General features: G+C 38.1%; 1 protein-coding gene across 3 annotated transcripts; it reads left to right on the plus strand.

Moving 5' to 3' along the window:
* Positions 1-9,292: 9,292 nt before the first annotated feature.
* Positions 9,293-119,704, plus strand: FCHO2 (FCH and mu domain containing endocytic adaptor 2). 3 transcript variants are annotated; one of them, XM_074933287.1, is made up of 27 exons: positions 9,293-9,377; positions 23,307-23,398; positions 28,771-28,845; positions 30,183-30,324; positions 30,414-30,566; positions 34,629-34,733; positions 48,614-48,712; positions 49,811-49,907; positions 73,643-73,687; positions 75,468-75,540; positions 79,640-79,664; positions 87,009-87,063; positions 89,682-89,860; positions 90,422-90,436; positions 90,847-90,871; positions 91,601-91,643; positions 92,338-92,432; positions 96,080-96,589; positions 98,183-98,286; positions 100,250-100,379; positions 104,947-105,058; positions 105,665-105,820; positions 107,925-108,057; positions 110,695-110,894; positions 113,021-113,085; positions 115,527-115,691; positions 115,914-119,704. In XM_074933287.1, exons 1-27 carry the CDS (start codon positions 9,348-9,350, stop codon positions 115,934-115,936), a joined length of 2,946 nt encoding a protein of 981 aa, XP_074789388.1. In that variant the 5' UTR covers positions 9,293-9,347; the 3' UTR covers positions 115,937-119,704. The 3 variants fall into 3 exon arrangements, with proteins under 3 accessions (XP_074789388.1, XP_074789389.1, XP_074789390.1); XM_074933288.1 differs by lacking the exon at positions 96,080-96,589; XM_074933289.1 differs by lacking the exon at positions 96,080-96,589 and having other exon boundaries at positions 90,425-90,436.
* The last annotated feature ends 13,652 nt before the right edge of the window (positions 119,705-133,356 follow it).

Here is a 133,356-nt window from a genome sequence, read left to right on the forward strand (position 1 = left end):
GTTAGTGTGCTAAACTACAGAAATAGCCGCTGCTAAGTAATGGTGTAGATTTTCTACTTGAATATTTTTGTTGTAGGAACCTCAGGAGGTCAGTGTTTACTGTTTTTATATATGCCTTTTTCCCATTTTGAGTTTCCCTTTTTGAAGGATTCTAAGAGTGAACAAAAGCTGCTGATCAACCTAAGTTGGTAACAGAAAGTGTATTTAAAGTCCCTATAAATGCATCTTTTTGGCAGTTCTAAATTGCTTTTAAATTAGTCTTGAGTGAAGTTCAGTACTAAATGTTTTTCATTACACATTTGGGAAACAGCTTGTTTCATTTAGGGAAAAAGATTAGAGTAGTTCATTATTTTAACCACTGCAAGCAAAAATAAACAATTTTGTAAATTTTTTCCAAAGCATGATTATTTTCTAAATCAGTGACATATGTATATATTTAAATTGTAATAAGCTAATTCTTATGCTTTAGTTTATTGCTTCTTAAAGCTTGTACTCAAAAGATCACTTTTAGAAGAATGGGTTTAAAATTTATAATAATTTTTAAAAGTTACGAAGTAGCATAAATTTTGTAATTAACAATATTGATACACACTGTGATTTTTTTTGTTAACTTTTGTGCTAGCATCAATCTTAATTACTTAAACTGCTTATATTGTATAATAGTAAAAAGTATATTTTAAGACTTCAAGTGGCTTTCCTCAAGCGAAACTCATTGCTACTTAGAAATATTCAAATACTAGCTTTATCTCAGGTGAATACTCTTGTACCCTTTTTGTTCAGAACAGATGCTAATACAAATGTGTCTTAGTTCTATCAGTATGTATTTCATTTAGGCAGCTCTTCTGTCTTAAACTTACTCTAAATTAACCTTCTACTGTGGGACAATAATGACTTTTGCTTCACCTGTTTTATTCATATTGAATGTATTAACAGATAAGGTGCAAAAACATTCTTCCCTTGAGGAGAATGCATCCATATTCAAACAACTGAAATATTTATTGAAAAATGCTTTAAATGCAAAGTTATATGGGAAATGGTTTCTTTCAGATTTTGTCAAGGGAAGAGTTGCAACTTAACACTAACTGCTTCAATACTATCTCTTTCATGAGGATGATAGATGCATAAAGCTTCTATGTAGGGTCTAAAGAGTAGTAACTTTTTATCTTAAATAAAGGTTAAACTCTACAGTGAAATGGCAAAACATCCTGCAGTTAATCTCAGATTATATGCTGATGTAGTTTGCATACATATTTGTTTTATATTACATAAGTATTTCCAGTAACCTCATCTTGAATAAATAAAGCTTGATCAGTAGCTGTGTATTTCACTCACCTATGCATTTTCCAGAATGACTTGCATCCATCAATATTCTAGGTGTTCTCCAATAGAAACTGGTTTTTGTCTGTCACTTTGCACTTGATGGTTGGATGCATTGGATGATGGATGCACTTGATGGTTGGAGCAAGCCAGTTTTAGATTATTATTTTAAATGGGAAACTGAGGCAAGTACTTTTGTTGCTTGCCTTATTGGTAAAATAACAAGGATACTTATTCACTTGAATGTACTTACATGAGGGAAATTTAAAATGGTTCTTTCAGATGAATTCCTCTGTGGTGTTACAGTGTACTTTAAGTAAGCCAAATCCACATCTTGAAAAATTCAGCACTTACAGTATAGTGTCATTTTTCTGTAAGCTCGTTCTATTATGCTACTTTCGCCTTAGATGTCTATTTCCTTACTTTGGGAGTGCAACAGAATTGAGAAGGCCTGGATGTTCTTTGTGAGGACAGCGATTAGAAAAAAAGATTGGTATAAGCAATTTGGCTGTTGAAATCTCCACTGTAGTATCTTTTTTCATGGGAAGAGATAGGTAGTTATGTTGTCGTTGTCTGACTTAGTAATTCTAAACACTTCTAAAATTTTTAATTGGATGCAGTATACAAAGTAGTTTAAAATGAAAGATGACTGGATCTTTCTGCTGACAACTTAGGTTGTGTGAGTTTTGCTTGAAAGCTTTAAATCTGATGTTTCTATATCTGCCACAATGTTGGAATGTTTCCTTCAAAAACATATCCTCTTGCAACCTCTCAAACTGTACTAAATTGAGTGATATTTCTTGAGGTCTGCCTCTGTGCTAACAGAACTTCATTTTAAATAGAATATGGTTTAATTTTTGATAAGCTGCTGAATTTTAAAGAGTTTTTGGGGCCACCAAATATTTTGGATCATGCAGAGAATATATATTGTACTGTAGTAATTTTGTATTTACATTTGTATGATGTGACATAATAGATGTGAATGTTAATCACTGCTTGACTATGTTAATAAAATCATTTAAATATAGATGTTGCATTCCAATTTTTAATGAAAGATTAAAATTTCATGTTCAGTTTGTTTTGCCTGACCCAGTAGTGCACTCTTCTGGTTCACACATGCAAGTTCTGGAGTCTCCTGAATAAGGATTTTCATTTTATCTGAAAGAAAAAGTTGTTTGGATAAGGGTTAAGGTCTGTTAGCTTTAGATGTTTCATGCAGTTTGAGGGCAGATCAGTGTAGAAATAGGAGGTTTACATAAATGAAATTAATGCCTGTTGGGTGATAACTGAGAAATGGTACATTGACTGTATTTTTGTTTGAAACAGCTGATGCTTGCCAGGTGTAACCAAATGGGAAAGGTGGGGGAAAAAAACTGTTCTCATTGCTTCTGCTATCAATGATATTATTTAAAAAGGGAGTAAACTAGAAATAAATTAAAATTTTTCAGGACCTTGAACCAAAACTTGCAGTGGTCTTAGTCTAATTTTATCTAGCTTTTATGGGACCATGATAATACAATTTAAAGGTCTGTCCTTCCATTTATATAACTTCCTGATAGAGGAGTCTTTAAAATGAAAATACGAAACTAAAAGTAGTAGCTTCCCAGACAAAATCCACCCATGCTGATTTGAACATTTTACATTTACTTCCAGTATTTAACAGTTGGTCAATAGCATGTAGACAACTTAGACAATTACATACGTGTAGCATGGATAGTTTCTATAGTGTAATGAATAAATTAAATAAATTGCATTGTTATGATGTAACTACTTACTATAATAAAATTTAATAGTAGAAATTAATTGCTGCATACTCAGCTGAAAGTCTGCCTAACAAAGGACTTCGATTTCTGCCTCCAGAAAGAGGAGAAGCTATGGAACAGCAGGGTAGGTTATGTAGCAACCAAGTTGATTATCAGAGAGATCAGTTCCTGTTGGCTGAGCACACCAGGGGTTGTGTGGGAGGAGACGGGTGGAAGTTCTGGTCTGTCTGCGTTTTTTTCAAATAGCCCCCACCAATCCTCTTCCTTTGTGGGGTACCTATGATAGAATATCCTGCTGTCGGATGTTTTGTTCAAGTCTCCTATCAGCTAAGAGCCTGATCTTAAGTTGTGACCTCTTAATTTTGAGTCTGAGGTTAATTACTACCTGTATATACAAACCAGATGAACAGAGTAAGTACTATCAACCTTGAACAAGTGAAATTAATCTTAGATGAAGTTCGTGAACAGATTGCAACAATGTGAAGGATTGTACTTTCACCATAGGTCATGCTATTTCTCTTTAAAAAAATCTAAGATGTACTTGAATGAAAAAGCATTTCACTAGGTATATTGTGCATCTAAAATAATTTATGTTTATTGCTCACAGAGTAGATGTTGATAGCTTTTCTTATCCCAGAATGACTCACAGTGAAGCATACTGTTTATGTAAAGTATTAATACGTAAAGTGCATTTCTTTTAGAGGCATTTACCCATGTTTTGCATAAAATGAGCAGTATATATCTGAAATGTCGCAAAAGACACCCAAATATTAGTCTGAATACTCATAGACTTAAAAAGGTTGTTTCCAATAATCAGTCTGCTTTTTCAGGAAAATATTTACAATTATGCTGTACATGTATTAATGCATATATGAGTAAGTGACATATAAGGAATTATTTTTCCATTGCAGTTTTTCAGGAAGTTTTTGTGACACTGATTCTTTTTTGCCAGAACTTTCATTTGAATCTAAAAGTAGAAATGGAGGTATTTATTTTGTAGCTTCAGGTGTAAATCATATTTGCCAAATCTAAATTTGTATTTTGCTGGCAGCTTTACCTGTTTTCCCTTATTGCCCCTTGGCAAAATTGATTGCCATAAATTTCCTCTATTAAATATACACGGAACTTAGTCTTCCCTTGTGGTTACAGCATACAGATTAATTTGGGTGTGTAACTACTGCAATACTACTATAACTGAAACAGATATTTTTAATTTTCCATTACTTCTCTCTGCACCCCCACTGCTTAATATAAATGCCAAATAGAATTTTGGTTTTCTGATAAAGTACTGTACGCAATGAGAAGCAATGTTAATTGGACAATCCTTTTACCTTAAAATGTTAAGGAAGGTCCTTACATATATGACATATTTAATTTGCAGTTTTCTCAAGATGTCAGCTTTACATTCATGTCTTGTTGAGATTCTGTGACTTACAGATGCAGAAACTCAAGGGGTCTGTTGTTCAAAAACTCAAACGTAGCGAATGAGAGCATTAAAAAAAGGGATTTGCTTTAGAACTAAGAACTGCCAAAAAAAAAAAAAAGGTACTGTTTTACAACTGAATTCTGAGGTGGTATTTTTCTTCCCAGAACCTCATCTTAACACAAGAAATCTTTTGGTGTATTCCTTTAACTTTATCTCAAAAAGAAATTGAGTCATCTAATGTGGGGGTTTTTTTCTCCTTAACACATTGAGGGTCATTGTCTTGCATATAAATTTTTCATTCTGAAATGTACATGTTCAAATAAACATCTTGGAACCATGTCCAAAACAACCCCAGGTGTGTAAATATGTGCACCTTTTCCTTCTAGCTTTTGAAATACTTTGGAAGAACAGGTGAATCCCATGAGAAAAGTAAGAATTAAGGTATTCATTTTCTTCATTTACATACCTTAGTTTAAGGGGGTAAGATAGTTGCATTGCTTTCTCCAGTACTCTGCCATAAAAAGATGTAGCTAGTGTAGTTTTGCTTATCCCCGCCCTCCTTATTGAAGGCCTTACACGCCAAAACTGCTGTTGTCTTTGGGCCAAAACCAGATGGAAGCCAGAACCTTAGACCACAGGTCTCATTTGTTGTAAGCATTTACTCATATGTGTAACTGTTTCTCAGTCCATAAAATGGCAGTGTTTAACAGGTGGTTGTTGTGCAAATAATTGCCCAGTGTAATAACTCAGGAGTTGTTTGTCTAATTAAGAACCATAGGCATCTAGGCTACTTGTATTTCTTTCAAAAAAGCCCAAACCTCAGTATCTTAATTTCAAATTTGGCAGAAATAACAGGATGTTACTTGATGTGTGTGGAGACAAGAGGCCCTCTAAATCATTACTAATTTAAGTCCGCACATCTTCATAAGCAGCAAGACTTTAAGAGTTTTATCAAGGTGGAAAGGACACTGTGAAGTTCATGTCTGTCTTTCAGCCATTTGAGCTGGTGGCTGCCATTAGTAAGCACTAGTGTGTGTGTGTATATATATATATGAAAGTAGTGAAGAATCAGAAGTAAGAATTCTTTTTCACACAGCATGACTGCTGCCCAAATGCAGACCATTCACTGCCCCACCCTGCTCATACTGCCATTCTGATCTTTAATGTGCAATCCTAATTAAGTACCTGTATAACGAAATTGTTTTACTGCTCACAATATTTGAAGTACCTGCTTCTTACCTGGACAGCTAAAAAAATCTGTCCAGACTAATATTTTATTTACTGTCTTTCATAACTTGTTTCCAAGCCTTTGCACTGCCTCTTTATTAGTACAGTAACAATTATAAACTCTGTTTGGTTAAATTAAGAACACAAGCACCGTTTATTCCACCATGCTGTACTAAGAATACTTTTCTAAGATACCATGTAATCTTACAGCTTAGCTTTAGACCCTCCTACCACTAGTTACCTTTTCTGTTTCTGTCGTAAATTATAACCAGAGTGGAGAAGATCTTTTGTGATCCAGACACCACATCTTGCTTATGTGGTAGGTGCTGTGGAGCACTCTGGTACTATGTGAAGTTATACAATCAGAGCTTGCTCTTCTAAATACTTCAGGTTGGTTTGATTTTCATTGAATTCAGATGCTTTAAATACTTTAGTCTTTTTTCATTTATGTTATTTTTTACTAGTTGACTGCAAATAACAGCTTCAAATTCACTGACGTTTTAGGCATCTACCTGCAAATATGTGTATACAATGTCAAATATATCGATACATCAACAATATAATTCAGCTAACCATTGGATGTGTTCTTGACATTATTACAGCGTAATAATTTATAATGTTATTTCCCCATCTTACATAGAATATAGATGAAAAAACTCAGTATGGTGTTCCTGTAGTAATGCACTTCCTGAATATATTAGCAATCTCCCAGAATTTTTCATGTAAGGATGAAGTGTGACTGGAAGTGGTCACAATGGAATCTACAACCATTAAACTATTCCAGTTTGTCATTACTAATGTTCACCAACGCTTTCCAATCCTTACATTTGATTGAAGGTTGATTTGGTGAAACATGCTGCTGGCAGCAACAGAGCAGAAGAATAATAAAGGTGGAGTATTGGCACCAAGTGACTCACTGTGAAACAATGCTGTTGGGTTCATAATTTGAGTAATTGAAATAATGAATGGGATGTGATCAAGCTTGGTGACCAGATCAATAGAAGCGTGCATTTAAGTATACAGTGAGTCAGATGATGCAGCCTAATGGAACACATCATTCCAGAGATGTTGAAAACGGTGTCGTTAAAGCTTGGTGTAAATCTTCAACAGAACAGACAAATCATTACTAACTTTGAAAGAACTCCAATGAGGTATTGCACAAGTTGGAAAAAATTCAGTTGATTTCTTACTGCAATGTGGCTATCTATGACTCTGTGTGTGAGTAATTTTGTTTATCTTAAACTCAGAAAAGACGTTAGAAACATCCAACCAACCCAGAAGTGTAGTAAAGGCCATAATCTCACCAGTGATCTCTCACCAGACCACAACCTGAGTTTGTGCATATATTTCAGAAAAGGGCCTAGCATGTCTTAAGATAGTGTTGGAGAATTCCCAATACCCCTTGAATAAATTATTCCAAGTTAACTGTATTTGCTGCTAACTTTATAATTTCTTTCTCCTAGCCAGCTTTTTTTTCCCGAGCTATTCCAGCTTTAAATTCTGTCCATGGGATTTCATTACACTTTTTGTACATAAAGGCTGCAATAAATGTCTAGTCATGAATGTAAGGTGTAGGTCATGAGCAAGTGAATTAATAAACCTCTGGGTAATGTCTGCAGGTGTTCAGGCACAATTGCTTGGTTAGAACATAATCCTGGTGTTTTTAAATCCTACAGTTTAGTGACAGTACTTACCGACCTTAAATGACTCTCGAAAGTGGTTTAGCTAACAATTCACTCTGTCTTCTTTTTCCTCCTCTTTTGTTCTCCACCATAGTGGTAAACAGCTCTGGCATTTTTTATCTCCTTCTGGTGCTCATAATCTTCAGAACCTCAGTTGGCAGTAAAAATTCCTGTTTACCTATCAAAAATCTTTGTTTAGTTCTTTTAAAGGAAGGAAGAAAATGCATTTTTCAAGGCATCCTCAATCTGGTATATGAAATATAGATATGATATATAAAATGGCTCCACCTCAATCTACTTCTTCAGGTTGTCTTTAAAATGCAATGTTAGGTTATCTATTTTACTTGAATCAGTTTCTTACTCATTTTTAATTTATAAAGAGCTTTAAATATCAACTAGCTCTTTGGCAGTTCATTATGATATTAAGTAATGTAATAATCTGAATTATTTGGGGCAATTATTTGGAATCTTTATTAAATTTACATTAGCACATTCAGTTGTAGGTTCATGTGTCAAGGGTTTTACTAATAATTGAATGTAGTTATTTTACCTGGAGTTCATAATCCATTTTCAAATGGCTTAGTCATAAGGCAAACTTACTATAGATAAAAATATAATATACAATCTTTATTTTTCAGTCATATTAATGTCTGTAGTCTAGATGCACTGTATCTTTAGTATCATATTTAACAAGTTCTTTCAAGTAACAACTTAGTGTATATAATACCATATCTCAGATGATCTACACCCTTTAAAAGAACTGAGTGTTGGAATAAAGTTAGTATTAACACTTATAAACCAGAAGCTGAAAATGTGGGAGGATGGTTAAATTGAGATAGAGAGAGCAAACAGGAATGTTTTTCTGAGAGGGAACTCTGAGCTAAATACTTCTTTCATGAGTATGCAACACATTAACGTCAAATGGCATTATTTTTCAAAAACTAGGATTATACTCATGAAGCGTAACCATTAACTGGTACCTAGTACTTTACAGAACAAAGGCCAAAGGATGTCAGTATTAAGGCGGAGGCAGGTGAGATTTTTCAAACGACAGGGTTTCCATCAAGTGTTAAGGGAGGACCTTGAACACCCCCTATAGAGTATCAGCTTCCTACTTTTCGTATGTTGGATAAAGCTTTGTGCTGACAAAAGCGTTGATGAAGTCTGGATAAAGCACTTACTACATGTATGTGTAGAGCAAAGAGCTGCAGCCCCTCACAGTGCTTAGACCTGGCTCTGTTTTCAGCCAATGATGAAAACCTAACCGCTCTCCTGGGCAACGAATCATCTCACTAAGATAGGACGGGAACTGTTTGGGGTTCCCAAAAGAGCCCGGTGGTGCCGACTCTGCCATCAACAACGTATTAGGGTGCTCTCACTCAGAAGCAGCGCTGGAGACACAGACTGGCCACGGACGGCCCGTGAGGGGCCCTGCGCTCTGGTCCAGTAACGGCTCCCTGGACCACCCCTTCAGAGCGACATAACCAGCGCGGCCACACTGGCTAACGCCCCGCACACATCTCAGGAAGGCTCTGACACCGACCTGCCCGTGAAGAGGGAGGGCCGGCGTAAGCAGTTTCTCCAGACTCCGGCTCCCGGCCGGCGGCCGCCCGGGCCCCGGCGGCGGGAACAGGGCCCCAGGCAGGGCCGCCCCGCCCCCCCCCCCCCCCCCCCCCCCGCAGCGGCGGCGCCTCCTCGCGCGTGCCCTTCCGGCGGGGGGCGGGGCGAAGAGCGGGCTCCGCGCCTGCGCAGAGGCGCCGCCGGCGGTCGGCGGCTGGGCGCGTGCGCGGGGCCGGTCCGCGCGGAAGGAGGCGGGGGCGCCGCCACGGGAAGGGCGGGGCGCGCGCGGCGGCGCTCGCTTCTTCCGTCGCGTCTGCGGCGGCAGAGGCGGCCGGGGCCGGGCTCGGCGGCGGCTGGGGCGGCGGCGGGGCGATGATGGCGTACTTCGTGGAGAGCTTCTGGGTAGGGAAGCGCCGTGGGCCGATTCCGCCGCGCCGCGGGTGGAACGGGCAGGGCAGGGCACGGTGCAGCCGGCGTCCCCTCTGCGGGAGCAGCCTCGGCTCTTACGCCACCCCCGGGACTGGGCCGGGGCCTTGCGGCGGGAGGACGGGGGCCGGCGCTCCCCGGCGTCCGCCGCGGCTGGCTTGGGCCGGGCTGGGCCGCGGGGGAAGCGGGTACCTGCCCGCCGCGGGGCGAGGGGAGCACCGCGCCCTGCCCCTGCCCGGCTCTCCGCCTCGGGGGTCCGTGCGCCGGGCTCCGCTGGGGAGAGGGCGGGCTGGTCGCCGTGGGGGCGCGGGGCCGGGGGATGCGGGGACAGGAGCGGGAGACCCAGTGCTCGGGAGTCTGTCGCCGGCACCGTGGTGCGTGGATGCGGCTGGGGCTGCAGCCCGGTCTCTCTTCGTTAAGCCTCCCGAACAGCGCAGTTGTTCGGGGAAATAGCACCCACGGTAACAACAGTTGTATCATGCAAACCAAAGCTGCGCCTCGGAGCTCGGTGCTTTTGTACCGACAGCTCGTCTGCCTGCCTGTCGGAAGACACGGCCAGCTAAGGAAACAACAGACTTCCCAGTCGGTTTGAGAAACAGTTTTATCAGTCATCTCTGCCCAGGTATATATGGTTTTAAGTGGATAGATTCAGATGGAGAAAGAATTAAAATATGGATTTGGATTGTTATTCAGATTCATATGAGGTTAAAACTTGTTTTCATTGTGACTGTAGCTGATCTGAAACATTAAAATAATTGTCCTTGTAATCATTGGACTGTTTACAATGTTGCTACTTCTTTGCATGTTTAATTTATAATTTGCATCTCTCTCTACCATTTAATAGGGGAAACAGAAAAATGGTTATATGTTGAAACTGGAAAAAAAAAAAAAGAAAGTATCTTGTAGATGTATGCTTTTTCTGTATAAGTAACAGTTTTCCATAAAGTTTAGACAAAACTGATTTTACAAACACAACATACTATTCTTGAATACAAAGCATAGCTCAAGCCAGGTTTCATGTTTTGTTTGCAGCACTGTGTTTAATTTTGACTCTGAGTTTTGCTTTCAACAGAATACTAGCGTTTAATGAAACAAGGTTTGGGGCCCCCAGCATAAGAAGGGCATGGACCTGATTGAACAGGTCCAGAGAAGGACATGAAGGTGATCGGGGGGCTGAAGCATCTCCTGTGTGAGGACAGGCTGAGAGAGTTCAGGTTGTAGTCTGGAGAAAAGAAGGTTCCGGGGAGACCTTATAGCAGCCTTCCAGCACCTAAAGGGGGCCCACAGTAAAGATGGGGAGGGACTCTTTATCAGGGTCTGTGGTGATAGGATGAGAGGTAACGGTTTTAAACTGAAAGAGGGTAGATTTAGTTTAGATGTAACAAAAAAATTCTTTCCTGTGAGGGTGGTGAGACCCTGGCACAGGTTGCCCAGAGAAGCTGTGGCTGCCCCCTCCCTGGCAGTGTTCAAGGCCAGGTTGGACAGGGCTTTGGGCAACCTGGTCTAGTGGAAGGTGTCCCTGCCCATGGCAGGGGGGTTGGACTAAATGATCTTCAAGGCCTCTTCCAACCCAAACCATTCTGTGATTCTAAGATTTTAGATTTGCTCTCTTGGCATACAGATCTGCTTCATTTGAAGCCTTAGTGTGGGAGATCAGTATTAATCTACTATGTGGATTTTTTTTATCTTTCATAAAAATAATATTTAAATTAATATAAGAAGTTGTGTTTTCATTGGAAAATTTACTACCTCCTCCTAAGATTAAAATAAAATAGAAGGTTTTTTTATTCAGCTATCTCGACTAAAATCAGACACTTTTACATTTGACTATGGTATGTACTATGGTATGTTCATTTAACTGTTTTTCTGATCAATTACAGTTTATACTGTAGTAAGTCAGTAATTTTGTTAAATCGGTGAAGGCAGTGGGCCAGTCCCACACACTCTGTTTCCCTGTCTTTGCATTCAGAAATGCTTCCAGCAAACACGAGGTAGTAGACATCTACCCAAACTTCCCATTCTCACTTCTGCTCTACAAAGTCTCTGCCTTATAGCTCTGTTGGCAAAACTTAGAGTGTTCATCTGCAGTGAGTGCCCCAAGAAGGAGGTTTTCTTGTATTGGTGCAGGTTTTTCTCCTACTTACAAAAATTACACAAACTAGGGCAACAAAGTGTATTCTTTTTTTGTCTTGCAGTGATGACAAAGACATTAGCACAGTGTGAAATTTGCAAAACTGGACTGAGAAACCAAGTAATACCATGGACAGGGTTTTATTTTGTATGAAAGGAAAATAAAAGGGAATAGGAACTGTTCCTTCTTTGCGGTTGTGGGTAAATGTCTTTCAAGGTTAACTGTAGTGTCTAAACATGGTGGATTTTTAAAGTCAGAAAATACTGGGTTTCTGTATATCCTCACAATCAAGCATAAGTTACAGGTTTGTGCATTTTGAATTATGAGGCTTCTCCATTTCTACCAACTTTTCAGAATAGCTCATTGTTCAGAATTGTTACTGCATTGCTTTGAAAGACTTGGGATACTATCTATATATGCTTTGAAATGTGGTGAGAAAGTTAAGATGGAAATTAGAAGATTGTTGTTAAAATGCACTGAATGCACAATGACTAAAAATAACAAAGATAAGTCCATAAGTAGAAAGAAAGGTGGTATTGTGTAGAACTTTGGAAGAATTGTCTTCTGTTTCTTGCTTTTGCCTTGCCTGTCTAGGTAACACCAGGCAAAATGTTTTTTATCACCTATGGAATGCGATAATGATACTTTCTAAATCACTGACATGAAAATTAATCTGAAATATAATTAATATTTAATTATCTGATGTACATGCTGTCAAATGCAGCTCAAATTGTGCATTGGAAATGAAAGTCTGGATCTTGAGCTGTAGGATGCTCCTGATTTGCAAATTTGCTGTAATTGATGGAAAAAGACATCTGAAACTTGAGGGACTTAGCTGATTTCTTCAGAAAAGGGGAGTGGTATATATGTGAACACGAATCAATTTCTTACACACTATTTAGGTTGCTGTCTTTTAAGAACTTCCTAAAAGTGCCCATGTAAACAAAACAAATTGAAGCTTCTTTATTGTAATAGTCTTGAATCTTATCATGAGACTTTGATTTTCCCACTGCTTTTAAAAGTGTTTTCATAGTTGGAATTTTTTTGTTAGAGAATGTAAGAAAAATGGATGTGTTATAGACCTGCCATCAGTTGTCTGCTTCTAAGAGGTCACTGAGAGGTAAACAAGACTGTTTTCATGATGTGTGAAATTGAAGTACAGAGGCCTGTACTGTCACTTGAAGAATTTTACTATCACTTAAAAAATGTAGAGGTCTGCTAATAGAGCACAGCACTCTAGCACAGCAGTTTTCAAAGTCAGTAGGATACAGTTACTTTTTTGTGGTAAGAAAAACTATGAACTGGTAGTACAGGCTATAAATGGCTTTGATTCTTATGACTGAGCTTTTGGCATTCAAGTCACATGGCCAAACATTCCCAACTACTAATTAGGATGTTGTCATAAAACATTGGGTTCTTGCTGCTATGTATATGCTACATCAAAAAACAATTATGTAATTTAAAGGGAACACTTCCGTATATTCACTATATGTAGCAACATTTTGTCACTTTTGAGTACACTCATGCTGGTACAGTAGAATAAAAAATGTTCATTATCATTGACTTACTGTTTTCTTAATACTGCTTAGGAAGTGTTTGTTCTGCTGATTAAGGATACCAGTTAAACTCGGACACCAGAGTGAAAAGAGTAGGCATATTTTACTGGTGATAACCAATGTAACAGTGTAATACAGAAAACATGCAGCAAGAAAAAGCAGAATAGTGCACTTAAAGCAGCAAACAGGAAAAACCAGGATAGTGCATTAAATCATTACTACACGAGAGAGAGAATGGAGATTAAGAAAAATACATCACCACTTGCATATATTATCATCACCCAGCCCCGCAGTGGCTGGGCAGCCCCGGTCACAGCGAGGGTTTGCAGAGCCTGTCCCGGCAAGGGGGAAATCCTACGCGGTGCCTCCACCCGTAGGTGAGGCTGCCAAAGTCGCTGCAAACGGGCCCAGCACTATAGACCAGAGATCGACAGGCCAGAAGAGCTGGCACCTTTGTTTTGAGCAGAAAATTTCTGGTTTCATTCTCCTGTTGGATTCCACCCAAAGCCTGGCCAGGTCTTGTTGGGGAGAACCAAGGGAGTTTCTGACAAGGCCAGATACTTGGGTTCTCAGCCTTGAACAGGCTAAACAAGGAAAGTTGGAGACATTCTCTCCTCACTACTGATCATATTTTGTCTAAGCTGCATCTTTCACTAGCGAGTTTACATACTTTGTTCATGATTACACACTAAGTTAGCAGCTTTGGCTTGGGGCCTATTGTTCAGGCTTCAGTATTTCAATACTTTTTACATCAGAATAGGTGGTTTGTTATAACTTAGTACAATACCTACTAGCACAATGGTTTTCAGTTGTAAAATATACAGGATTCATCTATAGGTCAACTCTGGCTTGGACTGGTTGTCCAAGCCTTAGCACTTCAGTGTTGCATAAGCTTTCACATTGTATTTAAACTGACTGGTGCAGGTGATACTTAATTGTAAGTCTATGAAACGATGTCAAGTCAACAAAAATAAACCACTTCTAAGCCAGTTAGTGTTTATTCATTAATTGTTTTAAATTTATTTGGTTAAACTGTTGGATGTTCTGTGCATAGGTGAAACTGGTCTCTCTGTAAAACTGTGCTTGGTAACTCTGAAAGTCCTGGGATAAAAAACGTGTTTAAATTGGCTTTGACAAATTCCTTTTATCTTTTTAATCACTTGTATTAATGTAGCTTTTGAGAAAGGAATCCTCCTCACAGCCATTCTTTTCAAGATCTTTTGTAACATTTAAGGACTGGTGAGTCCAGGGGTAATAATTTTAGCTTTGTGAAGAGGCTTGCTCTAGTAAATGGAAGATGTATTGTCTTATGGAGTTACGTGATATGAGTGACACTGAGCCTTGTCCTGCTTCCACCTGGAGTTCCATTCATGTGTTTACACAGTGCTACTCTTCTGTTTGGCATACAGTTGGATGCTCAGTTTTAGAAGCACTGTTGTGCAGTATTTGCTTAGTCTCCTTCCTCTACATGTGTGCATCCAGCATCAGTTGGCAATTTTCCATCTTTTTGTTCAAAAAATATTTTTCATTATCTAGATATAGATGAAAAGATGACCCTCCTGGTATGCATAGAGCTTCTTTGGAGCTGATCTTTCTTTAATTTATTGAAGCGGGAAGAAGGAAATTGAAGCTGATGGTTGCTTTTGTGTTCAAACTTGTCAGACCTTTCAGAATTGAAGAAGACACGTTGCCCGTGTAAGCATCAGATGGCTGCTTTTTTCCATGTTTTGATGCTCGCTATTTTCTGTAGCTCTTTCACACAGAAATTAAAATTTACCGATAGCATTACGGTGTTATATTTTTGAAAGCTAGCTAATCACAGGAGTGTATTCTTGTATACAGGGCCCGTTAAATTAAGTAAGTGCCTAGGTGGAAAGGATGAGACATGCGGCTTATTTGAAAGTGCAAGAAGGAGTAACAGTTTATAGAAAATGACGGAGTTTTTCAGAGCATCTGAAATGAGTTTGTGTATCCATGGAGTTAGGAAAATTTATGTTGCTTTACTTCTTTAAAATGTTTCTCCTTTTTGAGTGAAAGAAGTCAGCAGTACAAATGGACAAGCCATAATGAATAGTATATGTCTTTCTAAGTTTGCGGGTAAAGAAAAGATTGATTTTGGTTAGTATTTGGAACTTGCATTTTAGAATTGCAGGGGTGAACACCCAGTCTCTATTGTGCTGTTGTTGTAAAATTTGTATGTTAATTGTTAAAATGGGATATCTTTTAAGCTGCATAAGTCAAATCTTATATTTGCTGAACAGTTGTACCTAGTTTCAGCAAATACTGAACTTCACCTATATATGAGGGAGTTGTGCTCCCCTCCCATTTATAGATTGCCTACCATTACTACTTTGCATATTGGTGCAACTCTGGATTTTTTTTTGTTAGTTTTTTTACCAAAAAGACTTTGATGCCATTAGGATTTATCTGTATTGGGATTCTTGCATGCATAATCTGTTGATCAGGGGTGTGATTTTTCCATACTTGTATCAGATAGAGAATCTCAAGCAATAATTTAAGTGTAAAACTAGCTGTAGGACAGCTTCTTTGGATCTGACCAAAGCAAGAGGCAGAGGACACAATTTTTTTTATCCTCACCCAAAAAACTGAAGTGATTCTATTTCCCACATTCATTCTTTTCTAGTCTTTTCCTGTTTAACTTCTACGTAACAAGAGGGGAGCTTTGTTGTTCATATTTCATTGAAATAGCATGTTTGCCAAAGGCACCTGTAAGTTTTAACTAGGATTTGGGAACAATTTGGTGATGGTCCACTTTTCCTTTTATGACAATTTGAAGTAAACTGGAGACCTAAACTTTTTTATGGTTAAAAAGAAATCCTGTGGTTAAGTTGCAGTACCACTTCCAAATGTAGCAGTTTAAATATTCGTCCGCCTGTTTCCCAGAGAATATGTTGTGGGTTTGGTAGGCTATTTTAAAAAGGGGATTAGGCAGGTTATGACTTAAGTAGTTTATAATAAAAAGTACAGTTTTCTTACTCTGTTTCATTTCTTCTTTTTAATGCGGTGATGTGGTCATGTTCAAAGGCTTGAAGGAATGATTGTGCATGCTTAACCACTCCTAATGTGTGTTATAAAAGCATAGGTTGAAATGACAGTAATTCACTTATTGTCAGATGTTTCTTTGCTTGCTAAACTTAGTTAGAAAAAGTCAAACATTATCTTCTGTCATCAAGTTTGACCAGAGTCAAAATATGTTTTAAGAACTGCATGTGTCTTTTACTGTCTCATATGCTTATTTTTGCTGTAGAAACAGTATCTCCAGCTGTCCTTTTCTTGCTTCTCACACTAGCTAAACAAGTAGTATGTATCTTACCAGCCATGGGAACTTCAGAGTCGCCTTAATAATAGAGAAGTACTTTATATTGGGCAAAAAGACAGTGCTCTAACAGAGTATTAACTTTTTACACTAATAGAGATTAATGTTGAACATTTTTAGTACAAAGTGGACAGAACCTGCTTTCATACAATTTGATTAGAAACATAGGAAATAAATACTGCTGCAGATTGCCCAGAAATTTCTGACTACTTTACCAAATGTAGGTTTTAAATTCATAACCGTGTTTACGTGCAACAAACTGATTCTTAAAAATTTTCACTGTCTATTAAGTAGTTCAGTAAAACAGAGTTCCTGTAATCTGTTTCCTGTTATGCACAAGTCATGGAAATGCTGAATCCTGACTTCACATTTGCTGACAGAGTTACTTTCATTTCCATGAGACCATCACTGCAGTTAGTCCTTGATGAAGGGAAATAGAAGGTCTGTCTGCCCTCACTTTGCAGGACTTAATTTATTTTGTATGCAAAGTTGGTCAGTAATGCCTCATTATAGGCTTTTTTAAGTGAAGCATTTACTTGTGTTTGAAGTCGTGTCTCCTCTTATGGCTGCCTGTCAGGGGACATCTATACTCTATACAAAAAAGAGCTCTCTTATGGCAGTGTCAAATGGGGAACCTCAACAAGAACACCAGCTTCTGAAGGAAGAGTTTTGTTAGCTCAAGGGAAGAAGGAGAAAACTGCTGATGAATTTCCAAGTAATTAAATGGAGCCTGTATGGAGAGGGGGCCACTTACACTTTGCATTCTCATACATAGTTTTACAGTTGTTTTCTGTTGAGTGATGATGGGATCATCCCCAACAGATGGTGTTTTACATGCAAAATTACATTAGAATGGTCTTTCAAACTGATCTGCAAGTCTGTTGCGTAGAACCTGGTGTTACACATGACCACAGAGGATCCTCTTTCTCCAAGATGAAACTTCTAGAAGAATCTGCGTCTGACTTCACTGTCTGTCTGTCATAGCAGTGGATGGTAAATGCTTCTGAATGTAAATGAAAAGTCTTATCAGTTCCCTCTGCTATGTGCTGCATTTGTTTGTTTTTAAGCAGGCCAGTACTGGACTTCTAGTGATCCCAGCTATTACTGTTCCCACCGGGAAGGAGCGGGGAAAAGCACTTAATGAAGAAAAATTGGCTAGACACACACATTCCATGTACAGTACATGGAAATACATACAGTACATGGAAATACAATGGAGGGGAGAGGCAGTGTTAAGGAAAACCAACCAAAATACAGATAAACAGTGTTGATGGCATATGTGCATGTAGGAGCATACATGCTTGGCTTTTTGTAAATTGAACTACTTTTCCTCTTAGCCACAGCATACATCTCTGTCTTTATCCTAAATACAGAGCCCTAACTCTAATTCTTGTTGTTTGAATTATTTGAGCTACTTTTCATGAACATAACTACTGAATGAAAGAATTGTGGATAGGCTGTATAGCTTTTCCTAAGCAGAAAAATGTCTGCTCTGTGCACTGACATACCATACTTAATTTGACATAAGTATGATTATGTATCTAAACAGAAGTAGAAGATAAAGTAATTTATAGAATTGTCATCAGGTCAGTCATCAGAACTATTCATCATGTAATTTATTGAACAGTATTGCAGTCTAGATCTTTGTACTTATAGGTAGAGCCGGATATTGGCAAGGCAGGCTACATCTGACATTATATTCACAAGTGAAAACATGTCTTTTAATTGTGCCAAGCTTAAACCACGCAGACTCTCAAATCTGGGAGCCTGCTTTGGACTTGCTGCTTTGTTTAAATCTTAATATATTTTTCACATAGCCTCTTAGCTTCTGATAACTACTGATAATGTATAAAAGATGTGGCTTTCGGGGGACTTTTTCTTAATTGAGGACTTTTTCTTAATTGAGGAAAGTATCTGTTCTGTTCCTCTGTTGTGCTTTCTGCTATTCAATGTGAAGTCATGAATGACAGTAGGACTGATTAGAAAACTTCATTTAAGTGGAAAAATGAGTTCCTTTGCAGTGACTTTCAGTTATAGTTAGGGAACAAGGTGATGATGAGAATTGGTTGTTCTGGCTCATTCCATTCTCTAAAGGTTCACAAAGTTATATTTCTGATCGTTTATCAGCCTTCAGGAAGGCTGCAGCCAGAGGCTGGGTCATGGCTGTGCTACCCTTCCTGTATTTCTAAGCTGGCAGGAAATTTGTGGAGCTCCAGTGTAGAAAAGTGCCCATTAAAGCTCCCATTATGAAAAGTTCAGAAGCAGTCTGTGTTCAACACATTTTGATCTATGTGTTGGTTTTGCTAGAAGAAACACCTCAAAGAGAGGGGAGAGAACATTTCACAAAGGAGAATATTTTTTTTTTTTTTTTTTCTGGAATAAATGCTTAATACTTGTCAGTGTTTATCTCCAATTTTGATTACAGTAACAACTTTGGAGTAGTTAAATAAGAATTTTATTTTGTATTCTAATTGAAAATATTGGTGAGGTCTTAATTATAGTTATTCTGGTGTTTTTGTAATGTGATGGGATTCAGGGTTTAGATTGTGTAAATACAAAAAGTTAGTAAGCCACCTATAAGTGCACCAGTACTCAAAATTATTGTGGGCTTCAAACTACAAGGAAAAATAGTTAGATAAGAGTGAAAGGGGAGTGAAAATGTTTAACTAGTTTAGACTAGTACTTGAAAGAGTAATACATTTAAAAAAAATAAATTACATTTCACAGAATCATACAGGTTGGAAAAGACCTTGAAGATCATCAAGTCCAACCACTAACCTAACACTGACAGTTCCCAACTACACCATGTCCCTCAGCGCTATGTCAATTCGACTCTTAAACACCTCCAGGGATGGGGACTCCACCACCTCCCTGGGCAGCACATTCCAACGCCCAACAACCCCTTCTGGAAAGAAATGCTTCCTAATATCCAATCTAAACCTTCCCTGGTGCAACTTGAGGCCATTCCCTCTTGTCCTGTCACTTGTTACTTGGTTCAAGAGACTCATCCCCAGCTCTCTGCACCCTCCTTTCAGGGAGCTGTAGAGGGCAATGAGGTCTCCCCTCAGCCTCCTCTTCTCCAGACTAAACCCCCCCAGTTCCCTCAGCTGCTCCTCGTATGACCTGTGCTCCAGACCCTGCACCAGCTCCGTTGCCCTTCTCTGGACACGCTCGAGTCATTCAATGTCCTTTTTGGAGTGAGGGGCCCAAAACTGAACCCAGACGTCGAGGTGCGGCCTCACCAGTGCCCAGTACAGGGGTCAGATCCCTTCCCTGTCCCTGCTGGCCACGCTATTGCTGACACAAGCCAGGATGCCATTGGCCTTCTTGGCCCCCTGGGCACACTGCTGGCTCCTGTGCAGCCAGCTGTCAGTCAACACCCCCAGTCCCTCTCTGACTGGCAGCTCTCCAGCCACTCCTCCCCAAGCCTGTAGCGCTGCTGGGGGTTGTTGTGGCCCAAGGGCAGCCCCCGGCATTTGCCCTTAGTGACACTCACACAGTTGGCCTCAGCCCATGGCTCCAGCCTGTCCAGGTCTCTCTGCAGAGCCTCCCTGCCCTCGAGCAGATCAACACTCCCACCCAACTTGGGGTCATCTGCAAACTGACTGAGGGTGCACTCGATCCCCTCCTCTAGATCATCAATAAAGGGGTTAAACAGGAGTGGCCCCGAAACTGAGCCCTGGGGGACACCACTCGTGACCGGCGCCAACTGGATTTAACTCCCTTCACCACAACTCTCTGGGCCCGGCCCTCCTGACAGTTTTTTCCCCAGCAAAGCGTGTGCTCATCCAAGCATTGAACAGCCAGTTTCACCAGGAGAATGCTGTGGGAAACGGTGTCAAAGGCCTTGCTAGAGTCAAGGTAGGCAACATCCACAGCCTTTCCCTCACCCAATAAGCAGGTCGCCCTGTTGTAGAAGGAGATCAGGTTTGTCAAGCAGGACCTGCCTTTCATAAACCCATGCTGACTGGGCCTGAGCATCTGGTTGTCCCGCATGTGTTGTGCGATGGCACTCAGGATGAGCTGTTCAGGCACCGAAGTCAAGCTGACAGGCCTGTAATTTCCCGGATCATCCTTCCGACCCTTCTTATAGATGGGTGTCATATTGGCCAATTTCTAATCTGTTGGGACCTCCCCGGTCAGCCGGGACTGCTGGTAAATGATGGAAAGTGGCTTGGCGAGCACCCCAGCCAGCTCCTTCAGCACCCTCGGGTGTATCATATCCTGGTATATGTCCATGTGATGCAGGAGGTCACTGACTCTCTCCTCCTGGAACGCAGTGGAGTCGTTCTCCCAGTCTCTGTCTTCTGACTGAGGAGGCTGGATTCTCTCATTACAACTAGTTTTGTTATTAAAGACAGGCAAAGAAGGCATTAAGCACCTCAGCCTTTTCCTCATCACTTGTTACCATGTTTCCTCCTGTGTCTAGCAGGGGATGGAGGCTCTCCCTGGTCTTTGTTTTGCTGTTGACATACTTATCAAACATTTCTTGTTGTCCTTGACTGCTGAAGCCGGATTAATTTCTGTCTGGGCTTTGGACCTCCTGATTTTCACCCTGCACAGCCTCACAGCATCTTTGTAATCACTGTGAGGGGCTAGCCCCTTCTTCCAAAGGCTGAAAACTCTCCCTGAGTTGCAGCCAAAGCTCCCTGTTTAGCCAGGGTGGTCTTCTCTGATGCTGGCATCACTTACAGCACCTGGGGACAGCCAGCTCCTGTGACATTAAGACTTTCTTCTTAAAGAGTGCCCAGCCTTCCTGAACCCCTATACTCTTCAGGACCATTTCCCAAGAGATTCTGTCAAACAGGTTTATTTCCTACTAATTGGTGTTCTTATTCTTCTTTTGTCTTGCAAACATATAAAAACCTTACTTTGTAGCTGGTCCTTCTAGAGTCCACTGTATTTTCATGTATTTAATTTAGTTCTGCTTGTACTTTTTACAGACCTTTCTTCATTGTACTTACGTTAAACTGATCTGCATTTTGATAAAATTTTTCAGGTTACAACTTACAGCAACCTTGAGAACTGTGATTTTTATAGGTTTGTTTTCTTTTTGTTAGTTTGGCTTTATGTTCCCTGATGCTTGGAAGAAGTAGAGCAAATAATGCTGATTTGTAATCTGAATCAGATTGCCTTCAGTTGTCTGTTATTTGTAAATTTTAGTGTCTATGTGTGATGTCCTTTAAGGTGACTTGCTATATTTTTTACTGATGTGTTATCTAGTGTAGTTAACACTTAACAGAATTGGGCCTACTGCTATGGCCGCTGCGAAGTTCTTCGGTCCACCTGTGGCTGCTTCCACTGAGTTAAGATAGCAGATCCTTCTTGCTTCCACCTCTTCCGCTGAGCAGTGCAGCTGTTTGTGTCCTCACAGTGATCTGGATCATTGATCTTTATTTTTGTTTGCCAGCTTTATTTTTCATCTGTATAATTTCCTTGATCAGGTGCACCTTATGGATACACAAACAAATTTTTCCAGAACAGAAAGAACAGAAGTGTTTGGAGGGGTCTATGACCAAATCCTCAGGCTTCTCTCACTGCAGATGTAGAGCTGCCATTCTGAAAAGTCCAGGATTTTCAAGGTCCTTGAAAGCCTTCAGAGGAGAGCAGCAAATCTGGTGAAAGGGGCAGAAGGCATGTCCTCTAAGGAGTAGCTGAGCACTCTGGGTTTGTGTGGTTTGGAGAAAAAGAGCTGAGGGATAACCTCATCACTCTCTGCAGCTTCCTGGGGAGGCAAGGTGGAGAGGGAGGTGCTGAGCTCTTCTCCCTGGGATCCAATGGTAGGACAGATGGGAATGGTTCAAAGCTGGACCAGGCAAGGTTTGAACTGGACACTGGAAAGCATTTCTTTACCAAGAGAGTGATCAAACACAAACAGGCTTCCTAGAGAGGTGGTCAGTGCCCCAAGGCTGCCAATGCGTAAGAGGTATTTGGACATGCTTTAACTTCAGGTCAGTGCTGGAGTGGTCAAGCAGTTGGACTAGATGATTGTTGTAGGTCCCTTCCAACTGAAATATTCCATTCAATCCTTCTTTCCCTTCCACTCTAAACATGCATGCAGTTTTCCTGAGGGTGTGCTTCTGCGTCTTTTGTAGCAGCAGTATTATGGATCTGAAGCTTTTGGAAGCAAGAAGGGGAATGGATGTTGGACAGGAGAAGCTTTATAGTAGCAGTGCTATTATTACGCTGTTCCTTAATTCACCTTCTTTTAATTTCTATTGTTAGTCATCTCCTGTCCAGAGGAAGTTCACCATGGTGCCAGAGGTGATAAGCTGGCTGAGTTTATTAATGCAGTGTCTCAGTTTTAATGGTGAGGTACACCTTACTCACTGAAAAATGTTTTAAGTTTCAAAACTAAATTTAAAAATAAAAGGGAAGCTACCTGAGAAGGCAGAGATTAGTGATTTTTTTAACCAGTTTTAAAGAAAACAGAGGAAGATACATTAAGCGTGAAGAACTGGGGAAGTGGGATATCCAGTGATCCCAAAGTGTGAATTTTAGTTCATAGAAAATAATGAATGTATGAGAAAATTAAGAGAGAGTACAATATTAAGTATGTATTTATTAAGACGGAAAGTGAAAGAATACAAAAAATCTAGAATACAAGAAATCTCGAAAAGAAATGTCTTTGAATATAGCCTAGAAATATGAAATAAAGGAATTGTCATTAGAAGGGTAGTAGTAGCTGCTGAGGTGATGAGGGTTTGTTTTACATGAGGGGATTGAAGGGAACTAACAGCAGTTGGTAAAAAGATGAAGCATTAGAAATCATTCACTTTATGGAACTCAATCAGTTACTAAAATGTAGGCTTTATATTTGGTTCTGTAATTGCTTTAGAGTGTTGTGTTTCATAGTTCTACTTCCTTTTTACTGTCTTTAGGGGGAAAGGAACAATGGCTTTGATGTCCTCTATCACAACATGAAACATGGACATTTGTCAACAAAAGACTTAGCAGACTTTATAAGAGAGAGGTAAGTATTCATCCTTGGTAATCCTGGATCTTTAATATACTGTTTGTGGGTTTTATTTAAGTTTATTGTTATGTTTAACAGTAACATGCAAAATATGTAAAAATCAATGAGGATTTTAAAATTTCTCTTAATATCCTGCAAGAATATCTAGGTTTATTCCATCCACTTAGAACTGAATGGTGACTCTTAAGCATCAATTAAGAACAAGCTTCTAATTTTTCAGGTTTGAATTTAAAAAAAAAAAGAGTAAAAAGTTAGAAGTGTCATATTAGGTGTCCAGCAGTTTATTAATCCCAATTCTTCATCATGTTTGGAAGAAAACCAATAATTTAAAGTAGCCAAAATCATCAGTCTCACAAAGTTTTTGACTACAGAGATGGAATTAGTGTATTAGCAACTGCTAGTATGATCTTAAAAAATATATACTTTCAAATGAAGATGTTGAGAAACTAGGTTTGTTAATGAAAAGGAAGTGATAAATAGGAACAAGAAAATAATATGAAGAAAATAACACATTCTCTGTGGGATGGAAGGGACAGAACTGAAATCTGCATATGTGAAAAATTCCAAAAAAGATGACCTAGTGCTGTATTTAGTTCTTCTTTGTGAAAGAAAACTGCTGATGCTGTGTTGAACATAAGAATTTTCATTTTGGACAAAACTAATTGTATGTCTGCTTCAGAATTTTGTCTTATTTCAGTTACTGACACCACATGACATACAGAAAAAACTTGTATGAGATTGATTGAGGACCTGTTTCAGTGAGGGTTTCTTGCAGTAAAAGCTATACAGAAAACCAGCTTTTGTTTTCTGGAATTTTTCATTAAAATTTCAGTCTTTTACTGAACACAGTACTGCAGGTGGGGTCTCAGTGAGAGTGGAGTAGAGGGGCAGAATCCCCTCCCTTGACCTGCTGACCACACGTCTCTTGATGCAGCCCAGGACACAGTTGGCTTTCTGGACTGTGGGTGCATGTTGTTGGCTTATAGTCAATTTTCCATCCACTAATGCCCCCAAGTCCTTTTCTGCAGAGCTGCTCTCAATCTGGTCATCATTGTCCAGCCTGTATTTGTGCTTGGGATTGCCCTGACCCATGTGCAGGACCTTGTACCTTGTTGAACTTCATGAGGTTCTCACAGGCCCACCTCTCAAGCCTGCCCAAGTCCCTCTGGATGCCATCCCTTCCCTCCAGCGTGTCGACTGCACCACACAGCTTGGTGTTGTTTGTGAACTTGCTGAGGATGCACTCAATGCCACTGTCCGTGTTGCAAATAAAGATGTTAAACAGCACTGGCCCCAGCACTGACGCCTAATGCCACTCATAGCTGTTTTCCACTAAGACATTGAGCTGTTGAGTGCAACTCTTGAGTGCAACTGTCTAGTCACTTCCTTATCCACTGAGTGGGCCATCCCTCAAATCCACGTCTCTCTGTTGTGCTTTAAGCCCAGAGAGCAACTGAGCACCACACAGCTACTTGCTCACTCCTCCACCTGGTGGGGTTCAGGGAATCAAGACAAAGACAGGGAGGGATGGCTCACCAAATATGGTCACAGGCAAAAGACAGACTTGATTTGGGAAAAAAGGAAAATTTAATTTGAGCAGATAGAGCTTCTATCAGCTTCAGAGTACGTGAGAAATATGGTCATATCTTAAAAAAAACCCACCTTCTCCCCACCCTTCCCTTCTTCCCAGGCTCAGCTTTGCTCCTGGTTTCTCTACCTCCTCCCCAACAGTGACTCAGGGGATGGGGGATGCGATCAATTCATCACTTCTTTCTGACATACCTTCCTCCTCAGGGGGAGGACTCCTCATGCTTTTCTGCTCCAGAGTGGAGTCCCTGCCATGGGAGACAGTCCTCCACAAACTGCAATGTGAGTCCTTCCCATGAGCTGTAGGTCTTCATGAATTGCTCCAGCGTGGGTCACTTACATGGGCTGCAGTTCTGCCAGCAACAGACTGCTCCAGTGCAGGCTTCCTTCCCTCTGAGTCCCAGCCTTCTTTGGGTGCAGCCACCTGCTCCAGAATGGGGTCCTCCATGGGCTTCAGGTGGGCATCTGCTCTACCGCTGATCTCCAGGGGCTGCAGGGCACAGCCTGCCTCACCATGATCTTCACCACAGGGTGTAGAGGAATATCTGCTCTGCACACCTCCCCCTCCTCCTTCTTCTTCACAGATCTTGGTATCTGCATAAGTGTTTTTCTCACTCCTCTCTCTGCTGCAGGTTCCCCTTCTTAAATATGTTATCACAGAGGCTCAACTGCCATTGCTGATTGGCTTGGCCTTGGCCAGAGTTGGGTCCAACTTGGAGCCCAGGGAGGTTCTAGCAAGTGTCTCACAGGAACCTCCCGTGTAGCCCCTCCCTGCTACCAAAACCCCGCCACACACAAACCCAATACATTCTCCAATTTAGAGACAAGGATGTCATGTGGGACAGTGTCAGATGCTTTGCAGAAGTCCAGGTAGACGACATCAGCTGCTCTTCCCTTATTCACACTGTAATCCTGTCACAGAACACCACCCAGTTTGTCAGCCACGATTTGCCCTTAGTGAAGCCATGTTGACTGTCACAATTACCTTCTTATTTCTCATGTGCTCTAGGATGTTTTCCAGGAGGATCCGCTCCCATGATCTTGCCAGGCACAGAGGTGAGACTGACTGGCCTGTAGTTCCCCAGGTCATCCTTTTTACCCTTCTTTAAAAACGAGGATTATGTTTCCCCTTTTCTAGTCAGCGGGAACTTCACCAAACTGCCACAGCTTCTCAAATATGATGGATAGTGGCTTAGCCACTCCATCTACCACTTCCCTCAGTATCCATGGATGCATCTCATCAGGTCCTATGGAACTGTGCACCTTCAGGTTCTTTACATGATCTCGAACCTGATCAGAATTCTCCTACAGTGGGTGGTTCTTCATTCTCCCAGTTCCCACCTTTACCTTCTATGTCTTAGGCAGTGTGGCTGGAGCCCTTGCTGGTGAAGACTGAGACAAGCAAGTCATTGAGTACCTCAGCCTTCTCCATGTCCCGGGTAACGAGATCTCCCTTTTCCTTCCAGAGAGGGCCCACATTTTCCCTCATCTTCCTTTTATCTTCATCATATCTATAGAAGCTTTTCTTGTTGCCCTTGATATCCCTGGCCAGGTTAAATTCTATCAGCGTTTTCACCTTCCTAACCTGACCCCTGGCTGCTACAGTCTCTCTATATTTGTCCGTCCTTCCACCCTCTGTAGACTTCCTTTTTATATTTAAGCTTGTCCAGGAGCTACTTGTTCATCCCTTCAGGTCTCCTGCTGTTTTTACCTGACTTCCTCTTTGTCAGGATGCATCACTCCTGAGCTTGGGGCAGGTGATCCCTGAGTATTAACTAGCTTTCTTGGGCCCCTCTTTCCTCCAGGGCTTTATCCCATGCTATTCTGCCTAACAAGCAGATTCCTGAAGAGGCCAAAGCCTGCTCTCCTGAAGTCCAAGGTCATGAGCTTGCTGTGCACCCTCCTCACTGCCCTAAGGATCCTGAACTCCACCTTTTCATGGTCATGCAGCCGAGGCTGCCCTTGAGCTTCACATTTCCCACCAGCCCCTCCTTGTTGGTGAGAACAAGGTCCAGGATAGCACCTCTCCTGGTTGGCTTCTCTGTCACTTGGAGAAGGAAGTTACCATCAGTGCATTCCAGGAACCTCCTGGATTGCTTATGCCCTGCTGTGCTGTCCCTCCAACAGATATTGAGGTGGTTGAAGTCCCCCATGAGGACCTGGGCTTGTGAATGTGAGGCTGTTCCTATCTGTTGAAGAGGGCCTCATCTGCTCAGGCTTCCTGGTTGGGTGGCCTGTAGCAGACCCCCACTATAATGTCACCTGTCCCTGCCCTCCCACTTTGATTCTGACCCACAGTCAGCTCTCAGTTGGCTCCTCATCCATCCCCAGGCAGGGCTCCACGCACTCCAGCTGGTCACTGACAGAGGGTGACATATCCTCCTCATCTCCCCTGCCTGTCCTTCTTAAGGAGCCTGTATCCTTCCATTCCAACACTCCAGTCATGGGAGCCATCCCACCATGTCCCCGTGATGCCAGTAACATTGTAGTCCTGCAAGTGTGTGCACATCTCTAGCTCCTCTTGTGTATTCCCCATGCATTTGCATAGAGGCATTTAAGTTGGGTCCCCAGTGAAGCTGACTTACTCGCTGGAACTCCCCCGTGCTGCTCTTCAAGTGCTTTCTTGCTGACCTGTGATTCCTTTTCAGGCTCTGGGCATTCACCACTGACACCAGCATCAGGTTGGTAGGAGTGGGATGGACTGAGGTTCACCCAGGTAGCCGAATCCTTGGCTGTGGCACCAGTCCTATAACCAATTGTTGATTTGCTGGAATCGGCTGGCCCTTTCAGACCCCTTCCCTTTGACCAGGAGGATTGATGAGAAAACTGCCTGTGCTCCAGCATCCCTTACAGCTATTCCCAGGGCTCTGTAATCCTCCTTGATACTGCTCAGACTGCTCCTGGCTGTATCATTGGTGCCCACATAAAAAAACAGCAGTAGATAATAATGTATAATAAATAGTGTGTATCTTTGCCTTAGTTATAGGAGGATGAGGACGATTGATGTGGGAAGGACTGCTATTCCGTGGCAATTGCCCCAGCAGAGACTTTAAGGAGGAAATCTTTACTGACTCTTGGATTTTAAATTGCCAAAAGACAAATAAAATTGTGGGGTTGAGTGCAAGAAAATATAATTAAACTTTATACAGGGAAGAGGTTTTACAAAATAAATTAAAATGCATTGAGACTTTAAAAATTAGTATAAACAGTAAATTACAATACTTTTCCTTGCATGTTATTTCACTGTTTTCCAAACTCAAACATCACTATACAAAGAACTTAAACAAAAAAACACCCCCCCTAACAAAAAGACAAGTCAAGACCCCATTTTATTCAATTTGACTGCTCAGTAAGCATTGTTTGTTAATTTTAATGTTTTCATTGCAAATACATTTTATTCTGTTGCTCTGTAACTCTCTGATGTTTAGACAGTGCTAGCCAGGTGATTGTTATGTCACTTTGTTCTGACTGTTACTAAAGAATGTAAAGGCAGAGGGAAACATCAGAGAGTATAGAAAGAAGTAGTTATCTTTTTCAAGTCTTAAGTCCCTAGGTTTTACTTGTTTCTGTTCCCTGCAACATTCTGTCACAGGGTTCTTAGATCTTTTTATTTTTTAAATATACTTCTGTGACTTTGCATATAGCTTTTGAGGGGGTCGTTAAAATGGAGTAATTTTCACCTAAATTAAAAAGTTCTCTGTTTGCGCCTTTAGAATGCATATTCATCTGTCTTTAAATATCTTCAAAATTTCGATTATGCTTTTCATGGCTTTCTTTGACAGGGCTACAATAGAGGAGGCATATTCAAGGTCAATGACAAAACTAGCCAAATCAGCAAGCAATTACACACAACTTGGGTAAGTAATTGTACATATGAGAGAAATAGGTAACTTCATAAATGTTAAAGGGTCAAGTTTGATTCTGAATATTTTATTGATGATGTTGGCGGTAACATAACTTTGCCACCTTTAAAAATTATGTTAGTTCTTCGGTAATCATGCAAAATATCATGCAGCTATGACAAAAACAAAGATAGTACAGTTCTTTATTCACAATTTAAAAAAACACAAAGCCCGAACATGGAGAGACTGTCTGTTCCTCTGTGTTTAAGGTTGAGTTCTTTTCAGATATAATAAAGAATGTGACTTTCTGTTCTGTGCTCCCAAACCTGTGGTAATTATTCCGAAGAGAGAACATATGGTCAGCAAATGTGGCAATAGATTTATTTATTTATATTATTTCTGCTTTCTGAAGTGTTACCTCTGTCTTCAGAGATGTTAAGAATGGCACTTTTCAGTAGAGTTATTCTATAGTTTAATTAAAGTTTTATACAAGGGTATCTTTTAAAAAACTGGAATGATTAATGTGTGTTTTTTCATTAGAAACATTATGCCGGTGAGAACTTAGACTTCTTAGATGACACTAGATTTTTTTATCTGTAGTAATTACAGCTAGAAATGTGGGGAGCTTTCATCAGTGGGTAATTTGATACCATTTGTTGCTACTCTCCAAAGGTTCTGTATCTGCATGTTAGTTTGAACACTGATGCTTTAAAGACGATGTATAATATTGATTTTTCAGCAGCATTAACCAGGAAACTGAGGTGTCAGAGTATCTTTAGAATAGCTGAAGAAGTCCATTCAACATAGAAATCCAAATCAGAGGAATGACCTATCCCTCACCTTCCTTTGCCATATGGTTAATCTCTATTAATCAATAAATCCCTTTTAGTGGCAGAGCATCTTTGCTAGGATTTTTTTCTGGCATCTTGTGGCTGTAATGATGTAAGACAACTAGAAACTTAACTAACCAAATAATTTCTGATATGCTTACTCAAGCATACACATAAAACCACTTCTATACATTGAATTATTTTCAGCTGCTCTTGCATCATCTTTAGGAATACCACTTGGCATTGTTGTGCGCTGCTGATAATATTAATGAGTAAAACACAGCAAAGTTCACTTAGAGTCAGTACAGGTGAAACATAAAGCATGGAGAAATAAGTAGATAGGATTCCAAGTACATTTGAAACCTATTCAGAATTTCTAGCAGTTGGGGCTTTTTTTGTTTCAGTTTTAGGAACACAAGTGAACTTTTATAAACTTGTCAATTATACTGTAACACTATTTTAAAAAATTACAGCTAACTAAAGGGAAACATTAACATTTAATTTTTTTTTTCCTCTATCTAGGACATTTGCACCAGTTTGGGATGTTTTCAAAACCTCGACAGAAAAACTAGCAAGCTGTCACTTGGATCTTGTGCGGAGATTGCAAGAGCTAATAAAAGAAGTTCATAAGTACGGAGATGAACAAATCAAAGCTTATAAAAAGGTTATTAATTTTCTTCTTATGCATGTCCATGATTTGTTAACATTAAAATTAAAGTGGTTTGGTTTTGACAACCATGTGATATTTGGCAGACTAAAGAAGATGTTTCAGGAACATTGGAAGCAGTGCAAAATATTCAAAGTATCACTCAGGCCTTACAGAAATCAAAGGAAAACTACAATACAAAGTGTGTGGAACAAGAACGTTTGAAAAAAGAAGGAGCAACACAGAGAGAAGTTGATAAGGTAGTTCTGTGACGTAGTAATTTAATTAATTGTGTTGTCCATCAGTAATATGTTCACCTTGTATTAGTAAGTGAAATGCTCAGAAAGGGCTAGATAAAAGCAGTAGTTGTGGCTCTGTTGTAATGTGCATGATATTTTGAAGATCTAGTTATGTTCTAACTGCACTGCAGTCATTACTTTGTAAATACCTGCATCATACGATAATTTTGTTTAGTGGCTTTTACAGAAATTGCATATAATTGTTTCAGCATCTGTTATGTTTTTGGATAAATTTCCTTAGATAAATAGACGAACACTCAATGCCCTTGTTATTGAATTGAGGAGGTTTTGTGTTGTCCCTTCAGTGAGAGAAAGTAGCTAATTAAAAGAGTATTGGAAGTCTATTCCACTGAGAATAAAAACAAGTCAGCATTACTTCCAATGCTAACCTAAAAGGTTCGAGTTTCAGGGTGCAAAAACCCAGGAGATGAGTATCTTGATGTCATATTTAGTACTGTCCTTGGGCTATGGCAGAGTTTGATCCATTCACAGAATCACAAAATAGCTGAGGTTGAAAGGGAGGTCCCTCTCCAACCCTGCTGCTTAAGCAGGGCCAGCTAGAGCCAGGTGCCCAGGACCGTGTCCAGATGGCTTTTGAATTTCTTCAAGGGTAGAGACTCCACAACCTCTCTAGCCAACCTGTTTCACTGTTCAGTCACCCTCACGGGAAAAGTGTTTCCTGATGTTCAGAGGGAACCTCCTGTGTTTCAGTCTACCCCATTGCCTGTGGTTCTGTCACTGGGCACCACTGGAAACAGCCTGGGTCTGTCTTTTATGTACCCTCCCTTCAGTTATTTGTATCTATATATAAGATCCCCACCCTGAGCCTTCCCTTCTCCAGACTGAAGTGTCCCAGCTCTCCCAGCTTTCCTCATGGGACTGATGCTTCAGTCCCTTCATCATCTTTGTGGCCCTTTACTGGAGTCTCTTCAGTACATCCATGTCTCTCCTGCAATGGACATCCAAGAACTGGACACAGTATTCCAGGTGTGGCCTCACCAGTGCAGAGCAGAGGAGAAGGATCACTTCCCTTGACCAGCTGGCATCACTGTAACATTCTCCTCTTTCCAGGAAACTAAGTAGTAGAGGAAAGAGGACATGTTTCCATGTGTCTAACTTTTTAAACTTGATACCTCTGTCTATTTCCATTTTGATTACCTGATCTTTGTAGGACTCTCTTCTTGTTAGAATGATCTTAGTGCCTTTTATACTGCTATCTTGGAGCAGATAAGAGTTGGTTATTGTCTTTTTCACTGATGACAAAAGTGATGCTATTGACCATGTTCTGATTGTTTTAACTTCAGTCTAAATCTAGCTTTTTTTTTCCTAGCTTCTGTCGCAAATGAGTCAGTGTTGGATTCTTGACATGTTTTTCTGCCAATCTATTCCAAGTATAAATATTCTGAATTCTTGTAAATAGATTGAAACTTCTCAGTAGGAAAAGTTGACTTGATAGAAGGCTTGTTTTTAATATGTAACAGTATTCTTGTTCAGTTGGATACAAAATAACATTCAGTTTGACTGATGTCTATATGAGAGCGGAGAAGGAGTGAGCAGTTTGACTGACGTCTACATGAGAAGGGAGAAAGAGGAAACAGTATAGGATGTAGCTTTTTTTTACTGTTTTATGCATCTTGTCTAGATACTTCTGTTTGAAAATTAGGCCATAGTTGAGTGCTTGGTAAGCACTTAAAAATTGTTGCCAGTGGGAGCAGGTAACTGACTGTCATATCTCTTCAGTCATGTCTTTATTCAAATTTACACTTGTAATTTCAGAAACATGGTGACAAAGATAATAATTTATTTATAGGCAGAGAATAGGTTTATTACTTTTAGCACATGAAGAATGTGTTCTATCAAAATTGCAGGATAACTACTTTATCAGAAAGCAGGGGATCTGCACCAATATGCTAAAAGTTTATGACAAAGCCACATATTTGGAGAAGTACTTTATTGAAGAATCTGAGGAGATATCTGAGACCTTGCAATTTTAATTGCAGCTGAAAGTTAGTGTTAACTTGTGTAATAATTTCCTGTTGTCCTCTGACATGTGAGCTTCTCTATTTATAGTGACTCGACAAAAAATTCTTGACTGATTCTTATTCTTTCACTTACTGTAAATCTGCTAAACAGAGTTGTAGCAATTGCTGCACCTGAGAATTGACACATCCTTTTTCAGAAGAGATTACTAATTAATCGTACAATGTTCAAGTGTGTTATTGTTTTGTCTGTCCTGCTGAGTAGTTGGTTTTTGTAGATGCTCTTCAGCACATTACACTCAGATTCTGCTCATCATTAAACACAATTACAAGAGATGGAAACTCATGCATATGGGGTTCAATTACATAATGCTTTATGAAAAAACTTATTTTTGAAGTATTTTCTCTTGGCGTTTCTTTAATTTTCAATGGTTAAGTTTGGAATGATCTTATTGCAGAGCAGACAACTATTTTTAAAAGCAAGTGTTCATAGAGCACCTTGAACTTTCAGCATAGTAAATGGCGTTTGGGAGACAAATAGTACTGTTTTCTTCTTGGTAATTCCCCTGTGTGAATGTGCAAGAGTGAGAATGTGAGAAGTAAAACTGAGGACAAGTAACTGATGGGTTTGATAAAACCTGCCATGCTCTTCTTTTAATTCCTGAAAGATTCATATTATTCATACAGTGAAGTATTTTCAGGTTCTGTTATGCTGGGTTTAGAAAACTATGTGACTAAGATCTGCTTAAGCTTTCTTGTAACTGGAAAAAAAGAAATGTAGCTTTGGTTCATCTTCCTTTGAAGTCCTCGTTGATGTTTCCCCACGTGAATAAGTGCTAATGCTATACTTTTACTCAAGATTTTCAGTTAAATTTCTATTGGAAATTGCAGAATATAACTTTGTCTTTCCAGAGGGCATCTTTGTATTAATTCATTTGAAAGTTTTAGATAGTGGTCAGCTTTAAAAGTCGTTGCAAGTCAGCAATAGTTTCTGGTTTTACTATGAGTCAGATGAAATTAATTTGAAAGAGAGGAGAAGAGTTATTCAGAACTAGAACAGGTATTAAATACATAGCTGTCTTTACTAATGTCATTATTAATTCAGGAATACTTTTGAGTTACAACTGATGGAAAAGTTCAATGAGATAAAGTAGGCATGTTGAACAAATAAGCTAGAAAAAAAGCTGGTGTTCAAGATTATTTTTATTTTCTTTGGCTTTTAACTTGAAAATAGCAAGAATATCAGAAGTTTGAAAAACTCCCATCTCATATGTGTCAGGCTGTAAGCTTTGAAAATAACTTTTTCTCTACCATAAAAAATCACTTCATTCAGTTTTGTTCTCCATGTAGTATTGGGATTGTCTTGTATTTTGTCGTGTTCCCAGAGAGATTATGTTGGTTCATTAGCAACAAATAATGAAAAAAAATCTATAAATTATAAAGCGAACAAGACTACTATAAACAACACTGGGGTGCATACATCTGGCCATCAGTATGTTCTGTATTAACTTCACTTTCAAATATCTCTTCATCTTAAAATTTCCACTGATGTAATGACTGTACTTTTTAATTTCTTCAGTTCTAACAGAGAACTGTGCTTTTTTGGTGGTTTTTTTTTTACAGTGGACTATTTCAGAATTGCACAAATAACTCTTTGCTCTGTATTCCAACCCTGCTTTCATCATGTTTTTCTCTTGCAGATCTGAATATTTGACAGAAGCTAAATAGTTAACTTCGGCAATACAAATTTGTTTTGAAAATAAGTATGTTATAAATATGTAATTGCTGATAAAGGGAAGGGATTTAAATGAGGTAGTTTCTTTGTTAACTTTTTACGTGGTTTATGTATAGCTTTAAATAGAAACGTCTTATGGCTGGAATCTGAGTTATATGGTAGTGAAATTTTGTTATGACATTTCACTGTTTTGATATGCCCCTGAATACTTCTTATAGATCATCCTAGGCTTTCTGTAAATAGTGACTTTAAAAACCATGGATCAGATTGTATGTGTGACATTTGACACTTTTTTGTACTGGTCTACAGGCAGCAGTTAAATCCAAAAAAGCTACAGATACCTATAAACTGTATGTGGAGAAATACGCTGCATTTAAATCTGATTTTGAACAGAAAATGACAGAAACGGCACAGGTAAGTGTTATATCTAATGAGTTACCTTTAAAATAGTTTAATATATGTTATTTCATTTCTGAAGACAGCTGAAATCAAAGTTTTTGAAAACTCGGTTCAAGATAGAATAATATTTTGAAATTTATATGAACAATAATGTAAGAAATAATATGTTTGAAGGGCAAACACTGACCATGTGTGTTGTGATGACACTGTCCTTGAATGACACAGTTGAGCATGCACTCTAGAAAGACTTTTAAAAGGAATTTTTAGGAAGAAAGCAAAATGAACTTCTGGAAGTATTGTAGATTCATTAAGATAATGTGGGAAACCCTGGGCTAGCCACTCACAATGATTACAAAGATGCCGTGAGGCTGTGCAGGGCGAAAATCAGGAGGTCTAAAGCCCAGCTAGAAATTAATCTGGCTTCAGCAGTCAAATATAATGAGAAATGTTTCTGTAAGTACTTCAACACCAAAAGAAAGACCAGGGGAGAGCCTCCATCCCCTGCTAGATGCAGAAGGAAACGTGGCAATGAGTGCTTAATGACTTTGTTGCCTCAGTCTTTAATAAAAAGATGAGTTGTGCTGAGGGAATCCAGCCTCGTCAGCAGAAGACAGAGACTGGGAGAACAACTCCACTGCGTTCCAGGAGGAGATGGTCAATGATCTCCTGCATCACATGGACATACATCACTCTAGGGAACTGGATGGGATACACCCAAGGGTGCTGAAGGAGCTGGCTGGGGTGCTCGCCAAGCCACTTTCCATCATTTACCAGCAGTCCCGGCTGACCGGGAGGTCCCAACAGATTAGAAATTGGCCACTGTGACACCCATATATAAGAAGGGTCGGAAGGATGATCTGGGAAATTACAGGCCTGTCAGCTTGACTTCGGTGCCCAGGAAGCTGACGGAGCAGCTCATCCTGAGTGCCATCACACAACACATGCGGGACAACCAGATGCTCAGGCCCAGTCAGCATGGGTCTGTGAAAGGCAGGTCCTGCTTGACAAACCTGATCTCCTTCTACAACAGGGCGACCTGCTTATTGGGTGAGGGAAAGGCTGTGGATGTTGTCTACCTTGACTCTAGCAAGGCCTTTGACACTGTTTCCCACAGCATTCTCCTGGCAAAAATGACTGTTCGTGGCTGGATGGGCACACGCTTTGCTGGGTAAAAAACTGTCAGGATGGCCGGGCCCAGAGAGTTGTGGTGAAGGGAGTTAAATCCAGTTGGCGCCGGTCACGAGTGGTGTCCCCCAGGGCTCGGTTTTGGGGCCACTCCTGTTTAACATCTGTATTGATGATCTAGAAGAGGGGATCGAGTGCACCCTCAGTCAGTTTGCAGGTGACCCCAAGTTGGGTGGGAGTGTTGATCTGCTCGAGGGCAGGGAGGCTCTGCAGAGAGACCTGGACAGGCTGGAGCCATGGGCTGAGGCCAACTGTGTGAGTGTCAATAAGGCCAAATGCCGGGGGCTGCCCTTGGGCCACAACAACCCCCGGCAGCGCTACAGGCTTGGGGAGGAGTGGCTGGAGAGCTGCCAGTCAGAGAAGGACCTGGGGGTGTTGACTGACAGCTGGCTGCACAGGAGCCAGCAGTGTGCCCAGGGGGCCAAGAAGGCCAATGGCATCCTGGCTTGTGTCAGCAATAGCGTGGCCAGCAGGGACAGGGAAGGGATCTGACCCCTGTACTGGCACTGGTGAGGCCGCACCTCGACGTCTGGGTTCAGTTTTGGGCCCCTCACTACAAAAAGGACATTGAATGACTCAAGCGTGTCCAGAGAAGGGAAACGGAGCTGGTGCAGGGTCTGGAGCACAGGTCTTACGAGGAGCAGCTGAGGGAACTGGGGGTGTTTAGTCTGGAGAAGAGGAGGCTGAGGGGAGACCTCATCGCCCTCTACAGCTTCCTGAAAGGAGGGTGCAGAGAGATGGGGATGAGCCTCTTGAACCAAGTAACAAGCAATAGGACAAGAGTCAGTTGTGCCAGGGAAGGTTTAGACTATATATTAGGAAGTATTTCTTTCCAGAAGAGGTTGTTGGGCGTTGGAATGGGCTGCCCAGGGCAGTGGTGGAGTCCCCATCCCTGGAGAGTTTTAAGAGTTGGGTCAATTCAGTGCTGAGGGATCTGGTGTAGTTGGGAACTGTCAGTGTTAGGTTAATGGTTGGACTAGATGACCTTCAAGTTCTTTTCCAGCGTAGATGATTCTGTGATTCTGTGAATGGCTGAACACCCAGCCATGGTTTTCAGCAATGAATGAACACTCACTCACAATAGGTTTTTTATTAGGATCTATCGTGATTTTTTTCGTTATCATTCCTGCAAAACATTTCAGTTATGGAATGTTAAAGTGTCTTCCCAGGGTTTACCTGAGGTTGTGAAAAGCCTTTACATTTGTTCAAGTTTCTGTTTTTTTTTTTAAAGTCTTTTAGTCTGTATTCCAGAGGATATCAAGCTCACTGTATATGCTGCTTCTTGTTATGTTTTAAGGGTTTTTTTTCAAATCTGTTGAGAGCAGACTTTTCTCCACTGCCCTAGATTTCAGAAAGAAAACTTTATCCTTTCTACTTTTAGTAATAATAGTTGAGGAGTGGCTGGCATATATATTTGTATATGTTTCTTGGTGTAGTACAGCTTTTACAGCATAGGAATTTCGTTTTTGGCTTAAAATATTTTGCTTTTTTCATTAGTTTCAAAGCTTAATTCTTAGGCACAGGTAGAATTATTAGGGAGTTTCAGTCATACTTGTATTTTTAATATTTAAGTAGGAAAGTATTAGGGTTTTCCTTAAGTCCTTGGAAGTTTAGATTTCACAGCACAGGGTTTGTGTAGGCTGACATGTAAAAAGCTGCCCTGTCCTAAACTGTAAACTGCTTTCCCACTTTGAGAACTTGATTAGAATTTGATCTAGTTCATCTCTGAATAGACACTTAACACGGCTGTTAGAGAAAGGATACCACATATATCACACATCAGAACTCTTCCTTCCCGCCCCCAAGTCCAGGCATTTGCAACAAAGAAGTGCCAAGGCATGCTACTGCAAAATTCTGCTTCTAACATGACTGTTACATTAGGAGTCTTGACAACCTTTCTTTGAAGATTTTGCAGAAGGCATCTTTTTGTGCAGTGTCCTGACTTGGTTATAGTTGAAGGAGCTGCTTTTCTTTTCAGTTTGAGTTAAATTTGTACATTATTTTTCTCTCCCCTTAAGAAATCTGTGACTTTTAAATGTGGGTTTTTTTTATTGTGGACTGTAAACCAGTGATGATTGCATTTACTCAGTGGTATAAAAAGGCTTTATTAAAAATAAAAGTTCAACAAGAAAATTAATCGGTACTGTGGTTGTTGAGGTTTGAACTCAGCTGGCAGCCAGACACGACGTGGCTGGCTGTTCACCTCCCCCCTCTTTGGTGAAGTAGCGGAGGAACAAAAAGATGAAAATTCGTAGATTGAATAGAAAGAAATTGACAAATGTAACAAGAGAACAACAGTAACAATAGTGAGTCCAAAAGGAAACGGGTAAAATGCAGCAGTGGCTTACCAATGGCGGCTACCACCCCCACCCCACCCCCCCCCCCAGCAACACGCAACTGGACTGGAATCTGAAAATTGAGACCTCCCGAGAGAGCCTGTGCCCACCTGTATCCCTGCGCATGACATCATATAGTATGAAATACTCCAGTGTCTGATCGGGACTGACCCTCTAGCTGTGCTCCCTCTCAACCCAGTGCAATTTAACTCTATCCTGGCCAAAGCCAGAGCAGTCTCCACCCCTTATTCCATACCATTGATGTCGTACTCAGGTTCCAAAGACATCCTAAGGAATCACAACCTCTTTTGCCCAAGTCTCACAGATATCATTCCTTTAGTCTATGGGCCATCCTTCCACAATATCTTCTGAGTTCATTTGGTCCATAACTTCGGGTTCAATCTGTCATGACAGTCTATAAAGCTGAGGATTGAGGCAGAGTTGGCTCAGTCGGTGGAGCAGGAGTCTTAGGATGTGGCATGGGGATGTTGCGAGGCACCAATTGCAATAACAGGGTTATTTGATAGTCCAGTTCATTGGCTATTCTCACCTAAAATCAAATCTCCCTGAGGCACACATCGGACTTCTCCGTCCTTCTGCATTACCCACCAAGTGCACTCAGGTCCTTGAGCAAAAGTAATCCCACTCATGGGTTTACCTTTACCTGGTACAGGAGTAACCCAGACAGTCTTCCCTGACATATTCCTAATGCTCAGTATGGGGGCTTCATCCCTAACCCAGAATGTAGGAGGTTAGATTGAGCAGGGCCAGCTTGCTTGGCACGTCATCTGGGACTGACTAACCAGGTGGCTTTTGCTAAATGCACGTCCCAGTATTTGAGAGTTCCACCACCCATTGCTCTCAGTGTAGTTTCTATTTAGCTACTCGTTGTATCTCTCAGTTTTCCCAGAGGCTGGTGCATGGTAGGGAATGTGATATATCCACTCCATGCCATGTTCTTTGGCCCAGGTGTCTATGAGGTTGTTTTGGAAATGTGTCCCATTATCTGACTCAATCTTTCTGGCGTGCCATGCTGCCATTAGACTTTCTCCTCAAGGCCTACAATGGTGTTCTGGGCAGTGGCATGGGACACGGCATGAGTTTCCAACCATCCAGTGGCTGCTTCCACCATTGTAAGCACATAGTGTTTGCCTTGCCGAGTTTGTGGGAGCGTGATATAATCAATCTGCCAGGCCTCCCCATATTTATATTTTGACCATCATCTTCCATACCACATGGGTTTTAACCGTTTGGCTTGCTTGATCGTAGCACATGTCTCGCATTCCTGGATTACCTGTGCAATAGCATGGTTAAGTCCACTCCTCAGTCACGAGCCCATCTGTATGTCGCATCTCTTCCCTGATGGCTTGAGGAGTCATGAGCCCAGTGAGGCAGAAATTGTTCACCCTTATGTTGCCAGTCCAGATCTGCTTGAGCCACCTTAATCTTGGCAGCCTGATCCGCCTGTTGGTTGTCCTGATGTTCTTCAGTGGCCCGGCTCTTGGGTACATGAGTGTCTACATGGTGTACTTGCTCCGCTTCCACTGCTGTAATCACCTCCACAAGGCATTTGCCACCATCCATGAGTCAGTGCAGAGGTAGAGCACCAGCCACTTCTCTCACTCAGCGATATCCAAGGCCAACAGGACAGATTTCACCTCTGTGAACTGACTTGATTCATCTTCTCCTTCAGCAGCTTCAGAAACCCATCGTGTGGGGCTCCACACAGCTGCATTACACCTTCGCTGTTTCCCCACAATGCGACAGGACCCGTCGGTAAACAGGGCATATTGCTTCTCGTTATCCAGTAGTTTATTATATGGTGGGGCCTCTTCAGCATGTGCTACCTCTTCCTCCGGTGCCATTTCAAAATCTTTGCTTTCTGGCCAATCTGTGATCACTTCCAATATTCCCAGACAGCTAGGGCTCCCTATTTGACCCCTTGTGTGATTAATGTGACCCATTTACTCCACGAGGCATCAGTTGCACGGTGTGTAGAGGGGACACTCCCTCTGAACACCCAGCCCAGCACTGGCAGTCGGGGTGCCAGGAGGAGCTGTGCTTCAGTCCCAATCTCCTCTGAAGCAGCTCGAACCCCTCCATATGCTGCCAGTATCTCCTTTGCAGTTGGAGTGTAGCAGTCTTCTGATCCTCTCTATCCCTGACCCCAAATCCCAGGGCTCGACCCCGAGTCTCCCCTGGTGCTCTCTGCCAGACACTCCAGGTAGGGCCATTCTTCCCTGCTGCAGCGTAAAGCACATTTTTAACATCTTGTCCTGCCCAGACTAGGCTGAGGGCTACTTCATGAACTATTTCTTACTTAATTTGTTCAAAAGCCTGTCGCTGCTCTGGGCCCCATACAAAATCATTCTTTTTCTGAGTCACTTGATAGAGAGGGCTGACAGTCTGACTGTAATTTGGAATGTGCCAGTCTCCAGAAATCCACAACACCCAAGAAAGCTTGTGGTTTTTTTCTGTTAGTTTTTGGGGACATAGCTGTTATTTTATTAATCACCTCCATTGGAATCTGATGATGTCCATCTTACTCCTAATGACGTCCATTTTACTCCTAAGAACTGCATCTCTTGTGCAGGTCCCTTGACTTTACTGCGCTTTATGGCAAAACCAGCTCTCAGAAGGATTTAGATTATTTTTTCCCCTTTCTTAAAAACTTACTCTGCTGTATTACCCCATATAATGATGCCATCAGTGTATTGTAAATGTTCTGGGGCTTCACCTTGTTCCAGTGCAGCATGGATCAGTCCATGGCAAATGGTGGGGCAAATGTGTTTCCACCCCTGGGGCAGTCGATTCCAGGTGTATTGGACACCCCTCCAGGTAAAAGCAAACTGTGGCCTGAACTCTGCTGCCAGAGGGATGGAGAAAAATGCGTTGGCAATATCAATCGTGGCAGACCACTTGGCCACCTTCGACTCCAGTTCATATGCAGTTCCAACATGTCTGGCACGGCAGCACTCAGCAGTGGCGTGACTTCATTCAGGCCACGATAGTCCACTGTCAATCTCCACTCTCCATTAGACTTTCACACTGGCCCTGTGGGGCTCTTAGAAGGGGAGCATGTCTTGCTTATGACTCCTTGGCTCTTTAGCTGATGGATCAGTTTATAGATAGGGATTACAGAGTCTTGATTGGTGTGGTATTGCCATCAGTGCACTGTTGTAGTGGCGGTTAGCACCCATTTTTCTTTGACCCTCAGCAGTCCCACAACAGAAGGATCCTCTGAGAGACCAGGTAACACAGACAGCTGTTTAATTCCTTCTGTTTCCAAGGCAGTGTCCTGGTTTCAACCAGGATAGAGTTAACTGTCCCTGGATGGAGAGGGAGCACAGCTAGGGGACTGATCCCGGTCAGTCATTGGAGTATTTCATACCACATGACATCATGTCCAGGGATACAGGTGGGCGTGTGCAGTTTTTGGGCTCCATTCCAGTCTGGTCATGTGTTGCTGTGGGAGTGGTCACCGTGCTTGGTAAGTCACTGCTGCATTTTACCCAGTTTTTTTGGACTCGCTATTGTTACTGTTACTCTCTTGTTATATTTAATAAATCATTTCTTTTTATTCAACCTACAAATTTTCTTCATTTTGTCCCTGCCCTATTTCACTGGGGGGAGGGGAAGTGAATGGCCAGCCATGTGGCTTCTGGCTGCCAGCTAAGTTCAAAGCTCAACAGGCAGCTATACCGAAAGCCCACTGATAGCCTTTTGGGTCCTTAAAATACCCTCTTCTGAGATAAACTATGCCAAGAATGCATGGAGTGTCTGGGCCAGTCACAGTGGGTTGTTTTTCCCACTCTTTCCCACTTAGGCTCACCTCGGCCTCCAGTACAGTCAGCTGTTGAGACCCCCTGTCACTCCTGAAATACAGATGGGTTCTGCTCCTTTAAAATTTGATGGCATTAGGGAGCATTGAGCACCAGTGTCCACTGGAGCCTTATACTGCTGGGGGTCAGATGTGCCAGGCCATCGAATCCACACAGTCCAGTAAACTCGGTTGTCCCTGTCCTCCACCTGGCTGGAGGCAGGGCCCCTCTAATGTTGGTCATAATACCCGCTAACGACATATGGGTTAGTGTGGTGTGCGGGGGTTTCAGCTTCATCTTGATAACCGGCAACCGGAGCAGCATTTCTCCTGAAAGGATGACGTTCTATGCTTGTTCTTCCTTTCAGCTCACATACCTGCTTTTCCAGGACGTAGTTAGGTTTTCCATCCCATTTCTTCATGTCTTCTCCATGGTCACACAGGCAATGCCACAGCTTCCCCCGTGGTGTGTACTGGTTCTCTCCAGTAGAGAAGTGATTGTTCATTATAGCTGAGATTCTGGTCTGTGCAGGTGTGGAGTAGGACATGTTCTCCCTAAGTTGCTGGACATTTTGAGATAATTGTTTCACAGCCGATGATGAGGGAAGAGACACTTTCTTCATATTGTCATAATCAGCGAGCCAATTCATTCATTCTTGGTCCCTCTTTGTCTTTCCAGTCCGTTACTGCTAAGCACTGGCATATGATGAGGTGTGCTCCGTACCAAAGTCCTCCACATGGGCCAGGTGCATCGGACTTCATCTGGATCTGTGGATAGCTGGGCATTATCTGGGTCATAGTAAACTACCTTCCTCACAGCTAGCTCCCTCAAGTATTGAATGCCTCTCTCCATAGTGGTCCGCTTACTTGGTTGACATGCAAAGTCTTCCTTGAAGGGATACCTCTCCCTCACACTTCACAGAAATCATCTCCAGAGACTGAGATTTTGTGTCTTCTTTCCAGTGGCTTTGTCAATGCCCCTTTCCCTAGACAGGGATCCCAGCTGCCTCGCCTCCCTTCCCTTTAGTTCCATACTACTGTCCCCACTGTCCCAGCACCCAGGTAATGAGTTGCTCACTTGAATGGTGGCTGAAATCTTGTGTTTCACAACTCACTCGGGGATAAGGATTGGGTGACTATCACTGGTTCAGCCTCCTCCTCCTGTTGTCATGATGGGCCTCGTTCATCATCACCCTGTACACTGCGAGGGGATTTTCTTGTGTATTTCTTCTTCTGTATGGGAGCAACTGACACTGTCATGGATTGCTTCTCTGGTTCAGCTGCAGCGCCTGTCCTCGGGCTTGTAGTGGCTGCAGTTTCTGTTACTTGGTTACCAGGTGCAGAGCCCTTCTCTTCCTCTTGAGGGTGGCGAACAGTGTTTAATATCACCCAGTAAGCGTGGGCTAGGCCCCAGCATGTTGCAATGAGCTGTGCCTCTCTGGAATTACCCGAGTGACAACATACTTTTTCCAAATATTTCATTAGTTCTTCAGGATTCTGCATCTGTGCAGGAGGGAAGCTCCAAAACACTGGAGGTGTCCACTGTTCTAAGTACTTGCCCATTCTACTCCACACCCCCAGCCACTCATAATTCTCCAACCTTGGGATAGGTTTCCGGGTGATATTCTTAAATAGTTGCTTAACTCTGAACAAAACCAGAACCACATTCAGAAACACACTAGCTCCTAACAGCACAGCAACCATGTTTATATCAACATTCCAAACATATTTGAACTCACCAGATTTCTCAAACAGAACTGTAAATAGCCCCAGGACCTATGACCGCATGCTATCATAGGTTAACATCACAGTACAACAGAAACAAAATCTTAACCCAACTCTTCACGGAAGGTGAGCATGGGAAACACATACTGCAAATGAGGTGGTAAGGTCCTAAGGAGCCAAGCAATCCACATTTTACCTGTTTTGTTATCTCAAAAAACCTCAGTGCCCTACATTGGGCACTAAAAACTATTGAGGTTTGAACTCAGGCGGCAGCAGAGGCCACGTGGTTGGCCGTTCACCTCCCCCTCCCCAGTGAAATAGGGGAGGGACAAAAAGAAGAAAATTTGTAGCTCGAGTATAAAGAAATTGTTTACTAAATATAACAAGAGAACAACAGTAACAATAGTGAGTCCAAAAAGAAAATGGGTAAAATGGAACAGTGGCTTACCGAGTTCGGCAACCACCCCCCCACAGCAACACCTGTATACCCTTGGGCATGACATCACATGGTATGAAATGCTCCAGTGGCTGATCAGGACCCAGCCCTCTAGCTGTGCTCCCTCGCAGCCGAGCGGAAGTTAACTCTACCCTGGTCGAAACCAGGACAGTGGTCTAAGCCCATAAGGCCTGGTGTACTTCTCTCACATCTCTGATATGCAAAGTTGTGTTTTCAATACATGTTTTAATTTACTGTTGCCGTCCTATTTCCATGCTTGTTACTTTGTCAGGTGTTCGTGCAAGGAACTATGTTGTAGAACTAACCCAGCTAAAACTAATCTATGAGGGAAAGTTGGCTTTAATCCAGAGGAGATCTGCCGCCTGGTTTATTAAGCGATCACAGAAGCATTTGTGCTGGCACAAAGACTGGGCAATGTGGTACCAAGGGTAGACAATTTCATCTTTAAACTGGTTTATTATGTGACACTGGCCTGGACTCACTTGCATACATGTCCACCTTACACGTTTGTATCTGTTGTCTTGCCATTGTGCATCTCTCACTGTAACTTAAAATATTTCCATATCGGTTATCTCTGGATAAATTAACTAGGATTGAGATTGAAGTTGGCAGGTGTGATTACAGTAACCTGAGAATTCTGGGACTAGGCAGCCTTTTTAAGCTTAGAACTAATATGTATCTTAAAACAATTCTTGTAAACAGCAACAAAAGAAATCACTGAAGTGTAACATTCCTCCTGGAGAGTTTCCAGAAATAAGAGTAGGTGGAATCAAACTGACATGTGAACACAATACTGCTGCTACCCAAAATGGTAACATTTTTGTAGTCTTCTTGTTAATGTAACTATTGTATTTGCTCGGTAAGCGTTCCAGTAGCTCCATCATTGTGTGATTTGTATAAATTGTAGTGCAGCCAGACTTTCACTGTAGACCACACCTTTTGCTACAAAGAAATCAATGCCAGACAAAATACTGAAATGCTCCATTTATTTGTCTCAAGTCATATATACAAGTGTGGCTCTTCTGGATCAAGAAGTTCCTGCCCTGTTTTTTACCTTGCTGTGGAGGTTACTGAACCCCTGCTGAAATAGATCCTGTGAATGCTTCTGATCCACTGCAGAGCAAGTTCAGTCAGGTTGCTTTAAATCTTCATTTAGTCTCACAAAAGCTGTCTGCTGTCTATTCCTTACAAGAGTCAGTCTGTGTTTATAGCAGTTGACTTACTGCTGTCTGAAATAATAGGGGAAGAATAATATCAGTAACTTCAATATGTTGGCCTTGCTAAATTGCACTGTAAACGTGTCCCCAGTGAGCAGGAAAGCTGTGAGTAATGAGAATGAGTTCTTGTTTAGAACTGACAAAAAATAAACATGAGTATGTGAAATGGATTTTATTGTCAGTGAAATAGTGAAGGAAAATGTAGGGCCTTTTAGCAAGCAAACTAGCTGGGCTTTTCATTATGTACTAAAGAAACAAAAAAATCCATTTGAATAATCGACTACAACAAAAGGATGAGAAGTAACATTTTATTTTGTATCTAGAGGCAGAATATGGAGGTACTCTTTGTTTAGATTTCTTATTTGTGTTACTAGGTAGGTATTATGTATTTTAACCAGGCTGAGATGTAGAGAGGAAAAAAAGATTTTATACTATAGCAGATGTTACAGCTGGGAAAACCTTACCATGCTTTTGGCTGCTTTGTTTTTTGGTGGTTTTTGGGGGGGGCAAAGGGAGGACAGTTAAGATCTGTTTGGTTTGGGTTGGGCTGGGGTTTTTCCCAATACAAAAATGATACTAATTAACCTTTCACCACAAACCACACTTGTCTAAATGCCGTTAGTTCCTTAACTGCAACAACCCTTTTACTTAAAATTGAAATTTTCATTTAACATGATAATAAACACCTGGAAACATTCCACACCTGCCCACCTTGGGAATGAAAATTGCCATTCTGCCAGTATAAGTCATATCTATGAAATTTAAGTATAATTGTATAGCTGCATCTGCAATTTGGTTTCAGGAAGGCTACTTTAAAGATGTTGCAACAGGAAAAGTAACAACACTCATTAATATGTGAAAGCCCACTTCTAGATGAAGCACAGCCTTGTTTATCTTAGAGTACATTTCAGTTGAAATATACTAGTTCTGAAAACAGAATCAATAAGGAGTATGAGCATTTTCGGCTGTTTCACTGCAAAATCAGTTGGCTTATCTTAAATCTGTCATATACTTTCACATACTATTTTTCTGAGGACAAACATCTTCAGTTGCTGTGGCATTATTCTAAGTAATCACGTAATAATAAGTGGGAACATTGCTGTCCTCATTTCTTAGTAAACTCTACCAATCTGGTTGCATAAATTTTACATAGTTTTCCTATTTTGTCATTTACTACCTTACCTGCAGCTATCAAAGTGACTTGTGATACATGATTTTGAGAGGTTGAATTTTGAAACATAAAATCTTTCTAATCTTGAATTGCGAGTTATTGCAGAAATAAACATGGAAGATTTTACTGGGATTAAAGAACTAACAAAATATAGTTCACTGTTGTTTAGAACTTTGATTTGACAGAAATTCCTCATGTTGAAAAATTTTTCAGAGTAAAGCTATCTTTGCTATATTGCAATAATTGCAATATATGCAATTGATATGCAGTTGCTAAGAAAACACAATGTCTTATTTCCGAGATTTTCCACCTTGATAGAAACTTTTTTTATCACGTAGCACAGGCAGTTATTGGAAAGGATCTGATAGCTGAAAGTGTGAAATTATTCTTTAAAAGTTTTCTGTCATATCTAGAACTAAGTAGAGTTGAGTTTAGATGATTTTGCTGTTGAGCAGTCTGCATATAAATAAAGGTTGAGAATGAGTAATAACGCATTTTTAAAAAACATTGTAAAACTTAGAGGAAAATACACATGTTTGTAAAAAGAAGTAACGCTTGCCTAAACTATGTTTACTGAGTTGGACAGCTAAAGATTCTGTTGATGATTTTTCATTTGTTTTGTAGTTTCAAATACTAAGAAGTGGCTTTGTTTGGTCATTAACATTACAGATACATTTCAGTACATCTTTTTTAATTGGACTGATCTTTCAAATTGAAAGTAAACAATTTGGTTTAAATGATGAAGTTGTATTATAGTACCTAGCTTTATTCTTTGATCAGAACTTCTTTGTATTATATAGTGTACGAGGCCAAGATGGCTCTACTTAGAAAACTTTAGCTCTTAAGTTTAAAACAATAAACAAGAAATAAGGAAAAATTGGGGGGAGGAGGATGCTTTCCACTGACACAAGAAACAAAAAAATTCTCTGAATGACCAACTGTTTTGAAATACATTATAAAGAAGTTATATTTAAATTTAATTGAGACTGGTACCTCTGTTTTGCAGAGTTTTATGGGGAGTTTGTCCCCATATATGCTTATCAAGCCAAATATGAAGGAAGCATCATTGGCATAATCTCAAAAGTTGATTTGGCGTTTAGGTTAAAATCATGTAGTGAAAACAGGCACGCATTGGAAGGACACATTGTGTACATGTGTTGACATCCCGATAGTGATTGAGAGCAGATATTATAGAGATGGATCATAGATAATTTTTCAAGCAAAATAATATAGTTTATATGATAAGGCAATCAGTAAAAGAAGTGACATCATAGAGTAGGCTACAGAGAATGACCATATTCTCTGTAATTAAAAGGAAGGCTACTGGAGAAAAAAAAAAATCTTCTTAATTGATGGCTAGAGAGGTATGTAAGGATGGCAAAAGAAAGACTGAGAGTTTAGAAGTTAGACATTTGACTTGTCTGTATGTGACTGTGTGTTTATGAATCAGAGTGGCAGAAGGTGTGAAATGTGCAAAGATTGTATATAGTAAGTTTGAAGATCAGACAAATGAATCATATTTAAAGAAGCAAGTTTTAACTAGAAAAAGAGAAAGCATGTGTATATTGTGAGTAGGAGGTGAGGGTGTTAAGAAGGAAGTGCAAAATAGATCCAGGAGTAAGATTTCTGTGTTCAGATGAAAAAATGAGACTCTTAGTAATGGAGAAAATAGAGATTTTTAAAAAACACTCTCCAGTCCTATTTTCTTTTGGTAGAAATAGGTGAGATTTTTCTTAAAACCAAGATGGATGAAAGTTTAAAGAGTAAGGAGAAAAAATGGATAATGGTTCTAAAAGGATATATTGTATTTTAAAGTACATTATTTCATAACTCCGTGAATTTCATACGTTCCTTTCTTAAACATTGTAATGATCAAGATCTGAATAAAATTTTTTTTTTTCCATTTAGTGTAGTTATTAAAATTTAAGGTTTAGTATTTCAAGAAATGTTTTCATTGTGATTAATTGTTTCTGTTGATTTACAGAAATTTCAAGACATTGAAGAAACACACCTTCTTCGTATGAAGGAGATTATAGAATCATTGTCAAATACCATAAAAGAAATTCACTTACAAATAGGAGAGGTAATTTTTGTATTATCATTTGATTGCTTGAATTGTGCTGCATATTTTTCTTAACTATTAAATGGAGCATTTCTTATTTTTGTGGCAGTTACAAGATCACATCTTTCAAATTATGCTAAGTTTGACATATGCGCAAATTTTTATGGCTTTCTGTTGCATTTATAAGTTCAATATCACAAAATTTACCAAGTCTGTATAAATTTTGTCGTATCAGAAAACCAAGTATTTTGACAATTTGAAGAATTTTTAGTGTATTTCAAAGTCCTGTATCCTAAATATTAAATTAGTACTCATTTCACAGATAAGCGGGATACTTGTGCTTTCTTTGACTAAAACTTGAAATTGTATCACTCAAAGTTTCAGCATTTTTTATATACTTTGGTTTTATTGAGCAAAAGATCTTCAGTAATAGAAGCTTTAATACGAACTCCTCTTTAGATGTAAATTTGTTTAATTAATAATCCTTATAAGTAGTCCATAATTTTTAGATGTTTTAAAGTGTAGTTTTATTTGCACAGAGTCACTGTTTTCCTCAATTTTGAGGTTTTCTGCTAATGAATGATGGTCACAAGGGTCGTGCTATTTACTTCTAAAGCATGGTTGGAAAAACTTCTTATTAACAACAACATGTGGCTGTTCCTTTGTCAGATAAAAAACGTTGCAACTGTAATGCTTTTACTTAAGCAGGTGGGAGCTGTGATAATGAAGTAGTTACAGTTCACACCCTAAACTGGTGCTGGCTTAAGAGACTGCTTGTCTTCTTGACATGGTAGTGGGACATGTTGCTGACAAATTCAGAAAATGATATATACACAAGTCATTTAGATGGAAGATGTGGAAATATATCCTACACCCACCATCAAGCTGTATTCTTTAATTCTTAATTTGAATCTATGTTGTACACACACTTGCTAATACTAGAGCAAAGAAGCAATCTCCTTGATAAAATGCCTTTTGATTTCTGGAAGCCCTGCAAAATATATCAGAGGGAAGTATTTTGAACCTTAACTCTAGAGAAAACCACTTTTTAAAGTTAATTACATTCTTTCAATTACTGGTTTTTAAATTCCTTTTGTGTGTGGTGTGGTTTTTTTGAAGGTGCACGAAGAGTTTATTAATAACATGACAAATACTACGGTTGAGAGTTTAATACAGAAATTTGCTGAGTCAAAAGGAACTGGCAAGGAAAGACCTGGTAAGATTAAATATAACAGAGTAATAAATGTTAATTTTAAAACTGTAGATTTCCACTCCTAATAAAAGGTCAAACTCCTGTTTGTTAATGGGTTATATTTTTAATGTACTTGAAATTTCAAATTCTCAGATTTCATTAGCTTTGATATTGAAAGATTAATCAAAATTGATAACACACAATTTATTATGTACATGTAGTATGTGTGTTTATAAAGCATGGCAGTTTATAGCTCCGAGTCCCTCTATGCAGACCTTCAAGGAAGCTTTTAAACTATACTGTTCCTTGGTACATCAGTGAAATTTGTCAGGAAACTTCCTTGCACAAACTATGTGTTGTCTGCTGTGTTTCTCCATAAATTTCTTAATATATTCAGAACAGATGTCTATAAAGCTGCTTGTTGAACTGTTGGAACAGTTGCATTACTTTATTTGGTTAGCTTACAAAATAATCCATTTTAATGAATTGTATATGAATTGTTTCTTTACTGAACAGCAAATTGAATAGTTTCTGAAAGTACTGTTTGTTGGGTGTGGTGTATAAGACTTTTCTGCACTGGCATAAAAATACAATCTCACAGTACTGTGTATCGAGCTTTGTAGGAAAAATAAAGACTTCACTTTAATATTTGGCCATGAATACACGTCACTAGGTGTGTGTGAATACAGGAATTCAGTAGTACTCTTTTGTATGTTCTTCAGCACTGGGAGTCCTGACTAGCATCTCTGTCTTCTAATATAGAAGCACAAAGGGTTTTTTCAGGGCAAGGATGTACATAACAGAGTAGATCTAGAGAATTTGTATTAAATTGTTAAATATGATTACTAGATATCTTATAAAGCTTCTGTGAGGTGTTTTTAACATAACATAGTTTCATATTCTTTACGTGATACACTAATGCTGATATGTGAGTGGGCTGAGGTAAAGTTATATGTGCGGACAATTTTCAAATGTTTTCCTGTATTTTGCAATTTTTCAATAAAGATTGAGAAAGAACTTCAGGGGTTCAAGTTCAGCTGGTCTGAAATCAGTACAAAGATATGTGAAAATTCATCATTCAGACCTCTTTGACAAGCTTTTGCCAAAATGTCTTGGCTAGGGATCATCTTGTATTTGGGATTCTGACTCCCTGAGCTACAAAACCCCTTGCTAACATATCCTAGAGCACTGTGCTGTTTGAGTCATCCATGCTATTAGTTTGGTTTTGTGCTAGATAACATAGTAATTGTAAGAAAAGTAACACTTTTTAATGTAGTGGAAGAAGTTATACACGCACTGTACTTGCTACTTTACAGAATTCCTCAAATCCCGTTTGTGTTCTCTGGGGCCAAATAAAAGCTTTTGCCATAGCAAATTTCCTTTCTTCAACTCTTAATAGCAAAGTATTCTAAGGAAAGATGGTATGTTTAGTGTGGAAATATATGCACCTTGTATTTTCTTTTACAGTGTTAAATTGTTTTATTGATACTAACTTTGTAAAGCAGTCATGGTGCAGAGGGAAAGCACAGACAAATTCAGCAGTAAAAAATACAGGTTCACAAGAAGTTGTGAAGTGTCAAAGACTAGGAACACAGATGGCTAGTGATGTTAATTATGGTTACTGTTTCTATTATAGTATTTACTTTATTAACTTAGAATCATACAGCTTTGAAAATTACAAGATTTAGAAGGAAAAGCTGAGGTATCAGCCTTCTAAAAAGGAAATGGAAACATCCAGTATGGTAATTTTTCTTGCTTTAAAAAATACTTTTCTGCACTTGAGAACTGTTCCAAGTAGAAAAGTATTTTAACTTGTGGAGCAAATGTTGGAAGTCTTTCTATGTGTGATGTGTTTATTAATTAGCCTGGAGGAGGAGATGGCTCCTCAGATAAATCTAAATATTCAGTGTAAAAATTACACTGACTTGGCTTACAAAACAAATGTAGAAAAAATTCTTTATGGTTGTTACTGTTGCTCAAGATTCCAGTCTTAAACCTGTTTGAAGGAAATACTTTAAAATTCCCCAGAACTATGTAGACCTTCTCTCTTCCATATTATTTGTGGACTAATATATTAAGCTGTGTACTGGTCTGCTTTCTGAAATACTGAATTTTGAGATCAAAATAAGCTAAAAAGGTAACACATAGCAAAGTATTTTGGTTTATCTCAGTGTATTCTAGCTATAGTTACAGTTCTTCATGGCAGAGTTCACTTGCTTTTATTTGTATCTGTAAAAATAAGAATTAATGTGAAATGAAGTACTGAGAAGGGCTGTTTTATTACACAGACTATAAACAATTTACAGTGAAGTTTCCTAGATATAGGCAATTATTTTCTTAAACTCTCATCTGCATATCTGAAATTTTTCTTTGTACAGTGATGTCCCTTGTACCAGATATGTGGGCTCCCTCTAGTGGCTAAGTTCTGTCACCTGAAGTCGTAATATACAGGGGCTTCTAGAGTTTAGCAGTTTTTCTAGTACAAATAACATTTCTTTCAAGCAGTAGTGCTTTGTGAGGTGTCTTAACTTCATTTATGGGCTTCTGTACAATGGCTCTGTGTGGTATGCACAGGCAGGATGCAGAAAAAAATCATAAAACCACCGATGAAATGCAAAGAGTATATTCATTCTTGTTAACTCATGGCCCCGGGGGGATATCCGCAGCAGCACCCGGGCAGAGGCATGCAAGGGGGATGCAGGCAATGCAGAGCTCAATCCTTGCTAGCCAGAAAGAGTATGAATAAAAGATCTTGAACCTGTTGCTTTTACCTGTATGTGTCAGGGATTTTCACAGGTGTACTTTTCCAGTGTACTTTGATCTTTCCCACAGCAGGACAGAAATCTCAAGGGTGTTCAGTAGGGTGTCTTTGAGTCTCTAACAGGCCTGTGTTATCTAAGCGCAGACTTTCCACCCATCAAACAGACAAAGCTAAACAACAATCAGGATGATACAAGTGTTTTTCGATACCCCAGCTGCAAGTCGGTTGAGTATGTTTACAGTCCTTCTCTCCAATCTTTCGTTGTGTTCCCACAGGCTCTTTTTCAACTGTTACATAAATAAATTACCTAATCAGCTTTATCACCTGCTTCTTACTGAATTTAAGAAGTATTTTTTTTAATTTCAGTTTTTAGTAATACGATATTTGAAGAAGTTGTATTAATTTGTTTTCTCACTTCCACTCAGTGTAATAAAAAAAATAGCCACATATATCTAGTTGCAAATCTTTTAATTCTAACTGAAGAAAATAGTTTATTGTAAAACATTGAAAACCAGAAAGAATGCTGGCAGAACCTGCTGTAACCAGTAAGGCTTCAGATCAGAATTTAGTGTGTCATCTGAACTGTTTTTAATATTCAGAGGGACCTGAACAAGCTTGAGAAGTGGGCCTTTGTGAATCTTACGAGGTTCAACAAAGCCAAGTGCAAGGCCCTGCACCAGGGTCAGCGCGTGTCCTGGTATCAGTACAGACTGGGAGATGTAGGGATTGAGAGCAGCCCTGAGGAGAAGGACTTGGGGGTACTGGTGGATGAAAAGCTGGACAGGAGCCGGCAACATGTGCCTGCAGTACAGAAAACCAACCATATCCTGGGCTGCATCTAGAGAAGTGTAGCCAGCAGGTTGAGAGAAGTGATTCTGCCCCTCTGCTCTGCTCTCATGAGACCCCATCAAGAGTACTCTGTTCAGGTCTGGAGTCCCTAGCACGGGAAAGGCGTGGACCTGTTGGAGTACATCCACAGGACAGCCACAAAAATGATCAGAGGGATGGAACACCTCTTCATCAAGGACAAGCTGAGAGAGCTGGAGCTGTTTAGCCTAGAGAAGAGAAATCTCCAGAGAGACTTTATTGTTGCCTTTCAATAATTACAATGGGGCTTGTGAGAAAGATGAGCACAAGAAAGTAGGACCTGTAGCAATATTACTAGGGGTAGTGGTTTCAAGCTAAAAGAGGATTGATTCAGACTAGATATAAGGAAGAAACTTTACAATGAGGGTGGTGAGACACTGGAACAAGTTGCTCAGAGAAGCTGTGGATGCCTCATCCCTGGAAACATTGAAGGTCAGGTTAGATGGGGTTTGAGCCACTTGATCTAGTTGAAGGTGCCCCTGCTCATTGCAGTAGGGTTGGAACTAGATGACTTTTAAGGGTCCCTTCCAACCCAAACTATTCTGTGATTCCATACAATGTTCTTGCTGTTCCATCTAATAGCAGGTTTGATACCATGGGTTGGAAGATGCTTTTGTCACTCACATGGTCCCACAGTGTTCATCAAAACTTGTTGGCCACTTCTGATGAATCTGTTTTCTGTTTGTTCCTTGTTCCTTGGAAAATTCGTTTATTGAATGGCAGAAGATGTCTGCTTTTCTTCCACCCAAAGTATATGTTAAATCAATAACAGAGGTGATGTCTGTTCCACATTAATGACATATCAGTAAATGCTAGCTTTATTTACTTAATCTTCTTATAATCTATTAAAAAATTAGTTTGTTCCAGTATGAAGAGTTGATGCCTCATGAAACACAAACTGCTAGGGCATATGAGCTCATGTTCTTCCTAGATCGTATGTCTGAAACTGACAGAATAATATCTAATGTGTTTGAAGAGGTTAATGAATGCCTATATAGCTGTAGTTGGCCATGAATGATTTCTAATTTTTAGCTATTGAATTACTGTACCCTCTTCTCATATGGGAGGAACTTTGTGTGTTTGTCCCGGTATTAGTGGCCTTGAAGGCCAAATGTGAAGACTCAGCTGTGCTGCATTGCCAAAAAAATCCAAACAAAAGCCAAATATAGATCATTTGTTTTCATTAATCTGTTCTGTTGTCATTGTTATGTGGCTGTTGGTAATTTATTAAGTTGTTCTTATTTTTTGCATTTTTTATTAAAAAATTAAGAGGAAATAAAAATTTTTATTGTAGTACAGACAAAAATGGAAAGCCATAATCTTTGCTGGCTCCTTAGCCCTCCAACAATATAATGATCTGTAGATGGCAGTTAGTACATATGCTGTGCCATTACTCAGTGTGAGAGAGGACCTGCGTCATCTTTTTAATTAAAAAAAATTAATTGTTTTTGTGCTAACTTGATCCATTTTTCACAGTCTGAAGAAGCTAGAACATGATTTGCAGCTCTAACATACAAGTAGGCAGAGATATGGCAAAGAGGAATATTCACATGCAAGTTGTCTTCTAAGTGTACCAGTGAAAGTATTTAGAATTTGGGCTGTGGAAAGCACAAGCCCATAAAAATACTTCTTGTATCCTTTCATTATCCATCCAATAAATTTGAACTTCATGGAGGCGCTAGAAGAAACTCACATATTTTAAAACATTGTGAAATTAGTGCCTGCAATCCACCAGCTCTTTGGATTAGATGGTAATGAAAATACTCCACAGTGTTTGTTATCCATAATTGCTGCTGATCAGCCATCACAGGCTCTTGCACGTACAGTAAAGCATTTGACTTTTGTCTTCCTTGTCTTTGTAGATATGAGGAATAATACTGTAAGTTCTTTTAATCAGATGGTGCTTCCACAGATAACAAGATTCAGAAAAGAACAAATGTAAAATTCCTACCCTGTCCCCCCCCCTCACCAAATACAGAAATTGGCAATTTGGTCAGTAATTGCAGTAATGCTGGTTAAAAAACAATGTTTGTTTGCTTTTTGGAGCTGCTGAAACCTGTTTTGCTTTATTTGCCCATGCAGAAAATATTGTCTCAAGGCTCATGGTAACGCTAGCTGTGGGAAAGTTTAAGGTGATGGATGTCAGATGAAGACTTTAATTCAGGATTATTCTTTTTTGAATTGTTTTGAAATTCTGGGAAGCCTGTCAAGTAGTCTAGAGTTGAGAATTTTATCCATAACTTAGGATAGCTATAATGTCAAGATCTCTACTGCCTCACAAGGTAGTGCATATCAGAAAAAAACATCCTGGCATTCTCGTTAATGTGCTGGTGATCCTTGTCTGTTCTGAGGGAACACATTTGGGAGCTCTGTTTCTGGAGAGCTAACATATTTTGTGTTTTGAAATCTTAAAAAATAGTGGTTTATTTAGGTATGGAATTTCTGCTGAAAGCAATGTGGACTTTTCATAGACTGCAAATCTGTTGATAAACTATAATGTTTACTATTGATGACAAGCAAAGCAGTTTGGATTCCTCACAAGTTTATAAATGCTGCCGGCATTGCCTGTTACCAGAATCATAAAGCATTAAAGCTTCAATTTAGAAAACATTTGAAAAACAAATTTTACCTAGGCTTTAATTAAACTGATTCCTGATTCAGTTAACTGAATTATTGATTATTTGATTAGAGTAATGTATTATGTGGCTGTCTGTTGGCAGTGGTAGGGGGCTAGTGCAAAGTTTGGTGGGAATTTATGACGTGCTATCAGGTCTTTTCTAATTGCCTATGTGTGCATTCTAGTCCCAAATGGTTATGGAGTGTACTGCTTATGTGTTTTTTCCAAAGTGAATGCAAGAGCATCAGAGTGAGCTGCACCACAACTGCAAAGCTAGTGCAAACAGCTAGTGCAAATGCTGTAAATGCATATTGTGCTCACTTCATGTTAGTATTCCTATTTAGTTAGTGTGTTGTGTTAAACTACATGTTTTCTATCTGATGCAGAAATGTACAAGATAAACAGGATAAAGTGGAAGAAAAAGGGTTAAGAGTAAGAATTACTCCTCTAAGGAATTCTAGAAACAACTTAGTCCTTTCCTAGAGATTGAGAGGCAAAACAAGGGCCATGGAGTACCGAAGCTTGCTTTGATTAAAGCTCCTGGCTTTTTATGTGCTTGAATAATGAACTCCGCTTTGAGAGAGTCTTGAAATGGTTCTGGGTGTGGCATTTATTTTTCCATGGATTTGTTTGATAACATAATAGTTTATGGCATTTATAAAAATGCTTTTGTATGACACTAAACAACAACAAAGTAGATGGAAATAAACACAGAAAATGGCTAATACTAATTTTTGAACAGCTCTGCATGACATCTTTGAGCTTCTTTTTCACAAGGAAACGTAACAAAGCAGGTATTTATTTTATGTTCTTATAAATAATTTTCTTTGTATTTTCTGTAAATATTGTGACTATTTTAATGCTGCCAACACTTGTGAATTAAGTCCATAAATAGCCTCAAGTTTCCCTGTTTCTCAAAGCCTGTGCGCTCACATAATTCTATGTGTAGAAGGCTGACTGAGGAATGAGTTTAGTTTTTCAACACTGACAGTATCCAAGGGATTCAGAAAAGTATTCTTTGTAAAAGAAAACAGATCATTGTTATATTTCAGAAATTAATGGAAGAAATTGTGTGGATATCTTTGTGAATTTTTATAAGAAGCTGGGCTTGAGGCCGGTACAAAAGTATTTAAGGGTCCTATGCTGTAGAGCTCTGTTTTTGATGGGGCGCTGCAAGCTCAAGACCTGTACCAACAAATGTGTCTTGATTGCCATCCTAGATATCTGTTTTATTTTGCCTGCAAAAATTGGGTTCCTTCATAAACAACAAACCCGCCAAAGCTCATGTGGACTTTAGGAAGTCTCATCTGCCAGCATAGATTTTTAATAATTGCGTATACCTAAGTTGCAGACACAGTTTAGACTGTTATTTATTTCTTTTTAATGGTCTGGAGAGTTATAACTGTACAAGTTTTGTTCAAAAAGTCTCCTAATGCTAGTGGAAGACTAGTAGCATTGATTAAAATACCTTTAGACAACATCTGTAGATACAACATGACAAACGTCTGTTTTGAATGATCTTGGACATTCATGGAAGTACTGTTGGGTCCTCTTGAATTTTCTTGTTACAAAAAAACCCAGTTGTAGCCTGAGGCAAATAGTTTTTAGGGGCTGTGGGAGCAAAGCAATGTCCATTTCAGTAACTTAAGTAGGAAAAATATATTAATTAGCTGATAGTCATCAGAAAATGCAGTAGTATGCAATAGGGGCTACTATGATACTAAAAAAAAAATATTGAAGAGCTTTTAAACATCTGAAAATAGAAATAACTTACTGAGGTGTGTTTTATGCTAATAAATAAGACCTCTACTTTAGTTACATAAAGTAGCATAACGTTATATGGAGTTAATATTGATGGAATGGTTTGGGGGTTTTAATTTATTTATTTATTCTTTTAAGATAGGAAGTGTTCTCTGGACAGAATTAACTAAGCCATTAACTAAATGGCCTTTTAAATGTGAAATTTTCACAGGAAACATTCTTAGCATAAACTACAAGGAAGAAGTGTATTCTTCTTTTTTTTTTTCCTGTTAGAAGATAAAGCTTACTGAAGTTTCTGAAATCTGAAAAGATTTGGAAACCTATTTAAAAACATCTGTACTTGTGGTTTAATCTTAGTAGACTGCAATGTTAGAGAAGAGCAATGGCTTGAGTCTTGTAACACAAGCTTTGTGAGGAAAAATGTAGTTCTGAGCAAACACAGGAAGCTAAAGTCGGACTTAAACTCAAAACCACATACCTTGCCTAATAGTCTGCCTTTCTAGTAAAATTTAAATAACTCCTGAACTGTTTGTATAATAGTCTGTCTAGTGTTAGTGGTCACTAAGTTGCGTTCCACAGGGTTCTGCTTCTAATTAACTCATAATTTCATTGACAACAATACTGCAACGTGATGGTACATTATACCAGGACAAACTACCATCAGACAACTTCTGCATTGAACTGACTGTCTGGTCAACTAGGTCTGTATGTCATACTCTTTCTTGAACACAAATATTTATTCTCACATTTAAAAATGAATTCTCACTTGACTTGTATTTGACCTTGTATGTCCATGGTGGTTCTTAGAAAATGGAGGATCTTTTCTAATTTGTCTTCATTATCTTTTTATTGTTGTCTTAATTGTTATAGATCACATGGGCGGCCTTCTGTGTCAGTAATTCAATTTTAAATGATGGATATTGATTTGTCTGCATTTTGTTAATGTAAGGTACACTGGGGTACCCCTTGACCTGTTGCCTGATTAGTATAAGGTTAGGAAAAAGGAAGATGTCTAAGCAGTAGCTAATTGAGCTACGTGCACAGACCTACGACCTGGTTTAACCATAATAATAAAATTTCAAATTCCTATATTTTATTAATAGTGTTTGTAATTTAAATTCTTCATTTAATGTTGAAATGAATTTGTTTTGAAAAGTTTTCTCTATTGATTGCCCCTTTGGGGGGAAAGAGGATATCTAGAAAAATACTATTAGACATAAGGTTATAATTTAACATGTTTACAATGTCTAGTGTTCCAAAATCTTAGCTGGCTCTTACTTAAGAAGTAAGCTACTTGAATGTGTCTGTGCATTTCTTTCATCACTGCATACTTGCATGGTCTGCTTTCAGCAGGTACATCATGCACCATGCAGTCAGGCAGAGCCATTTGTTACAGATATTTACTTTTATAGACTAAAGCATATGCAGTTTTGCTGCTTCTTAGTATTTTTCTCCACACAATTTAATGGAAAAGTAGAAGTTTCAAAGAATTTATAAAAATAAGGACTCGAGTAGAGAAGAAGGACTCAAACTAGTGATGCTGTGTGAGGGATAGGCAGTTGTAATGGTGCAAGTTACTCATTTGGAGAGTCAGCAGACAGCTGAGTGTGTTTGTGTGTATGTGTGTAGGTTGGTTGGACGTTTAGGCTGTGGATAGTTCAAAACCAGCCACATTTCACATCCAGTTGTTTATGCAGCCAGAAAGGAAATATGGGGTGAAGTTGAACTATAAAGCAGGAAGAGATTAGAAGAGGATGAGAAAAGGGTCTGGAAGTGGTGTGGAGGATGTGACTCAGGAAATATAGCATTCTGCAGATTGCATGGCTGCCGCTGCATTGAAACCATGACAGGTGTCTTAGCTGACATTAATTTTGCTGCTCATGGACCTCATGCTTTGGTAAATTGTGGCTGTAACTGTTGAGAGATAATGGACATGTGAGCAATCCTGCATGTGTGCACGCCTCGGCAAGGACATGACAAGGACATAGAACAAACAACTCAGCAAACAAACAACTCCAGGAGATGGGTTGGGTGGAGAAAGACATTGAGTGTGGCGCTTATTATCCAATTTCAAGAAGGCTTGAAGCGTGTGGACAAAGCTAACTGTCCAGTCATAAGGATTGTACCACGTACTGTTCGCGTGCACGGGAGAAAGCTGTAAAAGGGCTTGCTTACCTTCAATAAATTGGCATTGATAGATCATAGTGGTCGTGTGCGTGTCCATAGCTCCCGCATCTGGCGCCCGAACAGGGACACTCAAGATTGGCACAAGTCTTCACTGAGGACTTGATGGAGGTGCAGTCGAGGGTGGAAAGCCGGTCGAAACTGATCCAGGCTCTGCACCGGAGCCTGAAGGTGAGAAGCAGTGTGCTGTAATTTGGGTTGAAGATCCGCGAAAAGAAGCGGCGGCCAGGGAGGAATGGGATCTGCTCTCGACAGAGACGAGCAAGCAGTGGTGAAAGTCCTCCAAAATATCCTCTCCATGAGAGGGATGGAATACAATAAGTCGACCCTGAAAGGCTTGGTGAAATGGAGCCTGGAAAGAGGACTTATCTCCAGTGCAGGTCTCATATTTGAGATACCTACCTGGGAATCCATAGGAAAAAAGCTTTGGGACACGATCAGTGAGGGGGGAAGGTCGGCAGAAGAAGTGAGCGACTATCCCAGGCTCTGGAAGCTGATCCATGAAACAATAGAGGAGCTGAGCAACGACCACGTGGCTGACAACTGCGTGGCTGGTACTTCCGCATTTGCAGCTGTAGAAGTGGCTTCTGGCTCTGATATGCCGCCTCCGGTGCCTGCGCCGCTGGCAGATCCCATCGCGTTAGGTCAGCCGAAAAACCCGTTTGCTTCATCAGTCGTGCTTGCAGGGCCGTGGCAGGCAGTGGGGGCTTGACCGGGGGCTGTGCAGGCGGGAGCTGGAGATGCTGGAAGTGCGCCTGGGCCGTGAGAGAGGAGAGTGAGGAGAGACCGGGGGAGTCGCCTGAGTCCAGCAGTGGGCAAAGCAAGATGGGAACATGGGCAGAACCAACGTATCGCTGCCTGCACCTTCCTCGCAGGGAGAGAAAACCCCCGCCTCACAATTCAGCATTTCAAATGAAGAAACCTTAATCCTGCAATTTGTGGACAAGCTTGAAAAACTGTCTCCAACACAGAAGGAGAAGATGGAGCACAGATCGTATACCTTTTCATCTGGCACACAACCGCAACCGTCTGCTCCTGACCCGCCACCTGACTATTCAGTTCCAGTACCTTCTTCTAATCCATTCTTGCTGTCATCACAGGCAGAGGCTGCGCTTCCTTTGTCTCACCCTACAACTTCACATCTTTTTCCTTCACAGGTGCAGAGTGCCTCTGTGGCCATGCGTTGATGGAAGGGGATTATTAGAGATGCTGTACTGGAGGAGTCTTTTATTCCTTGAAAGCGTACAAGCATTTCCTGTTTCTATTAATAGTGTTAGCGGTACTAATGAATAGGATCCTTTAGATTGAAAATTGCTTGAAAGGGCTAGAGCTTCAGTAATACAAAGTGATCTTCATCATCAATTAACAAAACAAATTATTAATTATATTTTTTCATCATTTCTGTTAATTCCAAAAGATATTGATCAAATAGCGGCAGTTATATTAACTCCATCTCAAAAAATGTTGTCTGAAAGTTGTCTGCATGTTGTCTGCATGGACTAAATTAGCTCATAACGAGCAAGCTCAGCCACGACCACAAGGCAATCCACTTTATCTTGTTCAAGCGCAAATGTTATTAGGTACAGGACTCTTTGCAGCAGTAGATATGCAAGTCAATTTCTCTAATGAAGTGTTGCGACTGTCGCAGTCACTAGCTTGTCAAGCCCTAATGTCTGTGCCTGATACAGAAGGGAAACAGCAAGATAAATTTGTAACAGTAAAACAAGGTCTTAATGAATGAGCCTTATTCTAAATTTGTAGATCACCTCTGTGACTCTCTTGAACAGCAGTATGACATGACCATAGAAATGAAGGAAAACATGTTTAAATTAATGGCCTTTGAGAATGCTAACCCGTCCACCAAGCGATTGTTAGTTACCCTCCCGCAAGGAATGTCTGTAGCTGACATGATTGAATTAACCAATAGAGGGATGCAGCAAGGTAATGTTACAGCTTATGCAGCTGCTGTGCGTGAGGTGGTTGCACCATTTTTTCATGAGGATGATGGGGAGAAGTTTTCATTCTCTGTACCATCTATAAATAAGGCTGAGCCAGCAAAACAGTATCATTGGGTAGTGTTACCTCAAGGGATGAAGAATTCTCCCACTATGTGTCAAATCGTTGTTGCCTGGGCATTGGAACCAGTCAGAAAAAGGTTTCCCCAACTAATTATTTACCATTACATGGATGATATATCAATAGGCGGGGAACACATGCAATCAGAAGTTATATTAGGTCATTTGCAAAAGGAACTGTCCAATAAAGGTTTGAAAATAGCCCCTGAAAAGGTACAACCTACCTCTCCTTGGAAGTATTTAGGGTGGACAATAACCAATGCCACTATTCGTCCACAGAAATGAAAAATTAACACAGAGGTTCACACATTAAATGATATCCAAAAAATGATTGGAGATATCCAATGGCTTAGAAATCTATGTGGTATTACCAATGATGATTTAAAGCCATTAATGCCATTATTGAACACTACTGTTCAAGCTGATAGTAAACGAACCTTGACACGGGAACATAAAACTGCTTTGCAGAAAATTACAGATAAGATTAAGAGTCGTGTCATGCACAACTGTCCTGGTTCAGCTAGGATAGGATTAAGTTTCCCCAGCAGAGAGGGGGAAGGGATCTCCAGCCGGGTTATTCATACCATGCTGATGTCAGGTCCAGGCGCAGGAGTGCAGGAACTTTTTCCTTTGTGGCTTTGGTGACGGGGAGCACGGGGCTGTCTGTATCCATTGCGGTATTTCTCTGTATATCTTTTGTCTTTTTTACTGTCATTGCTGTTTATTGTTGTTATCATTGCTACTGTTGTTGTTCAGATTGCTTATTACACTGTTGTATTAAATTTCTTCTTATTTTAACCCAGGGTTTGTGCCTCACTTCCAGCCTGACCAGCTGAGGGTGGGGGAGGGACAATGGCAACGTGGTCTTTGGTCCCGGCAGGGCTTAAACCATCACAACAACGAATGCAATTGGAACTCCCAGTGCAACTGATGATTATCAACAGTGGAGGAAATAGACAATATCTATTAGCCATCATTATGCAATGGAACTCAGAACAAAGACAACCATTACGAATCCTAGAGTGGATTTTTACTGCACATACCCCTAAGAAAACCATAACTACAAGAGCAGAATTAGTATCACAGTTAATTATGAAAGGCAGACACAGAATTATTGAAACTATAGGCACTGATCCTCAAACTATTATTGTCACACTAATACAAGAATATTTAGAATGGCTGCTTAGACATTCTGAGGCATTGCAAGTTTCTCTTGAAGATTATACTGGCCAACTGTCCAATGTTTATTCAGCACATCTATTACTACTGTTGCTAATGAACCAAGTAATCGAAAATTTTCCAATGCAATCAGAAGTACCAGTTCAAGGGTTAACAGTTTTTACAGATGCAGAGAAAAAATCAAAGCAAGCTGCATGTACCTGGTTAGAAGGAGAGGAATGGAAATACCACCTCATTCAAGGCCAAAGAGAAGATTCCTTGCAGACATTAGAACTCTAAGCAGTTTTGTGGGCATTTTTGTCCTGACCAGATTTGGGATTAAATGTAATATCTGATTCACTCTATGTAGTAGGAGTTTTAAAAAGGATTGAATGAGTACAAGTAAAAGAAATAAAGAATAAATACTTAGGGAAACTGTTGCAACAACTAGTTCACACTCTTGATCAGAGAAGCGTTGTCTACTTTATTACTCACATCAGAAGTCACCAAATTCAAAGAAGGATTAGGGTATGGAAATGAACTAGCTGATCAATTGGTTGCTCCAGCCTGGTCTGGGCCCTCTCCAAATTTGTTTGCACAAGCTGGAGAATCTCATAGTTTTTTGCATCAGTCAGCAAAAATGTTGCATAAACAATTTAAAATTACTTTTGCGGATGCGAAGGGCATTGTCGCCTCTTGCCCATCCTGTCAGTAATTATGGCAAATGGATGTTACTCACATAGCAGAATTTGGTAGGTTAAAATATGTACATGTTGTTATTGATACCTTCTCCATGACTATATGGGGTACAGCTCAAGCTGGAGAGACAGCTAAACATGTTGAAAAACACTTATATAGATCTTTTGCTGTACTTGGGGTGCCAAGAAAGATCAAAACAGACAATGGTCCAGCATATATTTCTGGACGCTTCCAACACTTCTGTATCTTATGGGGCATTAAACACTGCACAGGAATTCCACACTCTCACACTGGACAAGCAATCATCAAACGGGCTCATCGAACTCTGAAGCAAATGCTTCAAAAACAAAAAAGGGGAATGTCAGGTATGATGCCAGCTGAACAATTAAACAAAGTTTTATATGTTTTAAATTTTTTGAGGCTTACAGGAGAGCGTCAAGAACCACCAGTGATGATTCACAATTTAGCAATAAAGGGTGATGCTGAACAATCGATGGGTGCACAGCAACCGTTATGTTCAAAAACAAATACTGGGCAATGGGAAGGACCTGTTAAAGTACAATTAACAGGCAGAGGTTGTATCTGTTTCCTTACAGATCATGGCTTACGGTGGGTTCCATCTCGGTGGGTGCGGCCGTGGAAAGAAGGTCAAGCTCACAATCCTAATCCTTGCAATGGTTCTGACAGTGATTAATGCTCATACATTCTGAATGTGTTTATTGAAATCCCTTCCAAACCAGTAGGAGCCCAAGTTACATAGGAAAGTTAACTATGTTCACAGGATAGTTGAAGAAGTTGTTACAAGGGGGAATTGTTGTAATTGTTGTAATTGTTATGTTTGTTATTATTTTGCCATGCTTAGTTGTTGTATTAACAATCATTGCAAAAAAGCCCGCAAGGAATGTGGATTGCTCAAAACCAAAAAAAGGGATATGTTGGGAGATAATGGACATGTGAGCAATCTTCCACGTGTGCATGCCTCAGCAAGGACATGACAAGGACATAGAACAAACAACTCAGCAAACAAACAACTCCAGGAGATGGGTTGGGCGGAGAAAGACATTGAGTGTGGCGCTTATTATCCAATCGCAAGAAGGCTTGAAGCGTGTGGACAAAGCTAACTGTCCAGTCATAAAGATTGTACCACGTACTGTTCGCGTGCACGGGAGAAAGCTGTAAAAGGCCTTGCTTACCTTCAATAAATTGGCATTGATTGATCATACTGGTCGTGTGCATGTCCATAGCTCCCGCATGTAACTTCCAGTGTTTGTTGTCATAATCAGGTGTTGCAGTCTGCTTGGATCTCTGACCTTGGATATGTGTTTAATGACTCTTGTTGAAAATTCTTGTCTTATCTGAGCAATAAAAAATATTTTCTTTGTAACTGAAGATGTTTGCCACCTTTTTAGTTTAGGTGAAAAAAAAATCTTGCTGCTGATAAGCATCTTAATTGATAATTATTTTAAAGCTAGTTGGATTATGATTCTTTTCTGCTTTGTTTTTGCTTTGTATGCCACATAGAAATACTGCCTCTTGAGAGTAGTGTGCTTGCTGTATTCATGAAGCTTGTACCCACAGTACCAAAAGAGCCTGAGATGAATAATGTTTCCTTTGATCCGGTGAACTGAGTGCAGGGTTAGAATTGATTGCTTATTTAATAGATGCTCTCCTTGTATGTTAATTTCTTCATTTAAAAAAAGACATTCCTTGGAAGTGCGACATATGTTGCTACTGATAATTGTAGTTAGGCTGCCACTATCACCTCTTATCTTTTATTTTTCAAAAGGAATACTATCACCATGCTATAGGTTTCTTTTTTCAACATGAGTTTTGAAAAAATGGAGGATTCAGTCAAGTCTTAAGCATCTCTAGAGGCTATGTATCAGCTAGCTCGATACATAATCCTGAAGATGTTACAAAGAGTAGTCAGAAATTCAGTGTTTATTGTAGTGAAACTGTGCATTTGTAGAATTAGATTAAAGGATACAGTTTTACCAGTATTAATTCAATATTTTCTCTCAGATTGTCCTTTTAACAGGCCAGTTGTATTTTCTGTCCCTTATCCTCTTTTTGGCAAAGTAGAGCTGACTGAATCCGCAAGCTAATGTTTGCTTGCAGCAGTCTGGTACTAGCATTATATATATATATATATATATCTATATATATATATATATCTCACAAATACGTTATTTTCCTCAAATATGGTAACAGCCATTCATCTTTAGTCTGCATTCCTACAAATATGCTATGCTTGAATTTGTTTTTTCTTTCTTCTTTTTTTAAATCTAGAATACAAAGTCATTTTCTGGAGAAAAATAAAATTCTCCATATCTTTTTATAAAATCATTTATCTTTTTTAGACAGGCAATAAAAAATGAGAAGTTAGTGTTAGAAAGAGTAAAGCTGAGAAAATACATTTTAGCTTCCTGGCTCCTAAACTTGAAAGCTTGAAAATTTTTGATAAACATGTCACAGGATCAGATGATAGCAAGAAAAAGATTGCATATATGTTTGTGTACAGACAAAATTGACCTTTGTGATGCAGCTTGACATCTAAACACTAAAAGCAGTCATTTGTTTTGACAGCAGAATTAATTGAGGCTAAAACAGTTGAAATTCCACTTGTATCAAGCTGTTCATTAGGAATTGCTGTTTGGCTTTAGTGCTGTCAGAAAAATATCCTGTTCTGCTATGATTAAATAGCAGAATGATGGTCGGTCCACTGAATTTGAGAGAGAGGTTGAATAAACTTTCTACTGCGGAAACAATTCAGAAGTGACACGCTGCAAGGGGGGTCAGAATGTGCATTGATATCCAGCTGAGCTGTCAACTGGCACTGAGCCAGGCACGCAAAGCTTTGCCGTTTGAAGCAGCATGTGAAGCATATGCAGTTTAAAAAAAATTGTCCTCCTTTCATGCATGATTTACACTCAAAGAGACAAACTTTTGTTTTTATCGAAAACAAGAATATGGTTTGTTATTGTATTTGTAACTACAAGTACAGATTTATGGAGGTTTTTTTAAAGCTTTTTCTTGAAACAGATATGTTAATATTTGTATGTGTGCATGCATGTGTGTAAACTGATTCCTCAGGATGCGGGGAAGGGCAGATTTTCTTTCCAGTTATTGGAAATTAAATATAATTAATAAAAATATATGCTTGGGTAGGATAACATTTCTTTCTGTCATGTATACCCCTCCTAAACAAGAAAGGAGACAGTTTACAAAAGCAGATGCAAATGTAAAGCAGTTTTTAGTGGATTTGATGACTTCTTGATTTGTTTACCTTTTTAGCTCTGCAGGATTTTCCAGTTCATTGATATACTTACTGGGGGCTCTTTTTCAGAGTATGACATAATGTTATGTTTTCCTTCCTAGTAATGGTAGTTAGCTTTCATATTTGCCTTGTTTGTTTAGGAATCCAAACAGTAATACTTTTTTTTCCCCCTGTATTGAGGAAAGTGCTAATTATTTTATTGTTCTGACCTTAGCAAAACATTATTCCAGTGTCTCCCTCACAGAGTTTTTTTGTAAGAGATTTTGTGGAGATAAGTTTTGTACCTCTTTTCAAGGCAGTTGACAACAAACTTGTCTATCTTCAAGATAATTAGTGTCACTTCGTAGATAAATTAAGTAGCAGGTGTAAGCTTGCTATTTATAAACTGTCTTCTACTGTTGCCTTGTGTATACTCTAAAAATATTGTTCTCACAGACCTGGGCTAAATATGTTGTAGATACTGTATTACAATTTACAGTGCAATTACATTTTCTTCATCTTTGAATAAGATCAGTACCTCCCTATTGCTAGCCATCTACTTTCCCTGTTAGTGTCATGAAAGCCTACATACTCACATGCCTCTTGTAACAGGAAAAAAAAGGACATGTATTTTCTGAACCGTTTAGGAGATGCATCACAAGCTGCAAACTCACTGGAGCTTAATTTATGCCAGTGTCACTTATTGTAAGATGTTAGATTGAAATTTAAAATTTCCATTTATTCAAATTTCCTTTTGCCTTTTCAGCTCTAGCAAACAAAAACTTCCTCATTTTCAAGAGCCTAAGAACTGACCTACTCCTGATTTATTTGCTTCGGTCTTTTGTCAAATAGCAGCTGTCTGCTTCCATGTGTCTATAAAACCATCATCCATTTGCCTTTTCTTCGTGTCCATATCTGTCCTGGCTGGTAGAATGCTGTGAGCTGCAGCAGCTTGCCTTGGAAAATGCTTTAAGATGACGCTTGGTGGGAATGTTTACATACAATTAGAGGATCTTACTGATTTTTTGATGCGTGCTCCCTTTGTAGAATACTAAATTCTGACTAGCATACTGATAGCTAGCTAAGTATCCTTAAGTGACTGAAATCCAACTAGATACTCGTATCTCTTTCTATTATAAAGGCTAACCTTCATACGCACTGTATTTTTTCTGTCTCTGTGTGTACAATAACAAATACTTCCAAGTCTATGTACAGATATTTGAGATCCTCAAATCACGGTTGCTGTTCTGTGAATCAATGTAACAACAGGCAGGTCAGTGTAAAAAAAGTTGTCTTGAGCCTGAAGCTATACATGCTGAACCCAACAGAACATTAATTCAGAGGCCTCTGCAGTGACTAGACTAGATCTTAGCTGTAACTTTTTACTTACTCTGTGTCTTAAAATGTGGGGGGGTTGGAGTTTTTTGCAGTGCTGCTTTAGTTCTAGTATTTGCTTTTATTTTGTGTTCATACAAATGCTTGAGAACAGGCTTCCTCCTCAATTCACGTTGTTGTCTTGTCATGAGGAAAAGAACAAAGGAAATATCAGTGTTTTGACTATTGTACTGCAGAACATCATTGTTATCATCTTTACTGCAGTATGGCAACATCTAGATGGTCTTTTTTGGTGCTTTGGGCTACCACGTGGCAGGAACTGTAGAGACTGCTTCAGGAAATTACTTCAGTCCCCAGCATCAGCAATACTTCTTAAATGTGAAACAACTGCTTTTCTTTGGATGTTGCAGTGGACAGTGAATCTGTGTACTTGTTTCAAAAATTCTGGACATTATAATATTCCAGATTTTGAGCTGAAATCCATGTTAAGGCTTTATCTATACTTCAATCACTGGGCACAAGTCTATTAAGAAAACTTTTCTGCCTTATAGAGTAGTAGTGCATCCACCTTAAAATTTTTATGTAACTGTTATAGAAGTTATTGGTGATACCAGCACACGCGTTTGCGTGCTTTGACTTGCATCTATGTATTACACCTGTCTGCCAGTCTCCATTAATGGCAACCCACTGGGTGTTTTTGACTATACTATCTAATGACTAAGGCATCAGGAATCAGAAAGATAGATGTATTGGGGCTCAGAGAAGAAAGCTTTCTGAGGTTTTTTTGCAGTGATAGTGCAGATGATTTTGTTTCCAAATACACAAGTACAGTGGACAGTGCAGTGGAACTTCTTAAGAAAGCATCTGAATTACTTATTGATTCTATGCTCCCATAGCAATATGTGTTTTGGCTGGCTAGGACACTGCAGCTGATTCTAGCAGGAGATGATGTGGTCACAGTACACACTTCTGGCTGGGCTACAATATTATTACCTCCTTGGGCACAAAGTCATCTGCCCACAGGAGACTCCAGCTGTTACATGGGCTACCAAAAGCTATCCTGTTTTCTAAATTGAATCACCATAGAGTGCCACAGACAATGTCTATTTCTGTAATGTTATTTCGGTTTAAAAATACTATTCCCTAGGCAAAACATGATACTCTTTATAGCAGGCATATAGGAAGCAGAACTGTTGGGAGATCTCAAGTTACAGAACAAAACTAAGAAAATTTCAAACTGTTACAAGTTTAACTCTGCTCTGCTCAAAAGGTAAAAATATATGAATTTGCCTTTTCTGCAAGCAAGTAATGCAACGTGTGTTATATTAGTAGGGTTGGGTTAAATTTTACAAATTTGACAAAACCAGCAAACATCTTTGGGCTTTGGAGGAAAAAGCTGAACTTAATTTTTCAACATTTGTGGATTCACTAGTGACACCCACTGGTGTCTTAAACTTCTGAGATTCCAAAGGATGAAGGCTGTTGTAGAAATTTGAGTCAAATAGGAAAAGTAAGTTAGGATTGAAAGATGCTTTTGAATTGTAACTTATCCACACAATTTGTTGTAAGAAAATGCTGTTTTCATGATTGTTATTTATCTTTCCTGCAGTAAAGTAGCTAGTAGATACAGGGGAAGGAAAAAGAGCACATGTGGGGAGAAGGTACTCTAATGATAACTCTGCCCATTTTGGTGTAATATAAAATAAGCTAAGAGGTATAATTAAGAAGAAAGTGTATTTAAAATTTCCAAGTTAACTTCGTAGACCTTAGTGAAAATGGGACCTGCTTACTGAATCTTTTTGTGCAGCTTCCTTCTCATTACTATCCTAGGCAATTTTTCAGTAACTGAGATTTTTTCAGGTTGTATTTTATAGTCTTCCTTAGGAAAAAATAATACATTGTTGCAAAAGTGAAGTTAATTTTTTAGGGGGTAAACCAGCTTTTGTTAAACCTAATTGAAAATGCTAATCTGACTCTCATATCTGTGCGTTTCTGTACTAAGCATGAATGTTTGTCTCTTCAAATAAAATGTTTATCAAGCTGTGAAAAAACTCACCTTGAAAGACGAGTGTAAGGCAAGTGTAATAGAAAAAGTATAGGATTTTGGATGTGTTATTAAAGAAAATTTTTGCTTTCTGGTTATGTTAGAAGTGAAAGATAAAGATACTGGTCTGAAGATTAAGTTTTACTTGAACCTTGAATATTTATTGTAATCATTAGTGTAAAAGTCTTAAAAGACTGGGAGAAGTCTTAATAGCTGGAAAGGGTAAAGAAAAAGATGGTATTCAGACAAGTTTGAGTATTGTTCTTCTCTAAAAATATGTTTAAGTCGCTGTTGTTCACGGGTTTTCTCCTTCTGTTTTTGTTTTGGGGATGAGTGTTTCTGGTTAGTTTGGCTTTTGTTATTTTTTTTCTTTTTCCTGGCCAAATGGGAATATGTATAGAAGCAAGAAACAGAAGTAGTTGAATCCTTAGCAAAGTGATGAAAAATGTATTGTCTGAACTGTAATGCTGAAGAAGTAATGGGTTTGTTCTACAGCTTCTATGTTTTATAGTATTTTTCTGAATTTCTTGCTCAATATATTTTGAACAATAGAGTTTAAATTCCTAAAACAGATGATGATGAAATTACTGTGGGGATGTAGACATCTACACTCCTCTAAATCCATTTTTCTGGACTTTTTTGGTGCGTTTTGTTTTGTGAGATACCCTGATTTGCTGATTTGTGGAGTGTGCTGACTAGTGGAGAGCAAAGGAGAAGGGATTGCAAGACCAGTTTGAAATGCCTGTGTATTTACAATATTTAGTAGAATGAGAGAGCTGTTAGGAATTTGTATTTTGTCTTGTTATGTTGTATAATTAGACTTCCATTTAAAATTATTTAATAATTGAATTTAAAGGGCAGTTAAGATTGCCATTTGAGATTGGTCTTTTGACATTCTGCTCTCAGAAGCCTCATATGAAGGCCAAACAATTATAAATAGGATATTGATGGGCTGTAGTGCCAGATTCTCATCCTGCTACTAGTTTTACAAGCATTCAGACCTTTTTTTTTACTGGCAAGGAAAATTTTTGCAGGCTCAGTCTTAATTAAAATAAATACAAGTCATTACTTTGAGCACACTTTTTCCTTAAAAAAATCTTTGGAGTTCTGCAAGATTTCGAAGAAACCTGTTAGATTTTATCTAATATGTCTAAAATAATTCAATTTGCTTAACATCGTTCAGTGTTGAGTTACATTGTCAGCTTCTCAATTGTCTTTCTATCTGTTTGACATAAGCATAAATTTTTTCATTTGCAGTTTTGAGAAATGCTATCAAAATGTGGCATTTATGCTGAGTTGAACACATTTTTGCACTGCAAGAGTATAATATACATACTGGGGGTGACATTACTATTAGAACCATTTGAGGTACTTAACTGCATGAATCAAATAAAAATCCCAGTTGTGTAATTTACAATACTAAATCAGAGCTAAATTAATTTTACTTGCATTGTGGCACCTCTAATTGCAGCACAAAGTTTTGCTATGGTGTACTGTTTAAAATCAAACTGAAGCTTGTAGTCTCCATGTTTCTTGTACTTGAGATCAGTTGTATCAGCTATCTCTTTTTAAGACTAAGAGTATGACACATTCATTTTGAAAAAAGTACGAGTGAAAATCCTAGAAAACACTTTCAAGTACACCTTTTATTTCATGTGAAAATACCCTGAAAATTGTGCAGCTCATGGTTTTATGGTAGGTGCTCACAAATAATCATAACTTCATAATAAAGATAAATAAATCAAAGCACTTACTAGCAGGTGTGTTTTGGGGCAAGAGTGAAAGCAGTTTCTGTATTTGAGGTTTCCACAATCGCTTTACTTCTAGTTGGTTTTAATTAAAATTTTCAAGATTTTACTCTCACTTGACATGGTTGCATAAGTGGGGGGGCAGCATGGATTTTGGCTGCCTTTGAGTATAGAATTGTGAATTGTTTTTTCTTCCCCTCTACCTGTAATATAAAATATATACCTATATATAAACTTATGTGCACTCCCTCAAAGTTATTACAGAAAGGTAAGTAATAACCCCTCTGTCCCCCTGCTAGCATGCTAAACTTTGGTTTAGATTCTGTGGATACAGTTGCACGCTAGTGTTTCAAACAAGGGCTAAAGGGCTCATTCTTAGTGTGGGCTGAAGGTAATGGTGCCTGCCTGCATGTGCTGCTTTCTTTGTACTTTCGTGAGCTCTGGTATGATTCTGCCATTCCCCAAGCAGGAAAATAATTATTTTTTTCTGCATGTTTGCTCCCCAAAAATGGCTCATAGTGGGGTAAAATAAATTCTAGACCTGGTCAGATTCCAGGAATAAGGGTTAGGACTTCACTTTGCAATGACAATTGACTGATACATTGTCTCAACTGTAATTGACAGCCATAATAATGAATTTATTTAGATACAGCACTTAACTAGTGTTCTCTGTGGTTTTATCCTGTTCAGTATTAATAATCTTTTTTAAGTCTTTTATCTTCTTTATTGCTGTGTTTAAGATTCTGCATAGCACTTTTAACCATCTAGGTCATTAGCTATGAAGAAGAAACAGAAGAACTAACAATACAGAGTTAACAAAAGTGTGAATCTCAAAATTAGGGCTGTAGCTATGCTTTTTTCCTTTTTTTATTTTTCTTTATGTAGCTCTTGTTCATTAAAAGAAGATAAATTGCAAACTTTACGCTGGTACTATATTATAGATGCAATTTTGATTGAGAAGAGGGCACTAATTAGAGATGTTTCATGTAGTTGTAATAACATGAGCGACTGAATTGTATTTAGACAGTGTGCACTAGTGGTTTAATTTTTTGGGATGAAAAGAGTGCAAAAGTTTAATGATCACTTGTACATGTATGATTTTACAATCTGACAGTTGGCAAGGTAGTTGTGCTTTTCTGTTACCACCCAAATTTATAATTCAATTATCTAGTATTTTCAGGAAATAGTAATAGTCGTTAAAATATCTTAGACTAAATTTGACCTAATGTTTATCTTCATCGTCATTTCTTTAAGGTCCTATTGAATTTGAAGAATGTAACACCTCCAGTGCAGTTGAAGGTGAGTTCTTGTAGCACAGTTATTAACGTAAGAATGGTGTGGATAAGGACCTGAAACTACAGAGTGAAGAGTATTCAGTGTGTGAATCTCTACAACTTCCAAGTACTCCAGTAGACTAAAATGTGGTTTTCCTTGTGAGAAACAAACTTCAGTGTAAATAAGACCAGCGATACTCTATAAGCCTGATGCCCAAAGCTCAGAGAATTTTAATGTTTTTTATAAATATACTTTGGCTAAGATGCTGTCTTTGCAGAGGTTGGATTTGGTTCAATGATGACCTTGTTGTAACTTAATCTACAAGTGTCAAAACATGGCCCAGGCTTTTTCTATTGTTACCATATTAGTTATACCAAGTCTAATGCAGTGTTATGGTCTCAAAGCCTTTCTTTGTTGGCACAGCTTATTTTGCTTAGGGGACTATTTTAAGTGATTAAGAATGGCTTTATTTGCATAAACTGTGTATTTACTTTTGAGACAGAGGAGTTGACAGTATAGCTATAGCAGCTGACAACTTTTAAGTTGCCAAGATTACAGCTGAGACTTAAAATCTTTTTTGACTGAAGCAGAGAGATCCATGTTCAGAAACTGCTCTCATACTCCATTTGTCATTATTTTGAGCAGCATAAGGCACAGAAAGAAAATAAAGCCCAGACTAATATTTTAAAATAATTTTGGAGCAAGTACTGTCTCTATTGAAATATAAGATATGGCTGAGTTTAGAGTTACCTGATTTGAGAAGTTTTGAGTTACTTAAACCTGAAAATTTCTAAGAGTGGAGAGAGTCATTATGTGCTGTATAATGTATTTCTGTAAAGGGGAATATAATGATTTTTTTAATTATGTGCTTGAATTGACAGTTGTTAAATTTTGGAAATCAAATTATTTCCACCATTTTGCTCAAAAGCATGCTGTCAGTAGTATCATACATCAAAACAAAACTGTAGACTGGCTGGATCAGATGCTTGCACCTAGTCATTTTGTTTGGCAGTCTACGTCATTTCAGCAAAAACTGGGGAGAGAAGCAGATGTGATAGCAAGTCTGATGGAATATTTAAATGTATTTTAGTACATTAAACAGTTACGAAAGCAAACTTTTTTTTCCGTACTATAGCTGTATGTATCCAGTTCTAAAAATGGGGAAGAAACAACAGAGGGGGGGCATGGTTCCAGACTCAGTGACAGCTGGCCTTAGAGTTGGCTACAGCGCTGCGAAATCATGAAATCAGCATCAGCTGGAGAGCCAAGAGACGTTCTCTTTTTTTACAGGACCAAGATCCTACTTCTTAGGAGAGACAGGGGCTTGCAGCTACATGCAGGACAATAACAATAGGATGTTGAACTGCAGTAGCTGGGAGAGGCAGGGTTCACTTTCTGATCCAAGTGCATTGGCTATTTGGGGCTGACTGGAGCAAAGGCTCCTGATGAGTTTTTGTGAGCAGAGTCCGTTTCCTTCAAACTGGCAGTACATCCATTTTCTGTTTAAAAAAGTCACAGTCTGCATACTCAACTTGAAGAGTTAGGTGTACAATGCAAAGCAGTTTTATAACGACTTAGTTATTAATGTGTTGAACCATATTTTAATTTTTTGATTGGTATATTATTTAACAACAAATCGGAATAATGTTCCCTGCGTTTGCCTCTATGCCTATCTCCACTGTTATATTTTTGTATCACTTGTGACAGCATTTAAAATGTAGTGACATTAGTAAGCACCCATGTTTTACATTGCTAATATGTACTTACCTCTTTGATCTTTAAATGAAAAGAGTTTGTTCCATAGGAATGAAACCACGGAAGAGGAAGCCTTTTGGTTTATCAGGAATAATGAAAAAAGAAAAAGATACTGAATCTGTGTAAGTATGTTTGCATCTTGAAACCTTGTCTTGTATGAAAACTAGTGAAAGTATGGGGATAAATATTAGTTGATTTTTAACAAAAGAATGGGTTTATAGCAGAAGTTTAGAAGTATGCTGTGAGTATCAAAATGTCACAGCTATTTACGATTTTTGTACCTAATGATTTTAAGGAAGTAACATAAATATATTCATAGTAGTGTACTCATGTTTCATTGTTTCCTGTCCATATGTAAGTAGGTCTCCCTTGGTCAACATTTGAACATTGTAGATAATGTAATTCTCATGTCTACTCCTAATAAAATAATAGCTTTGTATATGGAAAAAGTACTGGATGCCTACATTTGCAGAATTGAAGCTTCAGTTACTCTTTTATTAGAAAAAATGTTTGTGTGCAGTATCAAAGGACAGAAAAATCTTTGAATATTTTTTCAGTACATCATGTACACACTCATTTCTGAAAGTCCGTCTTTCTAACTCATGACTGATGTCCCAGCTATACCGTTTGCTGTATCCATTGCATGTGCTCTATCTCCCAGGAGTTAAAACTTGCCAGAAAGTGAGTTTGAATAAAAGGATTGGTTGAAGTCTACATAGTAGTCATGGTCACTATATTCCAATGTATTTTTTTCATACTATCTAGATGTGTTTTCTCAATAGGAGTATTTGATTTAACAGAAAATAACTTGTAGTTTGACAAACATAGCAATATAGAAATATTCTGAGAGGCAAAATCTACATACATACTTTAAAATCACTTCAAAAAAATATTTTACCAGCCTGAGCTTTTAATATAATGCTGAAAAATTAATGATCTAAGAACTGCAGGTGCTTATTACTTGCATATAGCTATTTTTCTTCTGGTGTTTCATTTTAATAGTGATACACTTCTAAACCATGCTTTTTCTTCTGTCTGTCATGCCTTTAGAGCTACAAGGTGGTGTCTTCTTAAGTAATTTCTCTGTATTTCTGTTCTTTCTGTGATTTAGTCTTTCCTACACCCTCTCTTCTGTACTGTATTAAGCTGGAGTAAAGAAGTGTTGTATATAGTGTGATTTTGGTCAGCAGTAGTCTGAGAGTACTATTCTGTTACAAATAATTATTTTTTTCTAATGAAGGTTTAGTTTATAATGATCAAATTAAAATGTGTAATCCATTCTCTCTGGAAAGTTATTTCCAGATATTACACTTTTTTTGTGTGTGATGCAAAACTTGCAGTATCAAATAGCAAGAAAAAAGTATGTTCAGTCATTTGTCTTTTGTGTCTTGAATATATTTAATTGCAGAGTAGTGATTTTGGTAGTATTGAGTACTGTTGTATGATTGAATTCTGTAGCTGTCACCTTTTCTTGTCTAACAAAATAATTATTTTGCTACCACATGAGTTATTACTCAAGCTAATCACATGTCATGTATGTTATAAGCCTCCTTGCAAACCATGCATCTTTTTCCATCTATTATTTGGCGTATGATGAAATGTAGTCTGTCCCCAGCAAAGATTTACGGCTATTAATAGTAGTTCTGTGGAGCCAGTAAAAGTCCGGACCCTCCAAATTAACTCTTTCCAGGTGTATGACTCAATGTATCAATACTCAGCGGTCATGATTTGTTTCACCTGTAACGGAAGAATTTTCTTGGAAACTGAGGGCTGAAAACTGGCTTCTATACTGTGTGAAACGCTTTCTACCTTTGCATGCTTATCCATTGTAGTTTTCTAAAAGCTGCTTTTTTCCCAAAGACATTTTATTTAACATTGAAAGATTATCTCAGTTTCTCTTTCTGGAAAAAAATTTTGGTTTTCATATCAAAAAATATAAATCAGCTCAGTTATTCTGAAATGGGAAAAAAATTTGCCTTGCTTTCAACAAGTTGGACTGAAATTTGATTTGTTTTGTTTCTGTATTTACACACAATACAGAAGTGAATAGATTCTGAAGTTAGAAAGAAACAAGCATGATGGCATGATACTGACTTCCTACGTAACACATGCCATAGGCTTTTACAGAGATTCTTGCAATAATTCATAATTTCTAAATTAACAAGAACATCACAAATAAGTAACAAATGATTCATTATGTACTTAAGTAAAATATTCTGGTATTTATGATCTCTTTAAAAAATCTTATTGCTAGTCTAAATTTTGTCTGATTTAATCTTCAGCTGATTATCCTGTTACAAGCTGTACATGATGAAACTCTGTATCATCAGAAACTTTTTTGCACATAGAGGTTAAGCCCTTTCTGAATTTCTTGTTAAATTAGGCTGTAAGCTTTTTTAGTTTGTGTAGGGCAGGCATTCCACATCTAGAAAAACTCTGATGGTTTATAGGCTTTTCAGTTTATCAATACAGTTTTTAAAGTGTTGACACATAAGCTGGATATTATGTCTAGTAACAGTTTTACACAGGAAAATACTATACACAGGGTATTCTGTTACATAATGTTATACAGGTTAGTCAAGGATTTTGCTTCTTTTTCTAACCACTGCTTTGCATGATTTCGTTGTTTTAGTTTTCATCTACAATCCTTAAATTTCCTTACAGAATCCCCATTTGCTGAAATGTTACCTTACACTAGAAGCATGACCTATTTCTTTAGTCTTAAAAGATCATATATCTAGTGATGTAAAAGCACATTTGTCTAAAACCCAATGTCATCATTTTTCAATTCACCAGCACTTGCAAACTGTTGAGTTTTCCTTTCTATCTTTAAATCTTCATTATGAGCTAAACTACTTTCATTGTAGTTTGCCTCACAGCTTTCGCATTTCTTAATTTTAATGGACTTCAGGCTGGCTTGTTTGAGTACGCTTTTTAAAACCTCATGTCTGAAAATCTGATTGTTGTATCTTTTGAGAGAAGTCTAATGCTTTGTCTTTTCAAGCTGTAAAATAGCTTTTAAAACAGCTCTTTCTATTGCTATGAATTCAGTTTAGCCAGCAGAGGGAGATAAGATGTAAGTCAATTAGAAACTTGGCCACATGTTTTATTTTGTGGGGCCTTTCAGAGGAGATGGCATCCTTCATCTCACTGTCAATTCCTTAACAGGCTGTACTGAATTTCTTATTAATGTTTCCACATTAGCAGGTTTTTGTGCCTGTTTTTATAGACACTACAGTTTTTACATTTGACCTGTTTAGCCTTCTAAAGAAGATGATTTAGATTGCAATAAATTTGGGGGTTTTCCCCTCTTTTTTCTATAAGTGCGTGTTTAGGATGTTCAGCCTGATTATATAAACACACTGTTGTTCAGTTACACTGGCACTTACAGTTTTATTTGTCAAGATGCAAATTAGAGAGAACTTGTACGCTACTCAGTTATTCCCACATTCTGTAAATGTAACTGCTTCTGCTTTTTGCAGACATCAGAGAGAATCAGTGTCATTCATTTCTTTTTTTAATACTACTGCTTAAATCAAAGTTATAGTGGAAAAATATAACACTTGTGAAAAATGTGCTTGCAATCACTGCCTTTCTGCTGACAACTGTTTGGATTTTTTAACTGTTTATTAGGCGGGTATTCTTATTTTTTCCGACATCTTCTAGTGCTTGACTGGAACTGTGCTTGGCAGACATGAACGAGAATGAAAAAATTCTCTCTTTTAGAATTTCATAAACAATGAAATTCTAAAAGAGAGAAACTCTGAAATCCTCTAAGAATAGCCTTAATTTCTTTGGGAACTGGTTATTGTCCAAAGTGTTTTGCAATTGCATGTGGACTATTTTATTAGCAATGGTGACTTTACTTACTGTGCACATCAACAACAGAGACCTATCTCTTAAAGTAAATTCATCTAGAATACAGCATGGTACTCCTGGCTTCCCTTGATATTTTTTCTTTTTTATATCTTGTGAGTTTACTTTTTCAGCATTCTTTTGAGCTTTTCTTCCGTGGTGTTTTGAACATAAACTTTCCACTTTTATTTAAATGTCATTCAGTTGAATGTTGATTATTTGTAACAAAGATTTAACAGAGTCTAAGAGGCAAAAGGATCAAATGTAGTGTTTCAAATTAATTGAAAATATTAAGGGAAGTACCAGAACTGTATGAATAAGATATTTTGTATATTTTATGATTGTATATTTTCTTTTTTCTAATAGGGAGTGTCCAGATGCAGACTCAGTTGTAAGTAGACTTACTTCCAAAATAAACGCATATGTTAATATTTTCAAGCACTACAACCTGATGAAACAATTTATATACAGTCCCTGCTACATTTATCTGATAGAGGATGTAGTATTATGATAACATAGTCGAAGTGTTAACTTTGCTCAAAATATAATCTTTAGTAGTATATACAAATATGTGTCAATATACTTTTATATTTCCTAACAATTTTAGTTTTTAAACAAGGTGTTTTTACTGCAAGTATTTATTACTTTATTTTTCAAGTTAGTTTAAATTGCTTAGATAGTAGATTATAAGTAAGAAAAAGGTTCAGTTTATTGTGGACCAAACTTTGCATCATTATGTTTCCCTGCTACTGTTTCCTCTGAGAAATCCTTCTAATATCAGTGGGGTTCTGCTTTATCACTGGCAATAGAGTGTAGGAATATAGTTTTAAAAATAGATCTTTAAATGCAATATCTCTAGATGCACTTTATTAATGGCCTGGTTTTTCATTGCTGTCAGTTTGATCTGTGATACATCTTACAATTTTATTGATTAAATTCAGGTAAGTGACAGTTGCAAATTAAATTGGTATGTCAATGCCTTTTTAGTTCCTTAATTGAGCCATTTTCTTTAAACATGTATGTTGTCTTGAATTATATGTAACAGAGACTGCAGCTCCCTTTACCTATAGTAAGGAATAATATAAAGTAACAATAATTTAAGTGATTTTCTGTAGACTAATTGGTTTTTCAGTTCATTTATTTAGATGCCAATTATATTAAAGAATTTAAGTTTTCAAGTTCACCTGTTTTGCAGATTTTCTTCTTTGCATTTAATATCTGGGAGTTTTAGTACCTAATATTAAAATTTCTTTTGAGAAACTTGCTTTAAAAAATCTTGTAGAACCATTCTTCTAAATAAGGAAAAAGAGAATTTGCTACTTAATAGACCTATATGTGTAAAACCAGCCTTGTAAGCATCACTGAGACAGTTATTTTATCCCATGCAAGGTCATCTTGATTTAGAGCAAATTTCTTGGGTACATTTAAAGTAATTTTAATATTATCCCTATGATTGTCAGGCTTTTAATGGAAATAATATCTTTTGACAGTTCAGGTTGTGTCACTGGAGTGAACCACAGCTGGGTTTGACTTGCAGTGTTTAATTTCTTCTTTGCTTATCCTGGTCTCTACATTTTTTAAAAAATAATTAGTACAAAAAATTCAGCTGTAAATATGTATGACATTCTTTCTGGCTCCATAATGTACACCATATGATCATCTGAGTTAACTACTCTGTCTAAGTGTAATTTTTATTTGGGTTAAAAAAGGACTTTAACAGTGTCTAACAACAAAATTGATACTTCATTGCATTCTCTTTTTTTTTTTTTAATGCCCAATATTTATGGCTGCTTTTGGAATTTAAAATCTGGTCTATCATTTCTTCTTCTTTTTTAGAAGCAACAATATTATCTTGAATGGTACAGTGCTTTAATAGCAGAAGACATTAATGTAATTCCTGTGAAAAATGATGCAGCATACCATAGATGAGATTCATTTCACACCTTACAAACAAGCACTCCAGAGTGCTTTTACATTTTAAGATTGGCGTCCTCTTCTGGAAGGTCCCTTTTAAAATGTTTTTAATTTTTCTTGGTTTTTACTTTAAGATTTCCTTTCTATTTAATTTTTCAAACTTGATCCAAATAGTTATAGCCATCTATATTGTTATCTCTACGAGGACTTGTTTTGTATGTATCTTTGCAATAAATTACACATTTCAAGAAATTGAATTTGGAAAAGTATTTTAAAAGTATTGGGAAAAGTATTGGGAAAAAAAAAAAAAAGAAAGCAATTATCATTTGTGTTTGATTGCTAGAAAATACCGAGGACCAGTCCTCAGAAAATTCAACTTATTTAAGGTGTCCCAGTTAAGATTTTGGTCAGCTTTGGTCACTCACAGAAAATATCTCTCTGGCTTTTATATTATTAATATGATCTTTTTTTAAAAGGTGACTTTTATTTATTTGTCAAGAATTTTAATTGTGTGAAAGGAATGTAAGAGATAACCACTCTACAATTATTTATAAGCACTGAGGTAAATAGATTGAAATTTTAGAAGTTAAGGATCCTGTAGGAACTGACTTTAGTACTTTATTAACCACTTCTGTGTGACATGTGGATCTTTGAACATACAGTGTGTAAACAATACTATTAGGGCCTTCTCACTAGTCCAAAATGTATAATGCAGTGTGTTCAACATGTATTCCCTGTTTCCAGAAATCAAAACATGGTCCATTAAATGTCTTTTGTGCCAAAATACAAGTTCTCAAATTTATGTGTGGCAAGCTATCCACTTATGGTCATCCTTCTTGTAGCTGCCAGATTATATATATTGGAAAATGTGATGCATTTCAATTGTTAATTCCTATCAATAACTTTTTGTAACTATAAGAGGTTTTTATGTGCTCATGAGTAGGAAGGCAGCTGGGAACTGGGAACTGGTATTTGTTAAAAAGGTTCACCACTTCAATAAGCAGTCTCTGTTTAAATACATGACAGTATGTCATGAGATTTAAAACTCCTGTGTTATACATCAATCCACACATGTAACTTCCATTAAGCTAAGCCCTGATAATTAAGAAAAGTAAAAAGATAACTGTGTGTACACTAGAGATAGCAACTAAAGTCTGGCTCTATATGTGTTTGTTACTTAGCAAGTTTTTTTAAAGGCAGAACTAATTGTCTTGTTTCCCATGAGTTTACCATGTCTCTAGGGATGGTCTGTAGGAATATATGGGCTGTAGTAGAAACTTTTCTTTTGAGGAAGCATACACAGTGTTCCACTTGTGTTCAGTAAGATCTGAATTTGGATTGCAACTCTTCCCTTGGTTGGGATACTTGCAGATAAACTTCTTCTACTTGACTGCCTATTTTCATGAAGACTGTAGTAACGTAATTATCTTTGAGTCCTCTGTTCTGTCTGTCAGATCCATTTGAAATTGTCCAGTAAGTTCAAAAGTAATTAAGAAAGGAGCCACAGATGCACAGAACATAATGCTGCAACTTTTTTCCATAGGAAACTGGAATGCAAGCAAATATATTGAGGCATCCAAAATTTTTCATTAGCCTCTTTACATATGAGTGTAGTGCATTTGCAGTTGTATAGAAATATACACCATTTTTGTTATTTTTATTGCTGGGGACTGATTGAATTTGGAACCTTCAAACTAATTAGTGGAACACAAGTATAACCTTATATTTACTGAAATTCGAATGTTTTTCTTTATTTGCGTTTTGTAATGTTTAGTTCTGGCGTATTTTGAATAGCTGCCATTGATACAGGGTATGAGGCTTTGTAGTCACAACACAGAAAATGGGCACTTTGAACACATATATTTCTTTCTGTGTCTCTGCAGTGAAAGAAACTGACTGGCTACTTTCTTCCCTGTCTTTTGGATTAATAGGCACCCTAAGGAGAGGAGTCTAATAATATGTAATACCTCTGTCTTAACCTAAGGATATACCTGCATCAAATTTACATCTCAAATATATCAAAAGTGGACAGGCTCTTTTTTCTCTTCTTCCAGGCTATGAGCTTGAGTTGCTTACTTTGAGTTTGCTTCAGTCCTCATGTGGATTACAGGAAGTCAGTCCAGTTCAGTAAAATGGTAGAAAGTTCCTCTGGCAGAAAAAGAAACAGTGAGCTGTTCAGTTGTGCTGTCTCTTGAAGCATACACCGAGGAAACCTTGATAAGCAACTCTCAAAACCAGTGTAGATAGCCCAGAAGAAGATAAAATAGACATAAATCAAACTGAAGTGCCGTGAAGGTTCTTTGCTTCTTGACTGATGATCAACCCGTTAAGCAGTGCTAACATTGCTGATGCAGGGCCAAATGAAGTAGCTAGACTGCAATACGCTCCACGTGTTCCTCTCTTGGCCTTCATATGTAGCCCAGAGGAACTAATGACATGCTAAGGGTGTGGCTTCTTCCATTGCTTTTGCAGTGCAGATGGGAGAGAGCAAGGAAACTGAGACAAAGTATTCACCAAAACTCAAAAAATAAGTTTTGGCGATAGAATGCCTAGTCCTCATGCTTTTTGTATAGGCAGTTTTATTTTGTTATTTATTATGTTCTTACGTTTTATTTCTTTAAAAAAATATTCACTCCAGAAAGTTCATAGAACACACAATGCAAAGACAGAGTTATAAGCCTAAATTTTTAACATATATTTAAAACTATATAATACCTTACTTAGTGATGTGTTGTGTTACATCTGCAAACACAGATAAAACTGTGGGGTTTATAGCTATGTGTTTCATTGCTTAACAGAACCTCTGAGGATGTGAAACCTTCTTCCATGGAAGTCCTCCTTTCCAGTTACTTCCACAGAGTTCAATTTACAGCTATATTGAGCTTTTTTTTTTTTAACTGCAAAGACGACAAATAAAGTGTTGGGTAGGGGACTAGACAAGACCTTCATTCCCATTGTATTAATAACTACTTCTTATAGAAACACAGTTTGCAAAGATGATCTTCCTCTGTGTTGGATCTTCAAAATTACACGTGTACAATAAGGTTGTGGTTTTCTCCTCTGACCAACATGGTATGCAAATCAGGTCTTGTCTGTATGGTGTGCCTGGTACTTAAAAGTTACATTGTTATCTGCAACATAACATGCAGTTCTGTAGGATTATGGAGAAGAAAGTATGAATTAGACAAGTGTATGTAAATGCCTTCATTAACATCAGATTCATGAATATGTATCTCAAAATGCTGTGTCCTCTACCACTGTTGCAAAATGTAGACTAGTAAATACAGTTGGTGTTTCAGAAAGCAGAACCATTCACCTGTTCAGCCATTCAAAATATTGAAAACAATATTTTGAAATTACTAGTTAACTGGTAAGTAAGATTTTGAGGTACTACTTGCTTTGATTTGTCTTTGTCAGTATAAAGGCACATTGGGTATCTCTTCCACCCTTTTCTTCTGCTGGTTTACACAAAAATGTAAATTCAGTATCTCATTAATGAAAGTAAAAGGTGTAAGAATGATCATAAATTGGTACAAGATTAATCTCAATTTGGTAAAATGCCATTGCTGAGGAATAGATTCAAATATCTTTCCAAGATAAGAAATAATTAACATGAAAATATTAGGAAATATATTTAAGAGCTTTTAAGATTTTAGTGCTAAGGATTTACTAGCTATTATTTGGTAAATGAAAAATAATGGAATGAAGAGAACTTCTGCATACTAAGTTCTTTCACGATTTTAAATCAGAATAGTCAGATTTGCTAGTAATGTTGTGCATGCTGTGGGTGGCTCGTAATAATATCCTTTACATATTTGGCCCAGCTGGAAGAAAAACTAAATGTTGTATATTTAAAGATTTTTGTTGGTTTTTCAATTCATTTTAACCATAAATGATCCTGATCTGTTGAAAATTGCCTAGCATAACAACTAAAAACATTTCAGAATTTGGAAGTTGTAGTACTGTAGGAAAATGTACCTACCCTCTAGCTGTATGTTTTTGTTCTGTTTACTTTGATGTCAAGTTTCATTAGTGTTTGTTGGTATATAAACAAGGTCAGCCTGAGGTCAAGCGTAGCTAAGAACCCTGATTTGAGCAAGTAGAGCTAAGGTACTGGACCGTGTGATCCTACTCTTACTACTTTTTTTCTGTTCAGTTCCTTACCTCTTCTTTTTTTTTTTTTTTAAATCAAATAGTGGTGAAGTCCAGATCTTACAAGTATTTCAGGGAATTGTATCTATATGTTCCATATTTTAAGGTTTGAGCTTAAAAGTTATTTTTTGGCCTTAGTTTGACATGCTGTTTAATTGGGTACAGTATTACATCTCCTATACAGGATTGTATTTCTAACTCTTTTTAGCAGCAAGTTTGGTCTATGTTTAAATTCATTCCATTTAATTCAGAAGTGCTAGATTTAGAGAGCTGTACAGAAGAGAATCTTTCATAGTAAAATATCAGACATCCCATTTGTGATATCTGTGATAGGAATAGAGGGACAACCACTTATGTTTATATTTATCTTCCTCTATAATTCAAAAGCTATTCAAAGTGAATATCTTTTTTAAATTTGGCTTCAAATTTTAGGTGAAGTCAAGTGGTTCCTTGCTAGTCCACTTGAAGTCTCCAGTGTAAGTCATTTTGTTATATCTCATGACTTATAACAGAAAAGTATATTTTGGCCATACTGTATATTAGTCAAACTGCCTCCCAGTACCTACTGTCTGGTAGTGTATTGGTTAGTACACTAGGAAAAAAACCTTTTTTTTGTATGAATCTTGTCATTTTTGTAAGAAATTTATAACTGCTGATATCATTACATTTTGAAGGCACTTGGATTGTGTTTTTTTGTAATAAACTTACTGAGGCATTTGAGCAGTTCATATAGACTAACTGCATACAAAATCATGAGTAAGCTTTTATGTTCTGAATGGGGAGAGTATCTGTGTATCGAAGTTCACCCCTTTTATATATAATATAACGAGTGTGGGGTTTTGCACATTTTTAAAATTTAGATTATTATTTTAGAGACTTACTTCTCTCTGCCCCAAAGTTTTTTTATGAAACTAAGTGCTTAGCTAAGTATTCTAAATGATTTTAACATAATTCTCTTCAATTTATGTTTAATTGACTGCAAGAACTGAAAAACAGAACTAGTCTGAAGTTCCCAGATGCTTATTAGCTTTGAAGATCCAGGATAGTGCTGGAGATGTGTAAAGGAAAACTTTGGAACCTGGTTTGGAGCACTTGTATTTAAGTTTGATCCATGACTTTTAATTAATGTGAATATTTGCTGAAGCAATAGTGCACACTTGGTGCCTTTTTAAGGGAGGAGAGCAAGTTTCAACCTGTGTAACCTGGAATACTTTTACTCACATATTAAAGTACTGATTAGTACTTAGGAAAGGTTTTGATCCTGCACCATCAGAGCCTCCAGTGACTTAGCTGAGAGAATTAAAAGTATAAAATATTTGGGGCCAAGAGAATTGTAGGCTTATTTAACACTCAGTAATAAAGCTAAAATGCTTCTGTTGGTTTCTGACCTTTTTGATAGCTTACCAGTAAAAGCAGATGCATTCAAACTCGCCAGTTCTTATAGGAAATTTGGAGGTTGTTTTGTTGTATTTTGTTCCTGAGGTATCTTGTCATGCTACTTCTGAACTACAGATCATAACTTGAGATAACTAGTAATTAATGATGAATAACAATGACTTTCATGAGCTGTCATAATCAAATCTTAATTTGTCAATGATATAAAATTAAATCTGATCTAAGAACAACATTTTTTGTTATTTGTCAATATCATAATTTTTGTTGTTTTTAGAACATTCCTGATGTAGATGATGAAGGATACAGCATTAAACCAGAAGCAACACAGGATATCCTTTTCACTGTTATTGTGCCAAGTTATTTAATGTTACTACCATTTGAAGAGAGGAAGTAGTAATTAAAGTGTTAATTAAAGGGAGATGAATGACTTTCATGCTTATGTTGCAAGCTTGTATTCTTATGTTCATAACTTTTGGAAAATGTGCAAAATTTTGTCTGTCTTAGATTTTTGTGTGTGTGCAAATGTTAAAGATTAGATCAGATGTCTTTGGAACTCTAGAGAATGGTTTGTGTCTGACAGTAAAAACAAAACAAACCAAAACAAAAAGCCTGAACAAAAGCTTCAAGGTGACCATGTAGATCTTTATCATTTAAAAGCTCTCAGAAAGTTTCTAAAGTTTGTAAACTTTTTTAAGCATACGGAGTGGTTATTTGTTCTACATCTGTACCCTCCCACTTTTTTATAACACCATGTGAGAGACTGAAATGTCCTATGACTGTCTCAAAGCTTGCTTGTGTCTGTGCAAACCTCAAAGAGAAGCTGTTGCGGCCTGTGAATTGGTCTGGGGGATGTCACCCAGAAACCCTCCCCTGACATTGGATCGGGACACACCATTAAAAAGATAGGGAGGTCCAGCAGTCTAGAAATAGAATTTCTGTTACTTAGTGAAGTCATTAGACCACATACTGCTTCTAATTGGTGCTTCTAGCTTTTATTGTCTTTTTAATAATAGCTCTGATATGCACCATAGATTTTCATTATGAGTAATTTTTTATGCATGCTTGTGATTTTTCTCTGCTCTTCCTTTGAAAGAAAATATTATTGTCCTCTTTTTCGCCCCCATCAGAAGCAGAGGGAAGCTCTACTACTAGGAATAATGCTGTAGATCTAAGCAAGCCTAATATGTTAGCAAGATAACTAATTTTTGGAAATGTATTCACTGAATTTTTTGGGTACTGCAGATAAAAGGTAAATTTACATTTTGCAATTACCTTAAATTGTGAAAACTTTTAAGCAGTTAACAGCACTTTGAAGTGGGCCAGTCCATCATCACAGCTTCTCTGTTTTCACCAGCCTTGCAGAATATGCCTCTGTTTGACCCAGTGAAGATTCCTGTACCGATAAAAGCAGTTTGTGTTATCTCCTATTTACAAAACAGATATAAAAGTGAAATGCTTTTATTCAGTTCTTAGAGGGACCTTATTTCATGCCTTGCATGTATTTATGAAAGGGAGAGAGGAGTGAACAACATTCATGCTTTGTAAGTTATTCATCTGGGCATCCTTTTCTGCATTATCATTTCTGTTGTGAAACAATCAAAAAGGCAATACTTCCAGTGAAAAAGCTCAATGATTTGCAATCCCAGTCAGCCAGGTAGTACTTCAGCTTCTGAAAATATTGACTGGATTCAGGAACGTAGCAGTTCCCTTCTTCTTTTCTCTATTAGCCTCCAAGAGTGGATATTTATTCTGTGGATGGGAACTCATAAGATGATTTGTTGGAGGACATTATTTTACCATAATGGCAGTCAGTCTTGATAAGTCCAGTCTTAAATGTTGGAAGAGCACTTTGCAAGAGTTGTCTGATAAGTAGGAGATGAATCTTGAAACTTTCAAGACATCTTTTCATGAAATGAAAAGCAACTTGTCTTTGAAACATTCTTTTCTAGATATGATTCACTTGGGGGTTGGATAGGCTATAAGATGAAGACATTTGACTTTTTCCTCCCCACGGCTCAGGGATATTCAGTTGAAATCGATGTGGAGTGTCATTTGGGTTCAGGTTTTAATCTTTGTCAGGGCATATTTTGAAGAGATTTAATTCAAATGTCTGGTATATTTCCAAGTGAAAATAACAGAAGCAAGTTATATAATACGTATGCTTCCCTTAGGTGTTTAAGTAGAGAAAAATTTTCAAATTATTCCTTGTCAAAACAATTTCATCTTTTAAGACTTAGCATAGGCCTGTCAGAAGTTTTATTCAGTGCAGCTCCTGTGCATATAAAGAACCAAGGCTAAATTCATCTGTATATATTGCTTATTTTGAGGACTGAGTTGTCATTGTGATTCCTTTTTTGCCAAGGACACAGTGCTTTAAGCAGCTACATTGTTCAGTTTACTGTGCAGCCCTCTGTGTAACTGGTAAATTCTTGCAAAATTTTCAGTGCCACTCTGCGAATGGTGACTGCTGCTGCTTCTTCCTGTACTGCTAATGCTTGTACAGGTACAATGAGCATTCTACTGCTAATTAAAAAGGCTAGGGCTTTCCTTCACTTGGTTTAAAATAATTTCTACATTTTTCATACATGTGTTAAAATCCCTAGCTGAGTCTTACAAATCATAAATTTAACAGGCAGAACTGTTGCTCCTGTCGAATCTTTAATTTATCCTGATGCCTTTGAATATGCAGTTGTTTAGTTATATGACATTGTGCCTTTCAGAACAGAATACCATTACAGAGATTAATGGAATATGAAAAATAATTTAAACTCTGAGTTGTGAATTTTGGACAGTGGATTTATTTGAAGTGTCTGTATAAATGCACAAAGAGGTTAGGCAGCATTTTTTATCTGTGGTATTCACTTAATATGAGCATTTTGTCGAGCACATTTATGAAGTGGATTAAGCAGATTAATTCTGAAGTATTTCCACCTTAACTGAGAAAAACATACCAAAGAGAACCATTTCTATTCATCCAGTGATTCTGACTCTGAAGATGATGAACCTAGGAGGTTCCATGTAGAAATAAAACCTGTCCAGCCAAATAATAGTTCTCAATATACCATGCCTTCCTTGGATGAATTAAAAGTATCTATAGGGAACATCACTCTTTCTCCAGCAATATCTGTAAGTTATTTTGTTCCTTTTAATTTTAATGCATAGAAGAGAAAGGTGATAAAAGAATCTGTAGTGTAAACGTATGTTTTTATTGTTCAGGTTTTATTCTGTGTTCAAGTTCAGTGTTTCTTTTTTTCTTGTGCATTAGGTCATGTTCGGTACACTGTATTGCAGTGCACCAGTGTACTTTTCTTTGAGTCTTGGGAGTGCTCAGCCCTTGTCTTTCTACTGTTGCCACCACAAGACATGTGAATACATTGTGGAGTTAGCTGAGCATGGCCTTTAACATAGTTTACTAATTAGTATTCAGTAATAAAGAAACCTTTAAAACAGACCATATAATATAGATACATGTAACATTTACGGTGCAGCTTTGCTGATATATTCTGCCAATCCACAGAATGATCCTTTATGCTATGAGATGGTATTACAAATAAACAGTATCAACATATGCTAGTACAATATTCAGATCAGAATAAAAATGGCTCTGATTTTAAGGAAAATATTGTGCATAACATATTAAAATAATAATTACGATTTTTCTCTTTTTTTCCCCCCACATTTTGAAAGCAGAGACACAGTCCTGTAAGTACAGAATGGCTTTTGATTCACACTTAGATTAAAACCAAGTAAGTGTAGTATGTGAGAGGAGTTACTAGGAAAATCTCAGGAATGTTTCTTTTCATATATACCATGTGATATATAAGCTGTTTAATTTTACTGCCCCAGCCTGTAACGGGATTTAGTAATCCTGCTCCCTTTGTCAGCTCTACAGTGTTCGTTCCTGCCTTTTCTTACTCGTATGGTGGGTGTGCACTGGTTGCTCTGCCCTGGATCACATTCTGGTCTTCTGCAAGCTCAGAATGTTTTGCCTGGCATTGAGAGCAAAGCATCTCACAGAAAGCTGAGTGGAAATAAGAAGCTTAGGACTATTAAGCATTCTATTTGACAGTTAGTAAAAGAATTTATTCTTAATTTTTTTTTTCCGGTTTCAGGCACAGATTACTCGAAATTCATCCAGTAAGTGTGAATTTTTAACTTTTAGTCTATTTATGTTAGCTGTTTAACATAGCATGAAAATAGATTTTTTTTCAGTTGTTGAAGAAATAAACTTTGTAAGTATCTGTATTTCAAATAGAAAAAAAATATTTCTCTTGTCAGTTCTAGATACCTCTTCTTTTTCTATATACTCAGCTGTTCCCTATTCTGGGAAACAGATGAGTCTGTGTCAGTGATGAGGAACACATCCAAGAGCCAAGGTGGGGGACCCCATGGAAGAGACTCCTGTGCAAATTCTTAGAACCTTTCCACCTGCTCAAGTTTAGTATGACCCACAAACCAGCAAAGCACACTCTGTTTTATAGGCAAACACATAAAACATGGCCATGGAGACAGAGCATCAGTCTCTATCCTGTAGGGTTTTCTTTCAGTAGGAAACCAAGCCAGATTTGCTGAAGAATAATATTTATGTAAACAGTATAATTTAAGGAAGAATTTTCAAGTGAACAGCACTTCCTCTCAAAATGCATTGCTTGGTGTAGTCCTCTCCTATTAGAAGGTATTTCAGGAGTATCTGACTTTATCAGAAGTAATGCATTTTCTCTTTTCCATTTTAATAATTCATAATTACTGTTGAACTGAAACCATTAGTATTTACTATCTTTAGTTACTATTATTATTATACTATCTATAATGAAGCTGAAATTTTTGAGTGTCAGCTTTGGAGATAATATTGTGTCTTTTGCTTAGGTGAAGAGTTAACAAAATCAAAGCTTTCTGCTCCAACTAATGAGTAAGTTCTAATTTAAAATTCTGTCAAATGCATTTTTGTCGGAATTTTGTCTTATTTTGATCTAATACTCAGAAACTCATTGAATGTAACAGCTGACTGCTATTTTAAGTTGGGCATCGATTGCATCATATGTAACAATGGAGATTTCTGTTCATTTGTATTCCCCTTCTAATGCATTTGCTTCACTGTGATTTGTCTCAATTCATATTTGTAATTAAATAATTCAAAAATATTGTTTTTCATTAAAATATCAGGTTTCAAATAAGACAGGTTTAGCTTCTGTCCTGTACTGTTCCATGATAAAGTACATAAAATTACAAGTCCCAAATTTGGACAGATCTGTATACATTGCTAATATATGTATATACTGAAATAAATGGCTTTGAAGATGTATATCTCCTCGAAAATGACAGTCATTTAACTGATGTTGTGAAGTATATCCACACACAAACTTGCACCAAGGTGTCAGTTCAGATAGTGTCCTTATGTGTAAACCAGTTCCTTGACCTGCAATTTGTAAGTACTTTTATATTTAGATGCAAAGACTAAACAATAAAGAAGAATTTATCAATTTTATTTATCACTTTATTATGTTAATTGTATTATCAAACTACCACTGAAGTTGTAGATTGATTTTTATGAGTATATCTCATGAGTATATTTAATTTATATTCAATTATAACTCTTAATATAGAAAGGGGAACAGTGACCTCCTGGCATGGGATCCACTCTTCAGCAGTTCTCTTGAATCTTCCTCTTCAGCTTCCTTGGCATCCTCATCCTCCTCAGGTGAAATATTTGGTAGTAGAAAACGTTTTCTCTGTGTACTTCAGAATGTTCTGTTATTGCTTTTTTAGTTATTGCAAGGAGACGTGCTTTGACTATTGAAATGAAAGAATTTTGTAAAAAAGTATACTACCTTATAAGTAATACACAGCTGAGGGTGCAATGTGTCAGGCTTCCAAGCTAGGAAGCAAGGGGGAAGAAGAAACACTAGAAACCTTCAGAAAATTCTATCTTGCTTCTGCCTTTTTTTAGCACCTTCTCTCACTTTCCAAAAAAATTATCACCATCTAGAATATAATCCTATTTTTTCAGCTGGTAAGGCTGAGAGATGAAATGGAGGTTGTCACAGCAACTGTGAGACAAGTTGACCTTCCACTTTGAATAGGCGTGGGTTTCTTCTTTCCAGGAAAGTCTGTTGAGCTATGTAGTACAAAAGCACCATGGAGCTTTGCTGTAAGAAAATTGTTTCTTGTAGGAAACCATGACTGTTAGGAGATATGTGGGCATAATCAAAGGGGTGCTGGATAAAAATGGCAGGGCTGAGACGAGAATGAAGAGAGAGTTCTCCGAGAGCAGGACTTGTGGGAAGAAAAGGGTGGACTGAGGAATATGGGAGGTGGAGGGAGAGGGCAGATGTTGTGTGGGAATTTTGGGGTGCAGGATTCTAGAGGATATTAGTGTGGACAAGACACTGGCAGGCTTTGCAGAAACCTGGTCTTTGGGAAAAAAAAAAAAAGCACAAAACCAGTTGATATTGATTGTTACATTCAAAAAGTAGTGAAGGAGAGGGAGGCAGAATATGAGTAGGTATGTATGTTGAAGAGGTTGAGAGCAGATGTTGAGAAACTAGTTCAGAAAAAGGAAGAGACCAAAACAAAAACAGATATTATGGCTTTGTTAGACCTCCTTACTAAAAGTATTAATTTAAATATTTCATTGTTTATGTGGATTATCTCCGGGGATTTAAAGCAGAATCTGCTATTTACTCACAGTAGCAGATACATTGTTTCATAGTTCTTTTCAGTCTGCCTACTGTGTATCTGTTTTCCAACCCCTTCGGTCTTAATGTAGAGACTCTTCACCTCCCACATGCCTGCGAAAGGAAGTGAACACTGTTTCTTTTATCTAGGTATTCATAGTCCAAAAACTGTAATAGACATCACTTCTTCATTCACAGTCACAGCTTCCTAGTGGTTATCCTCTGTGCTTGATCATACAGATGGAAGAATAGTAAGGAAGAGTGCATATATCAGTAGGGAAATTCCACACAACTAGTGTTAATTCTTCTTGGCCTTAGTAATGTCCTTTTAACAGCAACCAACATTGTTATGTAACCCTTTGGTTTTAAGTGGAACTTACTCTTTCACTATAAGTTTGCTTTCCTTAGATGTTACAGTTTTTAACAAATCTAGCTTACAGAAATCATTAGATTGTCTCTTCCTCACTAAGGTAACCAGTCAAGATTATTAGCCAGTGGTTCCAAATTTGTAACATATTTAATGATAAACTCTATAGAATTATATATTACTGGAATATGCTGAAAAGAAGTGGTGCTTTGTCAGAATAATCTGTTTTACTAGCTTTGATCTGGTGTTAGGAGTCTGTAGAGGAAAGCAGAGGATGCTTAATTTGTTGTGCTGGTGGTTTTTACTGTATTGGGTTGTTTATTGCTATGCTTGAATGGGAAGTCAAAGCAAATTAGGAAATGTTCATACAGTCCCTCCTGACAGCAGAGCTGTGGAAAAAGTAGTCTCTGACTGATGAGTAGTAACAGGTAATTGGGATCCGTAACATCCTCTGTAGTTATATCTGAGGGCAGTCATCTACACGAGCCCTCATACCCAAAAGAGACTTATGCACAGAGCCCTGCATTTCATTAAAAGTGGTGTAATATAGTGTCCTGTGGGCATCAGTGATTTTACATATAAAATACCTATGCCTTGGCAAACTTTACCTGCTAAATAATTACTTAAAGTGTGGTTGTTCTAGGAGTTAACTAAGGTATCTGCACTTGTGAAATGATCCATGGAGTTAAGTAGAAAGTGAATGTTCTAAAGTATAACAAATTACTAATACATTTTGGGGGGAAAAGTGGACTGGTGTAGGTCATATTGCTGTTTAAATCAAGTTCTGATGCTCACTGAGCTGCATCTTAGTTCTAAAGACTTTTAAAAATACACAATTTTGATCTGGTTGTATTTTCCTTGAAATTAGTGGTTTATCTTCAACTTTAAGGTTAATATTGGTAAACTGATGCTTAAAGCTTTTGATATCTCAATCCAAAATTTAAATTGCATGAATTAGTTGTTTTGTATACAGCATATCTGTGTATCATGATACAGCATATTCCACTGATTACTTTTTTCTTTTTAGTGTTAAAACATTTCTTTAGATATTGTTTTGTAAGTCTTTGTTAATCATTGAATGCCTAAACTACCATGGTATTTGAGCAGACAGTGATTTATGCAGCACAGAAGTAAACTTTGGTCATCCATGAATAATCCTGCTTTATTAGAAGTTTAAGCTAACTTGGTTATCTTCAACAAACGCAACAAACATTTTTTAGCCAGTTAATGATATTGTAAAAATGCTTCTTTTTATTTCTCTTCCTTATTTTCACCCATGTGTATTTTTTAAATAGTTTTGAATAGTTCCACATTGCTTTTTGAATAGGATTTATAGTAGTATTTTAAAGCCTTTGAATGATATTTAAAATCTATATTGGAAAGGGAGAGCCATGTTAAAACTCCATTTATGTGGGCTTAGAGAATATACTTGTTCATGGCAAAAGGACCAGTCTAGAGAGGACACCTATACTTTTGATTTGAATTTTTAAACATGTTGCGCTTTTTTTTGATTCTGTATGTCACTCTGGTGTTTCTCCAGTCTGCAGGATGTTGAGAATTAACTAGTTTCACATATTCTGCTTCTGTTGTCATCTGCTGCAACAGGCAATAGCCAAGTACAGAGATTACTTGTGGAAAACTCCTGTTTTCCGGCAGCCTGAAGACTACAGGATAGAGAGGAAATAAACTGCAGTGGATGTTGCCTCATACATACAGTTAATCATGAGATACAGACAGAAGAATATAAAACAGGATCTCATGTCTGCATTGCCTTCATTCATTCACCAGACAGCCATTTATGTTGGGCTTTCCCATTATAAATGTTAAGGGTAAGAGGATAAAAATGTTTGGAAGGAACAAGATAAGATAGGTTTGATTAAATACCTTTGAAATAAATGAAAAGCAGAAAACTATGGAGGGGAAACAAAGTGGAGTAGTACACAAGAAGGAAAAGACAAAGATAAGAGGAAGTTAAATCATAACAGGGAGGAAGTTAGAGGAACAAGGGAAGTCATGAGAAGTAGGGCCTTAAGTGGAGAGAAACACAATAAATTCCTTTTTGGCTTACTTAAAAAATGGAAAGTGACGTGGCTGGCAGTATGAACAAATTACGTGTGATATGTGGATGGGATTTTTTCTTTTATTTGTCAGTGGTGGGATTTTTAGCCTAGTAGAGCAGTTATTTTTCATGCTGGCTGTGGATGCTGGATACTTCATGTAGTGCATATTGAATACTTTTTTGAATATTGACATTTTTATCTTTTCAGTGCTGGTCCTAGTTTCAATTCTTCCCTTTTCCTTCAGCTACACTAAAAGAGCACAATAGGAGCTCCTCTTCATCTACCACTGATTTGCCTGGGTGTAGAGTGTCTCAGTCTTTGCTTGTACACCAGACAGATTCTGGGTCTACAAGCCCATCCTCACCAGACTTTACCATTAGCACTTTGTGCAAATCTGGTGTTACAGCAGCGCCATCAGGGAGTACCAGTGCTCCATCCTATGTTTCACAGTCTCAGAGTCAGTGGATTTCCTTTGCTGATGAACTTCTTACAATTAGACACACACATGCAGACAAGAAGGAGCCCCAAAGATTGCATTTTAAACCTGAAAATGCCTGCCTTGCTTCTCCTGCTTTGCTTGGGAATTCTTCCAACAGCTGTGCTTCTGAAGATCAAAGTGACCTTTTCAATAATACTGTATGCCATGAACAATTATTCATTGAAGAAACTGGCACTGTTGCTGAAATTTCTCCTGCATCATCTTCAGCACTACTGGACTATAGTTTAGTGTCTTCTTGTGCTCATACAGATAAGGGTATGGCAAGCATGCACTGTGTACTGCTCTTTGCTAATAACTGACTCCAAAAAGCAAGCTGTGGACTCATTTTCTTTTTGTTATTATTGCTCACCTGATGTTAAAATTAACTCATCTTCTTACTTAGAATGTACTAAACTGCTTGTTAGCACCAACTTCCTTGAAAGTTAGGACAATGAAGTAAATATTCTGCTTGAAATAAGAAGATAAATTAAACTTATTCAATTAAAGGCATTGCTTTCTCTTAACTATGCAGAGCTTTGCTTTTCTAGAAATAGGAGTGTATTTTTGTGAGATGTAAATCTCAAAGATTAAGTGATTGAATTTGCAAAAACAATTCAATTCCTAAATGGCTTTATGTAGATATTGTTTAGATATTTACGCAGATTTATACCTGTTCCTTTTTAACACCCAGTATTTTGAAGCATGGATGGTATCACCATAACACAACATATTAAGAGGGCAAAGGAAAGTGCATTTGGGCAAGTGTGCCATGATTAACTGAATACCCATTGTACTGCAGCAGACTACTCAGTGTTTAGCATGCACTGTCATCTTGGAGCATAATAAGAATTTTAAACGAATGACTGATATTTTAGAAGTTAATTTATCTGGGGATGTTTGAGTTTGCAACTCTTAAGGGGATGTGGGCAGTATTAGCCTAATTTCTTTCTTCATAAGTCAGTGATGAAACTCCTGTATTTAAATAACAGCAGAGTTTTGCTGAATGCCTGAGAAAAGTCCATATCTAAAAGTCGCATTTTAAGTAACATTAACTAATTCAAGGAAAAAAAACGTCCAAAATAATTTAAAGGAGGTAATAGGACATGCTGCAACAACATAGTCGTATATTAGGATTTCAGTCTATTTTGAAGTTAATTTTAGATCTGGTGTACTCATTAGATAGCATCTAACATCTATTTTGAATACAGTTCTGTTCATTCTATTCAGAAAAGTGACTTTGTAAAAGTGGCATCCTTGTACTGCTGCCACCTTCTGCTAGTTGTTTCTGCTAGGTTTAGAAGGACAAGGGGTCAGTACTTTTTTTTTTTTAACTGTTTTTTACTTCTGATAACTCAGAGATAATAAGGAGTTAGTGCGTTCTTAAAATCAACAGAGTAGTTTATCTGTTACACTTGTATATACTTACTGAAGTCAACGCAATTTCAGTAGGAAAAATTCGGTGTGAACAGACTTATGCCATTGTTAGCCGGGACCAAATATGACTTTCCACTGAATTTTCCCTTTGTGGTGAGACATGAAAGACTGAGCTATATTCTGAATCTATAGACTCTACACCAAAGGAAACTCAGATAAAACCATCTTTTCACATACACACTTCCAAGAACAGTTGGTATAAAATCATTTGAGAGCAATGAGAAAGCCCATGATGCCATTTTTAGAGTCACTTTTCAGGGTATCACATGGCCCTGTTTTAAAAGCATTTATGGTTAGTGTCAAATCTTACAAAATGGAGCTTCTAAAATAGGAACTTCTAATAGAAACGTAACTTCCAGTTATTCTATTAAAGTGAGTACATATTTATGTTCAGTGTGATCTAATACTAATTTCCTTAAATTTGCTTTCTTTCAGCAAGGCCCACAACTCCTCTTTCTGTAGGCACCATTGTACCCCCTCCAAGGCCTGCTTCAAGACCAAAGCTGTCTACCGGGAAACTTAGTGGGATTAATGAAATAGTATGTATTGATTGGGGTTTTTTTATTCTCCCTTGTAACTTGATTTCAGATGTACCATTCATTTACACTGTTACAGTGGAGTTACTTTCCAGCCAATGCTCAAGGAATCACATACGCAGATTTTCACCATTGTTGGATAGGCCTGGAAGTTGTTCATGATAACTATATTACTATAACGAAATAATTCTTAACATAACTACAGAGGTCCAAAACATAATTATTGCATCAGCTGAAGGTTTTTAATTGAACAAACCAGTAATTTGGTAATGAAAGTATACCATGTGTATGAGACTGAAGTTTTTAAAATGCGAAATACTAGTGAGGTTATTAACAAAGATCCATTGATTTAGGGAAATCACCAAAGCTTCGGGCAATGAATGGTATTAAGTAGATCTTTATCAGTCATGTTGACACAAGTAGCCCTGCTGTGACTTATCCCTGCTCTTGGTGCTGGTTGGTGAAGAAGGGAGGTGGCAGACTGCAGCAGCTGCCCATCAGCATAGTGAGAGGTTGCACACTGCCTGCAGTGCAGGTCTACCTGCCAGTAAGGAATGTGGCAAAGAATGCAAATACACAGCCAGCATATCAGAACAACCTATGCTTAATCTCCTCTGTGAATATGAGGAGTCTTTGGATTTCATTTGACTTTGTGACTTGGAAAAATGTTACCGTGGTAAGATACTCTTACTGTCTTGCAGAGTAGCAAGATATTTTCAGCATATTCTTGTTATGGACAAAATTCTGGTCTTAATGCTTTCACAAAACCAAAACATTTTTGAATATTTTGCAGTTCTGAAAGGTCAGAATAGGGTTCATTTTGAGGTTCTTTTCTCGTTCCAATATAAAATTTTAGTAATTGCTGTTCTGCTATAAAGTATGATTGTGCACAAACCTACATTCATTTTATACTGTTGTTTTAGAAACTGGCTATTATCTGGATACAAGTGGAAGATTGTCACTCAGCTTCAATATATATCAACTCCTTTTATAATTCCCATATTCTGTACAAAAGCCTCATACCCAGCAAAAAGTGTGATTGGACCTAAATAAATAAGAAACCCTGCCAGTACCCAGCCAAAATAGATGCTTCTTTGGTTCTAGTGACTTTTAGATAGCTTAATCCCAAAATGATCATTAGTTAGTTTAATACCTTAACAGTTAAGTGAATCATAAAACCATCCAGAGATTTAGGATGGAAGGGACTTTTGAAGATCTCTAGGCCAACTTCCTGCTCAAAGAAGGGCCAACTTCAAAATTGTGTCAGGTTGCTTAGGAACGTGCTGAGTTTTGAAAAACTCCAGAGAGGGAGATCTTACGGTCTCTTTGGGCAACCTGTCCCAGGGTTTAATCACAAGGTGGTAACAAGAAGGAATTTTTTCCCTAGGTTCAGCTGAAATTTCCTTTGCTGTAGCTGTTGCATCTGATAAGAGCCTGACACCACCTTCTTTGTACCTCCTTTTAGCTAGTAAAAGACTGCTAGTAGACCTCCTCTTAAGCTTCTGTTCTCCAAGCTGAACAAACCCAGGTCCTTCAGCCTGTTCCTCTCTCTCATGTACTCCAGTCCCAACTATTTTAGTTGCCCTCTGCTGGACTCTCAGTTATGTTAGTAGCTCTTCCTTATCTCTGTAAATCCACATTTGCTGCATGCATAGCACAGGGCTGTAGGCTTATGTTCTGCTACTGTGTTATGGCACAATTATTGACAGGCTGCTACATAATCAAATATATTAGACTTAACTACCCAGGCAAAAAATTAACAATGATAAACTATTAAATAATGGAATTGATTCCAATGGAAAATAGAAGTTCTCTGTTTTATACTAAAAACTAGGGTGGATAAGGCATTAAAGGAACTATGTTGAGAAATTGATTGGGACATGAAATGAAGAACATTTCTATTTATAGTCATTTTTTCATCTCTTTAAAACCACTGTGTAATACTGTTGTAATTTCTTTTGTTCAGCCTAGGCCATTCAGTCCTCCGTTGACCTCTAACTCAAGTCCGCCTCCTGCAGCTCCCTTGGCACGTGCAGAGAGCATTTCCTCAATATCCTCTTCTGCTTCCCTCAGTGCTGCCAACACACCTACAGTTGGTAAGTTAAATTAACCATTTCAACTTACTTTAGAAATACCATAATTATGCCACTAGGTTTCACTTGTTAGGAAAACTGTTCACTGGACTTAGCTGTTCCATATGTGAGTCCAATCTAGGTAGTTCAAGCATCCTTTGTGATACCTGATGCTAAATGACACTGAGAGACAGTAGATTCAGTTAGATTGGACCATAGATCCAGTTATGGCATGTTCTTTAGGGAAATATTTTTCAAAAGTAATACTCCATGAATTCTTATTTGGTATGCTTGAATATGCATTCGTCAAGCACAACGTGTTATCGTGTGTTTGTTCTGAAGATATTATTGTATAGGCGCAGCAATATTTTGAATACTGATAAATTTGAATTAATATAAATGTTCACAAAATTGAGCTCTTCTATGTTATTTTTATTTTATTATCCTGTGATTGCGTTTCCAAAAAAATTAAACTAATTCATCTTTTTTCTTCCAAGTTAGTGAAGTATAGAAGCTAAACGGCAGTGTTTAGTAAAAGCAAAACAAGCAACCAAACAAAAAAGATAAAAGATGAAAAGCAAATCAGTCTTCATGTGTTGCCACTAATTTCAGGTTTTCTGATGTTTTTAAAGGAAAGTCCTTCAGTTTTGATATTTGGCTATAGCAAAGGAAAAGGAGACTTGGGGGTTAGGGGGGTGTGTGTGATTTTTTTAGACATTTTAACTTGTTTCTGTAGCAGAATTGAAGTATTTCATTTTTGAGCATTACCGCTTCAGCCCCAAGATATATCTGGTTTTTGAGTTAACACTCAGTTAGCTGTGAATGTTACTGATGCCAAGGATTGCTTGCCCAGGCTCAGCAGCTCAGAAGAGCATCTGCAAAGCTTCTAGTGGGAGTTCTGCGCTGAACGCACTGCAGCTGTTTCCACCTTGTGCAGGACCAAAGCTACTAAGGTCTGCCCAGCCTTAGCTGCTACAGTTCAGTGTCCACCAGTTTCCCAAATGCTGAGAAGCATCACAGAAAGATAACTGATATTTTGGTTGCCAAAGTCCATCCAGGTTCACATCTTCAGGCCTCAACACTGGTGCCAAGGAACCAAAAGTTGGTGGCAGCAGCATCAATATCCCCAGCTCTGAGTGTGTGTTGTTGGAGACAGTGACAGAGTAAAATCATGAGGTGAGGGAGGAGGTAAGGAGGTGTGTGCTGACATCAAGGTTTGACATGGTTCTTAACCTGGCCTAGCAAAAATAAACAAGGCCAGTTCCATCTGCACCGACTGTATGAATTAAATAGTCCTGGAGAGCTGGGAAGGACAGTGCAGACAGCTGAATGACTTCAGGGCATGAGGTTATACTCCGGCACTACTGTCTGTATTCTTTTGACTTTTGCACAATCCAGTGTTTCCCTTACCCCATTTGTTACAAATAACAGGGAGTTGATTCATTTATCTTTTCCCAAGTGAACTTGGAGGCATGTATAATTAATGTTTCTTTTACACTTTAGCCTTATTTTAATTTGCAAAGTATTTTTATTTATATTAAATATTTTAACATCTATTTTTGCTTGAAATATTTTGGGGTTTTGCAATGTTTTGTTTCGTTTAAATGTAATAGAGGTTTATCTTTTGATTGGAAATCTTCCTACAATTGAAAAGCTTTGTGAGACACCACCAGGTATTGTACTTAAAGCAGATTTACATGTTAACTAATCATCCTAATACACTATACCTAATGAAATTGTATTTGTTTTGAAACAAATTTCTTCAGCTATTTCTGGTATCTGGCAGATGCAAGTAGCTGGAAAATGCAACTACTTAACAAGTTATGTGTTGTTTAAATCACCAAAACTTGATATAACTGGTTTTATATAATGTAATCTTTTTCTATCCTTGCCCCATCCCCCCACCAAGCAAGCTGAAACTTGGTCTTGCTTCTTCAGTTTGTCACTACTACTTTCTTTCAAGTAACTTGAATACATTTTTACTTTGACAATCCTTAGTCTCATAAGGCAAGCAGGTAAAAATGTTTCTGTATTTACATATAATAAAAATCTTTGAAAATACACATAATATAGGTAATCTTACTTTAAAAATAAATTTTATTTTCGTGACAGCCATTTAGCTAGTATTAGAATTTTCTGTATCTTTGTTCCTAAACTGACCTAAACCAATTTGAGCGGGTTTATTTATTTGCCCTTTTGGGGGCAATAATGCAGTTTGGCAACCTCCTTGAGTGTGTCAGTGCAACTGTTTGCATGGCTGTGTCACTAGCTCTTGTGTCAGCACAGCTCTGGGGCTGTTAATGGTGGTTAGGGCTGAGGCAGGTGATGGGGCATCAAAGCCAGCCAGCTCTGCTGTCACTGTGCTAGAGCTGGACCCTGGAGCTGGGCTGCAGCCTGAGATGCAGGAGGCCACGTTGGTGCAGCTCTTTGACATCCCATGCCTCTGAGAGCTCACAGCAGCTATGGAAGACCCTGAAGCTGGATATCACTGCACTGCATTGGTATTTTCAGCAGCAAGACAACAAAACGGTGACAAAGCAGCAAGACAACAAAAGTTAGGTTAAGCAGTTACGTTTGTTTCAATTTACTGATTTTTAGGAGAATGCATAGATTTTTATGAATCAAAACATGATGAACTGTGGGGGCAAAGCAGATAAGAAAGAAGCTATCTCATTTGTAGTCCATCAAAGACATCTTAGAGAAATGTATATACACATATATATTTGCTTTGGTATTTCCCAAAAAAAGTAAAAATAGTGTTCTTATTCCTAATAAATTTCACTCTTCAGTCAAGAAATCAGTATTTGTCTTTTACTGATAGGAATATCATTTATATATTTGCATTACTCTGCATGATTTTCAAATATCAATATAAAAATATACAAAGGCCATTATAAGTAGAGTATGTTAAAATAATTTATACATGTGTAAACAAGCTGGCATAATTAATGTGGGGTAATCACCTCTGATCTGCTCTGCAATTGTTTGTTGTTCCTTAGTGAATTGGGGGAAAAGACAGTAACACACCCTGGCAACAGTAGTGCCACATCCACTGAGTGCATGTTTGGCACTTTAGTGGAGAATACTTCTGGAGTTCAGTATTTCACCAGACAGAACTTATGGCTGTTTTTAACTCATTATTTTATTGCACATTTGCTTCTTGAAACCATGATTTCTGGATTTCTGGGACTATTGAAAATCACAGCTTTTACTGATATTTTTCAGGGAGAGAAAGAAAACTTTGGAAACATATCCTATGTATTGTCTGAAAGAATAAATAAAGCCAACCTCCTGTTCATGTTGAAAAAATAAACCAGTGTTTTGTAGCCAGCATCATAATCTTTTATTCATCTAAGAATTTTTGGTTTTGATAGTCTAGTCACCAGTGTTCACTTTTGATCTAAGGAGGCCTAAATGTTGCGCTAAGATTTTTTTGATGGTGCTGAGAAATATTCGGAACATTTTACTATCTTAGGCAAGAAATCATGATGGAGAGTGAGGTATGAGGTAGCAGAATTAGATCAACTCCTATCTTTTAATCTCTGTTTCTGCTTCTTTCAATTATCTCTGAATGTAAGGTCTAATATCTCAGACCTTCTGAGAAGAACAAGTTCCCAACTTGCTTTTTGCTTCTGAAAGAGCTCAGAAGGCTGTTGTAAATAAGATTAGTTTGCCATGAGCAATATTATATGGCAGCATTTTGTTTCTACTTTATAGTAGTATGAAAGAAAAATTTCTCATTTTGCTCATGAAAAGAGAAAGATTGTGCCTCCTTTGTGATGGTAATAGTACGTGATACAGGCCATTTCAGCAGTGGTACAAAAAATTAGCAAGATGCTCTCCACTACACTGCTGAACTAATAAAAGGATGGAACTTCCAGTATTGTCTTTTACATTCAGTACACGCATAGAAAATTGTTGAAAAGTAAAATCCCAGGACAACCAGTTTTGTCAGTTGTAGACACACATTTCAAAAAGCCTTAGCATGAGGTCTGAGTTGATTTTTATAGCTATGCATTAGAAATGTGTTTTGTTGGCATAGGCATATGTGAAGGCTTCTCCAACAATACCTGCATGGGAACTGTAATCTTTGTTGATTGAAATAGTTAAAAGAATGTTCAGCAGTTCACTTATGTGGGGTAATATTAATGTATTTGCATTTAAATTCATGCATACTGTAAATTAATTCTTCGCATTTGCATGACCATTTTATCATACTTTTTTCCATAAAATAAGCATACAGTAGGGATTTTTTTTTTTTAAGTATTCTAGTCAATGTCTAATTTCCTTTGGATCTGTTGACTTTTATCACTAGCCATTTTAATGCAATATTCCTCCATCTTGTATGTATTTCCTTGTGTCTGTCCACTTACATAATGTCATACTGATAGTCCTGTTTTCTTAGGCTGCTAAACAGTGTTTTGATGGTATGATTGTTTACATTTTTCTACATACTTTTCAAGTAATACTTCAGACACTACTATGACCCTGACAGTAGTAACCTTTGTGAAAACTGCAGATGTAGTCAACCATTCTGAAATCTATTGCTAAGCTTTTTGAAAATTAAACCTATATGCTGTATGTATTCTAGGTGTTTCACGTGGTCCCAGCCCTGTCAGCCTTGGAAACCAGGACACCTTGCCTGTTGCAGTAGCCCTTACTGAATCTGTTAACGCCTACTTTAAAGGAGCAGACCCCACAAAGTTAGTTTAAATAGTGAATTGTTTTGAATGTATTAAGTTACAATAAGAAAACACAGGGTTTGCTTTTAATATTTTTGGGGATAATGTATATACATTAGAAGGGGGATTCAAAGAGGGATTTTTTTTCCATAGTGTAAATGACAACAGTGGCTTATTGCTCTGTATTGGCCTGCATTTTGCTACAAGTTCTCATATATCCCTGCTTTACAAATATGTTTTTAGTGAGAACACTGAAAATGAGAAGGGTTTTTATCGTAGTCAGATAGGTGTTACATGTAAATTTGGGCAGCTAAAAGCACCTCTTTCCTTCCGCCACATCCCTTACTATGCTACTTAGGCCTTGCCTAAGCATAGTTTTGCCATGTTTTCAAAGCCTGGAAAATGTCCACCAAGCCTACTGTATGCTTAACCAGCTAAGATTTTTTTCTTTATTTCATCTGACTTACAAGTTGGAAGTGACAGTACATTGTCACATTACCCTAATTCGGAACTGATTTTCTGCTTTTAATTCAGTTCATCAGACTGTGAAAGTACAGTGGTTGCTTTAATATTAAAACTAGGTAGTTAATGAGTTGCAATGAAACTGATGTTTTCATTCTCTTCTAGATGTATCGTGAAGATAACTGGTGATATGACAGTGTCATTCCCAAGTGGGATTATTAAAGTCTTCACCAGCAACCCATCTCCAGCTGTGCTGTGCTTCAGGGTGAAAAACACAAGCAAACTAGAGCAGATTCTTCCAAATGCACAACTTGTATACAGGTTTTGTATTTTTTTTAATATAATAGTAACCTACATGATTTGTAAAATGTGAGTTGTTGTATATGTAAATCAGAATTCTCTACAGTCTTGTTGATTTGCTTATACGTAATTTCATTTCCTGAACTAATCTTGCTCAGCTGAGTCCTCTTCCCTGTCACCATTAAAAATCTAGTCATTACTGGACTTGAAACTTGTGCTGAGTGTAACAGGAGCCATAAAAAAGAGTTTGTAAATGTAGTTGTGCTTTTACATGCATTTTATATATTATTTCTTTATACAGTGGTAACACCGGTAAGATTAAATGGTGAAACAGTAACCTTAAATGAAAAACAAGTAGCAGAGCTACACCTAATCTAATTTGTCACTTACTAGTGTGTTCTTAGGTTGTATCATTTCTTCAGTAGATCTGAGTCATTACATAACTCTCTCTAAAGTGTGTAGCAGCATGCTTGGGAAAATTCTTAAGAAAAAAGGCTGCTGATTGGGATAACTGTTGAAATTACAGCACTTGGATATCTTTTAAAGAAAATTATAAGAGCTGTAATTATTTAGCAGAGATCTGTTTCAGCTGAGCAGTTTCTATTTAATTTATTAGAGAAATTATTTGAAAATTAGTTAAATGCTTTTAGATGCTCAATTTTTTAAATTACTGAAATAAAGAATCAAACTATATGCATCCATTCTGTTATATTTAATTTCATTTTTATCATTTAGACTTAATGTAATGAATAATTCATACAAAATTAAGCTTTTTGACATGATAGTTTATAACTGAAATGCTAGCAGAGCTGTACCTGACAGTGAATTATACTGAAAAAGTGTGTTTTGCAAAAAAGTGAAAATGTCTATTCTTGTCTGTGCTGTAACACTTCACCTTTAATTAGAAAGGAAGCATGTAATGGATATTTATGAAGGTATGCTCATATAGTAATGGACTCCTCATCATATACTACATTTGCTTAGTATTTATAGCAATTAGAGTTTTTAATGAGAGTGATATTTGAGGTGATGCCAGAAATTCTGATTTGAATTGCACTTGGCTGTGGAACAGCACAAAGATTTTACTACTGGTTTTATTTATTTAAACTGTGGAAGGCCTCTGTAGTGATAAGTAAGTGTTTATCTACATATTTTATGGAAAATGGAAATTTCCTGAATCACAGCAGCGTATTGAGAACCAAATTTTAAGTAAAATGGACAATCTACTGGTACGTAAGTCACTGTCCTAGGATATTCAACCCATTGGGGTCATATTTAACTGTATTCATACTGCGGTCATATTTACTTTACATATTTACTCCTCCTTAGGGATGGATGCAGTTCCTCACTGTATCCACAGACATTCAGAGGAGGTCTTTGATTCTTAAGTGATTTGAATTTTGTGTTTGAATCGCTTTTCTTAAAAGCTTTATCCTTATTCAAAATAAACCTGATGCAACCAGAGCTGAAGATATTCTTGATCTGCAGAACACCACGCTCTAGTAGCTCCCAAACATGATTTTACTTCTGCAGTCATGTGCGCTCTTACCTACATATAGAAGTGATATAATAAATTCTAAGATTGAATGCAGCTGTAAGTATCTGCAAAACAATTGTTTACAATAATTTGAAAATCACTTTTAATTGAAAAAATTTTGAAAGCTTACACTCTCTACAAATATATGAAAGTATGGTAACCCATACAGCACCTGAAGCTATGTCATAACCCAAACTAATTATAATTTTAGGATTTATTCCAAATTGGATAATATTCCTTTTCAACTACAACTTTCATACCCACCTCCCACATCCTCACAGCACCTAATGGTATTAAAATTGTGTTTCATTAAATGTAAAATGCAAATTCAGCATTAACTCTATCTTGTGATGCAGATCATCACTGGAGGAATCTCACTGCTCCACAGCCTGGAAGGAGAATTTTTACCAGATATAACAAGTAGTTAATTTGTCTTAATATTTAGGAAGGTACAGTTATGTGCTACAAAGCACTAGAACAAATTCTTGCTTGAAATAGTGAAGAAGGGGAATGATCTAATCTTAATTTTTTAACCATTCATAATAATAAAAATCAGTGTTGCCTTCTGACTCCTACTTTTCTTTGTAGTGATCAGTCACAAAGTGACTCCAGTACTAAGGATTTTTGGATGAACATGCAAGCTATAACTGTCTACCTCAAGAAATTATCAGAACAGAATCCATCTGCATCCTATTACAATGTGGATGTTTTAAAGTATCAGGTAAACACTTTTTTCCCTTTGGAATTTTTTAAGGAACTCTGGCAGATTTTATATCTACACAGAAATTAAAATAATTGTTCTTTGCCTGCTAGCATGCAGATGAACTGTCATCCCTCATCTAGACCAATTCTGGGTATGCCACTGTTTACAATGCATAGGCTGTGCCCAGGCTTAGTGCATTCCTGCTATGCTTCATCTCATTCCCTTGGATTCATGACCTGTTTCAGCTTGCTCACATGTCACTCCAATTCATGCGTGCAAGCTTCAAACTGCTTCTGTAGGTATTTGTTAGCAGAGCCAAATTTTCTGTGTATTTAGGGGCTTGGGGGGTTGTTTGTACTGTCTTTGAGTTTGTAATTACATAAGTTTTGATGCTGTAGCTGCCAAATTGTAATATATGAGAACATATGACTTTCTGACCTCTCACACTACAATGGAACATCTCATCCTGGAAACCATTTACAGCCACATGAAGGACAAGGTCATCAGGAATAGTTAGCATGGATATACCAAGAGAAAGTCATGCTTGGCCAACTTAATAAACTTCTGTGATGAAATAACTGACCTGGTGGATGAGGGGACAGCAGTGGATATTGTCTTAGACTTCAGGAAAGGTTTCGACACTGTGTCCCATAGCATCCTCATAGAGAAGCTGGTGAAGTACAGGCTGGATGAGCAGACACAGAAGTGGACTGAAAACTGGCTGAATGGGCAGGCCCAAAGGGTAATGGTCAGTGGCATGAAGTCTAGTTGAAGGCCCTTAACTAGCAAGTATACCCCAGGGGTCAATACTGAGTTTACAGTCCTATTTAACAGCTTCATTAATAATCTGAATGGTGGGGCAGAATGTACCCTCCACAAGTTTGCTGATGACATTGAACTGGGAGGACCCTCTGGATATAGTGGACCTCAGCTAGCTGGAGGAACAGGTTGACAGGAACCTCATGAAGTTCAACAAGTGCACCTGGTGAGGAACAACCCCATGCACCAATATACTCTGGGAGCTACCCAGTTGTAAATCAGCTTGGTAGAAAAGGACCTGGGGGACATGTTGTCAAACATGAACCAACAATGTGCCCTTGCTGCAAAGGCCACAAACTTTCTCCTGGGCTGCATTAGGCAAAGTATTGCTAGTAGGTCAAGGGACGTGATCTTTCCCCTATACGCAGCACTGGTGAGGTCACACTTGGAGTACTGGGATGTCCATTGCAAGAGAGACATGGACGTACTGAAGAGAGTCCAGTAAAGGGCCACAAAGATGATGAAGGGTCTGGAGCATCTCTTCTGTGAGGGAGAGCTGGGACTGTTCAGCATGGAGAAGGGACGGTTCAGGAGGGGACCTTAATGATGTATACAAATACCTAACGGGAGGGTGTAAAGACAGAGCCAGGCTCTTAGTGGTGTCCAGTGACCAGACCACAGACAATGGGCACAAACTAAAACACAGGAGGTTTCCCCCTGAACATCAGGAAACACTTTTTTCCTGTGAGGGGGACCAAGCAGTGGTGGAACAGGTTGCCCAGAGAGGTAGTGGGGTCTTCATCCTTGGAGATATCCAAAAGCCATATGGACATGGTCCTGGCAGCTAGCCTAAGGTGGCCCTGCTTGAGCAGGGGAGTTGGACCAGATTACCTCCGGAGATCCCTTCCACCATCAACTTTTCTGTGAATCTGTGAGGTGTTCTGCCTGTCAATAAAAAAAACTTCATGAAAATTCAAGACAGATAGACTCACCTCAGAGAGAAAACAGGCATTTGCTAGGCCTGCACTGAAATGGTTGAACACCTGAGAAATTGTCTACATCAAAAAACAAAACAACCTGTCAGTCCAGCTATTGATACCATTGTAGATTCCACATACTCCCAGTATAGTTTAAAATCTTGGCATACTGAATCTATAAAAAGCATGTTTAGGCACACAGAATTCCTGAAAAATATGGAAGAAAACACTTCTGTGGATTGCAGAAATGAGCATTGTGGAAGTATGGTATCTATTTAAGATCTTTGCTGTCAGGGAAAAATGTGGCATTGGCAGGTGAAAGCCCTGGCAGATAGAAAATATTCTGGGCTGCCAAGGAAAGGTGAGAGGGGGCACCCGGACATAGAGGTTCCTCAAGTAGACTAGGAAGGTGGTAGAAACACAGCAGGGCAGTAGCACAATCTCAGCTACAGAAGCAGCATTCAGCCCTCCTGCAGCAGGAAAGTAATGTTTTGAATGGGTGAGAACTGTTCTGCTGGCTGCCTGTCCCATAATGACAGGTATTACCCTCTGCTGCTGGCTCCTTGGGCCGCTGAACTAGTACAGCACACAACTGCTAAGAATTTATTTTGTTGGAAGCATGGTTTGTGTGTGAGGCAGAACACAAGACTCAAACAAAACTACTTTGACTTGTAAAAGCCAGAATAGAAAGGAGCCTCATGAGCCAGAGGGAGTTTAAACCTTTTCTTTAATTATTTTAATTTAAAAGAATGGGAATTACAGCAGTCTTAGGAATTCTGTGATTAAGGACTCAGAGGTCAATTGTTCTCTTGATATTTTGTCAGGATTTAAGAGTTATATTCATTACCATCGTTCCCTAATTCTGCTCAAAAAGGAAGTATTTTAATCAAGCTGCTTTCAATGGTTTATTCTTATACAGGTATCTTCAAACGGCATCCAGTCCACTCCCTTGAATCTTGCAACTTACTGGAAATGTAATGCTAGCACTACTGATGTGAGAGTGGATTATAAATACAATCCAGAGTCTATGAATGTGCCTAGTATGCTATCTAATGTCCAGGTTGTGGTCCCAGTAGATGGAGGAGTCACAAACATGCAATCACTTCCACCTGCAAAATGGTAATATGAATACTTTTATTATTTCAGATTTATTTCAGTGTATTCATTAGTGTCATAGCCTGAAAATTTTCACTGAAAGAAACCATTAGTGGTTTTGGTCTTGATAAAATGAGTTGTATCAGATGTTTACAACATTTTCTCGTCCAGAACAGATAATGTGTAGCCAATTCACATAAACTGAGACAATATGCACCTATTCCAACTGTAATAATACAAGTCTTATGAAATATCCAGTGTTTGCCTTCTTTTGGCCAATAGACTGGATAGGCATTTTTAATACAGTAATTTGAAACCAAAATCTCTTAATGGCTAAAAAATATTCTGTGTGGGTATAAATACATCCATAGAGTAGAAGAAATGCAGTTCTTGAAAAGTTTTCTTGATTGTTCTAGCTTAACTATTATCTTCTAATTGAAATGGTTTTAAAACAAACCTCAGTAACTGAGGAGCAAGCTCTTCATAAGCCAGGTAGCATTGTCTCTCAATTCAAGTGTCATGCAGATTATTATCTGACCAGCAGCTACCTGCCACCACCTTCTAAGCCTGCATTTACAGTAACACTTGAAAGTGAGACACAGATCTCCGGTAATTATACTTCTACAAGTTTGTGAAAACAAGCAGAGAGTAGTGGGACTGGGCAGAGTAGTACATCCCTGGAGCAAAAGGTGAGCAGAATTCAACCACTGTGCATGTGGTTTGGCAGCATGCAGGTACCTGCCCAGCTGTAACGTAATTCCTGGACTGTTTATTTCCAAGACAGTCTTTTTAACATGGAGAAGGAAAAGAATACCAAGTTGAAGGAAGTTTGGCGTTGTTAACCTTGTTACTTACAGATCAGTTTACCTTAGAAAGCAAGGTTCAGAAGAAAAAATAAACTTGTTGCATTTACGAGGTAAGTTCTGGTGTTTCTGGAGGCAATACATTTAAATGTGTTAATTGGACTAAGTAGTAATACAGTATCATTTTAAGTGGAAAAAATCCTAGCAAGACTGAATCTTTCTTGGTATTTCAAGGGAGCAATATTTTTAATCAAATCACCTTAAGCTTATTCTGAGCAAGGATAGGTTCATTATCCTGCCTGAACAACATGTCTGATGAAGCCAGTGTCCCTGCCCAGGCTTCTTCCACAAACCCTGCTGTAATGCAGCCTGAGAGCAGAAACACCCATGCAGAACACCTAGTGTTAGCTAGGAAAACACAAATCATAGTGACAGTTTCATTACAGATTCATCAGATTAAGGGACTTGAGCCCAGATTCTCTTTTACCTAGGCAACTATCCAAGGCCATTTGAGCCTGTAAAGCTGATCGGAAAAAAAAAAAAAAATACAGTCATGTCCCGGAAAGCTCTAGTTGTGCTACCTGTTTGGTCTAGTGGATGGCAGGGGGGGCAGCTGTTTCTTTAAAAAATAAATGTTTTGTAAGTTGACGTCCTGCAAGTAACCACTACCATCTGTGCTACCTGTGTGAGCATGTCACTCCTGATAAACCGTGCCACAAGCAATTTCAAACCCATCCGCACTTCATGCTGCTCTGAGGTTTAAATTGTTGACTTTCCTTTGATGGAACTGCTGCAAAGTACTCCAGGAATTAAAATGCCCTGTCAGCTTAGAGACTCTGGTGCTTGGTGCCCCTTTCTGCCCCCTTACAATGTCAGAAGTTAGTTTAAACCCTGTGTCACTTACACCAACTAGTTTTACTAGAATGGAAATGGAATAAAATTCATCCTGCCAGCAGTCTCACATAGGGGAGAACAATCAACACTGCTTCCCCTCATACCATCATCGTGAAGCACAAGGACATAGCTTTCAAACTACTCCCAGGGTGTTGGCCTGTCCTTAATTTTTCAGACTACAGAGGGTTTTGAGTTGTGGAGCTATAACCGGGCATAGAACAGTGTTAGCTGCATGAAAAGGTGGCGTGTACTTCAGTTCTGCTGCTGTGGGGCAATGCAGACACACCCTTCTTTTTTCCTGCTTGTTTTGTATAGTTTTCCAGAAACTTACCTTAAAGTGATCAAGTATTTTTATAAACTTCCGTGTAGAGTTGTGTGTAACATACTGGTGTAAATCTAGGGAAATAACATGCTAAAACTGATGCTTATAACTAATCTACCATTCTCTTACAGGAATGCAGACCAGATGAAAGCATATTGGAAAATATCTAGTATTTCAGAGAAGTCTGAGAATGGAGGCAAGTTAACCTCTTTTGTTTTGTTTTCTTGTGCAGAAAAATTGTAACAGCAAAAAGGCTATTATTTTAGCCTCTACACCCTCATGCTTGTTTTCACGTCTTCTCATGCTGTATCCTGTTTATCAGTTCACCTCCTTCTCAGTTAATTTCCTCCTGAGAGATTCCATTGCAGTGTGATGTCAAAATATAAATTTATTAATTAGCTGTGAAAGTAAAAATAGAGAAGCCCCCTGAAAGCAGTTAGTAGCTCTAAAATGGAGCTTAGACCAGGTAGAAAATCATTAACATCAATGGATGAGCATATTGGAAATGAGCAGTTACTCAAAGGAAAATATATTTAATATATGTGTCTTTTCACACACTGACAACTGAAATAAAGTAGAAAGAGGTAAGTGGAAGAACTGGGGGAAAGGAGAAAAAAAAAAAAATCCAAAAGTCCTGTGCTGAGATAGACTCAACCATAAATGATTCTTGACCAACATTTTGAGGGTCTTTGTTTTTACCGTATAGAACTCCAGGAAAAAAAAAGAATCTATACACATCTGCTTGGAGTGGTAATTTATATAGCATTTTGTAAGGTACCACTAGTTGTTCTCTGCCCAGCTGCCTTTCCCGGAGGTCCAGTTGATGTCACAGCCCTTGCAGCCCCTGCAGGTGCAATGTTTTTCTGAAGCAGAAAAATAGGAGCCAAAGGGAGGCATCTCATCCTCAAGCCTCTGTGGAGAAATGAATTCATGGTGTAAAGGAAAGGCATTTAGCCCTTGTTAATAATTTGGGGAAGGGCATTAAGAAAGCAGATTTGCATGTAAATATGACTAGAAACCACAAGCCTGGAAAGGGAGGACCTCTTCTATTTGTGCAAAGACTGCGAAGTTGTGGTCATCATTCAAACAAAAATTGGAGAGAATTTTATCTGACAGAGATTGTTGCTGTAATCTGGTGTACTTTGTCCTTCACTGACCTCACAGTTCTTTGCCACCTATCTTTCATTATGATTACATAGGGATAGCCCTCTTTTTTTTTCCTTTTCCAAACTGCAGAGCTTCTTTTAAAAGAAAAAATCACACTAAAACACAAATGCAGCCAGATGAAAAGCAGCATAAAAAACATACACCTGCAGAGCAGCATAAAATGGGCTGCCAGCGATGCAGATTGCATCTCGTGTGTTATCAGTAGAACTGCACATATCCCACTGCTTCTGCTATATTCCCTTCTCTTCCCTCCATCTTTCTTCCTCTTTTCTTTGAGTATAAACACATAGAGCTCACAATTCAGTGTTTAAAAGGAAGTAATACTATCCTGGTCTTACATTTACAGAAACAAAGGCAGAACTTGCACAAGCACTGTTAATACTAGGACAAATGTCTTGAAGTCTTCTTTATTCTGGTGTACATGGTGGTAAACTGGTTTGGGGTTTTTTATGATCCAACACATTATATAAGCTGTCAATTGCAGACAGAGATAAAACACAGAACAAACTTTCAAAGCACTTAAATATTTGAGTTTCCATGCTTACAGTGGAAAAAAGTACCAATTTACCCAAACTATGACAGACCTACTGAAGAAATTAAATTGACCTTAAGCCACAATTATCAAGAACAAGCCGTTGCATAAAACAATTTCATTCATTAATTCCTGCTTTTATCCCAGTAACATTTCAGTTGCTAACTTTCCTTGTCATTTAGCAGTTCCTATTGACTAGGAATAGCAAGTTGTTTTAAAGAAGTAAAAAATAGTTTACTTTAATTATTCCATTATTAATTATTTAAATCTCATTTTCCCCAGCACTGACTACAGAAATGTACTCAAAGTAATTTTGAACTATTACTGCTTCATAATAGCATCAAAATGGTGACACTTCACTACTATCTCTGAGAAATTAACTGAAATTTGTGGGGAAAAGTATTTAATCAGCCCTTGACTTTATTAGAAAAAATAAGAATTTCTTTCCTCTAAGAATGCAGCTATACATTACTGCATAACTGCATTTCTTTCAATGAATTTGTTTATGTACGCTCATCCAGACAGATTGTGACAACATGTAAATATTCTGATGTACTTTCAAATCTGCTCATGAAAAGTACTACATACAAGATAAGTGTATAATATTAAGTACTTACAGACCAGCAAGCATAAATATTATAGGGACTGATCAGATATTTCAAGTAATAATTACCAGTGATTACCAGACTGTCTGATACACATATTCTGTATAATCTGCAGAAATGTGTATTGTTTAAATCATTCACTAGTCATTGTCTTAAACAGAGTATTGGAAAAACAGACCTGTAGGCTCATCTCTTTGAAAATTTATGTAGGACTGCTACTAGGAATAGATCTCAAATATCACCACCTTAGTTTCACTTCTTACTACTGAAATTTTTGGGAGATCATCTTGTTCTTGCAAATCAACCAGCTTTTCTGTTTTGTTATTTGTATAGGTTCTGGATCCCTCAGGGCAAAATTTGAACTTTCAGAAGGACCCAGTAAACCAGCAACGCTTGCAGTGCAATTCATTAGTGAAGGAAGCACTCTTTCAGGGGTAGATGTGGAACTTGCAGGCACTGGCTATCGGCTTTCCCTCCTTAAGAAGAGATTTGCCACTGGTAAGACACTGACACGCTTGTATATCCAAATTATATATTCTATAGTGTTAAATTATAAAATATGAAACTGTTAGATAAGTGATGCATAAATAGTTACTTTCAATTAAAACATGGCTGAAAACTGTTTCAGAGGTTTTTGGTTTTCCATAGTTACTCAGACTGTTCCCAGTGACAAAATCTGTTTTATTTACTGACTGCAGAAAATCTACCTTTATTTTTCAGGACGGTATATGGCAGACTGCTGATGTACCCATGAAAGCCGTTGGATCAAAGGAGCGTAAGAAGCTCACTCTGCCCTCTCTACTTTTTAAACACTATACTAACATGCATTAATTTTTTCAAAATGTTGACCGACTTTGAGGCTGAAGTACAGAACAGAAAATGCACTTTTAAAAGTCATTTTGCAAACTTTTAATTACTTTATAATAGCACTGAAGTTAACTTCAACACTGTTTGTAAATGATCAACTACAATATTTGGGAAAAATTGTTGAAATTTTAGTAAATTTTTATCTAGACGAAGTTAAAATACTAGTCCTTAGTTGCAATGAAAGTATGGAATTGTATGTTATACTGTAAACATTAAGCCTAAAAATGTAGGAGAGCAATTAAGAAATATTTGCGCTTTCCATAAGTAATATTAATTTTTCAGATTTTTTAATTGCCACTTTTTAAAGAAAGCAGAGGCAAAGTCTCGTGTAGTTCGTCTGTCCACTCATGCCACAAAACCAGCTGAGTTAGAGATGTATAAAAGAAATGTAACTTGATGCCCGTGTATCATATATTATTAACATGTAAGTTGGGTTATAAAGGGGTTTTTTCCTAAGTGCAATGTGTTACAAAATTGCAAAAGACAGCAGAGATTTACTTCTGCAGTTAGTAAATTTTTGGGTGTTTTGATTGCTTTAATTAATGCTGTAGATTTAATTTATTTTTATATGAAATGCATAACATTTGTGCCTTTAAAAAAAGCCTGTGCCTATCCAATTTTTTATTCACATGCCTCACTTCCTTTTTCAAAGTTTGGCTCTTCATCAAGAAAGCACAGTGTTTGTATAATACACACAACTTTATAAAAATTCCTTTGACTGGGATTTATTTAGAAGGCAGATTTGCAAAAACTGGAGATTGTTTTAAAAGAGGTTTAAAATACTGGATTACTTCCTCATGGGGTAATTGCAATAAATGTGGTCGTAGTAAAGGGAGATGCATCATGCAGGTCTTTGAAACACTGATACGGTATATTTGAAGTCACCAGAGATGAGATACCTGAAAAATCACCAACAGTGGTAAAAGCAAACAGCATTTCCCTTCACTGTGACTGCAAGTCTTTGGACTTAGAGTGGTTTTGGGGTTGTGTGATGTGAATGTAAACATAATACTTTGGAAGGAATAGTGTTATAGAAGGGTATTTTATGGCGGCAGGATGACAAGTACTGCCCTTTCTATTAAATTTTTTCCTTAGCCACCAATTTCAATATTTGTATTGTCATCTAATATGCTTGCCACAGCCTAAGCACAGGGAAGTGACACATTAGTAACATTTTTTAAAGTAAGTCACTAATTTAGAAAATCTTCTATATCTTCGTATTGTCAAGTATTTTTTCAGTGCTGAAATTAAAAGTATTGGGGCAAAATAATTCAATAAACTGCACATGGAAATTTCATGTGACCATTTTGAATACCAGTATCTATTTCAAATTCTCTATTCAAACAATAAAACATGCTTGAACTAATTCATGTAAAACCAGTAACGACTTGGACTGCTGAAGCTTTACAAGAGATTAAGCTTTGTAGAGGCTGCATAAATTCTAATGTATATCACACAGTTTTGCAGATGGAGAGTTCCATTGTTAGCACTAAGCACATACTGTACTGTAGATTTGATTGGAAGAGTAGATTTGGCTCTTAATTTGCTAATCTTATTGAATGGTAAATTTTTAACTCATCAAATGGTACAGTCTTTTTACTGGAATCTTAATTGTAATCTGCTTTGCAGTCAAACTGTGTTTAATATGACAATATTTTGTTAGTGAAAACTCAAAACTCTATTGCTATTCTTAATCAAGTATTACTTTCATTTCTAATTTAAATGAAGTAGTTATGTTTCAGCACTTTTAAACTAGCCTTCATTCAGGTGATTATACATACATTTGCATTGGGTGCAGGTTACAATTTTGAAGCCATACAAGTTTATATAGACTTTTTGTAAAGAAATTCAGAAACAATGTAAAAAGTACCTGTAGCTATCTGATAAAAAAACCACGTATATAGCAAGCTGGTTCTTGCTTGTGTATACAGCAATATCCGTTGTAGCTGCCTCCTAAGAAAATTGATTTGTAAACACAGCTCTAAAGGATCTGAATTTTTATGAATTGTTACTACGTCAGACTGTAAATTAGAGCATACAAGTTTATCTTACAAAAATTGTAAATACTTCTGATTTTTCATAAAATGTAAATTTTAAAAAAATTTGCACCCATAATAAACATGTAATATATAATTTAAATACTGATTTATAATGCCTATACTTTTGCAGTTAGTCCCACAGAGCTTCTAAGCAATAAGATAAAACTATGCCTGTATTGAACATTTTAGAAGTGCTAATTGATTTTTAAGTGATATGGGGTAGATAGTATATGAACTCTTCTATATATGTAAAAAGATCACAGAGAAGGTAGGTGGAAAGATGACTTCTGTGAAGAGTTGTATCCTTACTAAACTGGAATGCCCGAGATGTCTACAATTACTTATGCGTTTACTAAATTGATATGCTTAACTAATAACTTAGATTCGGTAGAACTCGACCTTGTAGACATGAACTGCTCTTTGTAAATAGTGCTATCAAACACATTCCCTAACTTCCTTAATAAGCTTATATTTTGTTGAATGCACAGGAAATAAAAATTGGTGGCAGGATTGAAGTAATTCTGATTTATGTTCCACTAGTCCAAAAAAGTAGGCGATTAAAGTACTACTTTAGCAGCCTGAGAATAGTCCTTCTAAGTTGCAAGCACAGAAACAAAATTTGAAACTGAACAAATGCATTTGAATCTGTTTCTTTCCTACTGATACCACAGCCTGTGTAAGTTTAGTAATGACTTATTAAATTGACTTTCTCAGCTGGCTGGATATCACTGCAGTAAGTACCATTCTTGTCATGCTGGAAAGCAATAGTCCAAGGGCTTGATTCCTATCTTCTGCTGGAAAGCAGGAGTGAAGAATTCAAGTGCCCAACAGTCAGACCGAATGGTCCATCTAGCCCAGTAGTTTGTCTTCAACAATGGCCAGACTATGGCATGAAGAGCCCACAAGCTATTTCCTTTCAAGTCCCTCAGCATCCTCAGTTATTGGTTAAGGATGTAAAAGGGTACAGCGCTGCTCAGTTCTTCTAGTATTCACTGAACGTAGTGTCTGAGATTACTGCTCTGGCTGTTCTGTTAACATTTGACTTTTGTTACCGTAAGCCACTGCCCACATACTACTCACAACTACTATAAACTGGATTTATACTGCTCAAGCAAGTTTGTGATTATCTAAGTACATGATCAGGTAGTTTTTCAGGGATAACTGACTACCTCTGCCACTGCCAAATAATATTTATGTTGGGTATTTGAAGGAGCTAAGGTATTTGATTATCAACTGGAACAGCATGGGAGTTACAGGAGTGGTGGATTTTGCTATCTAACTAGAAAGGAAGGTCTTGCATCATGCCAAAAAGGATTACATTTCAAATCTTGTGTGTTTGAGAAGCTTAAGATAGGCATCTTAATATCTGTGTACCTTTTGTTTTCTTGGAATTGCTAGATAATTGGTTTCCATTTCAGTTGTCATGAAAGAGCAACTTTAGAGCATGCAAGAAAAAAACCTGGGAATTCCTCCAAGGACAGAGTAAGCTAAAAACAGCTCAGGGTACTAAAGCAGCAAATAACATATTTACTGTGTGGTGCACTTGACTGGACTGATTACCGGGCCTCTTAATTGAAAACAATGTTTATCTTCAACTCTGCATATTATTACAGTACTGAGTATTCCTTCTCAACTCAGTTTGACCTCAGTGTTTACTGACATGTTGGTTTTTAAGTTCTCCCATAGTTCATTCAATAACAAATAGAAAGCATACAGCCTTTAGGGAATAAAATAATTTTTAAAACACAAGAGGTCTCTTCTGGATTACTCATTAAATATTTAATACTAAAATTCTGCCTTTTCCATAGGTGCTTTTGCTTCCTTTGGGATCCATTCTTTCTTTTTTTAAATCTGGGATGGCTATTTTAATTTTAATCTAAGGTATGATTTTGTTTGCCATTATCCCAGCAGTATTTCTTTTAAAAAGCCTTGTTCTGTAACTTAGCTCTTTTTTCAATTATTAAAACTCAGCTGTTTCTTTTTTAAGAAGCAGGTTAATAATCACAAGTCATAAATCATGCCAGTTTCACCACTCTGATTACAATTGAACTTTTCCTCTTAGCATCACCCAGTCTGCCTTCTTGAAGTTCTTATTTCCGAAGTCATGTTTTCTGCTCCAGAAAATTAGCAGTGGTCATGTGTTCAGTGATGAGTCAATTCTTTCTTCATCATGGTTAAATGAAGCAGCCCATTTTTACAACAATTGCTGGTTCTGCCCTCCAGATGTCCCCTCCTGCTTTGTAATTATAGATAAACTCCTTCTATAATATGCACAGTCTTCCACTTTCCACTACTGTCATTGGTAGGTTTTATCAATATCACTAATACAAAAACCTTAAAGCTGTCCCAGTGTTAATACTGATGAGACATTGCATCCAGGCAAGGTGCACCAGTACAACTTGGGAAGGAAAAAAACCCAAAACACAACAACCCAAGCCCAAAAAGTTATTTACCTTTCACATATTGTTGTTTCTCTGGAGTCTTGCAGAACTGTGAATTTTGACAGAGAACCAAAGTTCAAACAAATACAACTTTCAGCCCCTGACTAAGCACCTGACTTCATTCTTGAACACAAGTTTGTCCTCCACATGTCAGAATCCCTCAGCATCTATCTGTATGCAAGTCCCTTTTTGCTTCTGAGCATTCCTAGATTGACAACACACACTAAATACTTGGGTATGTGAGCACAGGAGGAATGTAACAGTCTGTGATCTGCCATCTCTGTAGCTGACATCTCTCCAAGTCTCAGCTGTCTATTCCCATAGCCAAATGCTGCTGCGTCTTTTCTCCTGCTGAAATCACATTTCCATGTTCTGAGTCACTTGATAACAAACAGTAGGCTGGATGTCCACTTCTAGTGAGAAGACAGAATAAATACCGTTTTATTTAAGGTATAAAATGTAGAAGATTGCTTGATCTAAGAATTGCATCTTGTACATCTAGGACAAGAAACTTGGCCTCAGATGAACACACTGTTACTCTGGCATAACTTCTCTAGGTAATATAGAACAAACACTATACTCACAGGAGACATCATAAGGAAATTACATGGAAAACCAAATGTGGGCTCCAGCATTCTCTTTAGTTTAAGGGGAAGAATATGTATTTGACACAACTTTCCCATAGAGGTGAAAACTTAAAAAACTGTCAAGGGCCATTACAGCTATTCTCAGCATTTTGCAAGGTATTTGAGGAGACCCTCAAGACCCTCAACCTTCTCAAAACTGAAGTTTTATCTTTAATACTGTGGGAGAGCATGCAGGATGTCTTCCCTTGTAAGAAGTGCTGCTCTGTCCACACAGCTATGAGCTAGAATGTGGCATTACTGCACTCCATGCTGACCGAGCATGGGCAGCATAGTTCACTTCAATGCATCAATCTTTGCTGCCAGGCAACAAGTTTCCTAGAAGGACAAGTGGAGAACCTGTACCCCCATTTCCCTGAGCTATGACCTTTCCAGATTGCTCAAAGTGGCAGCACTTTTGCCAGCTGATCCCCAAGAGACACCACAAAAATACACATTAGAATTTAGAGGGTTTTGGCAAATAGCATTTTCTAGCCTTTCCTCCAAGGGATTATCCAGCTTAAAACAGTCCTACAATAACCTGGTTTTGATCAAAAAGGGTAAAACCATAATTTATGTTTCAGGAAGCAGTTCGTCCCCTGTGTGACAGCAGCAGTGCAGTGTCCTGCTTTTCATACTACCTACAATTAGGAAAAGCCAACAATTGTCACAAGTTGAAAACAAGCTTTCAAAAAAATGTTCCATCTTCCTTAAGTGGTAACTGTTACCTCAGCACCAATTTATAAGCAAAAATTGTGCTGAGTTTTGCTCTTTAAAGAGTCATTCCCAGCCCAGGAGAACATAGACCCAGCTATACCTCCTATTCAGAAGACATGTTCCCTATTTCAACTACTAACAATAGTCTACAAGCTGTTATTTTAGCATCTGGAGCAAATCTTAAGACCTTGCTCCTACGTCCAGCACCACCAGCAGCCTGCTATGCCCTCCAAAGAAGTTGTAAAGTATTCACAGCATACTGTGCCATATACAACAGTTTAAAAGTAAGACAGATTTCCACATCACCCTGTAAAAGTTAACTGGCAACATTTGGAATCTCCTAACACTGTATTTGAAGCCCCATAATCTCTTCTACTGTTTTTCTCTGGAATTAGGAAAACAATAGGCTATTTTTAAGACCTTGATTAGTGTTCATAGTGAACAATAATATTTGCAACCACCCATCTGTCCAGTCCAAAGATGTGTTACCCAACTGCATTAAACTTCTTCGCAAGTCTCTTCTGAATGCTTTCTTTCAGTTAAAGGATCTCCTATTCTCTTAGACTTTTTAAAGTATTCTGTACTTGCCTCTGTGTCTCCACCATAAATATTTAGCAAAGCTTTCTTCACCTCTCTCCCAGCAAGGTAGGTTTTTTCTATTGTTATTGCTGCCACTAGCTATATTTAAAGACACACATGAATTGTATGTTTACAATAGATACACAACCAGATCTAACCAGATATTTGCAAATACTGATTCAAATGAATGTTAGGTCACATCAGGTACATTTTTCAGTGTTCTCCCCAGACTTCACTGGCTCTACAGAGAATACTCTCAGCATGTTGTAATACACACTCCACTGTCATTTCTGTAACCCAGCTAAGGTAACTGTAGCAATCGGGTCAAGGAAAGGAATATGTTAAATGCAGTGTGGGAGTATTTCTGTAGTGAAGAAACTGGTGCCATCCTTCTAGAATAAAGCACCCTGCACAGAGATGCAAGAGACCTACTTGCTGTAGTCAAGATGTACTTGTAAATCAGAAACACAGAGGGCTGCCCGTGAGGACCATATTGGAACTTCTTACAGTCTGCTCAGACCTTGACTTAGAGAGATACTGTTAGCATTGGAATGACCTGCTGTCAGCCATATCTAATCTTGGAGACTCCCTTTGGCCTGTACTTTCCTGAGTTAAGAAATTCTGTAATTGCTGTACAACAGCTGCTTTCCTCTAGGAGGGTCCTAAACTGCAGCAGCTCCCATGCTTGCTGGCTGTGAGCTGATTATGGGCAATTCATTTGTAGTGCCCCAAAACTGGTGGTTGAAGCATAGAGGTTGTGGAAAGAAATAAACATAAATGAAGCACTCTCTGATGCAGTCACCAGACAAAGAATCATAAATTATTCCTCATCTTAAGCTGCTTGGCTGGACTTCACAACCAAATATTAGTGACAACCAAGTCAGCATTACTTGATTGAATTTGTTGTTTATAATCCGATTCAAATAGTATGGGCAGGTGGTACTTCAGGTCAACTTTTAGATTTTTCTAGATGCTCATAAATCAATAATCCCATGATTGAGATGCCTACACTAATTAAAACCAACCAAACTGGCTTAGGCTGCACTTTCACGATGAGCCTGTTGAGCAGTTCAATATTGCCAAAGGATGTAGGCCATGTTCTCCATCTTCACCCACCACGCCTTGTACCAGCTCTGGTATGCATCATATCTATTTATGAGTCAACTTTACTCACCAACAAGATACACATCGAATGCAGAGGGGGAAGAAGAAAATATTTATGCTAAATTAAGCCACCTGAACCAGGTTGCAGCACGGTCTGGCAAACACCGGGCTCAGGAATTCCCAGCCTAAGAGCACGGAACAGGTAAGGAATGAGATCTTCCCCTTTCGGCAGGAACACATCATTGGGCTGGCTCAGATGTTCACTAAACCACAGCCAGAGGGGAACTAAAAGCAGCTGGCTCCAATGACATAATGAAAGACTTCTCTTAATGATGGCTATAAAGCCTAAAGTCATAAACTGCAAGAGATTGATAAGAAATGCAGATAGACACCGGGGGTACAAAAGTCCATGTAGATAGTTTAACTGAGGGTGATGGAAAGGAGTTTGTTCTGAAAAACAACACAAATGTCTAACTTCCACTGTGTCATCAGACCCATACTAGCTGGAAATGCCAGAATCAGTAAGAACACAAAACAAGGAGAAAAAAAATTACTTGATAAATACATTGCCCCATTTCTTACAGGATATCTAGATTATGTAGTCACATGGTGAAAATACTTTGCAGTCCAACAGTATCTAAAGAGAGATATTAACACATCATCTACTAAAGCTAAATATTTTTAAACTAGCAGATCAGATAAACAGCATCCAAGAATTTAGTAAATTGAATAAGCCATACTACGGACCATTAATTTTTATTTCCTTAAAATAATATGCTTAACTTAAAATGCTTTTTTAAAAATCCTTAAAATAATATGCTTAAAAACTTAAAATGCTGGAAAGTATTAGAAGATTAGAAGAAAGCTAACAGTGCACCATTACAAAAAAGAGAAAAAAAAAAAGGTGACAATCCAAATAACTGTAATATAGAACTTGGTAACAAAATTAAAATAGTTAATTAGTATCAGTTATGGATGTGCTGAATAAAGTCTTAAACTAATTTAGGATTAGGTTTAAAAACTGGATCATAAGAGTAATAGGGTCAAAGGAAAAAATGATTTATGTAAGATACCCGATTTAGCAGTACACAACATTTTGGCTTATAACTAGAGCAATGCAAGAACATGACAGATTAAAAATGAGTCTTAAGACATAATTAAAAGGGGAATCAACTTTAAGCGCATTTCTGGTGGATTCCTGCAGACTTCAAAATATTTAATATTTTTCCAGTTATCTGATATTAAAATACTGAAGTTCTGCAGATGACAGAAGACTGGAGGAGAAAAAAAAATAAACTACATCGCAAGTATAAACATTTTTTACCACTTAATCATCACACAAAATGGCATGAAGATACTTGAGGATCAAATAAACAAGGGCAAAATAACATATCACTATGGGATTATTAGAGACTTTTCTCAACTATTCTTAAAAGTCATCCAGGGCTAGAACTGCAAGCAACAAATCTGCAGATCTTCATGGGATCACAGAAGAGGTGACGCTAGAAGGAGATCATCTAGCCATTTCCCCTGCTCAAAGCAGGGACAAAGACTTGAAGTATTACCAAACTAATGAACTCTTCAGAGATTAAAATGTGTTTGACAACAAAGAGTTCAAAAAATGAGTGATTTCTGTGGAACCAACCATTCCTTCATTTACTAGAACAACCTCCTCCAGGCTATATTGGCTTTCTGGACCTCATTTTAGTCCAGTGAGTACCTATTTAACTACCACTAGTACTCCATTATTTTATTCCTTTTATTCAAACCCACTTGATTAAAGCTCCATTCTCAGCATCTTCCTTCAAGTTTTTCTTCTAATGAAGAAACAAGTTCCCTGAAGAAAGCTTAATTTTACTCTCTTGACCTCCATGGTATAGTGAGGTGAGCTTTTGTTTTCATTTATGCTTTTCCACCTCAATAAAACTTGCTATCTGGTGTTTTTTACTTCAGCTAGAATGAATGGAAAAGAAATAGGCCAGTGTGACAGATCTGCCTATACAAAAGGGTTTTATAGGCAAGGTTCACTTTAGACTGACCTAAAGTTCCTACAGAAAGGTAATTTCTGAGCTTCATGTAGTCCAAACTACACCTCCCTCCATCATGTCCTAAATCTTGTTCATCCACAACACAAGCAACACCCTCTACCCTACATACGAACATGCTTAGATTTTCTTTATTTGGACAGAACACGTTTCTGTTGGTGCTTTCTCCAAGGATCTTCCTGCAGTCTCCACCCATCTTTTCCCAGTGTCTGTGTCAGATCCTACCAGGCCCTTGAAGACAATTAAGCTGTCTGATATGATTCAAGCACATGTTATGGGACCAAGTCAAACATTCTTATCCCTTAAATAAGAGCTCTACCCACAAAGCTGATTTAAATTGTATACACTATAGTATAGTCAGGTACCATGTAGAGAAGACACAGACCTTGGTGTAGTCTCCTAGGTAGAGCAGTCTCCTAGTTACTTTCATCTTAGGTTTCTGGAATCTTTTTCCAGATAATCCAAAGTTTATTAGTGACTGTCTGCTTGGAGTCACTCAGTATAAAAAGGCCTACAGACTATATATTAGAAAAAAGATATGACTAATATTCAGAATTCTTCTTCATGGCACATAAACTAACCCTCTCCCTTTCTCTCTCTCTCAAGGCTTTCAGAAATTACCTGTGGCTACATGTTTCCTGAATAAGGAAGAGAAATCTAAGTTTGAGAAAATCCAACAACTTGTGGTGCTGCACAGCCATGTAAATCACTTTTCACATTGAGAGACAAGTATCTTAGGTGTGTGGCAGTATCCCATTGGTACCATTAGAGAAAGGCTTTCAGCTCCAGTACCTGGATACATCCATGCACAAGCATGCACTTACAACACCCAGAAAAATCAGTAACCTGCCTTTCTTCTGTGATGATGAATTCTACAACATAGGAGAACAAACTCTGAGATTGCACAGAAATGAATTCTCATCATTAAGAATGACAAAATAATTTGATAAAGCAAGCAAAACATTACCAAAAAAAATAATCTTAGGCAAGGTTCCTCCAAAAAACCCCAACTACTGCATTTATAATCATACCTGAAAGTACTGGTCATAATTAGGCTAACACTCTTTGTTTCTTTTTTTAAATTTTTAAACAGGATGCACTAAAATGTAAAATGTAGAAGTAAAGACATTAAAAATGCTATTCAATTTAATTTACTTTAAAGCCAATATGAAAAGAAAAGAACATGGCACTTGCAAAATGACTGAAACAGGACACCAAAGACTTGTGTCTATTTTGTACTACCGAAGTCTAAGGACTGACCTCATCGCAGCTGACATGAACATAGGTATAAAAACAGCATTCCATGTGTGGCAACAGCACAGTAAAGGAAAGGTGAACCAAACTTGTATATGACTAACAGGGCTTGTGACAGGTTCTTTAGCTACTTGATTTTAAAACAAAGACTGTGTGACTTCTTAAGACATGTACTCTAAGGAGGAGGAGGTGATGAAGAAATATTCCATGGCCTACACTTTACAGGCTGTAATAGAAAACTGTAAGTTTGACCAATTCCTGAGAACCACCTCAAATGCAATTCCAATAAACAATCCTTCCAGGTCTGTAACTTCTTTGTTGAAGGGCCAGTAAAATAATACCTGTGAGGTTTTTTCTTTTTTTTTTTTCCTTTTTCACTTGTGGGTCCATCAGAATGCAGTTCATCCTTATTTTGAAACTGGAGACACATATCCTTTAAATATTACCACAAAAAGAGAACTTGTAAGCTGACATAAGCACCATCCTAAGTTTAGATCAATCACCTACACAACAGAAACACCTTACACTCTACATGTGTGTCTGCTTTAGATAAAATTAATCAAGAAATGTTAACGAGAAGGCCATAGTATGTCAAAATAGTGTTACTAAGGGACAGTAAACAGTATTTACAGAATTCTTACCTCTCCTTCAGATCTATATACCCCTAATCAAGGGCATCATTAAACCTTCTCAGGGATATGCTCTACATCAAAGTGTGCCCAGTGTGATGAAGCCCTCATTTGATGTGTGGCCTGGTAATATCAGCAGGCAAAGTAAGCTTTATACAGCTCATTTTATTTATCCATAAAAATCAGTAGTGAAACAGCAAAATCTGAATTTCACTACAGAAGTCCTCCTCTCTAAATACTAGGTAGGCTTGTTAAAAATAAATTTCTGTTGTTTGAGAGCAATCCACCTACATACATCACTTACTTAACCGTTTGGTTAGTTCATGAACCAGTGAATTCCATGCAAATGCCCATGCCCTCATGAACTTCATAAATACGAACAGCTGGAAGCAAGAAGACCTCTGCAATCATAACCTGCACTGACATGCCTCCAACATATTCTGTGTGTTCTACTTAGAAGTGTTCAAAATACCTATCAAGCCAATAACATTTGGCATACAACCTGGTAAGGTTTTGCTCTATAACCGTAAGAGATATTACTTCCCATTCAGCATGTGTCAATCCAAAAGCATAACACCCTTAGCTCTGATATCACAAACTGACGATACAGTGTCACCATCTGTCATACAAATATTGATCCTTTCACTAAGATAGATGTAAACCAGTACATGTTGACCACTCAACTCAAGCACTTTAAACAGTGTGAACCTCAAAATGGCAGATTTCACTGTGTATTTCCAAACAGATCCTCACCTGCAAATAACCTCCAGCTGGGACCTACCCTCAGTCTGGAAGATCAAGGATTCTCTTCTACTGCTGTAAAACCGGCACCTACAGCTCTGGAAAATATAACACAATGGGAAGACAAAAACACCTGGATGCAGACCTCTGGTGAACCAAAATACAAGATTCACAGGTCACAAAATAAGAAGTCTGACCTTGTAGCCTAGAAATGAACACTCAACCCTTGGAGTCACAGAATCATTTAGGTTGGAAAAGAACTTAAGATCATCGAGTCCAACAATTAATCTAACACTGCCAAGTGCACCACTAAACCACATCCCTAAGCACCACATCTACTAGTCTTTTCAATACCTCCAGTGATGGTGACTCAACCGCTTCCTGTGGGCAGCCTGTCCCAGTGCTTGACGACCTTTTCAGTGAAGAAATTTTTCATAATATCCAATCTAAACCTCCACAACTTGAGACCATTTCCTTTTGTCCTATTGCTTTTTACCTGGGAGAAGAGACCAACACCCACCTCACTACAACCTCGTTCAGGCATCTGTAGTGAGCAATAAGGTCTCCGTCTCCCCTCAGTCTCCTTTTCTCCAGGCTAAACAACCCCAGTTCCCTCAGCCATTCCTCACAAGACTTATGCTCAAGATCCTTCACCAGCTTTGTTGTCCTTCTTTGGACACTCCCACCTCAATGTCTTTCTCGTAGTGAGGAATTCTAGTAAGGGGTCTCTCCTGGACTGGGGCCACTTACTTATTTACATTTAGAAGTTAATCGAACTCTGTCAGTGACACACCATCAATGTGCATTTTCTTCTGATATATACCCAACCGACTGGCCTTGTATTCCTTTTAAATAAGGGCACTGATGATGAACACATAAACTGAAAATTACAAGTCTTTTAAGGCTACTTTAGAAATGTGCAGCTTACACAGAGAAGGGTTTCCTCAAGTCCAGACTGGGTCTCTGCATGCACTGAATGATAAGAAATGTAAGAGCTCTGCATCCCCTTTGCTTCCTTCCTCAGCACAACCAAGCTGCCCTTCTCCTTTATCTCCTTGTGCTGCCTTTGATTCCTGACTGTGACAGGCAGCACAGCCTTCATCCAGGGAAGGGGTGTCTGTCGCAGACACCTATCCTGACAGGTGCGGCATATGCAGGAACACTCACGGGGCCTACCTTCATCTCCTGATCCCCCTGCCATCACAGTGCAGTGCAACAGGTTAAGGGTTGCCAGCACCACCAGCTGAAGCATCTGTCACGCCTTTCTCTTAAATGCAAACGTGATAAGCGAACCCAACAAATTAAGATGCAGATGTAAGATACGGGTCTACCTCTTCTGGCAAAACAAAGCTATTTGATTTTTATTAGGGTTAATGCATAACCTCTTTGAATTTTATTAACTTTTAATCACTTCTCTCCAAACATCTTAATTTCCTTTCAATGCTTAAAGGGTCCTTATAAGAAAGATGGGACAGATCTTTTAGTAGGTCCTGTTGCAGTAGGACAAGGGGTAATGGTTTTAAACTAAGAAGGCAGATTCAGAGTAGAGATAAGGAAGAAATTCTTTACAATTAAGGTGGTGAAACACTGGAACGGGTTGCCCAGAAAGATGGTAGATGCCCTGTCCCTGGAAACATTCAAGTTCAGGCTGGATGGGGCTCTGAACAACCTGGAAGGTGCTCCAGCTCATTGCAGGGGAGTTGGACTAGATGACCTTTAAAGGTCCCTATCAGCCGAACTATTTTATGAGTCTATGATTCGCTAACAGAAAAGCTAACAAGACTGTTGCATTCACACACTTCTTAGAAGGGTGTGAGGTGAAGGCAGTGACCACCAGCCAAGTCATGAGCACTCCTGGCATGCCCAGGCCCCAAAAGAGCAGTCAGCTTGGTTTTCTTATTGGGTCTTTCTCAGTTCCTCCTGGAGGAGGGACCTTCACAGGTCACTAGGGTACACTGCATGAGCACAGTGACACAGACTCAGTCGGCTGTTGTTTTGGGGGGAGGATGTCAATGCCTACTTCACCCTCCCTTCCATTACAGCCAGCATGATACTCTTTTCTGTGGTTCTTTTGTAGCTATCTGCCAAACTGTAAAGAACTATTTCAGGGTTAATTAAGTTTGGTTCACAAGCTTACAGAATGTTTGCAGCAGTGCTTTTGTCATTTCTGAGCTTATGAATTGACAATTCTAATAAAACAAATATTTTTATATCCTCGTATTTCTAAGTATAACTCTTTTGAGTCTACCAGAATTTAAATAAAGCAAAACACACTGTTCTTATTCAACTGAGCTTTGCAGTTTCTATGCATACCAAGTGCTTGCTGTGAACTGGCCGTACAGAACTTAACAGGAACCGTAGAACTGGGTCACCCTTGACTTCTGCGCCATCACCTCATTTAGTCCACACCTTCACAGCGCGCAAGTTGCCATTTATAAAGTCAAATTTACTACAGGTTATCTCCATGCGCTTTTCAGCAGCTCTGGTTTCAACGTATACTAATAAAGGTCAGCTCTCACTGAACCAAAGCAAGTAGCATCAGCCTTGACTCAAGGATCTTGTACAATTTCAGAAAAACAATGGAAAAGCTTTCAAGTGTGTTGTGAACTATAAACACTGGATATTTCTCTAGTGGTTACATTCTCATCAGGACAGTTTGGGACAGTCTGGATTCTGTCACTCTGTTTTCAAACATCTGAACAGGTTCTGCAGATCATATTTAGTGTTTTGAACTGAAGCACAATCTCAGCACATCCACTATTCCACATTAGAGAAAAATTACTCTAATAGCTGTGATTTTATTGACCAGTCTCATATTGCTCATGACAGATTACCATCTCTCCTGCACTGTGGAATTTTGTTCTAGAAGTGACCAGCATTTAGTTTTACTTACTGCACTTGTGTCCTCATTTCTAGAGACCATCATCATCAGGCAAACAATCAAAATCACATAAATGTCTTTGCCATTTATAAGCATGTTTGCTAATTAAAAAAAAAGAAAAAAAAAAAAGAAGAGGAATGCAAAGTTAGCAATTTTCATTTATATTTCATCGGGTTATTGCTATAAGAAGCATCTTCCATCAAAAGAGCCTTGACTAATACCCAACCAATAAATTAACATTTGTACTTCTCTGCTTATCACCTCAAATGGTAATCTTCTTGTCAGTGTCTTCAGAAGTGTTATTCACTGTGACCCCAGAAATTATTTCAAAGGCAATGACTTCCTGGTAGTTCTGGGCTTCCTGTCATACTCCAGGTGTAAACACACTGTATCTTTCTACAGTTCTAGGATTGCTTTCCTTGGCAGTCCAAAATATTTATCTTCTCTATTAGCATCAACATCCCAAAACACTGTCATACAACCAGGTGCAGACTTAACCAAACAACTCCCTCAGTACTTTCCTCTAAGGCAAAAACCACTTCCGCTCCATTTTTGCCAAATATTACCACTTTGGGTCTGGAATTAAAATATGCATTACTCATAGTTAAACAGTTACTATATTAAAAGGGTTTTTTTTTTAAAAAAAAAAAAACAAACAGTTAAAAAATAATTCTTATCTCAAATCACAAAATATGGCTCAAGATTACAGTTTTATGACTGTAGTCATATGAGAGGAATCAACATCCACTTAATCCACTGAAAACTCATGCCAGGTTGAGTCAGAATCTCACAAACTGAAGAATTGTATTCCTGAAATCCTGTCTTTCATCATAGGCATCAAATCCCAAAGCCCAACACTACACGAAACCCAAGTGGTGGATGGAGGGGAAAAGCTGATGACATCCTTTGGAGAGAGAAATCATTTGCATGTAGATGCTAGCCAAAAAGCTTCTTAACTTTTGTCAAGATATTTTTTTTTTAAGTTACATTTGTAAGACAGGTTTGGCACAAAAAGTATTTATATAAAAGGAAACAGGAAAAGAGAGAGAATGCATATCACAGCAGCAGTCTAATCATTCAGTGGTATTAGACAACTTAAGAAAGTTTAGCCTGACAAAATACTTCATATAAAAATAAGCACCACAGAAATATTTTTTAATTATTAAAGCTCTATATTGGAAGAACAGAACCAGAATCAGATAATAGAAAACTGCCATATAAACATAATTAAATGTCCTTAAATAGTCTGATTATACATTTTTATGCTCTTTCACTCTTTGTAAAGACTTCAGCTTTGGCTTGCGGTCATAACAAACAGTGCCCATCTTTTTTTCCATTCTCTTCAGGCTTTTTTTAAAATTTCCTGGTTTTTTTCTTCACTGAAATACTTCACAGAATACAGGAATGGTTACTTCCCCATCTCTCCTAACCGCAAGACTCTTCACAGCAGTATCCAAGTGTTGCACAACTGAAGCCCACCTTCCAGTAGGTGGTAGCTGAGTTGGGATATAAAACAGTTGAGACAGCAAAGGGCCACTAACATCCAGAAATCTACAACTCTGGAAAGCCTGAAGCCTTCCATCCATCACAAGCTCCTTCCTACACCCTACATGTACTTTCATACACTCTGGTTCTTCATTCAATTCCATTTTCCCTAGTTCTCTACACAAAACCAGATACCCTCCAAAAACCTACACATCCTATCTTCCCCCAATGTCATTGTCTAACCAAACTATCTCCCCCTCAAGCAAGGCTTTAATCCACTCCCTTTTCCTCCTGTCATCTATTTCCCAGGCATCACTCCACCTTTCACCCCTGTTCTGGCTCCTCTCATATTGACTCGCATAAACCCAAATTGTTTCCCTCACAACTCGCCAGCTACCACGCTGCACCTAACCCAGCAGGGCAGCTTTAGTCCCACTGTCATTCAGGTCCTACTGCTGCTACAACCACTTACGAGTGGCGCATCCTGACCTTCTCTGACTTGTCCTCTCACACAGTGCTTCTTGCACTTCAGGGCTCTCTCACCTCTGCTACCAAAGCTGGCCTCTTCCTCCACACTGCCTGCACCTAGCAAGCAAGACAGAAAGCATCTTCTCCCATTTCCAGTGACTGAACTGGTTCACCACTGAAGGAATCAGTCACATCTAAGCTTGACTTGTCTTTAATGCCTAGCAAGTTCCCAAGTGTGCAGAAGTAAGGCCTACAACGACAAGAAGGGCTCCTGAAATGGGAGATGTGGC

This window comes from Athene noctua, chromosome Z (genome assembly GCF_965140245.1).
Source record: "Athene noctua chromosome Z, bAthNoc1.hap1.1, whole genome shotgun sequence".
Taxonomy (NCBI): domain Eukaryota; kingdom Metazoa; phylum Chordata; class Aves; order Strigiformes; family Strigidae; genus Athene; species Athene noctua.

Excerpts from the sequence above, each read along its gene's own strand:
- FCHO2 (XM_074933287.1), top strand. The coding sequence starts at position 9,348 with ATGATGGCGTACTTCGTGGAGAGCTTCTGG. Across the intron at positions 73,688-75,467 it reads CACCTCCAGTGCAGTTGAAG|GAATGAAACCACGGAAGAGG; the intron begins GTGAGTTCTTGT and ends TTTGTTCCATAG. Across the intron at positions 87,064-89,681 it reads TAAACCAGAAGCAACACAGG|ATACCAAAGAGAACCATTTC; the intron begins ATATCCTTTTCA and ends ACTGAGAAAAAC.